The following is a 124,679-nucleotide window of genomic DNA, read 5'->3' as shown; positions in this document are numbered from 1 at the left end:
TTTTCATTTGTTCTCGCAAAAATAGGTCAAACTTGGATACATGTTCCAAAGCACCTGTATTTTTTGGCATCCTGGCATTTCCCATGATGAATTAGAAAAAAATGAATCCATTCAAAAAAGAGCCCTGAGAATAATTTTCAATGAAGGTAAGGTACCATACTCGCTGCTTCTAAAAAGACCAAGCTGGAAACTCTTAAACACAGGAGAGGAACGTTGTGCCCCCGTTTTTCAAAAAATGCAATAATACACCTTCGCACCGAAAACATTTTCTCCAAAAGACACTCCCATCCAGACACCGCCTGCCACGTATTGTTTCTGAGCCCCTTCATATCTTGTCCCCCATCTATTGCTTTGCCTCAAGGTATGAAAAAACCTTTGTCCCCTTCATTACTGATAAAACAAACCGCTAGTTTTCCTTTTTTTTCGGCACTGGTGATACCAAAGCTTTATGTTCGTTTGATTTTTTTGTTCCCTCCCAATTTTTATATGTTCTTTTCAAAACCCTTTTAATGCTAATTTTATTTCACTCATTTTTTATTTTTTACCTTTTTAACTTTCTGAAATTTTGCCTCTAAATATTTTTGGCTAATGAATTGTTTTGCCATTCTGATATTGTTGTTTTAGAATTGTTTTCCCAGTTTTGTAGTTTTTGTGCTTTTTTTTATGATTTTTCACTTTTTGGTTTTATGACTCCAAAATGAGAATTTGATCCTTCGGGGCTTATGATAGACATTTTTTGAAATAAATATCTTATCTTTATAATTACCATGATTTTCACTAAAAAATACTTTATTTTTACCACGAATCGTTAAAGAGTAGAATCGTTAAACAGTATGAAGAAATAAATTTCATAGTTGCTATCACACGTTTGAGTGCTTCCCGCCTTTTTTTTCATTTGCAATTTTGAGTCTAGTGTCAATGCGGCCGGTAACTTTAGATCTTATTATAAAAATTGAAATGGAGTGAATGTGATCGCTATAGTTTTCCTGCTCTGACAATTTTTATGTACTTTTTTTCCAATCACTTGTCCCTTTTGTCATTAGCATTGTTTGCTTGGAAAATAATTTACAGACGAAAGCGTACAATAGCTTGTTGGTTTCAGTTAATCCAATCAATTGCTTTTAGCTTCTTCCCCACTTTTAATCGTAGTGAAGAAGAGGTAATAGTTATTTTTTGTTTGTGATTCGTTTTCAATCCTTCGTTAAATCAATAGAAGATGATTCCCAATATCTATTGATTGAATTTGGTGGAGTTTTCTATGATACTCTCACAAGGCGCCTATTAAGTGTTCTGGCCATAATGTAGTATCGTACTTAGTTTCATCATTACTTTAAAATAATTTTAAATTTATATTTTTTCATTTTGTTTCATCTTCGCAAACAGAATTGCTTGTTTTTCTCTGTCTTAAACTGCCCAAAATTTCTTAAATTAATACTTTTAGGGGGATTCTATCCGTCCTCGATTGTTGTGATAGAAAAACCCATCTACGACTTGATGGGATATAACAAAATTCAAAATTTATAGCATTCAGAAAATAATAACGCACTTTTCTATTAGAAAAGCTTATTTAAGTTTTGACTCTCCCTCTTTTCAGCTTCTTAGTAGTATCTTGCTCAAATCAGCAATATTCATGGTATTTATAAAAACATTGGGGTTTTCATCAAATTAATTTACAACCAATGTCATTCAAAATTTCAAACACTAAGTTCCTAATTATGATGATCGTTAGGTCTGTTCTAACGTCTTATCCACCTTTTCTTGTAATTAGCTTCCATTTCTTATATTTTTCGATGATTTTTTCTATCGTTTTTACTTACTCCGCGTTCGTAAAGTAGTGGGTAACAAATAAGTTATTATAATTATCAATGATTTATTACAAATTCTAATAATTGCTCCATTTCAACCAAGAACAGCATCACCAACAACAACAACATTGCTACGGAGCTATTGGACTCTGTCCATAGCAATACAAATTGGTTTCAGAGGGTCATAACCGGTGACAAAACATGGGTTTCTGGGTACGACGCAGAAACCCAAGCTCAATAATCCAAATGGAAGCTGCCACACGAACCAAGATGAAAAATAGCGCACCAAGTTCCCTCGAATATGAAGATTTTGCTTGCAGTTTTTTTTTCGAAAGTAGGGCCATAGTGCATCATGAGCTCTAGTCACAGGGTAGAACGGTCAATATATCACCTGCAAGTTATACGCACGTTCCCCGAAGTAATCCGCCAGAAATACCCACATTTGTGGAGGAACAAAAACTGGCTTTTGCACCATTAAACGCCGCTGTTCATAAATAGTGCCGCAGCCACCGCATTCTCCAGATATAGCCTCCTGTAACCTTTTCTGGTTCTCCTGTAACTTTTTCTGGTTCAACTGAAGAGGCATACGAAAGGACGAAATAGGCAACGATTGTGGAGATAAAGACGGCATCGAAAATGGAGCTGAACAAGATCACAAAAAAAAAAAAAATATGAGGTGCTTCGAGTATAGGAAATCCACTAGCACAAGTGTAGCCTATAAGGTGTGGTGGGTATTACTTTCAAGAGTAACAAAAGGATATTTATGAATAAAAAAATACTTTTTGAAAAAACACAAAATTTGCAATACTTTTTGAACAGACATCGTTTGTATGTTTTTACTAAGATTACTGGAATGCAAAATCGTAATACAAAGTAAGAAAAATTACATCAATTTGTTTATCAAGTTTTTGACCTCAAATTCTATCACTTGAATTGTTGGCTGGATGAAACTACGCGCGTTTTCATATTTGTCAAGAACTAACGAGGTATTACATAGATGCAGTATAGAATAGCATCCTACCGTAGTAAGACTCAATTCACCTTTGACGAGCCTTTAAGGTGCCTGCCACACAGAGCGTGCAAACTCTACAGAGCGTATCCCACAAAACGTGCAAACTCTATCCCACAAAACGTGCAAACTCTATGATCCCACAAAACGTGCAAACTCTATGATTGATCGATTCTTTTTTAGCCTAACATAAAATCGGTCCTTGTATTGACATGAGTATAGCTTAGCGTTTAAAATGAAAAACATTATCGAAGTGCCACTTGAAGCATCAAAACCCAAAGAGGTAAAAGACGATGTACAAATTCATCTACCGTCTTACAATAATTTCAGTTAATCCCTATCTACTTTGTTCTACTTGGTCCTGTTCTGTTGAAAAAAATTTGTTGCGCTTATTTATTTTTACGATTCAACGTGGCAACACTGACGAAAATGTGGTATAGATCTAACAAATTCATGGTTTCGAAAAAACCAAAAGAAAGATCTTAGAAAATGACTGTTTTCCGGTGAAAATAGACCTAAGACGGGTATAAATGGTACAAAATATTTATGTATTAATATCCTTGGTAATTTAAGAAAAAAATGATTGAAGGTAATTTAAGGTAATGGTAATTTATCTGGCTTTCAATAAACTTTATCAATAATGTTTACATATAGAAATTCATCTACCGTCTTAAAATACCTTCATTTGTTCGCTATCTACTTTGCTCTACTCGGTCCTGGTCTTGTTCTGTTGAAAGAAAAGGCTTGAAGCAGATACAACTTTTATGACAAACACTACACGGTTTCTTATCTAACAAACTTATTCTGTGTGTAAGTAAAAATCCATCTTATAAGCGAATTGATGAGGAAATTGTATTTCTAGATAATTTGAATGCCATTATTATCTTACCACGCTGCATTTTCCCCCAATCATATTTATTCGAATTTTGTTATCTACAACTGGTGAGTTTTTTAGGTCACCCAACAACACTCATATTAATCAAAATAAAAATTCGACAGTTTAAACAAATCTTCAGGGTACAGAGTAGCTTATGAAGCACCTACTCTCCAAGAAATCTCTTTGAACGTTATTGCAAGTAGTTTCATAGATTATTTATACAATTTACCTGTTGTAATTTATTCTTTAATTTGCCTCCTCCCCCGACCCCTATGAACAAATTAACCCCCTATTCGATATTAATCCCGTACAGAATATGTCTGAAATTGAAATGAAACAAAATTTAGCATATAGGTAACCTAGAAAAACGAAAATAATCATCTAACTTTGCATTCTCTCAAATCTAACAATGCATTACGGTTTAAATGGACTTAGAATATTCTTATATTTTATTCACTTCTTATACTCAGCAGCTATATCTTTACATTTTTCGGACCAAATTCAGCCCTATTGGTTTTAGCGTAGGACAACCCTGGTCAAGACTCACTCTACTTGCTTCAAAGTTTCCAGCTGAAATAGTGCAACTTATCCAACAAACATATATAAGAATATGGTTATTCTGAAGGGCAACACAGATGTAATATTTTATTTTAATGTCTTAAAAGCGTACACGTGCTAACTATAAGATGGCTTTTGATGACTTGAAGGCCAAACCATAAAGTAGTATATTCAATGAGGTTACATGATCTGAGATATTTATAGTAGTGTAGTATAACCGTAGTAATTAATTACAGCAACTATGTATAGTATTGGTATAGTAATTAGTTTCTACAAATCTTATTTTGGAAAATCTCCCTATGTTTTGAGACAACCTTTCGACCTAAGATAAGTCAGCGTAAAAAAAGGAAAAAAGTCTTAATCTATGAGGAAATCCTAGGTCGATAAATACTAACGTATTCCTGGTCTGTTGTTTTACAGCCGTTTCCGGTTTGGAAAACGCTACGGTCTATCTGGCCTTTTAGCTGATATTACACCAGGTAAGATATCGTACGTAAGCTTTTCAAAGGTCCTAATGTATGCCTGTTGAACAATCTCTGCTTTAGACATGAATAGAAAGTATCAAAAATATATTCAGCGAGTATATTTGTGTTATACTGCCAAGTAGATGGCGATATTTACATCTTTTATTACGACAGAAAAAAAGGAAATAAAAATATTCACATAACTATGGAGGGGAATATTAAAGTCCCCAATATCTCGCTATATTTTTCTTTTCAAAAACCCTTCTACTGTCCGCTTGGGCTATGTGATATATAAGAATCCACTGGAAGAATTAAAATCGACTTTAGATTAACTTGCAACTTCTGTGGCGGTTTGTACTGGATCAACTCGACTCTTTCTCGCAGGACGATGGTAATTTACTAAGCGTCGTCCAACAAGATACCTAAATAAACAATGTTGTTTTATCACAAAAAAATTCAACAAGACGATATAAGGATCTGTAAAGCTAAGTTTAGAAAGAGGCGTCAATTCTGTCCAGCAAAAGCGACCAAACTTCTTCGTTACATATCCCTATCAAAAGAAGGTAGGTATCTTATTTTAGAAAGTATATTAAATATATTATTTTTAAAAAGTAGCAACAGTACATTTTTGGGTGTGGGTAAATAAAAACTATTATTTATTTTGGACACAATCTTTCCAGCTGGGGAAACAAATGGTGCGACTCTTAACCAAAAACTGGAACGAACCGAATATTTGCTCTTAAGAACTTGCCAAATTATTTGGTATCTCATTCTGGCATATGTTCTTTGCAAAGACTCAAAATTTGACATAGCAACAACAAGTAAATATAACAAAGGGTTAAAAATTCTAGTTCTATTTGACATATTTTTTCTGGAAAACATGTTGTGGCATATATTCTTCGTAAAGGCTCAAAAATTTAACACAGGAACAACAGGATACAACAACGGGTAAAAAAGGTTAGGTATATTGGCATCTCCCTTTTTTATTAGGTGGACTTGAAATTCGGCTGCGCACGCAAAATTTAACTCATGCCAGACCCAAGTTTTCAACTTGGGGGAATTTCTTGATGTTTTTCATAGAAACATTCTTCTGTTGAAAAATCTAGACGATAAAAAATCGTTTAAACATTAATGTTTGTAGCTAAATAATTGTACTTTCACTTATATACTATATAGACATAACTTATATATATATATATATATATATATATATATATATATATATATATATATATATATATATATATATATATATATATATATATTTAGGTGGACTTGAAATTCGGCTGCGCAAGCAAAATTTAACTCATGCCAGACCCAAGTTTTGAACTTGGGGGAATTTCTTGATGTTTTTCATAGAAACATTCTTCTGTTGAAAAATCTAGACAATAAAAAATCGTTTAAACATTAATGTTTGTAGCTAAATAATTGTACTTTCACTTAATATATATATAATTTTGAATAGTATCTATATAGATACTATTCGAAAACTATATCAACAGATAAGGCTTCTCTAACAAATGAGGCTGGTTTATATAGGCTCCTTTACAGATCAAGGAGCCTTCGTGCACATTAGTGCCATGCATTTATTGTATGTTTCATTCATTATGAATAATTCTCATGCAAGATGAGTTTTGGATGAAGATACTGAAATAGATTTCGTCCCAGTCATTGTCAGCCCTCCATATTCCCTCTAATTCACCCCCTACAAACGTGACAAGCAGATACATAACCATTGGAGGAATCTGTTTTTCTTTCATGAAAAGTGTGAGATTTGGCCTTTGTTTTCAAACACTACGATGTAAAGAATCGAATATCCGAGCAATTCTTAATTCATAACAGAAAAAAAAATATATTGTAAGCCTGATGATGTCTACTTTTTGGCAAGTGCCTATTTTATCTTGCAGAGATTATTAAAGTAATTCACTTAATCTAAAGGCAAGGAAGTAGTCATGGCAGGGGTTAGGGGGTTAGACCTTTCCTCTCAGAAATGTTCGTCCGACTCGTAAAAACGTAATAAAATACATTAAGACACATTTTTGATGCATTTTGATTTTTTTTGTAACCTCCCTCCCACTTGAACGTAAACCTGGATACGGCCCTGTCTAAAGGTCTTACTTAGGATTCCGGCAACCGTTGTAACATACTCAAGCCACGTATGAAACTTAAGTCTAATCGAACCCCCCGTGAGCATTTGGTTGAAAGTAAGATTGATAGATCTGAAAAGATAGCAAAGAATCAGGTTCTGTGGAGGAAAACGCGTCCCAGTACATCTTCAATGGCGAGTTCTACCGGTGGAATACATATTAATGAGCAGTACGCTTATTTTTTGGAGCATTTGAAATCTCCTAATCCTGAAAAGGCTACACAGTTTGATCAAAATATTGAGACTGTGCTTAGAGCGACACCTAAATGCAGTTCTATCGTGGTCTCACAATCGTCTATCAAATATGTTACATGGTAGCCACTGTACATAAATAATATACACTAGAGTCACGACTTAGTAATATTTGGCTACTACAGTCTTGGCGCGTATAAAAGCTCCGCCCATATTCTCGTACGTCCTCGTCCATCAACAATTCATCGCAGAAACTTTCACAAAATGCCCTTGAAACCAACTCGAGACTTTGCAACCTACTTGTAATTTCTAAAAACATCTAATAATAACATTAGACTACTAATTACCGATTTTTATCTATGTATCTAATTTAAAATTAGATTATTTAAAATTTAGTGTTACAAAGGTGATGCCAAGTTTCACGTTCAAGAGAAATCTGACTTGTCTACCCGTGAAAAAATCTGATATCGCTATGTTTTAACGTTCTCCAGAGTACTTGCATCTCGGTCCAACTTTGTATAATGGTTGAGACAGGGAATGATTCTAGTGTATATGGATGCTAAAGGAAAAGTCTTCGTCCGGAATAGATGGGGTATGGGCTCGGCATTTAAAGTACAGTAATGAATTTTTGCATTGTGCCAGGTATAGTGCTATAGTGTTGGTATAGTGTCCGGTAACTTTTGTACGGGAGTGATCACACCTATTTTAAAGGAGGATAAGCCTAGCGCAAGCTGTACTTCTTACCGTTCGATCACAGTTTCTAGCGTATTGTCGAAAGTATTTGAGTTACTGATTGTAGATACTATTGTTGATGTTTGTACAATGACCCCTTTCCAAATCAGATTTCACCGAGGATTGAGTTATTTCCTGCCACTTGAATCATTGTCTACGATTTCATTGTCTGACGATTGATGCTTTTAATATGAATAACACTTTAGGGATGTTAATTCATTCCCAGGCAATGTTGGAGCTGCATAATCGAGGGGTCCCTCCTGATATAGTTGTGCAATTGTTTTATATATATATATATATATATATATATATATATATATATATATATATATATATAAATCTTAAAGTCCGGTTAAAGATTGGCAATTCAGTGAGTCCTCGTGAGATATTGTTAGTCTAGGAATCAAGCAAAGAGCTATTACTTCTCCGACCATTTACAATAGTACGGCATTTAGCACTCAATCCGGAATCCGGACTTCGTGTATTGTAAAGGGTACTCCTGTTTCCATTTTGTATCATGCGGATGACCTGCTGAGTTTGAGTCGGTCGGTTGCTAGTCTTGAAGATCTTATCTTAAATCTTGAATATCTTATCCTGTTGTAGATGATAATTAGAAGCGTACTGTTTTTTCTTTGAACGCTACAAAGTCGCATGTTTTGCTTTTTAATTGTCCGACGGATCTTGCACCTGATGTGAGAAATCTTGGCGGTACAGCTATAAAACCTATAAGGGAACCGACGAACCTAGGACTTCCAATTGGTCCTTGTGTAGCTGCAATCCGCAAGCTGATTGTTGATCGCCCTGACAAGAAATTGCGCAGGTCATACGTGTCACTTGTACGGTCACAGGTAAATATTGCAAAAATACTCTAGACTAAGCTTTATAACACCGTGGCTTCGCCTCACGTACTGTTCCTAGACCCATTTTGGAATTTTATGACAGCCATGGATAAGAAACATATTAGAAAACTATTTTTTATATTTGCCAAGTTCCTCCTTCAGCTCCCCAATTGGTCTCAAAATCGTTTCCTTATGACAAAATGTTTGATTGCTGACACTATTGTTAGTCTTGACGAACAGGCCTCTAACCTGTGTAGTAAAGAGATGGACCATCCCTGGATCAGTATTCTTTCTTGAATTTTTTTTGCAGTCGGTATTATTTATTTTTGTGTAGAGTAATTTTTTTTTCTTTTTGCACTCCATCCTTTTCACTTTGTGTGTTGATGGGTAATAAAACATTTCATTCATTCAGTCATATCTGCACAATGAAGGGATAAATAAGGGAAATATAAATCCCGCCCTCAAACAAAACTATATGATGGATTGTAGAGCAATTTAAAACTTGGTCTCTAAAATAATTTTTTAGGCGCCAGAAGCACACCCACTACAAAAATTGTCTTTAATAAAAGCCAAAGTTTTGTTTATAATCAAGTGGTTTCCAAGACAATCCACTAAGAGCCGTCTTAATTCATATAATAATGGTACATCTGTTAGACGCATGTGGAAATGTATATAAAAATCGTATCCACATATTGCGCATAACAGCTAGGCGCATTCTCCCCCCCCCCCCCCCCAAAAAAATAATATCCCTGAAAAGGAACAGCAATTTTATGGGGAAATACGCCGGGCCCCCTTAATTCATATGTAAGGCAGTTAGAAGAAACCATGTTCTCTCCTTCTTTAGTACTCCCACTATTAGCAGACATGGGCGCCCATTCGCTGGATTCCAGGGGGGGGGGCAAACCATGTCTAATTGACACTTTTAATGATATATAAGAGAAATCTCAGAACAAAAATATAAAATAAGGCAACATCGTTCCGCCAGGGGGGAGGGCGGACACCTCCCCTGCCCCCCCCCCCTAAGGGCGCCCATGTTAGCAGACTATTGGAAAACACCACACATTTCTCTCTTTTAGTGCCATCAATTCATGAAAAATTAGGGGGAAGGGGCAAAAAATATTTTAAATATCTAAAGGAGGAGGGAGGGGGCAAATTAGTTTTCTTTTTTAATTATAATAGTAAAAAGACCAAAAAAAGGCATTTTCCAATGAAAATACTAAAAAAGGGTAATTGTTAGAGTCTAGGAGGAACACAGCCCCTGCCCCACTCAATTGACGCCACCGCTGTCCTTCTGAGCCAATATACATTCCGAACCTGTGCCCAGACATTGCTTTACCTGGTTTTATTGTTTTAATACTAAGAAAAACAATAAACTAGAACGGTGTTCTACCTTATTATTATTAGCACTGTTCGCCTCATTTGGGTTATTTCCCAACAATGAAGGATGCTTATCATAAAATAAGACAAGCCCGTACAGACAAATTCGCTTCGTTTTATTTATTTACAGTTACAATTTTCCAAAAACGGGAAACCCCAAGCAAAATATTACCAAAATTAAAAGCTAATAAGGTATGATTTATGCTACGAATGGTGTCTCGCATTATTCTTGTTATTAAATGCAATAACAATTCTGTTTAACCTGACCTTAGAAATTCCTTCAAATCACAGAATACCCAACACAGAAACTTTAATATTGTCTACCTTTCCGTAAAATACTTTACAGGATTAAGGTAGGGATTTAAGTGCTATCTGAAAATTTGTTTTTACCAACTTTATTCTCCCATTTTTATACATTTTAAAACGTTTTCTTCTTTCCCAGCCCCGCCCCTCGTGATTGGTTCCATACTTTGATAGCCAGCGATTTATACTGTACGTATCCAACTTTTAGATCTACTGTAAAAAGCAGGTACGTATAGTGAAGTTTTACGGATTTAGGATTAAGCAATTTGAAATTTCCTAAGATTGTCAATAACATAGTAACACAACCACAGAAAAAAAACAACTTTATTCCCACTCATTGTCACTAGATATCAACACCCGATCCTTTTTAAGTATCTATCAACTCTAGTTTTTCACTTGTGGGGGCATTTTAGTTGCTGATTTAACTAATTTTTGTTGCTTTGTTATCCAATTAATAGAGTTGAGAAATTCAACTTCTATTTGGCAACTAATTCAGCTTTTTTTGTAAACAACCGTAACATTAAAAAAAAGCCCAACCGTTGATAAAGAATCAGAACATACAATATTATTTTTACTCAAATGTACAACTATCAATGCTCAGACCATGAATTCACAGGGATTCCCGAAAAAACAAAAAAAAACAAAAAAAACGCATTCCTCATTGTTTGGCAACCAAAAAATGAAGAAGACTTATTTTGTTACCAAACTTTGGTAGCCTCGTCTCTAGACACAAAGATAAGTTTGAATTGAACAAAATTACGATAGAAATCTATCCATAACAATAGATAAACAAATCCGATTATTTTTCAGATGCCACGGTTGAACATTACATTCTCTCTAGGGAAATACCAGGCAAAATAAAGGCAGTCCAAAAAAGATACCAAAGATCTATCGTTAATGAAGTTAAAGCCCTTAGTATCTCCCTTCTTCGGAACACCTTGAAGCCAACTTGAATTTCCTCGAGAAAAGGAGAATTTTACCTCCCTAGATCTCACCTCTCTAGTTCTGCTTCGACAAAACCCCCATTTTTACCCCAATAAAGTTTTCCACAGAAAATATAGAAGAGCCTTTTCCCTCCACCTAATTGAAATGTTAAATATTTGAATCTCCTCCCCTTTTCCCCTTCCAACCTTATTCTATTTACACTTGTTATTAATACATTTTACCAGTAATTTTATAAAGCTTATGTTACTAAATTTGATCATTCTATCAGTATACTACTACTACATCTAATAACTCACCGCAGCACCAAGCCGCCTGAAACCAACTCAGCTGCGCCCCCTCTTGCTCAATCCTAATCTATTCAAAGCTTCTTTATTTAACCCCTCCCAAGAAGTTCCATTTTCCTTTTAATCCTTCCTTACCATCTCTTCCCACTCCATTCAAGGACGACCTGCTTTTCGTTTGGCCATAGTGTTTGCCGAAAATCACGATTTTTGGCGATCTGTCATTCTTTATCCACAGATCGTGTCCTAGTCATCTCGGCTTTTTTATTTCAACTTCTTTTTCATATCTTCAACTTTTTCTATTAGTATAGCATTTGCATATAAAAAAAAATCTCAAAACTTCTATCTCTTACATAACAAATGAATTGAACAAACAATCCCAATAGTTTCCCTCTTAATTCTAATTTATACTATTTACTTTGTGGATTGTTATTAACTACTTTCGACATATGGACTTATATAACTGCCTTTTTTCTCTCTAACTAATCTTATCATACTCGTTTTCCTTTTAATGTTTGACTCAGTTTGACACAGAAGTGCAAACTCACACTTATTTGAAAACAAGATTTGTCGATCAGAAAAACGAATTTCCCAACATTGATCCAAAGCAGATTGAAACCATATATTCGCCTGGATGAAATTCTTCCTTTTTTCATCGGACACCTTAAAATCTGGCTCCAAACACAAAATTCAAACACTAGCTTAACTTTAAAAAGCCTGCAAAATCTCAAGGAATGAAAATAGAAGTCAATTCCTTGGAATTTTTATAACTTCTCCCTCCATCCAAATTTGTTCAAAGCTATGCTCTTTACAACGGTTCATGAAGTTCCAATTTTATTTAGATCCTTTCTTACAACCTTCCCTAAGCCAATTTGGGGACAACCTACTTTCCGTTTGGCCCTAATGGTAGTACAATCTTTAGCTAGTTCCAATTTAATTTAGATCCTTTCTTGCAACCTTCCCTCAGCCAATTTGGCGACAACCTACTCTCCGTTTGGCCCTAATGGTCAGTACAATCTTTAGCTCGTTCCAATTTAATTTAGATCCTTTCTTACAACCTTCCCTCAGCCAATTTGGCGACAACCTACTCTCCGTTTGGCCCTAATGGTCAGTACAATCTTTAGCTAGTTCCAATTTAATTTAGATCCTTTCTTAAAACCTTCCCTCAGCCAATTTGGGGACAAGCTACTCTCCGTTTGGCTTTAAATGGTTGGCCCTAATGGTCAGTACAATCTTTAGTAACGTGTTAATCTTCTTCCCTAAAACGTGGCCAAGCCATCTTAACCTTTCCTCTATTAGTAGCCCTAGAAAGTGAGATCTAGCCGTATTTTTCGTGCATCTTATTCAAGGATACAGGGTCAGTCAAACAAGTACATATGACCAAGGCCACATCCATTTATTCGGGGAGGCGGGGGGGGGGGGATACAAAAATCTTTAAAAGCGTCATGAAAAACGAGTTTTTTTGCAATCTTATTAAGTTTTTACGAGTCGGACAAACATTTTTTTGAGGAAGGGGGGAGAAGTTAAACCCCCTAACCCCTCTCTTGAGTATGGCCTTGCCTATGATTATTCTTAAACAAAATTTCGGGAAAACATTCAACAAATCTGCTTCGGCCTTCAACATTTCGGTGGGGGGGGGGGGGTAGTTAAAATCCCCTTCAATACGGCATTGCCTGTGACTATTTTTAGACAATATTTCTGAAAAAAATCAACAAATCTGCTTTGGCCTTCTACATTTCGGGGGGGGGGGAGGGGGAGTTAGAACCCCAGAGCCCCTCCCTTGAAAACGGCCGTGCCTATGACCATTCTTACACAATATTCCTGAAAAACACTCAACAAATCTGCTTCGGCCTTCCGAAGCACCCACGCTTCAGAGCCATACTTGACCTCTGCCATTACCGTGGTTTCCAATATTCTAATCTTAGTTTGTAAACCTTCCTATTTAGTTCAAGCTTTCATCAACTGCGAAAATAAGCTTTATTCCATGGGCAAACTAATTTTTATATCTTCACTGCATATACCATGTTAGTACTACCGATGTAAGTGAATTTCTTTATCCGATTATCCGTTATCCACTAGTTATCTCGTTATCAGTTCTCTCGTTACTTTATATTGTCTCTTCACCCCCGTTTATTCCTTGTCGAAGCGACTTAGCCTTCTTAACCTCAATTTTCAGACCTACAACCGCACTCTAAACTCCTGAAACCTCAAAAAATTCTTTCATTTTTTCTAAAACTCGCATCAAGGAAATTTGAATCCTCTGCATAGTCGTGAGTTTTATCTTCCCCTCTTATACCATGTTTTCCCTTAGAAAAAACTTATTCTCATACATACAATGGTCTACGTAGCAAAGGTTGGGCGATTTTCCTTGCCTTCGGCCGTGAGTGCTACACATGGTTAGGGGGTAGGATTTATTTTCAATAGGATATTTTTGCTCTACTTACATTTTCAAAACAAGGTCATAAGCTACTGTGCAATAAAAATACACATAAGGAATGACCTATCAAATTTCTGGGCATCACGGATCTTTTAGTGATTTAGACTTTACTGAAAACTTTTGATGATTATATCTTCTGTGGTAACCTATACATCGGGGACAGGGGATTTTCTCTAGTTGGATTGGTTCGAAGAGCCTCCCTATAAAAATAGCAACATTATTTTAAAAATTCAGGCGTACTTAAGTACTCGCATTAAGCCATTGTGCCGTTAGTTACGCCAAAGATTACTCCCCTGCAACTCCGCGCAAGAAATGCTTTAGTTTCATTGGTCCACACCTGTGACGTATTTTACTAAACTAATCATTTCTTAAGGAAATACAATTTGTGGATACAAATAGCCCCACTTTTTTCTAAACATGATTGGTTATCTTGTGTGAAATTTTAAGCCATAGACCAATTAAAATAATGAAAAGTTCACTTCCACCTGAATGATTCTTCTGTTTGAAATTCCAGGTTAGGAAAAAGAATGATAAATTTTTTTGCTAGATTAAGAGTATCTACAGTTTAACATGAGTTTGAATCAAACTTCCAAAATCCAAAAAAAAAAAAGATTTTTACCTGTCGTTGCGGATGTGTTCATACAGCCTCTTAAACTGTGTTATCTGCCAATACATAATATTGGCAATAGCAATGACAGAAAAACAGAAAGGGTATATTCTTCGATGAATCAGGCCAAGGACATCCTCATTCAAAACTAAAAAAGATAATATTTTTTCACAGATATGGAAAAAAGGATAGAATAGAGGAAATAAAATAAATAAGGATAATAAGAAAAACCAAGAAACATTAAAAAACAAGCTAATAAAGCATTGAGTTTTCCTCTAGTCATTTAAGCCTTGGACAGAAATACATCAAAGATCTGAGAAATTACAATATCAGTTCACTTTGACGATCCAAAATACATCGTTAAACTTTCCATTACTTATGTTTAAAGCTAAAGCACACAGCAGGCTTTATCGATCTTATTTGATTCTCAAGATATTATGAGGTATTGGAGTTTTTCCCACTTTTAAAAACATGCTCTAGCCACATCTTGGAGACCTGAGAGAACTGTTCTCGTATACAAAAAAAATGGAGCTTTCTAACAAAAATTGCATCTTACTTTAATCCAATCACTTTTTTAAAAAAAAGGTACTAGAACTTCCAGTTTCCTGTTGAACGAACTCTTTCTTAGTTTCAACGGCCACCTCTTCTATACAAAGTGATCAGAAGAAAAATAGGAAAAATACGTAGAGGCCAAGTCTTTCTTTACTTAGACCCCTCTACGCTCCGGCACTTGAATTTACAAAGCCCCTATCACGATTTTTGGAGCCCAAAAACTTAAAACATTCTCTAGTTTTCGTCACTTCTGTAAAATTTATGCTGTGCAAGGCAACAGCTTACATCATTCTCCCTAAATGGTCTAATAGGTTCGTGGCTCGATGAGAGAAAGGAGAAAAAAAAAATCAGTAACCTATAAAATGCCTTGAACTTAATGTAATAGCAACGAACACGAACATTGAAAACTTTTACAATTGAAAAAGTTACATTGAAAGACCTGGTTTCAGAAAAATTCACACTGAAAGTTACAACGAAAGACGTTCTTCTAGAAAAGTTTAAATTGAAAGACTTTCACAAACATTGAAAAATCTTAAAATTTTTCACCATGGAAAAACTTTACAGAAAAATTTAATTTTTCTGTTTTATTTTTCTGTGTTGTTTTATTTTTCAGAATAATAAAACAACACATAGTTGGTTGAAAGCCGTAAGACTAAGTCTACTTCTCCTTTTTTCCCTTTCTTTGAAGGAGAATAATCATTTTTTTTTTCACTGAACAGGCTACAATAAAAATAAATAAAATTTTCAAAATTTAAAACTCGCTTGTGTCCGACTCCGACTGTTTGGTAAGTTTTAAAGGCTCAGTGACGAAATGTTGGGTCTCTGTATACTGGGAGTAACAACTGACACACAGATTCTCAATGGATCCAAATAAATTCTTGGAAGATTGCCTGTGGTGACTTGCGGCCAATTAACGCGTATTATGGTGTCGTAGAGTTTATCAGCACTAGAATTATTGGAGGGGGGAGGGAGGCAAAGTCATATTCAGAACTTGGACTGAAATTTATGCTTGTTTATTAAATTAATGTTAAATTCCTATCACTTGCATCTGTTATAGTTGAGAATCATGCTCAATTTTCGGTAATTTCAATTTATAGATCCTCTTTTCAGTATAAAAAGAAAAAAGAGGATACATCAGTAGTACCCATGAAAAAAAAGTTATTTTTCTTGGTGTTCCAGCCGGGGGCTGTAAGTTTCCTTAATAGGGTTTTTGGCCATGGCAATTCCGATGTGTATGCTTTTTGTTTCGATTTGACACCATTTATAAGGTATCAAATGCTAATTTCAGAAATTCCCACACATTTGTTTTCGAGATACTATTTTACAATGAAGACTAATCGAGATGATAGTAACCACTCCTGAATGAGCTACAGAAGATAGTTTTTCTCGCCAGCTAGTTTTTTTTAAATACATTTTTCCATTTTTTGTTACTATTGGCCGTGGTTCACTCTTTACGTGGTTCTTCCGCTGCAACCGTGATCATATTGCAATATTTTATGGCAGGTATAATTGTTAAAGCATGTTTTTTTTATTTTATTAAGGAATAATCCAAGTCATTTTCCGTGAATCGCAAAATGCACCAAAACTAAAACTAGAACACAAATGTGAACAACAAACACAAATAAAAAGACAAAAAATGAAAAAAATCAAGAGGGCGTGTGACTTGAAACACCTGCTTCCTATTTAAAAGTCGGAATGTCCTAGGTTATGGTGAATAGTTGCAACTGTGTTAGGAAAAAGCTTACTTATCACCACTAAAATAACCATGTTGTTTTGATTGTAACTGAATCAACTGAAGATCCTTTTTGGACAACCTGTCTTAAATCAAAAGAAACTTTATATAAAGTTTTATTAAAACTTTAAATAACTATTGTATATTTACATAACTATTTATGTAGTTAAAGTTATTAATTTATTGTTAATTATTTTAACCATATTAATACTTTAAATAGCTAAATATATTAATTTATAGTTAACTATTTATACTTAAACTTATATATTCATAGCCTAAACTTACGCCACTATTACGCCTAAAGGTTGTACCTGATATTTTCAAACTTGTGAAATATTTGCAAAAAAAACGTTGGCTAAGAAACGTTCAAAGGGAGGATCACAAGGGCAAAGTATCTTCAGTCGCACTTCGATTCCCTGATCTGCATTATCGAAGTGCGGGTCTGCATTATCTGCAGGACCTGCATTATCCTGCTAGTCCTGACAATAACCTCAGAACTTTAAAAATGTCAGATACGAATTATAGGGATAACTAAGCAGCTTCCGACCTTCATTGAGGAACAAAATATTTTCCTCTAAACTTTTCTTCTCAGAGAGGAGATTGGTTACCTCGTGTGAGTTGGTTACTTAATAACATTTTAGAGTGACCTGTACTATATCACTAGATTTTGGACAACCGTAGATTCACTTACTAAAATAAGGTAATCTAGAGTAGCTTATAGATAGTGGCTGATAGAATAAGGTAATATAGAGTGGCTGGATACGTCACGATAGAACGATTCCAGACCGATTATTATGAATATCTTAAATTTCTGCTTTGTCTTTCCCAATCTTTTCGTATTAGTAATTTAATTTCGCTATGTTCAGCAACAGATATTAGTCAAACATTTTAAATATTAAGTTGTAAATTATTAAATGATGCTTCATTGAGCCTTGGTTCGTTCCACAATCTTATCTGCCTTTTTTCGTAAATAGATTCATTTCCTCGTGCTGTGCCTTAAATGTTTTTTCTTATTCTGCTCTTGTAAAGTTTTTAAGTTTTCATGTTTTCGTGTATTCTTTCACTTTACTCAACAAGTGTCAGTTTTGTATATTATAATTATTATACTAATAGAAGTCCAAACAAAAACAGTTAAGTGTGACGTGTACTACGTCACTAGATTTTGGACAACCGTAGATTCACTTACTAAAATAAGGTAATATAGAGTGGCCAATGACATAAGGACATGCAAGAGTGAGACCTAACGAAAAAATGGCTGGTCCAGCAAGCTTGAAAACGACGAAATTTATATCCAGGTTTCTTAGGCCGTTCTGGTACATCTGAAAAAAAGAGTCTGGTCAACAGTTAATGTACTGCAATCCTTAAAAGGAGAAGAGGCGTAAGTAAGGGGGAAAGACCAAGAAAGAAGGAGGGAGCAAAAACGGAGAGACAAAGAGGAGGTGGAAATAGATTTGATATGTCTATATATCTTGAATATCATTTCTGATTTGAAATATCATAACTCTATTATCAGTTTAACCTTTTAGGGTTTTCTTGGGTAACAAATTTTACATCATTTCTTTTAAACATCATTTGCAACAGCGAATCAATGGGGGGAGACTTGGATACTAACTACTATTTTTTTATTTTAATTATATATATTAAACACCCTGGACCAGACACGTAAGGAGAGGGGACTGGAGTGGAGGGGGTACTGGGGTAACGATCACCTTAAAATCTCACATATTTTGCAGTTTCTTCCTTATTATCCTGCCATTTGGCTGATATTCAGGGGCACCCTCCCTCCTCAGAAAAAAATGTTCATATATATACTAGTGGGAACACAAACCTATTTCTTAATATTTTTATTACAAAAATGTCGATGACCTCTACATTTTGTAATCATTTTCTTTCTTTTAGAAAACTCGCGCAGCTTAAAATTGGCAACTAACCAGGAAAATAGCAAGTAAGAAATGTGTCCGCCTCGGCCAATAATTTTTTTTGAACCATAGAGAAGAGTTTTAATCGCTTTTAATAGCTTACATTAAATTTAATAGAAATATTTCAATTTGCTCGCCCCTGAACCTTTTTAAACCACCGAGCGATTATAATGAGGTACCAAATAAAGCTTTCCTGGCGAAAAAATTCCGTAAGAGCTTCTCTATTTTTATGGACAGCCTCACCATTCTTACCCAAAAAAAATAAACATGCATTACTTCGACTGCAAATAGCATCAGTAGCATAAACACATTAAGACTACTTATACAAAATTGAATTAGTGCTCATCTGAGTTAATTTTTCAACCAATCAGAAAATTTTATGAAAATCTGGCTGGCTCAAATTAGCCCTCGCTAAATCTCAGCATTAGTAAAATCTCAAAGTGAATGGTTATTAACATTTTTGGCCACTACTTTAGAAGTTTCAAATGTCAGAATCCGCCTTTAGGGTTAACACAGCATAACTCTTGAAAGGTTAACCCTGGAAAGGCTGAGTTTAAAAAGCAAATAAAGTGTTATAGCCTGCATGACTTTACTACTCCTCGTTGCTTAGCAGGGAACACGAGCATAACTAATTACATGATTTTAGTCATAGCAGGGTTATTGATAATTAACTAATCCAGGTTAATTAATTTTAATGGTACGGAGGATAAGCATATATTTGATATAAGGTATCTTGGTTTTCGGATTGCAAGTTAAATACGAGTAGTTAAAACCTGGCTATTTTTAGTTATATTTAGACATTTTTCAAAACAGTCCTAGCATCATTACTTCAAGGAAGTATAGCCAGGGAGTCCTGGTTGAACTTCCTTGAAGTAATGGTGCTAGGGCTGTTTTGAGAATTTTAAAAAACTTTTTTTAGTTTTAATGTATGTATTTTAATGTGAGTTTTTTTTATTTTTATTTCAGTTGTTTTGCTGAGGACGGGCCTTGGATATAGGGTCGAAATATTCATTTAAAGTTCCGTTCCACTGTCCTGTATAAAAAATTCCCCGTTGTTTCTACTTATTATTTATGATGGAAAGGCAGTGCGGTCTTCGTGGCTATTTAGGCTCTTATCTTATTATAGTTGGGGACACTTTGGGATTACCTCAAGTTTGGGGACATAAATGAGATAATGGCAACATAGGGTCTATTCAGGCAATACCAAAAAAGAGGCTGTTTTCCCCTTTTGTTCAAAGTTCAGACATTGGCTTGGGATCAATGATCTTGAAATATGTTAATTCTTAAGTTTTACTAATTCTTCATATTTTCACTATTTACCTGTTCTAAGGCATGTCGCAACCACCAATCTGGCGACATCATGGTGACAGCACAAATAATTTTTGTATAAAGCACACCCAGACACCAATCTTGAGTCAGAAAATAGATGGGGGTTTGATGAAGAGGAATACGATGTGGGACAATCAACACAAGATCCAGAGTCAAACCGAGTAGAAATGGAACGACTCCAACTAGGAGAAAGAAGGCAACTAATGATTTTGTACCCTGAAAAAGATCAACATTTATTAAAGCTTAAGAATAACTACGTTTTCAAAACAGTTGACTTCACGAACTAAACAATGAAGAAAGGCTAAAACGAAGATGGATATTCGTTTCTTTAATTAAATTAAATAAGCTTATTTAATAAAATTAAATTAAAGAAACTAATTTAATTAAATTAGCATTTAATTAATATTAAATCGTTTAATTTTAATTTACTCATCATCTGGCAGTAACACTTAAGCGACACTCTAATTATCTAAAAAATTCTACTTACTAAAATCTTAATAAATCTTACTAAAAATCTAACACTCTAAAAAAATCTAGTTAGCAATAACCTAAGTAACACTTAATTTTTTTTTCTTTTTTTGCTTATACGCTGTGCAGGGATGAGAAATCAGCATTCTAATCAAACCACAAAGCCTCTGCAATTAACGTACTTTTTGGTTTTACTAACAACATAAAATTATTTCTTAAAAATGTTTCTAATACATTAATTTATTAATTAATTTTTAATTAATTAATTAAAAATTAATTAATCATTAATACATTAATTTTCTAGTTAATTTAGCTACATTTTATCTTTTTATTATCTTTTTCCAAGAAAAGTGCTCCATTTTTACAAAAATAAGGCAAAATAATGTCATTAAATTTTTTAGTCTTTCAAGAGGATTAGGGAGAAGGTTTAAGTGCCCAGTCTTGCATTTCAAAATTTTTAAAATAACGTCAATTTTTTTTCAAAATTTTTAAAATAACGTCAACATTTTTAAAATAACATCATTAAAATTTTTAGTCTTTCAAGAAGATTAGGGAGAAGGTTTCAGTGCCCAGTCTGGCATTTCAAAATTTTTAAAATAGCGTCATTTTTTTTCAAAATTTTTATAATAACGTAAAAATTTAAAAGAAAATCGCATTTCAAAAAAACGTCATTAAAATTTTTAGTCTTTCAAGAAGATTAGGGAGAAGGTTTAAGTGCCCAGTCTGGCATTTCAAAACTTTTAAAATAACGTCAATTTTTTTTCAAAATTTTTAAAATAACCTCAAAATTAAAAAAAAAACGGCATTTCAAAATAACGTCATTAAAATTTTTAGTCTTTCAAGAGGATTAGGGAGAAGGTTTAAGTGCCCTTCTTGTTTTATATACACTTACTCAAGAACCCAAATATATCTCTGGTTACCACACTGATGAAACATGATTAAAAGATTATTGCTACTTACTAATGAAAATGTAACACAAATTTGGTTTCATGGTTTCTATGGGACGAGTAATCCTCCCAAGCAATTAAGTGGATTGAACCCTTACTACTTATGTCCTACCCCCCCCCCTCGAAAAAAATGCATGAGCAATGACAGTCAATCTTCTCGAAGAAAGATTCATAAAATTGCGTCTATCGATTTTACAGACGTCAACCATTGTTAAGGCAGGGCGGAGAACCATACACGATGCCTTTAGCACAAGATATATTTTTAGCAAGAATGTGTTTGATTTTAAACGGGCCACTTTGTTATAAAAATTTGTGAGTTTCTCGAATTCAGTACATTTGTTAGAAGAAAAAGCGTCATAGCTCAACAGTAACTCAAAATGGGCTATGTGACAATATAAATTGTATGGGAGAGTGGAAAAGCCAAGTAATGTGTTTCGGGTTTGTTGACTATCACTGACTACCACTGCCACTGCCAAGGTTAGGGGCCACTGCCACTGCCAAGGGGTTGACTACCACTGCCAAGGTTATGGGCAACTTAGAAGAGTGAAAACTGGCGCTAGTGTGGACTAAAAAAACAATCAACGCCATCAAGCACTTGGCGACACTTGGCATTTTGTCAAGCTTTTTAATTGTTTTTCTGTCAGGAACTGAAATTAGACACTTATTAATACATTGATTTTAACAACTACACAAATTAAATTAATTATTCTTATTATTTTACTGAAAAAAAAAAAATGCCAAGTGTCGGCAAACGCTAGATAGCGTTGAGGGCCACTAGCACCAGTTTCCACTCTTACAAGTTTCCCACACTCTTTGGACCAGTGGTTTATGCAACAAAAATTTTCCTACACGTCCAAAATTCAGCAAAAACAATTTTGCTCTATTCCCTGGCTACTTCTGTGAATAAAAAAAAGAGAATATAGCAGAATATTACTTCAGAAGTAAAAGGTGTGTAAGAAATTCCTCTGAAGTAAATGGAGTTTATTCATTAGATTTTGCCAAAGTCGGCAGAGAGTTGGCAAGCAGTTAAGTTGGCAACTTTACAATGGTGAAGTTTGCCTAAAAGCTGACAAAAGAACGGTCATCAAGGAGACCCTCATTCAAAAGCTCTGCTCAGATGCCAAGTCAGACAGAGACAGCTGGCCCAGCTGGAAATACAAGTACATACGTACGCAAATGGAAACATTGGAATGAAGCTGCATGACTCCATTTTAATAAAGCCATATGTCAGTATTATTAAAGTATTATTTGTTTCGCATGTCATTTCAAATTTTTTTCTAAATATTTATTGTAACACTTAGATGATTTCTAGTAATTTTCTAATAAAGAATATAATAGTTTTCAAAAATCTTAATAATTTCTAAATAACATAAACAAAGCAATTCAATTTAGAAGTCAATTGTATTTTACAGAGTAAGGTTAATGGACTCCTAAACCACAAAATTATATTTTAAAATAAACCTACCTTTTATTCAAAACAGGCATATTTATTAGAGTTTGTACACCTTCAATATATATTTAAATTAGTAAACATATACATATTTTTAGGGAGTTTTACAAGCCGACACTCGTCAGCCAGTAGTGCTAATTCAAGAAAATGTAGAGAGGAAGGGGGGATTATACGTTTTCAAATATCTAGGTGGCAATCTTTTTACATTTTTTCAATAAAATGTAAAAAAAAAAGCAATTATACAATGAAAATACAAAAAAAAGGTTGTATTTACAATGCTTTATACGAAATTGTACCCCTCCCCCCATGCTTTAAGAACAAGTCATCAAACACAAGGAACACAAGGGCAGTGTGATCAAAAAATTCACACACATATATATATATATATATATATATATATATATATATATATATATATATATATATATATATATATATATATATATATATATTGGCTCCAAAGTTATATATATATATATATATATATATATATATATATATATATATATATATATATATATATATATATATATATATATATATATATATATATATATATATATATATATAATTGGCTCCAAAGTTATATATATATATATATATATATATATATATATATAATTGGCTCCAAAGTTATATATATATATATATATATATATATATATATATATATATAATTGGCTCCAAAGTTGGAGCCAATTTTCGCAAATCAAGTGAAAATGGCAGTAAAACTAATGTTTGGTACCATAAAGGTACTATTTAGTATTTTAAAAGTACTATAAAGGTACTTTATAGGGCAAACCGAGGTCTGGGAGGAGCAGTTGCCCCCCCTCTCCCCCTGCCCCATAGCAAATTAAGCCCCTGCTAAAAAAAATGCCAGTTCGAATATTTGGAAAGGGATTCGGTAAATAAGAAAGAGCTGTAATCAGGAACTGGTTCTATCTGTTGTTCCCGAAAATGCAACAGTAAAGCATTGATCAAAATTTATCGCAGACAGCAGGTGATTGAGAGGGCTGCAGCCCCTTCATATTGTAGTGGAATGACAATAGATTTTCACATAAAATAATATACGTATTGAAATGGTAAGAGTCTTTTACTCAGTATCACAGTCAGCACAATTTACTAATTCTCTAAAATGTGCCAAAAATCATTAATTGAACCATGTCTTGGACCCCGACGGGGCCACGTACTATTGTTTTTTCATTAAAAATACTCACAATTTTCACCCATAGTTCAAAGCGTTTAAGCATTGCTTGTCGTCCCTCAGGTATCCACTGATATACAAGAGTTCCAAACCGAATTGACAACCAGCAGATATAGAGCCCAGTGAAAGCAGTATACAAGTCATGCACTTGACCTTTCCATGGAAACATTATAGCTCTTCCAATACCAACTGAAAAATGACAAATTATTACAGCAGCCCTTACTCAGACAAAATTTCGAACCCCAATTATCGACGAATATACTAAGAAAGAAAGGAAGAAGCACTGCCCAAGAGAGATATTATGACATCTTAAAATAACAAAATGAGAAATTGTGTACCTCCAAACTAAAAATTTTATATGTTAATTGTTAACTAATACGTCACTGGACTTTAGAGTCCCTACTGGCGGTGCTGATCTGCGCTTCATGGCCATTCAGCCAGGAAGTGCAATGGAGAGTTGGAGGTCAGCCATCCTGTGCTTTCGCAAACCCTTCCTGTTTGCCTTCATATTTCTCCAGGTACCCATTCAGAGCTGTGTTAACTCTGGCAGAGCTTACACAGTCATGCCACTGACCCCCGTACCAAACCAAAAAAACAGCGACATCAGAGCTCAAATCCTTGTCCTCACAGACAGAGGATTCCGAGTCTAGCGTTTTAACCACTCGGATAGGAAGGCTTTTATACTAAGAAAATTAATGTGTAACTGACCAAATCAATAGCTCAGGTTAAATTCTATCTTTTTTCATAGGGAAGAGGCTTTGCAAGAAGCACGCAGACAGCAATATCTCATCGCTTCCAATGCGCAGATAAGTCATATTTTTTTCTTTGATTAGAGAAACTAGGACCAAAATTAGAAAATTCTAATTTTCTAATTTTGCGAATTTGTTACATTTTTACGAATTTAGCCCCGATTTTTACGAATTTGCTACATCACAGACGATTAGAAGGGTTACTGTCCTTTAATACCATAGTTAAACAAGTGCTCTAGTTTCATTATTACGGTTTTTGAAACATAATCTTATAAGCCAATTATTTTATTGGTGGTACATGCATAAAAAAAACAAAAAAAACTAAACCTATTTGGTTTAATACGGAAACAGATTCAAATTGCCCCACTTTTTAAAAATTGTGTGGATTGTCCGTGTAAACTTTACATCAACCAAATCAACCGAAATCAAAAAGAATCGAAAACTTGTTGAACTTTAGGATGTTTTGCAATTGAATGTTATGTTCCTCTTTTATCTTCTGATTATTCTTTTTTATCTTTTATGTACCTCTTTTATTAGAATACTAGAATCAGAATATTAATTCAGCGCAGAATAGATTGTAATATTCTGTGCTGAATTTCCGGAGAATGAAATCTAGGAAACTAAATTCACATTTTAATTTTGCAGACTATATTTGAATTTAAAATCTAGCCCGGAATATCAAAACCTCGAATTGTGTTACGAATTTTCAACGCTACTACAGAACACATAAAAAATATCAATTCGAAAAATATGTCACTATTTACAGCAGAGCTAATTTTACATTTTGAAAAAATGTACATGTTATGTTCTATGGAAAAAAAAAATATCACGAAAACACCCCTTAGGCTACTTATTAAATCAAAATGAAAGGAAGTCTTGGGGGTTAGTAGGAAAAAACAATATACTGTATTAAGAAGAAATTGTTCAGTAATCATTAAAAAGACATATAAAAAACCAAATGTTGACACAATCTATCATGATAAATCAAACTCGTATACAGCTTCCCAAAGATCATTATTTTTGGGTACAAACGAAAAGCAGGTCGTTCCCAATAGGGATGGCAAGAGGTCGTAGGAAAGATTTAAAGGAGGTTTCAACCTCTTGGGGTGGAGGAATTAAGGGCTTGAGGAAGAGGAATTAAGAACTTTAGAAATTAAGGGCTTGAAGTTATTGTACATCAAAGACTTTTTCCTTCATCTTATTTCTGACTTTAGTTTAGAAAAAATAAAATAAAAAATCAAAAAAAAATCACGAAACTTTGAAAAGAACATGACAGTAGAAGATGAGATAAAGCGAAGCCTACACAAGTTCTTGAGCAATACTCGAAGCCTTTTTTCTTTTTTTTTAAGGCGTCAAAAAAGAACAAATTTTCAAAAATAAATAATGCACTATTTTTTCCTGTTTTTATATACCCAAATTCATGGCACCAGATACATCATAGTATCCGGATCTGGCATATTATGTCGGATATTCTGGCATATTATGGATCTGGCATATTATACCAGATCCAGTGGGGACATTATCCTGCCACTTCATCCTTTCACGAAGAGACTGGATCAAATCACCAATAACAGTACAGCTCGCCTTATTACCCTTATTTTAAACCTTTCAAAGTGGTACAAACAGTTTTTAGGGACACATAAAGCGGATATCTGTGTGCAGCGATGGGTTTTGAGGCCGAACTTAAAAAACAGGATAATAGAGCTAAGTGAGAACATGTTTTTACAGCAAAGAGTAATCCTAACCCCTCCTACACAGTAAGTTCTCATTTCGTCGAGGCGGCTTTTACTAGAAAAAAAAAATAACGCTACACCTTTAAATTATATATAATTTTCTGCACATACGATTAATATCTTTGACACCGCAATACTTATGCTGATAATTTATCCAGGGCATTTAAGAAGCGGTAGCCTCCTTACGTACGAAACTTATTTAATTTCCGTTTTTTTCGTATCATATTCAGAATCATTCTAAACATGAGGCCTCATCCCCCTAAAAAGCTACAAATAGATTTCAGGTCATAATATGTAAAAGCTTTTAGGGAGATGTTTAGAAAAATATGTTCTTAGAGGAAGCCTCCCTTACTCTCTGTGTAAGCCCATAAATGCAATCCTTTTACTTCACACCAAGAATAGTTCTGTATTGAGATACACATTTTTGACAGTTCTAAATTGAAGAACTAGTTTAAGACAGTCGCTTGATCCAGTATTGGCCTAATTTAGGCAATTTTTTTGTTTCACAGCAAAATGGCGGCAATCGGTACTTTACTGGGCGTAATATCTTTTTTATAGAATAGGAGAAACTTGAATTTGAAATTTCTGAAAGAATCAGCCCTCTCCTGAAACCTACAATCATAGGTTCTACACAATAATCCTTCATAAAAAAAAATCATATACGCATGATCCCCTGAAAAAAAAAGGAAATCGTATATTCTCTTACTGGTCATCAACACCAAATGCTTTTTTTCTTGGAGGGAGGGAGGGAGGGGAGGGGGTATACTTCTAATCAGTTTGAGAAAATTAAATCTTCTGAGCTGTATATTACCATCAAACTTCCGTTCTTTGGAGTTTCTACTAGAATTGACAAAGGTCACTCTTTATTTACAGTTTATTAACATAAGCAAGGGTATCTAATATAACCCAACTGATACTATTTAAGATCTTAAATCAGCCTTTACTAAACTCAGTCTTTGTGAACATGCAAATTCTTTTAAAATTACTATAGTATCAAAATCTTCACTGTACAGAGATGTTCTTACCCTGACAAAAGCGACTTTTTTTTATCCGAGGATCAGAAAAACAAAATCTCAGGTGATAACTCCCTCAGCATATGGATTTATTTTTATTAGAAGACCCAGTATTACCAAATTGGTTACCGATGATCCTAACCTGAACTGGCGTCAAAATTAAAGACAGATGAATAATGATAATCCAATTTATAAACAAAATTCTTACCGGGGATAAGTAGAACTGCGACACTCGATACACAAAACGTTGCACACATCAATACTATCATAAGGAAGACCTGAAAATCACGGCGTATCAGAATACTAGATAAAAATAATGGTCAATTAAATCAAATGAATTAATTAATGTAGTGAAATCAGAGATTTAATGAAAGATTTGTTTTGGCTTATAGTTTGGGAGAATAAGGAAATAAAAAAATTTCTCAGGGAAAGCTTTGGGAGGTATAAAGAGACTATTGATCAGAACAGTCCTAACAATGGGTACATCGTCGACTGACGATAAGAGAAAGGTTTTCAGAGTATTTGGTATGAAGTTCCTTGTTAATTAGGTTAGGTTATATAGTGGCGATTTATCTTTCTATCGATGAGTCTTTGTTTTTGAGACTACGGTCCTTGATTTTTTGTGTGAACAAACCCTATTCTATTCGTATCTGTTGACTTGCCAGCTGACCTCAGGAAACGACGCAAAGAACTTTTATCACTTGGTTATAAGCTACAAAATTCAAAAGTAGCGAGTGAGAAATTAGCAGAGACGCGTTTGATCTAAAAAGAAATCAAACTTTGGTTAGAAACAAAAAAATCAAAAACGGCTCAGTGGATGAAGTTTCCAGACAAATGCTACGATCCGCTCAAGCTCCTCCGCGCTGGCTCGGACGATGCGAATGATTCTAATTAGGACGCTTAGAATTTTTCTTTTTTTTGTTAATATTTTGTGAGGTTTGTGGGGCAGCTATAATACTGAAGTAATTAGGAGTGAATATTGGTAAAATTAAAGTAGTAAAATTGATGAATAATTTAAATTTAGAAAGTATTATAACTGCGCCATGAGAGAGTGTTTATGTGTAATTTGCCGCTTGCATATTCTTGATTTCTGTTTATACAATGAGATGTTTTTCCTTTTCGTGCGTTCTTGCTTTGTTTTTCTTTTCCAGAGTTATAAGAAAATTTCGGGTTTACAAGCTTGAGTGGTCTACTACTCTTCTCGAACGTTATGCCATTACCTCTTTTCAGTATGTTGATAAGTGATGATTTCCTGTTCTAATTCTCTTGGGGGGGCCTCCTCGTCGACAACCCATAGTAATGCTAGATTAATAGAGCTGGAAGAACTTTTTTTAGATTTATAGAATATTTTTGATTTAGAAATTAATAATGAATCGGATACCCCGTTATTTGATAAAAGTAAATTTCCTAGAAGCCGTTATGAAGAAGTGTGTAATTTAAGTACGGGACGCTCTGACCCTCAGCTTACTGTTCTTCAACTGAACTGTCAAGGGTTATGCTCATCGTTCGCGGATCTAACGACTCTTTGTCAACAGTTGCAGCCAGATGTAGTCGAACTTAGCGAAACCTTTTTAACAAGACAAACAGATACCCTTCAGGAAATACCCGGATATACTTCCCGTTTATTGCAGAGAACAGCATTGAAGAGAGGAGGTTTAGCTATTTACACACGGCAAGAGTACTCGGTATGCGTTAACAAAGAATTAACCCGGAATATAGAAGGAATTTACGAAGCACTTTTCCTGGAAATATGTTTACCTTCACAGAAGAAATTAACAGTTGGAGAAGAATAACGCCCACCGGCAGGATATGTTTCTTCATTCTTGTAAAACTTAAGCCAAATATTGGATCATCTAGAGAAACAAGGGAATGAAGCTATTTTAATCGGGTCCTCAACATCAATCTTACTCTTCCTCTATCTTCCGGTGCGACAGATCTGCTTAGTATAATGTCTGCTTCGAATATGTACCCCTCGACGACGATTCCATCCCGAGTAACTGCCACTTCCCACTCACTGATTGACAACATTTTTTCGACTCTGACTCCAACATCAGGCTCAGTTTTGCTATCCAACACTTCAGATCACTTCCCTCTGCTTACAAATTTCAACATACAGCATAAATATCCAAAGCCTAATGCTTCGATTAAGCAGGGGTTCACTACCTGGAAACTGAATGACGAGAACTTGAAAACTCTTAATCAAATTCTGGAAAGCACATCCTGGGAAAGTGTTATGAATACAGATGATGTTAATTCAGGATTTGAGGAATTTCATAGCATTTTCATGAGAATATATACGGATTGCTTTTCTGAAAAGCGTTCAAGGAAGACGGGATGGAAAAATCAACCCATAAGCCCTTGGATTAGTCATGAACTGCTCCAGTGCATTAACAGGAAAAATAAACTGTGGATGGATTACACAAATGACTCATGTATTGCAACGCTGGAGAAATATAAAAAATATAAGAAATGTGTTCGATCAGTTTTACGTAAAGCTAAACGAGATTATTTTAGTGGGAAAATTGCTGAAAGTGGCAAAAATTCTCGGAAAATATGGAAGGTTGTTAACTCTATACTGCGTCCCTGCAACCCCCCACCTGAGCTTCCATCTAAATTATCTGTCAATGGGTAGACAGTAACAGGACCAGATAACGTTGCAAATGCATTGGGAACATTTTTTGCAGAAGTGGGCAGAAAAACAGCAGATTCTGTTGGGAATTCCGCGAAGAGTTTTAAAGATTACCTTGGTCCGGCATGCACTAAGTCCATGGCAATAGCACCTGTCTCTCAATATGAAATTCTGCAAATCGTACTAAATCTAAGAGGCAATTCGGCTTCTGGGTTCGACCGAGTACATACCAAAGTGTTAAAAGCAGTTGCCCCTTCAATCATAGAGCCCCTTACTTACCTCATAAATTTGTCTCTGCACTGGCACTTACCCAGAACTGCTAAAGAAAGCTAGAATAATTCCACTGCACAAAGGGGGTTCTCGAGTTGACCTGGCTAATTACAGACCTATTTCTATCCTCTCAGTTTTTTCAAAAGTTTTTGAAAAACCTATGCAACAGCAGCTACTCCAGTTTCTGGAGAAGAAAGGGTTTCTTAATAATCGCCAGTTTGGGTTCAGACCAGGGCACTCCACACAGGATGCACTAACGGCGTTAAGTTTATGGATAAACAAAGCTCTGGATTCTGGTCTACTACCTGCAGCGGTTCTGCTTGATATCAGGAAAGCATTTGATAGCATGTACCATTCAATTCTCCTCGGGAAGCTGGAACATATAGGAATAAGAGGTGAAGCTCTGGATTGGTTCAGATCATACCTGAGGGACCGCAGGATTTATTTGGGAGAAGATCCTGGAAACGATGTGCTCGTTAACTACGGTGTCCCCCAGGGCTCAATATTAGGACCATTACTTTTCCTGATCCATGTTAACGATCTGAGTCGAGTGCTGAACCCGGCACGGACAAATCTTCGCTGCTGTAACTCGGCGTCCAGGAATGGACTGAGTATTTTGATTATGTGTGATTTATTATTTTCATTTGTTAATAAACCCATTGAACTTGAAATAAAACATTCTTAGACCACACTGGCTATACATGACAGATGAAACTCAGAGAGGAGAGAAAGTAACAAAATGAAAAATAAAATCAAAAAGGGTGAAAAAACGAGTATTTTGTCAGCCAGTGGTGAATCATGAAGATTACAAAATATAAGCAAATATTTCGACAAGGACCTCCGCAAAGTCGTTCTCAGTGCTAAAAAAAAAAGAAAAAAAAAAAAAAAAACACGAAAATCTAACCTTTCGAAGTTTACCTTACAAAGACAGAACTTTGTAGGGTAAACTTCGAAAGGTTAGATTTTCGTGTTTTTTTTTCTTTTTTGTTTAGCACTGAGGACGACTTGGCGGAGGTCCTTGTCGAAATATTTGCTTATATTTTGTCATCTTCATGATTCACCACTGGCAGACAAAATCCTCGTTTTTTCACCCTTTTTGATTTTATTTTTCATTTTGTTACTTTCTCTCCTCTCTGAGTTTCATTTGAACTTGATATAAACCCACTGAACTTGAAAATTCCATATAAATGTTGTACAAAAGAGTCTCGCACATAGATTAACAAATGATAACTGAATGTACTTTTGATCCTTTTTTCGAAAACACTATTTATTCCGTTTTTTGGTTATACGACCCAACCGTTAAACGGAAACGGACCGTGGATCCCCTAACGTTGATGTATGCGAAGCGACAACAACAGAAACAGCTTTTATATAATTGGTTAAATGCACGTCATTCCACATTAAATGCAAGTTGGGAAAAAATTATTTTGTGCTTTGCGATCTGGGCTTTAAAACTCTGGCATTTTTGTTTTAAACAAACTTGCTTCTTCTCATGCCTGACGATTAAGGCGTTTGACAGGACTACCAAAAAGCTCTGGCCAAGGACCTTTTCTAGCGTCATCTCATAACAAATTATAAAATAAAACTTGCCATCTTTGTAATCAGTTTTGAATTAATGTGTCAACTCTGTGAATGAATGTGAAAAACAAGGACGCTGTCAAATAAAGAGTTAGAAAACCGAAAATGAACCACAATGAAATTTGAGACATTAAAACAAATCACAAATAAAATGAATGACAATAAAATCTGAGGCTAGAAGACAAGTGACAGAGAGAATCACGACGAATTGCAAACGAAATTATGCACAGCGAAACTTGCAGTTAAAAGACACGTGGCAACATGCACCAATAATTGATGATCATTGAATATTTGATAACTGAACAATTGAGCATCATCAGTAATTTTAGTCACTGGAGACTGAAAAAACGATCTACATATGTCATGACTTATGGGAGATTCGTTTTTCTTCCCAGGGATGACAAACGGTACATAAAATCGAGAGAGGCCACATTCATGACATCATCCAAAATTCCAATTAAAAACAAATTTGCATATGTCAGGATAACTCAGGAGAAAGTGCAGAGTTTTTTTCAGTCGATAGTTCTGAATAATACTTATATAGCGTTGATAGACTAAAACAAAAAGAAGTAGGAAGAAAGACAGTGATCTTTGTAATCAGTTTTGATTTAATTTGTCGAAGGTATGAAGGAAAGAATTTGAGTCATGAGAGTCTGAGTCAATGAGACTGGAGTCATGAGAAAAACAAGGACGCCCTCAAATCAAGAGTTCAAAAACCGAAAATGAGGAACAATAAAATCTGCAGTTGACAACAGTTGACAACGTTGACAAGTTGACAACAGTTGACAACGAGCACCAATAACTGATAATCCTTGAATAATTAATAATTGAATTATTGAGCTAAAACATCATTTCAATCAAATGAAATTACTTGGTGATATATTTTCCAATGATAATTTAATTGAAGAAGTATTTGTAAATTGTCTTGCAAATAGAAATCACAATGGAATGAAGGAACGTGCTGTTTTAGCACCGCTTAACAAAGAGGCAACTAAAATTAATACTGAGATTGTCGATCGCCTCCCAGGAGAAAGCAAATCTCATGACGGTTAATTTTAAAGTCATTTTTTAATCATTTGGCTGCTATGGGCAGAGGTTCCTCCTTTACTAGATTACCGCTACCACTGTAGCCATGATTATATATCACACACAGGAAAAGCCTTCAGACTTTTCTTAGCTGGACATAATAAAGAACAAACCCCAGCTGCAGCTGACGTCATCATAGTTTTACTATAACGTCATTTATGGATGTAACGACAAACCCTGATTATATACCAAACACCGAAGGCTTTTTCCTTAGCTGGACATAGTAAAGAAAAACCCCAGTTGCAACTGACGTTATCATATAGTTTTACTACAACGCTATTTATGGTTGTAACCTACGATTCATTATCTTGTTTGTGAAGATGTAGTTTTTTGTAAAAAAAAGAGATTCAGTATTTAACATTATGTTTTGTTATTTACAAAAGCAAGTAGATATAGCAATTTCCTTTAAAAAGAGCCATTAAATAGCCCTCTATGGTGTTCTAGTGCCCCGTCAGCACTGGCCCTGTAGTGCCCTGATAGTTCTGCGAGGAATACATAGGAAGGAGGAGTGGAATTCATGCAAACAACGTAATTAAAGCAAGAATAATTACTAGGTAAAAGATGGAAAAGAAGTTTACCTTAATCTGCGGTTAGACGACAAGCAAGAATCGCATGTAGGCCTATACAAGCGTGGCGAGTACCAGGGACTGAGCAAAGCTCGGTATGCACATCCTGCTTAATTCTTATAAAAATCAGGCTTGCAAGAGTTATAATAATAAGATCTTAGTTAAGAGTATACTAAAGAGTAAAGCAATTAACCTATGCTTCAGAGAAATACTAAAAAGCATTTTTCGGGCTGTATAAATCATGAATCTACAACTGACATTGTATCCGTGCCTAAAACCATGGCATATTCCTTAGAAATGCTCCACAGCAAAGGACAAATTTGGGAAATGAAGGTCTAAACGAACACTTTCTTATCACTAGACTCAGTCCCCCGGAAAATAAACGCTAATCCCTTCGTATTGTTAGAACAATATGCGTCAATGAATACTGAGTTACCACGATTATGTCCCTTTTTTATACGTGTGAAGCACAATCTTTTCCATAGATTTATAAGAGGAATAAATATATCCATGTATACATATATACAATATTTAATGAATGCAATATTATTTTTGCAATACAATAAAATATGTGAATAAGCAAAACTCTGCTTACTTAAGACAAAGAAAAAAAAATAATGAAAAGAAGACATACAAAGTTTATCTGTTCATTAAATTTAGTAGTGGATTAGATGATGTCAAAAGTAGATGATGCCTACTAGTAGTAAGCGACCATTTAAAGGAAAAAAAACAATCGATATTTCTAGCTTCCATAAGGAAGTGGAAAAAATCACTAATAGAGACCTGCCAAGTATTAGAAACTCGAGCGTCAATCCCCAAGAGGTTCGGGATAAGAGAAGATGCGAAATCGACTCACCGAATAGTCACCAGGATCAAGACACTTCTAATAGTGACATGACAACTGGTACACCAGGAAGAGTTGTGCAAACCAGTTGCTTAAATCAGGACAATTCAAAAAGTAATGTAACAACTGGTTCTTGTCCCTCAGAGGACTCTAGAGCGGCACTGGGTAGGACAGATGAGAAAAACAGTCGACAAGATCAACACACATCGATAAGTGATCTGCCAATTGGTTGGCTGAGCCTGGAGGATCCCAGAGAGGCGCAAGATCAGGAAATATCAGAAAAAGAGGTGCAAAGTAGTCACCTTAATCAAGGCAGGTGCGTTGTACTTACGGCCGTTTGTTACTCTAAAGAGAACCAAAATAAAAAAACACCAGAAACAGATATGCAAAGTAGATACCCAGTTCAGAATGATCTGGTCGGGAACAAAAGAACTGGTTTGAGAATAGGAGAGAAAAAAACAGGATCTAGATGGGAGATACGGAGTGATGAACGATGCAAAGGATCATTTCAAAGCGAATGGAGGTCAAAGAATAACCGGAATGACCAAGGAAGATCCAAAAAAGATGCACCGAATAGCCACCAGGATCAGGACACTTCTAATAGTGACAGGGAAACAGGAACGCAAGAAAGACTTGTGCAAATTAGTTGCTATCAAGACAATTCAAAAAGTAATGTAACAACTGGTCCGTGTCCCTTGAAAGACTCTAGAGTGACACTTGGAATGGAAGACAAGAAAAACAGTCGACAAGATGAACACAAATCGCTAAGTGACCCGCCACCTGGTTGCCTAAGCCTAGAAGATCCCAGAGAGGCAGAAGATGAGGAAATACCAGAAAGAGAGGAGCAAAGCAATCACCTAAATCAAGGCAGTTCCCTCACAATGAAAACCCTTTGGTACTCCAAGGACAACCCAAATCTGAAAACACCAGATACAGATCATATGCAAAGCAGATATCCAGTTCAGAAAGATCTGATCGGGGACAAAAGAACTAGTCTGGTAAGAAGAGCAAAACGAACAGGATCTAGATGGGAGGAGGCACGGTTTAATGAACGATGCAAAGGGTCGTTTCAAAGCGGATGGAGGTCAGGGAATGGCCAATTAAGAACAGAATCTATCAGGAGTTCGCAAGGCTTGTACCATCAAGATGGTTGGCTGAGGACATCCCGACAATATTACGCAACAAAAATTTACTACCAAACCAAGAAAAAGTTATACACACAAGGCGAAGAAAGCAATCGCAAAAATATAGGAGATTCATCAGATGGAAATTATCGACAACTTTTGTCAGAAAAAAGGAACGGAAATCTGAAAAGTGATAAAGAAGGAATAAAAGATAAAGGGAAGCAGGAGGCTTCGCTTTTGAAAGAAATCACTAAAATAGACCCAAAAGATTTGATAAAAACTTCCATAGAAACTCGTATGAATAGGAGAAGAAGCAACGAAGATCCAACAGACCGAAACTATCAGCACACGAAAAATAAGGACAATAGAAAAGAATTTGACAATTTCTCTTATTGTCACCTCTGCCAACAAATAATTTTGCCAGTATGTAAAGACGTGGACTGGTCAAATGAAACAGCCAATAGCAAAAAGCCAACAGAGCAAGGGTTTGAGCATGAAAACAAAGATTCCAATCGGAAGAGTGTAAAAAATACTAGTGAAAATTATATTTTACCAGAAAATAGTGAAGTATTGCCAGAATGCATAGGCTCAGTCGTACCGAATGACAAAGCCAATAGCAAAAATGAAACAGAGAAAACCTTCACGCATGAAAATAAAGATTCCAATCGGAGGAGTGTAAAAAATGCTAGTAAAAACTCTATATCGCCAGAAAACACTACAGCATTGCCAGCATGTACAGGCTCAAATGTATCAAATGACAAAGCCACTAGCAAAAAGCCAACAGAGCAAGCCTTTGAGCATGAAAACAAAGATTCCAATTGGAGGAGTGTAAAAAATACTAGTGAAAACTATATTTCGCCAGCAAATAGTGCAGTATTGCCAGTATGTATCGGCTCAATCGCACCGAATGACAAAGCCAATAGCAAAAATGAAACAGAGAAAACCTTCAAGCATGAAAATAAAGATTCCAATCGGAGTAGCGTAAAAAATGCTAGTAAAAACTCTATATCGCCAGAAAACACTACAGCATTGCCAGCATGTACAGGCTCAAATGTATCAAATGACAAAGCCACTAGCAAAAAGCCAACAGAGCAAGCCTTTGAGCATGAAAACAAAGATTCCAATTGGAGGAGTGTAAAAAATACTATTGAAAACTATATTTCGCCAGCAAATAGTGCAGTATTGCCAGTATATATTGGGTCAATCACACCGAATGACAAAGCCAATAGCAAAGATGAAACAGAGAAAACCTTCAAGCATGAAAATAAAGATTCCAATCGGACGAGTGTAAAAAATGCTAGTAAAAACCCTATATCGCCAGAAAATACTACAGCATTGCCTGCATGTACAGGCTCAAATGTATCAAATGACAAAGCCAATAGGGAAAAGCCAATAGAGCAAGCCTTTGAGCATGAAAACAAAGATTCCAATTGGAGGAGTGTAAAAAATACTAGTGAAAACTATATTTCGCCAGCAAATAGTGCAGTATTGCCAGTATATATTGGCTCAATCGCGCCGAATGACGAAGCCAATAGCAAAGATGAAACAGAGAAAACCTTCAAGCATGAAAATAAACATTCCAATCGGACGAGTGTAAAAAATGCTAGTAAAAACCCTATATCGCCAGAAAATACTACAGCATTGCCAGCATGTACAGGCTTAAATATATCAAATGACAAAGCCAATAGCGAAAAGCCAATAGAGCAAGCCTTTGAGCATGAAAACAAAGATTCCAATTGGAGGAGTGTAAAATATACTAGTGAAAACTATATTTCACCAGCAAATAGTGCAGTTTTGCCTGTATGTATCGGCTCAATCGCACCGAATGACAAAGCCAATAGCAAAAATGAAACAGAGAAAACCTTCAAGCATGAAAATAAAGATTCCAATCGGAGGAGTGTAAAAAATGCTAGTGAAAACCCTATATCGCCAGAAAATACTACAGCATTGCCAGCATGTACAGGCTCAAACGTATCAAATGACAAAGCCAATAACAAAAAGCCAACAGAGCAAATCTTTGATCATGAAATCAAAAATTCTAATTGGCAGAGTGTAAAAAATGCTAATGGAAGCCAGATTTCACCAGAAAATAGTACAGCATTGGAGCAAGCAGTGTTGTCAGCATGTAAAGACTCAAATGATTTAAATGACAAAGCCAAAATGAGTAGAGTGAAAACTAAAAACAATGAAAAAAGTTCACCAAGCGAAAAGCATCAGCAAAATCTTAAGCAAGGAAGAAAAAAAGATAATCAGAAGATACACACACAAAATAAAAAGGTTCAGATTCATGGGATTGCAAAACCAACAGGAATAAGCACAAATCCCAAATATTATAACCGATTTTGTTTTCTTCAAAACATCTGGGAATAACTTGAATTAATTCAGTGACCGTTGTTAAATGAGTGACAATTCTTTCAAAACACTTTGCTACGGTTTATAAGTATTACGATTCAAGACATTTAAACTTAGATTACGGATATTTATTTATAATTAGTTAAAAAAAACTTTTTCCACAAAATAAGTTTTTCAAAGAAAAATGAAGAACTTTATTAAAGCAAAAATGAGCAAAAATAAAATCAAATAATCTACCAAGCGTGAAACTACCACAAATCATCATCAATAAATAAATGAAACCCAAAACGAAGAGAAATTACAATAAATAACCGAGTCAAACTTATTATATACCTTATTCGAACATCTTTATTTCGAACTTCCTTATCCGAGTCAAACATGAATATACCTTATTCATGCCTGAATATACCAGATTCAGCAGGCGAAGAAGCTCTGTGGGTCAGGGTGACCCTCCCAAATAAATCCGTGATTGTCGGTACCGTGTATGACCCTCCAACTTATCCCGAAATTCGTGATATACTCACCCAATCTCTGGTGATGGATGATATACTCACCCATCACCAATTCCAACAATTGGTGATGCGATCGTTACAACGTTAAACTATCGCATGAATGAACTTTCTCGTAAAATTGACACTGAGCTATAAAAGCAACATCTCGCAGTACAGATAACCCCTGCCTGGCCCTTTTCCGCTCAGCCGTCTTGCACCAAGGACCAATCCAAGCCTCCTACCTATGCTGTTGTGTTAAAAAAAATGCCTGTCCAGTCTTTCATCTCCACTATTAAGGAAATATTTTATTGATAAAATATGTCCTGAGGCTGCAAATGATATTTCAGAGGTGAAACGTTCTTCATCAAAATGGAAAATTGTCGTAAAAAGTAAACCCGCTGCCTCACCAGCTGAAAAAGCTCCAACCTGGCCTTTTAGCCTCAGTTAAATCTCCCACCTTCATCGGTGTAATAAAAGGCGTACCGACAGAAATGAATGAAAAAGATCTAGAGAAAATTATTCCAACGTGTGGCACAGCTTTGCAGTGTGACAAGTCAGGTCTCTACAAGATTTACTTTGAACAACGGAATGATCCCAATTCCTTTCTGAAAAATTCTGTGAAGGTGGGTTAGAGAAGTTAGCCTCCAGAATTACATATTCATACCTAGACGGTGTTTCCGATGCCATCAACAAGGACATTTTGCTGCTAAAAGAACCCAGAGCTGTGCTATCACTGTGGTTCCACGGAGCACTCTTCCACCAGGGATAATCCATGTGTTCGGAACGTGTTTTGCATTACCTGTAAAGAGTCTAATCACACCTGTTACAGTATCAAATGCCCTGGCGACACTCAAACCGATAAACGGGCAGCTAAGTAGATAAATGGATATTCGTTTTCTCTCTTGGAACATTAATGGTGGTCTTATAAACAAAAGACCTATTCTTGAGAATATACTACACAATCATGATATTCTGTATTTGTAGGAACATTTCCTGACCAACCACAGCCTTGGTTTACTTGACATTAGTGCCAATTTCAAAACTTTTTTGGTTCCAGCTAAACATAGTGCTTCTGAAGGCAGAGCTTCTGGTGGTATTGCTACTTATGTAGCATCGAATCTTAATTCTAGTGTTTTCTTTTCTAGTGATTGTTTTTTAGCTGTTCGAGTAGATGAGTGCGTAGTAATAAATGTGTATTTACCCACAAATTACATAGATGAAGATTCGGAGAGAGATTTCGCATTAGCAGTTAGTAAACTTAGCTCTTGTCTACATGATGTTCTTAAACTGAAAATCCCGTGCTTGATCGCAGGTGATTTTAATTGTGATTTAAATTGCAGGTTGTCTTCAGCTTCTATCCGTGCTTCCTTACTATTAGGAATATTTGGTGATGATTTTAAAGTTCAACAGAAATCTGCTCAGTTTACTTACATTCATTCTTCCTCTTGCACATCTGACCTTGACCATGTTGCAAAGCAAGGCGTAAACCCATCAGTTGTCCGTGTTCTCAGGGATTTATATAGGTATCTTAGAGTGTGTTTAAAACTCCCATCCCGTTCTCTCCTGCAATCGGCTCTTCATCAATCCCAATACAACTGCGTTAATTCTCATGTGAGGCTAAACTCTTCGAATCCCTCGAATAGGCTTGTGACTCCTCAGTACCCCATCTTGGTTAAGAAAGGGACTAGACAGGGATCCATCACTTCCCCAACCCTGTTCAATAATAGTGTCCTGGATGCTCAGGCAAAGTGTCTTCCTTCAAGCATTCTTGGGAGAATCGATATGTTTGGTTGTAATCGATATACTTTGGTTTGGGAAAAAACCAAAGTTGTCCTTTTCAAGTGGCAAAATCCCTCTACTTCTCTTCTAAATCTGGACGGTTCTCTTGTTAAACCGACTGACCATATTACATACCTGGGCCTTCCAATTGGCACATCTATCGGCCACATACGTCGTTTGCTGATTTCTTACGTTGAGCGTAAAATTAGTATTTCTTACGCTGGAATCGTAAAAAGCAAACTACGTTTTAAACGTTACCTTCTAGCATCCTTTTATAACGCCACAGCCCTTCCATATCTGCTTTGCATTGTTCCTTTCAGGAAATTCTTTTCAGTTACAGACAAAAAAAACCAATGAACAATACTTGTTCGGATTTGCTAAATATCTTTTACATGGACAAGAAACCGTAAAATTATTCATTTGTATAAGCTAGCTGACCCTAATATTAGAATTAATAAATATATATATATATATACATATATTGTAAGCTTCATCAGTAAAACTCAACTCTTTCCCGTTTTCAAAGTAAGTTTCATCATCCATGGTCATCAATTTGTTATCAATAGTTTGTTTGTATTAACGTAATGTATGTAATGATTTTTTTTTGTGATATATTTGGATTTTCGATGTGTGTTTGTGTTTTTTTCCCTATCTTTTTGTTATTTTAGTGATACTCTGTCTATGTACTTTTTGTTTGACGGGCAATAAATGAATAAATGAATATATATATATATATATATATATATATATATATATATATATATATATATATATATATATATATATATATATATATATATATATATATATATATATATATATATATATATATATATATAAAGTATATATACAAACTGAGTTTTGTCAATCGATTCTAATTATAATTATATTAAAATTATATTCTAAATTATTATAAAGCCATTGTAATTTATGTTGAAATTCATTCAATATGGAATTGTTACCGTGAATTTCTGAAATCTGGTGAATGTCAGCAAAAGCATAGTCACTTGGTGTATGTCCGAAATCTTTGTTAAATATCCTTATTTCTGACTTTCACCGAAGAATTTTGACATTCACCGGACATTAAAGGTGAATGTTGAGGATTTCTGAGATTTATATTTTCTTTTCCGTAATTCAGTCACGATTCAGGCTCTTTAAGGGAGGAATGACTACGAACATAAAACACACAGTACATGTTTAATGAGAAAAGAAAATAATAGCAATAACAAATTTCACATAGCTCAAAATTCGGATATGACTTGATTACTGAATTCTCTACCATTATCAGATTGCAATATTATAACGTCAAAACGTTTAACAAATCTAGTTGCAATATTTATAACGTTAAAACGTTTTGATCGTCTGTAATCCAAAGGTGTGGCGCACTTAATTTTAGCAAAAACCACTTGAGATAGTATTTTAGAGTATCATGGGCGCCCATAAGTCGAATTCCAGGGGAGGGGGGGGACCTCGTCTAATTGGCACTTTTAATGCTATATAGTAGAAATCTCAGAACAAAAATATAAAAATAAGGCAGTATCATTCACCCAGGGGGAGGAACACCCCCCTGACCCCCCTAATGGGCGCTCATGTAGAGTACTTTTCTTGAGAAAAATAAAAACAACTATCTTCTCATTTACCAGCCATAATGTTTAATAAATTTAATACATTTAACTTTTCAAAAATGAAGGATCACGATTCACTGCACTATTCATTCTGTATAAATTAGGCTATCGGAAATTTTATTAATAAAACGTTACTGTCACCATCAAACTGCATAAAACTGACACAAACTTTGCACAGGACCATCAAACCTGACTGAATTAAAGTTCAGCCAATAAAAATCAATCAATCAATCAACCTTTTATTTTTAAATAAATGAACAACCAAACAATTAACACGAACATTTCGACTCAAAGCAATGCTTGTACGAGTCACACCCAATATTGGTAAACAAATTTATATCATTCTACGAAATGATAAAAGAAGAGCTGATAACATAAGAGATATAAAGAATTAGAAAGGAAAGAGTTGAGACGAGGTGGAGTCAAAGAAGGAGAGTGAGAGGATAAGATACAAACGAAAAATTGAGACATTAACTCATGCAGTATCCAATACTGTGTAAGAGAGGTATCGTTTTTGGAGTGTGCCAAATGATTTGATGGATTTAATAGATTCATTGAGTTCCATAAAGAAATACTTCTATAAACTGGAGAGTGTTGAGACCTTGTAAGCCTTCTTCTCGGTAGCATAAAATTGTACTTGTTGCAGCGGAGAGCTCTTCCTCGATGAATTGTGCTACAAAGTTCGATGTACCTGGAAAGACATTGAGGAATCTCATTCGATATTGCCAAGTGTTCTAAATGCAAATTACTAATAATTATTATTTCTGCTATATCTATTGTTCCAGTGTCTCTGTATAGGTCTGTTGAGGGGTATAACCTGTGCAGGCAATATGTCGCCTTAACTGCACGGTTTTGTGATCTCTTTAATGATTTTAGATGAGATTTGAATGTATTGCCCTAGACAGAACAGCAGTAGTTCAAGTAGGGGAAGACAAAAGCATTATAAAGCATTTTCATCATGTCAGCACTTAGAAGCAGCCTAGCTCTATGAAACATTGATGTTTGCCGTGAGACTGTTGAAGATAGCTGGGATATGTGATGTTTGAACGAGAGGAATCTACAAATACGCCAAGGAACTTTTTGACTGTGGTCTGAGGAATGGGATTTCCATTGATTGACAGTGCGACAGTGTGAGACAATGAGGAGTTTGAAGGAGCAGAAGTGAAGACTATGATACAGCTTTTTGTAGCATTTACCAGTATTTTGTTACGAAAACACCAGTTAGATATTTCGTCAAGAGTTTTTTGGGCCTTTTTTGCAGCAGACTCGCAATGAAGAAATTTGAGTCATCAGCGAATAGTACTGGGTGTGCATTTGTAGTGAGACATGTTGTCAGGTCATTGATATACAAAATAAACAAGAGCGGTCCAAGTACCGAACCCCGAGGCACGCCAGATTTTACCGGTAATTCTGGCGACACACTACCCTCCACAGTTACACACTGATTACGATCCGTCAGGTACGACGAAAACCACTCGTGAGGAACACCATATATTCCAAATGAATGTAATTTTGTGAGGAGGATTGCATAGCATACCTTGTCGAAAGCTTTAGTGAAATCCAGAATAATCCCTACTACCTTTTGTCCAGCATCCTGGCTATTTAATATGTATTCAAGTGAATCAACTAAGGCATGCAAAGTTGAATGATAACGCCGAAACCCGTATTGACGGGGAGAGAGAAGCTTCTTGACATCGAGGAATCTATATACTCTGTTATGAACCACTCGCTCAAGGACTTTTGATATAAACGGTAGAATTGATATGGGTCAATAATCAGAGATAAGACTCTTGTCTCCTTTTTTGTAGAGGGGTAGGACTTGGACAGTTTTAAACACATTAGGATAAACTGCGGTTGCTAGTGAAAGGTTGACCAAGTGTGTAAGTGGAGCTACAAGACCTAAAACTGTCCTTGAAACTACAGGACCAAGTGGAACTACAAGACCAAGTATCTAAAACTGTCCTCAATCCCTATTCATTAAAAAAAATGAGAGAGTGAATAACAAAGGAGAATGCTTCAAGAATAATAGTCTATATTTTCTCTTTGAAAATTAAATTTGTCCTAGTAATATTATCGTTTCTTTCAAGAATAACATTTGAAAGTAAGATCGAAAAGGAAAAGAGAAAAAGCAGGAGCTAGCGATAGTGAGTGGTTAAAAAGAATAGGCTGAGACCACAAACTAAAAACTAATAAAGAAGAGATTTTAATTCATCTCCGAGATCCTTGGTGAAAATAGCATTTCTGGAAGTCCAAAGAAAATTTTTTTTTTTTTTGGCTTTTAATAGAATCTTTTTCAGCTTAATTAAACAGATGGTTCTTACTTACCTATACTTGATAATTTTTTATTACCTATACTATAATTTTTTCCTCTCTTTTGGGCATTCATAGGATTAAGTTTTAAGGATTGGGGTTTTTCCTCTCTTTTAGACATTCACCAGAGCATATCAGTGATTTTTGACATACACCGGTGAGGGTCTAGATGCACAAGAATGTAATGAAATATAAGATCATCCACTGAAGTATTTGGTATTAGTTGACATTCACCGGTGAAAGTCGAGATTCACCATTTTTGGGCATTCACGGTAACAGAATCATGCAATAGTAATGTGATACTCGGTGTTAATCTTACATTAATTAGAACTCAAAGGAACTTTATTATCACTAATTTAAAAGATAAGACGCAAAACTCACCCTTATAGGAAAAAATCTCGGTTTCTCATAAGGTTGGGAAGCAATAGCGTTTTCCCGTTGAAGGAAAGCTTGATGTGCTGCACCAAGTCTGAATATCCCGGGACCATCTTCAGCTCCTACTGGGGCAGGAGGAGCTGCTTGCGCCTGTAATCAGAAACAGTAACAAAAATGTCAATAAAAAAACACTGATTCATACTTCGTAGCGGCAATAGTATATACTCTATAGTCTAGAATTATATAGGCTGTCATTATATCTATAATGAAGACCAAGTAAGAAAGGTCTTTTGCGATTCACTTCCGAGATTCCTTAAAACGGTTCTTTTTTTCCATCCCCAGTTTTTGTGAATGCACAAAAACTGTGCATTCACAGCATGACGGTATCCAATGTTACATTTATGTGTGCGTAACAAAGTTTTGGAAACCCAAAAGTAACTGCGAAATAAAAATGCTATATAAGAAGCCAGGACGAACTTTAAACATCCTTAAATTGCCAGTAAATGATGGCCCGTGAAGCCTCTAGGTTGGTAGCGGTTCTACAAACTAAAGATCTGCTTTTCAGCTTTAGCCACGTCAAAATTACAGGGAAAGGTTCCAGCATCTCTTTTGGCTTAACACATCTCAACGAACAATGACGCGCTATCCCTACACAGTATGCAATCAGGAAGCTGCTACAAATTTAAAAACAAGCGAAGGTCCAGCTAGATGCACAACCTCCAAGTGCTTTTTGCGGTGTCATTTGAAATGTGTTAACGTTAAGTTTACAAAACAACTTGAAACGTCCTTCAAACGTCATTGCCGCAAACCTACCGATACAGCTGCAGTACCACAAAAAGCAGAAACCCCAAATACTCCTAAGTGACACAGCAACGGTTTATATTAATACCCTTATAGAGAACAAAACAAAACACAACCAGCAGCTTCACAGACTACCTTAAAATACAAGAGCAGCAGTCTTCATTTGAAAAATAGCAGCTGTCCGATTTGCTGTGACTCTCTTGAGGGAATAGGCGAGCTGGACTCCCTGAAATGTTTTTTTTTTGTTCAGAGTGGGAGCGTGCAACATGCCATGGCATGAACTCTGATCGTTTCTTAGCCCTTAAGCGTCATGGCGATATTTCCACCTTTTTCCAATACGAGAGTTCTGGCTGTTCGAAAAGAAGCGTGTCCCTTCTCTAGTTAAAAGTAAAAGAGCTCCTTCAAACCGACAATTTAACAACAGCTAAACTCTACCTACTACTCCAGCTATAAGAAACCGCAGATAAAATTGTATCAACAGTCGGCGCAATACTTACATAAGAAAAGGAGAAAAGGCTAAGGGAAAAAAGAAATCGAATTTAGTGATCTATAAACTACCACAGACCAGCAATGTGCATGATGCTGAAAATATGGTTAACCTGACTACTGGCAGCAACTTCAGAGTGAAGCTTGAAATCAAGGACATTGTCGACTACGTCCAGCTTGGCAAGCCTAGGGCTGACGGCAAACCACGTTTGCTTCTTCTAAAGCTGCAATTGTCCGGTGACGTGTCAAAGAAGCGGTCCGTCATTCTTAGAGAAGCACCTGCTCTACGAAGATTTAATGACAAAGCAACTAAGCAACATTTACATAAGCCCTGATCGGACTCCGATGCAGCCAAATCCAGGGAGATGAAACGAATAAATACTCAAAGGATTCTCTAGCCAGCCATCAGCAGATTCAAAGGGTCATGCGGAGAAATTGATTGAACACAAGCACAAGTCACCAAATATCTAGCGCAAGTCTGAAATATATGTACTCCAAAGCCAACACCTTTCTCGACAAACAAGGAGACTAAAAGAGGTCGTAGCACTAGGAAAACCCGACATAGTGACTATTGTAGAAGTGAAACCAAAAAATCCCAGACATCTACCAACTCTTTATGAATTTCACATAACTGGTTATTCTCTCCACAAGAAAAATGTGACAAGCAATAAAGGTAGAGGTATTTTTTGTTATGTAAAAAATGGAATCGAAGCTCACACACTCGGCCTTGATTATCCTACAGAACTGAGCAAGAAAAACCTTGCTACGCGTTTTATACCGTAGTCCCAACAGCACACCCCAAAAACGAATCAATCATTTGCCAAGAGCAACTACATATGGCCCAAAATTGCACTAGCCGAATCGTGGTAGTTGGAAAAAACTGGAAGATAAAGCAGAAGTAAGAAAACTCGGATTCTCTAGAGGCCATGTTCATACCAACATTCAATAGCTGTTAACTACATCAACTGATAAAAGAATCTACTAGAACCAGGGGCAACAACAAGCCACACATACTTCCCCTTCTGTTACTGAACGATACGGATCTACTTAATGACACTCAGCTTTGTTCTCCTAATGGCAAGTCCACAGCACCATCCACCCCAAAACTACAGTGAGGCTGAGTTCAGTTCAATGAAAACAAAACTTGGTGACATCAACTGGGCGGAAGACCTTCAGGAGACAAATGGAACCCACGATTTTTAATTAAAGTTCTTGTCCATAATGGTTTGATTGGAGAGCTCTATTTTACTGCAGAAGAAGCCTTGTTTTCGTCTGTTCTAAGCCTGATAAAAGTAAACAGAGGGACTGAGAAGAGCACAAATCCAGTCCCAATGGGCCGACAGTTTCCGTTGCCTTTTGAATTAAAATGAAGTTGCCATAGGGCCACGGCAAATTGTAGAAAAAAGGCCAACGCAGATCGTCTGAGGGAGAGGCAAAACTGGCAAAATTTTTCTCTGAAATTTTTGAGAGGCATCAAGATTTTGCCCTGCACGCAAGAGAGGTTTGAAAAGTCACTGGAGATTAGTCACCTTTAAAGAAATTGAGTAACTGAGAGTAATTTTGAGCAGTTTTTCTTTTAAAAAAATTAAAAATTATCGATTCAGGACTCGATTCAGAGGTTGCTTTTAAGAGACTTCGAAACAAAATGGAAAAGTTAAACCGGGAAAGAAGTTAGCAGATAGCCTCAAAGGTGAACTTCAAAGACTTTTGGGGTCATGTAAAGCCGCTTTTTCAGGCTTAGCAGGTTCGAACACGGGTTGTTCTCGTCCAGTTTCAAGTTTCTAGTTTTTCGTCTAGTTTCAGCGGGTTCAAAGTTTCAACCCCGTGTTTGATGCACTAGATGCACTGATACACAATGCTTGATGCACTAGACAAGAACAACCAGTGTTCGAACCCGCTGAGCCGTGAATAACCCGTCTTCAAACACGGAGTCTTCTCGTCTAGTGCATCAAGCGTTGTGCCTCAGTGCATCTAGTGCATCAAATACAGGGTTGAAACTTTGAACCCGCTGAAACTAGACGAAACTAGAAGAAAAACTAGAAACTTGAAACTAGACGAGAACAACCCGTGTTTGAACCCGCTAAGCCTGAAAACGCGGCTTAAACAGTGAAAGGAAAACCCGTGTATAAATCTCAACTCTCCAAGACCCCACTTCTCACGAGACCGTAGATGATCTTCCCCAAATATTCAACTTGGGTTTATTTTATTTTTTAAATGGCGACGTGATTGAAGCTTACAAGATCTTTTATGACAAAATTGTACCTACCGACATTCAAATGTTTTGTGGGTCAAGTCTACGGTTCCATCAGTTTAAACTACATCGAATTTTTCTTCGATCGGTCATCGTACATCAGAGATTCCATCGAACATCGTAGATCGAATTTCTTTTAATTATCAATTAATTTTAATATTCTTTCGTGATATTTTGAATTAAATTTTGTTAATAATTTTTTTTTATTTGTACTGAAATTTTTTGAGAGGCAGGGACACTAATCCAGATTTTACCCTGGGCACAAGAGAGGCTAGAACTGCCACTGGATATTAGTCACCTTTAAAGAAATTGAGTAAGTGAGAGTAATTTTGAGCATTTTTTCTTTAAAAAGAGTATCGATCCTGGACTTAGTTACATTATTATTGATATATATGTGTATATATATATATATATATATATATATATATATATATATATATATATATATATATATATATATATATATATATATATATATATATAGTTTTTAGACTGAGAGATGTTGTAGACAAAGTTTTAAGAGAACAACAGAGCGGTCTTAGAAAAGGTAGAGGCTGTGACGATCAAATTTTTTCTCTTAGGTTAATAATCGAGAAGTGCATGAGTTTTCAAACACCTTTGGTCCTCAGTTTTATAGATTATGAGCAAAGGTTCGACACTGTTGATAGAAGAGCTTTAGAAAAGGTCTTACCCTTGTATCGTATACCAGACAAATGTATTCAGTGATTAGTGCTCTGTACGAGAATTACACTGCTGCGGTTAAGGTAGGAAATGAGGATAGCAGCTGGTTTCGTATTAAATCAGGAGTTAAGCAAGGTTGTGTTCTATTCCCCTCTATATGGATCATTTTGATAGATTTTGTCTTAAGAAGCCCTGGAAAGGCAATGGGAGACCACGGGATCAAATGAGGAGGAAAACTCTCATGGGCTTAGATTATGCTGATGATTTAAGCATCCTAGATGAAAGTGTGAGCAAAATGAATGAATTTCTAGAGATTTTACAAGTTCAAGGTGCTAGAATAGGCTTGAAAATAAATGTTAAGAAGACTAAGTCACTAAGGCTAGGAATAAGTGAAGATAAAAAGATGACGTTGGGTAACGAAAAGATTGATCTGGTGGACAGCTTCACTTACCTTTGTAGTATCCAGTAATTATTAGTAAAGACGGTGGGAGCAGTGGGTTAAAAGTAGAAAAGCCAAGGCTCAGGGTGTTTTTTCACAGTTAAACAAAAGTTTGGAAGAATAGAAAGATAAGTCTGCAAACCAAGATTAGAATATTGGAAGCTTCAGTGATGACAGTGGTTAAATATGGCTCTGAAGCATGGGCTTCAGCATATGGCTCTGAAGCATGGGCGCTCCGAAAAGCGGATGAAGATTTGCCAGATATTTTCCAGAGAAATTGCCTACGGATTGTTCTTGGTGTCCTGCTGACTGACCGTATTTCAAACAGTGGGCTGTAGGAAAAGTGTGGTTTAATCCCGCTTTCTAGGGCTATAAAGAGAGAAAGGCTAGGAGCACGAGATGACTAGGCACACTGAGATGGCTAGGGCACGTTCGGCGGATGAAGGATGACAGATTGCCAAAGATTGTCCTTTTTTGGCCAACTGACAATGGCTAAACGGAAAGCAGATCGTCTGCGGATGGGATGGGAGGACGTCATAAAGACACATTTAAAGGAAATGGGACCTTCCTGTGGTTGTGTAAAGAGGGAGGCTTTGAATAGATTGGAATGGAGGAGGAGGAGGAGCGTGCATAGCTCTGTTAGCCCTAAGTGGCTTGGTGCTATGGTGAGTTGCTAGTAGTAGCAGTAGTATATGTTTATTAAAATGACAATTCAAGTAATTTTTTCAGTAAATTGCAAATTATGTTGTGCAAATTCAGTAATGTACTGGTCTTGAGAAGCCATTAATTAAAGTTTTATTAGATAGTTTAAGGCTTTAATTAATTTAGATAGTCTATCACTATCTAATACCAAATTCTCATCACTATCTAATCACTATAATACCAAATTCAATATCTAATCAAACAGTTCGTGGTAACGAACTGTAAGTAAGGAGCGACCCGGCTCAATGGTAACCGAAACTCTAGAAAACGGGTTTTTGATACCAATAGATATATCAAAAGAATTAGATTTCAATGCTGATTTCAAATATATAACTTTCATCAAGTTTAGTGCTACCCATCAAAAGTTACGCGCCTGAGAAAATTTGGCTGATTTTCAGAAAAAGGGGGAAAGACCCCCCCTAAAAGTTATAGAGCCTTAATGAAAATCACACCGTTATATTCAGCATATACGAGAACCCTACTGTAGAGGTTTCAAGCTCCTATCTACAAAAATGTGGAATTTTCCATTTTTTGCCAGAAGAAAGATCAGGGATGCATGTTTATTTGTTTTTTGTTTGTTTTTTTTTCCCAGGGGTGATCGTATCGACCCAGTGGTCCTAGAATATCGTGAGAAGGCTCATTGGAACGGAAATTAATATTTCTAGTGCCCTTTTTCAGTGACCAAAAAAAATGGAGGGCAACTAGGCCCCCTCCCACGCTCATTTTTTTCCCACAGTGACCCGATCAAAATTTTGAGATAGCCATTTTGTTCAGCATGGTCGAAAATATGATAAAAATGTCTTTTAGGATGACTTGATCCTCCATAGTCTCCAGGGCGAGGGCTGAAAGTTATGAACTTTACTCAATGTTAACATATAGTAGTGGTTATTGGGAAGTATACAGAATTTTTCAGAGGAGATTTTTTCTGGTAGGTGGGGGAAGGAGAGGGTCGGGGGCTATATGGAAGGATCTTTCCATGAAGGAATTTTTCATGGGGGAAGGGAAATTGCCATGAAGGGGGCGCCGGACTTGCCAGCATTATTTATTGGTTATTGGGAAGTATACAACCATTTTCAGGAAGGATTTTTTCTGGAGGGGGGGGGTGGGCTAGCGGCGGGGAGGACTCTGGAGAATATTTTATTGGAGGATGATTCTTTGGGGTAAGGGACATTTCTATGAAGGGGGCGCCGGATTTACAAGCATTATTTAAGAAACGATCAGAAGTTACATAAAAAAAAACAAGTTTTTTCAACTGAAATGTAAGAAGGAATATTAGAACTTAAAACGAACAGAAATTATAACGTATGTGAGGGGGTTCTCCCCCAAGTCAATATCTCGCTCTTTACGCTACAGTTTTTTTTAGTGCTTTCAAAAGAGCTATCTATTCTAATTAAACGGCCTTTGTGATTCAGGGGTTTGTGAATCAAATTTTTTTTTAACTTTTAACGTAAAAAGCGTGGTATTGACTAAAGGGAGAACCCCTTCATATAAGTAATAACATATACGTAATAAAAAAAAACAATAAAAAAACAAGCGATACGGCTCAATAGTAATAGAAACTTTTAAAAACGAAATTTTGATGTCAATAAATGTATCAAAAGAATGTGTTTATAATGCTGATCCTAAATATATAAATTTTATTAAGTTTAGTATTACTCATCAAAGGCTACGAGCCTGAGAAAATTTACTCGATTTTTTAAAGAGGGGGAAACATCCCCTACAAGTGAAAGAATTTTAATAAAAATCACACCGTCAGATTCAGCGTATCAGAAAACCCTATTACATAGGTTTCAAGCTCATATCTGCAAAAATCTGCAACTTTGTATTTTTTGCCAGAAGAAAAATATACGAATATAGAAGTTAGTTACGTAAGTTAATTTGTAAAGACATCCATTTAGCAAAAGAAAAGTAAAATTTTTATGCAAATAAAAGCTGCATTAACTAAAAAACGATCAGAAATTAAATAAAAAAAACAAGTTTTTTAAACTGAAAGTAAGGAGCGACATTAAAACTTAAAACGAACAGAAATTATTCCGTATATGAAAGGGGCTGTCCCCTCCTCAACGCCTCGCTCTTTACGCTAAAGTTTGACTCTGTCTCACAACTTTATTTTTTAAAACAATAAAAAACTTTAGCGTAAAGAGCGAGGCGTTGAGGAGGGGACAGCCCCTTTCATATACGGAATAATTTCTGTTCGTTTTAAGTTTTAATGTCGCTCCTTACTTTCAGTTTAAAAAACTTGTTTTTTTTATTTAATCACTACCTAAAGCCAATAAATGATACTTATTAATAGAAACCTTTTAATTTTATTTTTAATTTCAAAAATTTAATTTCATCATTCAATGATTTCAACATGTAAATTTTAAGCATGACAGTAATTAAATAAAATATTTAATTAATTAAAAACTATAATTTTTGTCCTATGTAAGAGTAGTCGTAGCTTTTGAAAGTTGTTTAAACATGAATATAGCCTACAAACTTAACTTTGCGAGCTGTTTCGAAACTTCTATCAATAGATGAATTATCAATACTGATCGAAACCTCTATCAATAGATGATTTATCAATACTGATCGAAGCCTCTATCAATAGATGATCTATCAATACTGATCGAAACCTCAATCAATACTGATCTATCAATGAAACCAACCTAGGAAATAATGAGGAAATTAATAAAATAATAGCATGAACCACTAGAAAAGATTCAAGTTGCAATACCTGTACTTGTTGATTTCTTATATTTTCATCTCCAATTAAATATGATTTTATTCCAAGAACATTCCCGACAACGATACACCACCAACGAAGCACTGATAAAAGCCACTGCCTTGTATGAACTTGCTCAAGCAAACAGGGAAGAATCACTTGAAGAACTAAAAGTTCAAGGGAGAATTCTGGCACAAGAACGTCCCTAAAAAGGCATTTGTAATCAAATTGTCTCAACAGGAGATTTCCTCACCATAGAAACCCTCCAAATTTCCTTAGAAAATGGCTAGATGAGTAAAGTCTAGTGACAGAGTCACTAGTAAGGCAGGGGTTGCCGAGACTAATGCCGATTTACATTTCTAAAATAACACTTTGAAAGAATACAATGGCATAGAATTAAATAATACATAGGAAAAATTATTATAACTAGCCTATCTCACAACTTTTGCAAGACATTGTGGCCTATCACACCACAGAAAACACACAATCGATTTAAGCACACACAAATAGCGATCCTCCCACACACACTTTGAATGTAACATTTTGGGCGACCTTTATTTGCATCTGCAGTTTTTCAAGCTTCACCAAATAGTACCCCCCCCCCCCCCAACAAAAAAACACAAAAATTTAGTGAAAATGATATCCCCAAAGGAATAAACTATATTTTCTTTCTACCTTTAAAATGTTGAAGCGAATATGATGCACAATAAAACAAACTAATTAAATACAAACCTGAAATAAAAGAAAGATTACGTAAAGAAAAATTGATAGAGGTGACCCCCAAACGAAGATATAATGGCTATATAAACATTATATATATATATATATATATATATATATATATATATATATATATATATATATATATATATATATATACCAGCAACTGCTTGATCAACTAAATGTTAAAGCATTAAAAACTGTCTGACGCAGGTCGGATGTTTCAGCTGGAAGAGAAAAGCTGTTGGCGTGTTCAAGTCAAAACAATTACGGTACTTTGCTAATTCAAGCCGTGCTAGATATGAACGACTTGCATAGGGTGTTTGATGTGCCATATCCACATTTCATTCTGACGTTTCAGCTGGATAAAACACGTTGTTTTACCACCATTACATTTGACGAAAAACTATGGTCAGTATTAAGAGTAAGAACAACGCATACTTCGTTATATGCAGGAGGGCCGAACCAACTATAACCCACATCATCTGGCACACTAAAAATGAACTGCACGTTTGAAGGTCGTTGTCCCAGTGAAGCAGCACGCTGATTTACATCATCCTCCACTTCTCACATTTTCCCACAACTTTTGGCATAATTGCTTTTCTCGCCATATTTCTTCCAACAGATCCATTAAGCAAGCAAATGGGATTAACTATGCTCTTGACTACTAAGGTCGCTGCGTCGGCCTTACAGTGTGTTGCTACAGTCGGGTTTAAAAATAATTCAACAGATGGGCCATAACAGATCCATTAAGCAAGCAAATGGGATTAACTATGCTCTTGACTACTAAGGTCCCTGCGTCAACCTTGCAGTGTGTTGCTACAGTCGGGTTTAAAAATAATTCAACAGATGGGCCATAACAGATCCATTAAGCAAGCAAATGGGATTAACTATGCTCTTGACTACTAAGGTCCCTGCGTCGACCTTGCAGTGTGTTGCTACAGTCGGGTTTAAAAATAATTCAACAGGTGAGCCATAATAGATCCATTAAGGTACGAAAAATCCTAACTTTAAAGAATGTGCAAGGCGTTCGTCAACAGCTTCCTCGGGTCTAAGAAGTATATTTGGACATACCAAGGTGGTTCCAAATCACCTTGAGATTTATATCAGAATTGTCGCCAAACTGATTCTGTGATGAACTTCTCAGCTACTTTGAAGCTAAAAATATTACGACTATTGATGGGCCGGTCAAAACTTACGGTGAATGAACCTAAAAAAAATCGTGAGTTCAAGTTTCCAATTTGTTTGTGTAACTCGTTAGAGAGCGAGTGACGTCGAAAGAGAAGGCAAGCAGATTCATTTGAAAACTGTAGAGATGGTAATACAATTCGGTAATGCAAGCAAGCAATCTCTAAATGAGTCGTTGTTGAATCTTTGTTGTCACTTGTACCTTTGCTGGCCACGCTTTCTTCGGAAAAATGAAGGGCTCCACAGTGAATCAGTGAATACATACAACGTGGTTTTTTGTCAGGTCAAAAAATCACAGCGATCCAATAAAAAAAAAAAAAAATAGAATCCAATAAAAAAAATAGGACCCAATTACGAGAAAATACACACATACATACACAATTGCTCGCTTAAAGAGAGCTTATATATATATATATATATATATATATATATATATATATATATATATATATATATATATATATATATATATATATATATATATATATATATACGCAAATCACGTGGATACGCGTGGATATTTTCGCAAAATCATACTGGCGAGATGAGAATGTACATAGGATATAAAAGTAAAAAATAACTAAAAGTAAGAACGACAGGAATGTGAGATCACAATAAGGAGCAAGAACTGAAGACCCAAGCAGCTGACCATAGCGAGGGAAGCGAGTGGAGTTAAACGAGCTCGGACTGTATTTAGGCATTTTTTGGACGCCGGCAACTGAATCTCCCACCATCAAGTAAGAAAAAATGTGTTCATGTCGGCGAATAAAGTTTTTTCTTACAAAAAAAAACTTTCTTGGAAGAAATTGGCAGCTTTCGATTTTCATCAAAAACCTGAACAGAAGGTCAAAAGGTAGATTTGTTCAGACTACTGGTTTGGTTCAGTCCCTATGAGACTTTTTTTCCACTCCCTATATATTTTTAATTTACATTTATTTTATTTATTTGTATTTGATCATTTTATATTTTCATATCTGCATTTATGTGACGTAAAGTACAAATGTACTATTTATTATAAACGTGTTGTATACGTATTTTGATTGCATTATGAAAATGCGTAAATGTATTGTTTTGATTCTTGTTTTTCAACGCAGGCAATTGCTGCAGGTAGATAACCCACTACCAATAGCAAGGTAAGTGACACACATATGAATTCAGTGAATATTGACTGAAGCGACACCCAAGCGTGCCAGTGATTACATAGGTACAGAAAAATCAAGTGATACGAACGCATATGACCTATTGGTCGAACGCGTCAAACGCCAAACAACAACAACGTGAAAAGAAATTTGTTATACATCAATTGGGTCTTTTAACTTGACAGCAGACTTACCACCTTCTGTCGAAGTTTAGTTTAAAATAAAATTTGTTAAAATAATTTATAAATCACAAATAAAGTTTGCTTAAATAGTATTTGATCTGCCATTTACCATTATCATTATTTACATCAAGGAAAGTCAAATAATCAAATTGTCATACCCTTCAATACAGTTTAAGTCATATTTAAAAAGAAAGAATAGGATGACGATGGTAGATAACAAGTACTTACATACTGTGACTGAAGTTGAATGGAAGATATTCGGGAACCAACGTTTTTATGATACTTATAGGAATCTTCACTATGACTAGAACCAATGATCCAAAAATCACTTTGGACATGACAAAACGCTTCATATGACGAAGTAACGGCAGATGTATCATCTGAAATAGTTAAACGCTGTTAAGCATCATAGGGTAACATTGTGGCAAACAAACTCCGTTTTAATCGCAAGAATTTAGCAAGGTTGTATAACGCAACCGCGCTGCTGCGTATTCTGTATATTGCACCTTTCTGGAGAATTCTTCAGAGATCAGACATTAAGCAAATTCGGTCCTACTACTTTCGTTATGCAAAGTATCTGTTGAGACTACCTGTGTGGACGCGTAACTCATATATTAGCCTTCATTATAAAGTTAAAGAACCATATCAGGCCGTTATAAAACAGATTGACAATTCTAATGCAAGGCTGTCGCACGAGTGGTCGTCCCTCCTGCGGCAGTAGTGTCGATGTAGTTCTTTTAAGTATTCGTTCTGTATTCTTTTTTTTTCTTTTCTCTTTTCTTTTTTTTGTGTATTATGTTGTACTCCGTCTTCTTGCTTCTTTTGTAGTGACGGGTTAGAAAATAAATACTTAAAGTTAGAAGTCAAACGAAGCTACAACTACAAAAATCGGGGATTTAGCCATAGAGGCATACCGCTCTACGTAAGCGTAAACCACGGGAGTGGTTTAAATCACATTAAAATGCGACTAAAATATATCTTAATATGATTAAGTGGTTAAAGTGTCGTAGAGTGGCTAAAATACATTCATAGACCAGTGTAGTTCATATGAATAAATACTTACGTGTGAGGAGTCAACTGTCATATATTTCAATGTCCAAAAATGGGAGAAGTATACAAAGCAGAGTAAAAAAAGAATACTGTTTTTATCAAAGGTGCCAAAACGCCGTTTATTTCTTCTTTTTGGACCAACGCATTGGGTAGGTCTAATCTCTTAACCCTCTTATGCCTAAAATTTTAGCTGAGGTACCAGAGGAGTGGAATGAGCTACCACCAGTTTTACTATAGCATCAAATTAAATAGAATAGAATATAAATAAACAAAGATACTAAATGAATAAGTAAAATAAATATTAAAGATAAATAAATATAGATAAGTAAACAAGAATAGGATAGAAATAAATAAAAAATATAATAAAAATATCAATTTCGTTTGCTCGAAAACACGGGCACAACTATGTCTTACCTAAGGAAATTGTAAAGAATCACGTTTTGGACTGGAAACTACTTATAAAAAAAGGAGCAAAAATAAACTAACAGCACATGGGGACTACAAACAGGGGCCTTTCAAACATTTAAACGGTTCTCCTGTGTTCATTAGTAAATCTCTTAACTACTATAGGTAATTTTAAAAGCAATGTCAGTGAGCACAATTGGATTTTAACTGGATTGGATTTCCACTAAATAATGCATCATGTCAACCACAACTGCAAGACAAGCTCGTTCCCTAATAGTGATTAGGGAAATTCCCTAGAAGTGAGTCTTTCCGATCCCTTGAAAAACCTTAAGGTAACAGAGAAGTTGTTAAGGGAAATGGGGTGATAAACTTTATACCAAGAGAATAAACCTAAACATTCTATAAAGATTAAGAGGAAAGTCGAGAAAATCAGGACTAATAACTGAATAACTGAATAAGTCTAACTAAAACTTTGCTGAATAACTAATAACTGATAACTGACACTGAAACTTTTCTGAATAACTAATAACTGATAACTGACTGGAACTTTGCAGAATACTTTGTAAGTCTAACTGAAATTTTGCTGAATAACTAATAACTGATAACTGGCTGGAACTGTGCTGAATACTTTGTAAGTCTTACTGAAACTTTGCTGAATAAATAATAACTGATAACTGACACTGAAACTTTGCTGAATAACTAATAACTGGTAACTGACTGGAGCTTTGCTGAATACTTTGTAAGTCTAACTGAAATTTTGATGAATAACTAATAACTGATAACTGACTGAAACTTTGCTGAATACTTTGTAAGTCTAACTGAAATTTTGCTGAATAACTAATAACTGATAACTGACTGGAACTTTGCTGAATACTTTGTAAGTCTAACTGAAATTTTGCTGAATAACTAATAACTGATAACTGACTGGAACTTTGCTGAATACTTTGTAAGTCTAACTGAAATTTTGCTGAATAACTAATAACCGATAACTGACTGGAACTTTGCTGAATACTTTGTAAGTCTAACTTAAATTTTGCTGAATAACTAATAACTGATAACTGACTGGAACTTTGCTGAATACTTTGTAAGTCTAACTGAAATTTTGCTGAATAACTAATAACTGATAACTGACTGGAACTTTGCTCAATACTTTGTAAGTCTAACTGAAATTTTGCTGAATAACTAATAACTGATAACTGACTGGAACTTTGCTGATTACTTTGTAAGTCTAACTGAAATTTTGCTGAATAACTAATAACTGATAACTAACTGGAACTTTGCTGAATACTTTGTAAGTCTAAATTAAACTTTGCTGAATAACTAATAACTGATAACTGAATAACTAAGTAACTGAATAAGTTCAACTGAAACTTTGGGACCAGCAAAGGTTTCAAAGGTATTTGAAGCACGCAAAAATGGTAAGTGTAGATTGCCTAAGCATAGATATTTTTATTTATAATAGAATGGAGTGGGCTATACACCCTTTAGCTGATAAGTTGGACTTGGGGAATTTAAGGCACATGTATGCTAAGAGTTGAACTTATTGTATTGCAAAGAAAGTAAACTTTAGGATGTATCCACAAAGCCTTAAAATCCACAGGAAGACAAGATCAGTAACTCCATACATTGCAACTGCTACAGATTTCAATTCCGAAAAGGGTTTAAAGCGGAATAATTAAAAGAAAAATGATAACTGTTCATCACTACTTTGTTAAATCTCCCCCAACCCCGAGGATAAATTGAGATCAGCAAATATTTGTTTTTATAGGTATTGTATGCAATTTATCAGAGTACATGGTTTCCCAGATATAAAAGAGAAAAATGCTTTCTATATCACCTTTGACAGTGTCCTCTTTTTTTTTGTTACACTTGAAGCGTAAATTTATATTGTGTGATTTATTATAGACTACAAACAGTGTGGGTTTTGGTGTACTCTTTGTTCTTTTTCTTCAATGCAACCAGTAAAAGTGGCAGTTCAAAAAAAAAGTGACAGCAAAAAAAAAAGATCCCTCAAGTTAATGGCCTGTTGACAGTGAAATGATTCTTACCTTACACAGACTTGACATGCAAACTCGGTTCATTGTATCTTGTGACATTCATTTTTAATTTGAAGTACAAAGGACATCAAATTCAACATATTTTTCTCCCCTAGACCCATCTTAAGCCTATTCATACCTAAAAACAACGATTTTCTAACACAAGAGTCTAAATTCTATTTCGTATTTCACTTGCAAGCAACGCTATCCGAGGCGATGTTCATCAGACGAGCGCTGAATGAAAACTGAGATTTCACTTGTTTGTTTCAAAATTATAAAGTTTTTAGTGAAGTCCCACAGTTTAGTCAGTGTTGCCACGTTGACCCATGAATATAAATCAGAGACAAAATAATGCTTTTCGCCATTCGAAATTTAAACATTAACAATCTAACACATTAATTCATTAACAAGCATAAAAAAAACATTAACAATTCAACCATTAACAGCAACAGCCTGAAAGGCAAGCTTCAACTTCTTAAGGTACGTAGTACCACAGGTATTTAGCTAATATTATTTTATATAATATTAGCTAAATATATATCGCACCAACAATCAACCTTTACTACTAGCTAGAGGAAGCCGATCCCGTGTGATCTTCTTCAAGAGACTAGAAATTCGTGAATGTTTATGGAAACGGTCCTGGTTAATTAACAGTAAAATACCTCCATAAGATATTATATTCTTTGCTGGTTTACGCGCCATATTTACTATCCAGTATCCTTCAAAATAAGGCACAGTATCGTCACTATGCCACAACTCCACAAGAGCAATAATATCAACACCACCTAGGTCCTTCAGTACTTGTTCAACCTTATTTCTCACACCCTGGACATTCCATATGATTACTCGCATAGGGTGAACATGACCACACTGTCCCTATTCACTTAGAACAAGCTGGTCAGGTGTCGGCAGGACAAAGGGCGTTTCTGGCTCATCAGGTAAGTATGAAAGTCTATAATAATCTTTTGATGACGCAGCTCTGGTTCTCCTCGACTGGCCTCTATAGTTAGCTCTTCCGCCGCCAGATCTAGAGTCCTTTCTTGCAACATTACGGGCATCAATACGATTTTGATCATCCGGGCTTATGACCTCCCAGGCTTTTCGCTTTTCAGTATTTTTCGCAGCTATTGGAGAATTCCGGACAGGACGCGGAGCCCCTTTCGAGAAATTCGGTTTCGGATCGCGTTTATTAAATTCGATCACCGTCTCGACATCACTCTCGGCTTGACTATCACTCTCAGAGCATTCAGACACCACTCTGCCAGCGACGGAAATGTCCGTTTTTTCGCTAGCCGGTTCTTCAGCTAGTTCGACTTCTCTTGTTTTGCTAACCCGTTTCGAGGAGGCCCCTGTTTGTTCAATTCACTGGAGCTGGTGGTTACTTCCTTAACACATTCCGAAGGAAAGTCATAAACAAACACTCTACCGTCGATGTATAACTTTTCACCACTAAGCCTAGCTTGGTGGTGTTTCGACAAAGCGTACTCTAAGACCGGTTTAAGGTTTTTACGAGCTTCCCTTTCCTGGCACTATACTCAAAGGCAGTTGACAGCTCGTTCCTCTTCAAGGAGATTAGACTTATGAGTCATATCGCGAAATTCTACAGGCTTCATCTTTAGTAAGACAGGTCCTGCACGCATTCTGAACACGTCTTTGAAGTCACAACGGTTTAAATTTAAGTCCGGTATACACTTGTTAAGAACCATAATTATTTCTTGCTTCAGCGTATATATATCAGGATTAATAGGTTTGAAGTTATATAGGACAACATTACATCTTCTCATTTCTTCATCAAATGCGTAAGCCCGCATAGTAGCTACTCGTAAATTCTTCCGAGACATCTCAGTTTCTCTTTTCATCTCTTCAAAAGCTTTGACATTTTCATATAGTTTTTGGTTCAAAGAAGAAAACTGGCTTTCAACTGATATAACCTTCACTAAAGCTTCCGGCAGAGTCTTTCCAGTAGCCTCAATGAATCGTCGTATCAGATCTAGCTTGAAGTTACTTTCCTGTAAAAATTGAGCACTGGCTGTACCCTCAGGCATAGCCTCAGTTAAAGCTATAGTCACTCCGTTTGAGCTGTTCATTTTTCAAAAATTTAAATCCTCCCACACACTGCTTAGGTATTCCTGCTTCAGTAATCCAAATCACGATCAATAATCATATATAAATAACAGTACAAAGATATTATCACAAGAGTCTAAATTCTATTTCGTATTTCACTTGCAAGAACGCTGAATGACAACAAATTTTCATTCAGCGAAGTGATTTATATTTATTTCCGAAATGTCACATTAAATACCAATTGCATAGTTAAGTATCTGGTTTCAAGGTTATCCGTATGAAAAATATATAAATAAAAACCCTCTATTACAGATTTAAATTTCAAGACATATACACACTGCTTACGTATTCCTGTTTCAGTAATCCAAATCACGATCAATAATCATATATAAATAACAGTCCAGAGATATTATCACAAGAGTCTAAATTCTATTTCGTATTTCACTTGCAAGCAACGCTCCCCGAGGCGATGTTCATCAGACGAGCGCTGAATGAAAACTGAGATTTTCACTTGTTTGTTTCAAAATTATAAAGTTTTTAGGGAAATCCCACAGTTTAGTCAGTGTTGCCACGTTGACCCATGAATATAAATCAGAGACAAAATAATGCTTTTTGCCATTCGAAATTTAAACACTAACAATCTAACACATTAATTCATTAACAAGCATAAAAAAAACATTAACAATTCAACCATTAACAGCAACAGCCTGAAAAGCAAGCTTCAACTTCTTAAGGTACGTAGTACCACAGGTATTTAGCTAATATTATTTTACTGATTTTCCACCCTCGATTATTATTATTTTTTTAATTATTTTTATTTGGCGGCCTTACTACCAAAAATTGCGTAACTACATATAGCTTAGAGGTGTTCTTAGTAAAAAACTAAATGACCGATTTTTCTTGTTTTTAAGATAGCCTATGCATGGTTGTGTAAGCTTCCAATTAATAAAAAAAATTCCAATTAATAGACCAATAAAATTCCATTTCCATTGCCCTCGGTACTTTTAGTATAATCTTACCTCTTGGATTGGGCTGAATTCAGGGTCGTTCAAATTTCTCAAAAACCATAACAGGCCTGGTCTTACAACTTCTCTTAACAGCATGACGAATGAAGCAAAGTAGAAAACAGCCATAATTCCACCGAGCCAATGCAAAAACATTGATGTACCTGGAGCTTTCCTAAATGTAGATATTCGATCCTACAATTTATGAATTTAAATAATATTGAGACACAATAAAAGGATAAATTAATTACGGAAACAAATTATCACTTGACGTATAAATATAGAGAAGAAAACGTTTAAAAAATAGAGAAGGAAAGAAAAAAAATTGAGAAAAAAATATTAGAAATTGAGAGAGCAAAGAAAGAAGAGGATTGAAAGAGCCATTTATAATATTGATCGATTTTCACAATTTTCGCACAGTTAGTACTAATAGTAACTTAGAAAGCTAGAAAGAACGGAATTTCAACAATACTTTTTGAACTCAATAAAGGTAGGTTTAAGACTTAAGTTTAAAAATGTAATCAAGTCTTCCTCTCTTCACATTTTCGTCCTGTCAGATTTTACAAGACTTCAAAGATATATTAAGAACACAGAAAGAGGAGGGCTTAAAGAACTATTTACAGTAAATGTCATTTTTCAAACAATAAGATTTAAAAGTTGGGAAGCTACAAAAGAGTTTTCCAAAAGCAACTTTTTACACTAAGTTCAAAATGTAGCAAAAATTTCTGTATGGGAACCAGTATGAACACCAGAAATTCCAGAAATAAAAACTTCATAAATGTTCACACAAAAACTGTGCAAAAAAAATCTGATTAGTTTTTTTTGCGAATTTCAAATTTTTCCTCTCATCAAAAATTACTTGAAATTTCCTTCTACCCTTCCATCTTCCGTTTTTTTTTCTAATTTGTTCTTTCGACCCAACCTCGAACTGAATTCTAGGATGTCACAAAAACCAGCATAAATTCAAATTAAAGCGGGCCAAGGTTGAAGAAGCAGCTAAAAGCAACTGACACTTCTCATAAGAATAATCATCGATCTTTGGTTTCAGGAAGACTATGAAGAAAATTTTTGAGGGCTTAATTTCTTCTATATTTAAAATATTCGAAAAAACACACAAAGTCTCGATTCCAGACTACTCTCCATATTTTAATTGTCTAATGCGGTACAAAAGCAGTGGTTTGACCGGACTCTTCAACTAGTGGCTAACTGTAGCCTACAGTGGCAACTGTAGGCTAACCACATAGCCTACAGGTGAATTAAGAGAAATCGAAAGATATACGATTCAATCCACTCAAGCGTGACATTACAATCCCAGGTGTGTTGTTTTCTCTGAAGCAATCACGGTTGTAATATCTAAAATAGAGTTTCTAAAAATGATAAACCTAGTTCTATCAGGTCTTTAGCTCTATTTTAAAACAGTGAGTTGTTTATGCAGAAAAAAAGAGGGATCGTCTCCTTCTTTTAGAATAAAAGAGAAAACGAAAAAGAGGAATAGTCTTTCTTTTTTAGAAAACAGAGAAAAAGAGAGATTGAGAGAGATTTTAGAAAAATGAGAATTTTTTTTTTAAAGAAATATGAAAAGAGATAATCTCTCTTTTTCTCTCTCGCAAAAATATAAAAAAATTTCTACCTTGAACGAAGCATCTACCAACGACAATGAGCAAACATCGAGCCACCAGCCACAAATCACAGGAAATAGTCCAATCTCCGCAACAATCAACAGTGAGACTTTTACAACCACGTAAGAAATGCCAACGTATCTTTTAATCCTAAATAGTAAAAACGTTTCTCAGTTAAAAATGTCCAACATTAAAAAAAAAAACAACAAGCAAACATTTCAACATAAAAAGGACTTCTGCAAGCAAAATTCTGTCTAGGACTTAAATAAGGTGGAAAATCAAATAAGATAGAAATATAACCACCGGAAACTAACCCTAAAGTGCAACTGTAAAAATGCACCTGTATGAGAATACTGTTACTGCTACACCTGACACCTCATCACAGAAAAAAAGCTATCGGAGGCTAAAACAGCTGCACTAGATCTTTCTCCATCCAACTGTGAATTTACATATATATATTTGGGGGATGGGCGTGCCCCCTTCCTCCATAGGTGACGCCCCTGCCAACAACTATAAGATATGATACGAGTTCGTCCCTTGTGATCGAGAACACGTTCAGTAGGCGTACATCAGAAGGTTTTCACCTCTGAAGTGGCTTTAATGGGCCTTTTTTCTAATTTAACTCAAATAACAAGGAGCCAAACTCTAAGCCAGAACCAAGCAAATTTAAAATTGACAGAGCTCCTGATTCCAAATAAGCTTAAAATAGCTTGAGTAAAGACATTTTCCAGAAAGTCCCCAAGCCCTGTTCACAAAGAGGTAATGGCTATCTTCCACCGGGCGTGCATAATAAGGTTTTCCAGCCTGAATTATTTTCAATTGTATGAACCATGTGATTTTTCGGAAGCGAATGCGCGCCCGAGCCACATTACTTTTTACACAATTGGGAAGCCCAATACCTAGTATTTTAATACTTTTAAATCGATTGCTTATCTAAGAATTTATAATTGATAGTAACTGTGTCCTTCTTGGGGCAAAATTGTGATCTGGTGCCAAAAAATGGCAGAGAACGCCACTTTCCCATGGCACATCCTCTTTATTACCTTTAAAAGGGCTATACAACTGTTAATTTCCGTTTGAATAAGCCCTCTCCTAATCTTCTATGACCAACGCTTTAATACAATCAGTACTGGAAAAAACAACAACAAACAAACATAAATCCGTGATTTTCCTTCAATAAAAAAAATACAGAATTCAACATTTTTCTTGATTGGAGCTTGAACCCTCCACAATAGTTCTTTAATGGTGTGATTTTTGTGAAGACTACTTCATTAGACTGGCTTTTTTGGGGTGGTTCATTTTCTGAAAATCAGGCACAATCTGTTGAAAATCAGGCACATTTTGTTTAAAATCAGGCACATTTTGTTTAAAATCAGGCACAATTTGTTGAAAATCAGGCACATTTTGTTGAAAATCAGGCACAATTTGTTGAAAATCAGGCACATTTTTTTGAAAATAAGGCACATTTTGTTGAAAATCAGGCACATTTCCTCAGGCTCGTCACGTTGATGTGTAACAATAAACTTAATAAACTGTAAATATCAGGAATCAGCATAAAAAGAAATTTATTTTAATGTATTAATTACTATTAAAGTTCCATTTTTTTTAGTTTTTGTTACTATTGGCCTGAGTCGTTCCTTGGTTCCATACCGTACATTCTACATGTGATTTCGAATACTGGTAGAATTTCCTTAATCAAATATTTCCTTCATTTTTTTGTGTTAATTTTCCTATGGCTGCTCAATTTTATATGTGGGGAAAATTTTCCAAGGGGGATTGTCAACGGGAAATTTCTGGGGAGACGTTTTCCGCAGGAGGGGATTTTCCGGACCTAGTTTTCCGGGAGCAATACGCCAGACCCCAAAAAATCTATATACACAAAATCGAATGTATGCGTGTATGCCCTATATGCATTATTACATTGTTCATTCGATCGTCAAGAAACTAAGAAGTTGTTGAGCCCACTCTCCAAAGCTGGATGAAGAGCACACTCTTCATCCCCTCCCCTCCAAAGCCCTCTTTATACTTTTTACACTAACCAAAATTGGGGACGCCTCAACACCAATAATTGAGGTTGCTTCAAGTCAAATTATTCACATTTTTGGATATACAATTATTAAGTTAGTTAATTATGAATTCTGTCATCTAACAGACTACGGAAATAATAAAATTTATTGTTCAATAAATTTTTTAGATTTAGTATCCAACAGTTACGTTAATTAGTGTTCGGTCTAATTTTTCAAATACTTTTTAAACTTAAAAATACTATCGTTATTGTACATGCGGAGAAGATTTTCCGAGTGGGGGGGGGGGTAATTTTCGGGAGAGAATTTTCCAATAGGGTGTATTTTTCCCGGAGTAATTTTCCGTGGGTAGGATACACACAGAGGAGAATTGTCCGCGGGAAGGGATTTTAAAACATTTTTAAATTTAAACATGCGACCGTTATTAAAACGCGGGGAGCAATTTTCCGTGGGTGAGGGGCATTTTTTTGGGGGGTTAATTTTTCACAGATGGAAAGTGTTCTGTAGGGGGAATCTTCCACGGAGTAATTTTCTAGGCTGAAAAGGGTTTTCCTTCAATTTTCTTTCTTTTGAGATCGCAGCAACGGTTTCACCGCTTTCAATGGTCTTCTTGATAATGATCAACTTGGTACTATCCAAAGTGATTCTCTATACAATATAAATCTTTAACCTTCTCCTAACTTTCTCCCCAGTGGACTGCCTGATTTGGTACCATTAATAGCGGAGTCAATAAAACTTTACAGTAGAATTTGAGATAGAAAGCAAAGAAGTCTAATGGACTTCATTAAATTTTAATGAAATTCATAATGAAGTTCATTCATTAAATTTTAATGAATGAACTTCATTCATTAAATTAAATTTGAAATGATATTTTTAGGGTACTTCATAAACACTCCAAATATCTGTGGCAAAGTACGAGTAAGAAACCGCTTTATTTGAACATTCTAAAGACCTCAGACTACTTGACCCATCTGGGTATGACATCTGGGTATTGACTATATCAGCATATAGTTTTATCGGCTTTATAAGGTGTATTTCTTCCACAAAGAAATATACATGGATATTGCTTAAAATAACACGTCGGCCAACCGTCTAGGGCTAAACGGAAAGCAGGTCGTCCTCGTCTGGGGTGGGAGGACGTCATAAAGAAAGATTTAAAGGAAATGGAAACTTCGTGGGCGGATGTAAAAAGGGAGGCTTTGAATAGATTGGGTGGAGGAGGAGCGTGCGAAGCTGTGTTGGCCTCAGGCGGCTTGGTGCTGCGGTGAGTTGTTAGTAGTAGTAGTAGTAGTATTTGGTACATGTCGGATTCTAAAGTCTCTAGGAAAGTTTACTCTTTCCCAGAAATCATTGTTTAATTTTTTTTTTTTAATATTGGTTTTTAAGCGTTACCTTTTTAGCCTTAAAAGAGAAGCAACAGCATGCAATATCACAAACGCCAGACCAATGATGACATATCCACAGAGTGTAGTAACAAACCCTTCAAAATGGGAAACTGCAATGTGGTCTTGAAGTTTAAATCCGACTATTGCAAAGTGGCCAATGTGATAAGGAGAGAAGGCTTAAAAAAGAGTAAAGATTATACTTAGTCTATATAAACAATGTATTTATTGCATAAAGGAGCATTTCTCCAACGAGAAAGTAAAAAAGAAAAAAGGAAAAGAAAATGACAATATACTTTGACCCCACATGCCCAACTCAAAAGTTCCGATTTATTTATCTGCCCATGCCTCAAAGCCCCGTTCATGCGAGGGATTAGATAGAAATAAATTTATTGTCATCATCCTTTTGGACTAATTAAAGCTTCTTATAAAAAGAGAACGTAAATTAAAATTGATAATTAGTGATTATTCCTTGATATTATGGTCTAGCTAAGCACGCGTGTGAATTGGGCTTAATTGAAAGGTAGCAAAGAATCGAGAGGATTTTCACTAAACGTTTATTAATTTTCTTCCCTTTCTCTTTTTTTTAATAAGAGTAATTCCAGCCATGTTTAGTGGCTAGTCAACAATTTTCGTTGACTTTGTTAAAAGTCTAAAAATCTAGAAAAATTTCGTTTTAAATTTGAAATTAAATTGAATGTTAAAATTTAAAACCGAAAAAACTTTGTTATCAATAATCAAATAAAGGCCATGGATATGATCGTGATCTCAATTCATCATTGTTCCGTTCTTAATTTTTGCAGCTATCCCAGACTCTTCCTTTCAGCAGTTCAGCATTAAAATTAATATATCTATTGAACATGACGGTGAGAACCTGAGCATCAAACCACCTTTAATTTTTTTTATAATTAGTCACAAAATTTATGACTGTTTCCCATAAGTTTAGGCCCCATCCAGACTGTATAGTAGCTCTTAGTACTGAAAATTGATCAATCATGAATTTTGTGACGTAAGTCGACATGAGTGACAAGTCAACTTCTGACGGGATTCATGTCTAATGAAAGGCCTCTGCATCTTATGAGCAAATTGACCCAGCCATAATAACTTGGAATGATACATTTTTCATGCCAGAATTCCAGAGAGGGATAACAATGACAAGGACAAATATCCTCCAGTCATTGATCTTAAAATTTTTAAGGAGTACATAAAGTAATCCTCCAGTCATTGATGGCGCATAGTGCGTCGATTTGTAAATATCATTAAGTTGTTGGGTCAGATAGCGAACAAGGACAGATAGCAAACCTGTTCTCCAGTTTTTCGGCAGCAGGAGTCGAACCCTGGACCCGGTATTGCCAAAAAGAGCTTCAATCCACTGCACTACCACCAGTTGAATTCCCGAAAACCAGTATTTATAACAGTAAATTCAACTTTAATTATGCAACTTTTAATTAATCTTTTAATTATTGAATTAATTTTTAATTAATTAACTTTGAATTAATTATTTTTAATTATAAATTCAACTTTGAATTAATCACTACATTTTCCAATTTTACTCATTTTTATTGCATGCCCCCCCCCTCTAAAAAAAGACAATATATTGGCTAACTGCTAATAGAAATCATCTCAATAACTACAAAAAAGGAAAAATCGAGTTAAAAAGCATGTCAGACGGAAGCAAGGGGAGGCGAAGGAAAAAATAGACAGACGGGGAGGGAAAAGAAAGAGAGCAAGATAAGTAGAATTCCTCCTGAAATATACTTGTGTCTCTAACATTGTACTGGCTAACATCAAACGCCTTTCAAAGCAGTTTTTCTTCGAGTTGATACCATTTATAACAGAAGCGTAAGGGATAAATTGCTGAACCACATAAATATGAAGTCACATAATGACCACAAAAAATACAAGAATAAATTTTCTTATAAAAAAAGAAATTACAGATAAAGATAGTATTGATCGATATTGAGATATGCCTTAAAAAATACACTTTTAATTAGCCGAACAAAGTAAAGTTCCTTGTATTTTGTAAAAGGAAGAAACATTGGCAACATACAAAAAGAAAAAAAAACTCACCAAACACAAGAATAAACAATGTATTCAAGGAGGCCACCCAGAATACATTTTCTAAAAATAGGAGAGAGCCGTCAAGGCCAAGTAAACGTTCCCAAGTTAACTCCTCTGCTGCTCTCTCCCAATCCATTGGATTCCATCCTGCTTCTTCATTGGCCCCTAAAAAACCAGAAATTATTACTTTGAGAAGAAATAAATGTTATTAGGTAAACAAATTAGTTCTTATATAATGAAAGAAATTCTAAAACTGTACCTTATTCTTAAGAATACTCCAAGCAATCCTCCAAGCAGGATACTCCAAGCAACAAAAGAAGGGCAAAATAAATAAATAGGTTAGAAAAAGGGGCAGAAAAGGAGTAAATAAATAAAAGGTAAAATATTGCAACTCTATTTCTCGTAATTAGCCTTCTTCCCTGGCTACTTCTCGAAAATTTTCCTTTATGATAAGAAATTAATCATAATCCTTTACCTATGAACAGACATATACAAGTTTTAGGCCCAAGAATCTTTGCTAAACCTAGAAAGTTTCAAAGAAATGTATGAACAAAATACTGAATAAACATAGCCCTTCATGTAATTACTGAAGACAGCTTCACACAAGATTTCTGACACAGAAAGTCAACGAAGTTAAAATTCATTTTCAATGTTTCATGTTGTTGTTTCTTCTAATTTTAAAATTTATACATAACCAAATAAATATGGTCACAAAAACACCGATTTCCATATACAAAAGCAAGAATATACTTCACAGATGTATGATTGGTGCTGGAGACGTAACCTCCAACGAAAAATGGCTTTGAATTAAAGGGAATCGGAGACGGGTAAGAAAAGAAACTCAAGGTCGGCTCTGAGGGGAGAATATAATGCAATTTCTGAAAAAAAAATCTGCTTTTTCATAAAACAAAATAATATAATACACGTATCTTTTGACGAGAGTATGATGTCATAATTGATTGATCTGTTACCTTGTTGACTGTGACTAAGACAACAAGGTAACAGATATATATGTATATATATATATACATATATATATATATATATATATATATATATATATATATATATATATATATATATATATATATATATATATATATATAACTTGTACTTATTACATAGCCCCAAAAAGGCACTCAAACAGACTCCAAAAGTGAACTAAATAATAACCTCGAATACACTATAGCCTGAAACGAAACTGTAAAACGCTTCAATACATCACATATGTTTGAAAAGAACTTTTGAACGAAGATCAAGGGAGAAGATCGACTCTATATGAAAAGCAGAGGGCAACATATCGAAATGTGACTGACCGTCCAAACAGTTCAGAATGTCTAACGTCCAGAAGCTGTAAATGTATACAAATACTCTTTTCCCTTACATTTTTGATTTATTTAATATTAGTAAAATTAGATGAGTCAATATTGAATGCACATACGAGCCATTAAAAAGAAAAATTAATCAGATCTTCTTTATGTAAGGGTTAAAACATTTGATTAACTGTTAACGTTAAATGATATTAAGGATATCCTCTCGAAATAAGGGTTGCGCGAAGTCCCCAAAATGACAAACCACATTGACCATCAAAGACATCTGTACGTTTTTTTTTATTGGGGGAGGAGGGGGGTTAAAGTTAGTCTAAAAAAAATCCTCACAAGAGAATAATAGCCATCCTCTCATAGGAAAACAAAATCCACCAAGTTTGTCAAGTCAGAATCAATCCAATAAGATAAGAAACCACTAAAGCGGTGAACATTTTGGCAAGATGACATTGCCAAAATCATAAGAAAATTAATAATGAAAAATTAATTAATAAATCAACAAATTAATAAAATTTGCTAGTAAAATTTGCAAATGAAATTTGCAAATCAATAAACTGCCTCGTGGTCACTGTCACTAAGAGCCACCAAAACTGAAATACAAATACTAAAATATCCCAGAAACCAGGACTAAAAATTTAAAGATAAACAAATAAAAATTTTTTCTTGTTGTTTAGACCAGGTCACTTCGTATCGAAGGAGTTGTCGTAGGAACTTCGAAAAGGGCTCCATTCGATTGAAAATAGAAAGGACTAATGCCCTTTTTAATAGTCGAAAGTGATTGGAGGGCAATTTGACAAATTTGGGGAAAAGAGAGAGTAGGTGAGAGGGGTTTGCCCTCCGATCACTTTTGACTTTTAAAAAGGATACTAGAACTTCTTATTTACAATCGAATGAGCCCACTCCGAAATTTGTACGACCACCTCTTCCATAAAAACCTTATATATGCCAACAATGAGCAACTTGCATAACTTACGGCCCTTGCCCTTGAGGCTGTGGACTAAAAATTTAAAGATAAACAAATGAATAAAGAGATGGGCCATAATAGCAAAAGCTGACAATTAACAGCGTTTTGAAGTATATTCATTTTTTTACTTAAAGAATTTCAGATTCTAAGCTTCAGTGATAAAGAACTAAATTTACAATCGCATTGGTTTTCGGTAAAGTCATTGCTATGACAGAGATCACAATAATCCCGTTTCTTATGGACACTATTGACTTCAGTTCATGGGCGCCCATAAGCTGAATTCCAGAGGGGGGGCAAACTTCGTCTAATTGCTACTTTTAATGCTATATAATAGAAATCTCAGAACAAAAATATAAAAATAAGGCAGCATCATTCCGCCACGGGGGGGCAAGAGCCCCCCCCCCCCATATGGGCACCCATGCTTCAGTTCGTTGGATACAGGTAAGAAATCTTTTTCATTGTGAAAGATCATTTTTAAATATTTACTAATTAAATAATTAAAAAACAATTAAAATAATTAAAAAGCTTTTCCGCTGTTAAAGACAATTCATTCCTTTGAACTACTTGTGTGCCGACAGAGATGAATGACAAGAAAAAATTTAGATTGCTTTTAACGAGCGGCTCTAAAAGGATCTTAGCAGAAATCTGCTTATCAGATTTGGTGAGTTTCGCACTTATGAATTAGCCTCACGCAGAGTGACTATCGCTTGGTACAAGACCCTCAACCAGTGTTCTTTGGCGAAGATTAACTCTCTTAAGGTACAAAAATGACAGGGTATTTTCTTGTGACAGTTATCGCTACATAATAAGCCACTCTAAGGCGCAAATACCTCGTCAGTCATATCAAGTATCTGATATGTCTTTACCTTCTTATTTGATTTCACTTTAACGCTCAATTGTGCTGTACCCATGTGTACTTAGTAGCTTTGAAGCAATTAGAGGTACGACTAGCGTTCGATTTTCAACCAAATCTGACGCAATTTCTAGTTCTTACTATTAGGAATGTAGTTATGTACAGGAAGGACGGCAAATTTTATGAAAAAAAAAAACATGAATTATTGTCACAATGCAAACCATTTCGTGCTTGCGGTTCTTCAGCAGCATTCTCTTCAGCAGCATTTCGTTCGGGGTTTTGTACCACCTGAGGATCTGGTGGTACTAGGGGCTGAGCTTCTGCGTTTGCACCTCCCGCTTGTTCTCTCACTACAGCAATTTCTTCCTGAAAGTATAAAAGAGAAAATTGATCATCCCTTAATTCAGAAAAAAATGACAGTTTTTTCAAAAGCCGAAGACTACGGGATAATTATCCGATTTAAAGCTCAAGTGCTACTTGTGGCAAAAAGTACCACCTTAGACAAAACCAGTACCACATTTGGAATATAGAAAAATAATAGAGAACAAAATTAGTAAAAATATAGAAACAAAAATATAGAACTTGGAAAAAAACAATTCTGAAAGTAAGATTAACTTGGATTATTTGATTATAGAGTAAATGTATTTTGATTATTTGAAAAATTGGGATTAGCTTATAACTTCGCAGAAAATAACACAATTAAGTGTGATGTCACCCCTCAATTTTTGGATCAGAGTCTGACCGTAAAGTTTGAACTCAGAGTTTGTAACCGCAAAATTAATGACCATAATGATCATGTTAATCAGATATAAATCTTGCTACACAATGATATATCGCACCAACGACCAAAATCAATAACCTTTATTTGCTGGAATGATTTTCTCAAAAATAAAAAACACCATCTCTAAATATTATGTTTATTTAAATATTCATTTAAATTTTGACTTTTATAGAAAATCCAAAGTATATTTGACTAGATTAAACATTACAATTTTAAATTTCATATTAAATTAAGTACCTCAGTTGGATCTGGCTCAAGCCAATCAGGTCCACCGCCATGGAGAATCTGTTCTCTTAACCACATGATACCAATAAAGCCACACAGGGCGCATAAAACGACGACACAGCCGTACAGTACATCGTTGAGCAGGTTATCGCTGAAATTTAAAGTATTATATTATCTTGCTGCAACTATATATATATATACATATATATATATATATATATATATATATATATATATATATATATATATATATATATATATATATATATATATATATATATATATATATAGAAACAATTGTGCAATAATATAATATGTACAACTATTACTATACAGTACATCGTAGACCAGGTTATCACTAGAATTTATGAGTCTATAAGTATTATATCATCTTGCTGCGACTTACATCTATATATAACTATAATATGTAATTAGATATAATATATTTCTACCATTCTAAAAGCTTATGATCATAAAAAAAAAAAAAAAAAAAAAAAAAAATAAAAAAAAAACTGCAATGGAAAGCAAGAGAGTGACTAGATTTCAATTTAAGGAATCAATAGGAAAAGGTTTGAGTATTTTGCCAGAAGGGCATCATATTTCTGTCTAAAAATAGGAATTTTTGTATTTTCTATTATGAGTGCAGATACAACTTGTAATTATAACAAATATGACGCACTACCTGCGTGTGGGCACATTTTGACATATGAAAGGGCAAAAAAGCACAGAAGTCCGAACGTGTAATTCTCAACTTTATCCTTTTTTTTAAAATAAAAGTACAGTATGAACCAAACTTGCAGAAAATATGTAAATTCATTTTTGATACCCCAGTGACTATATATGACGCATGATAAATACGAAGAATGAAAGAAATGAACCAAATGAGGACAATTCTGTATAAATAAGAATTTACCTTCGTTTTTTTCTTAATATATAAATTTTTGTTTTTTGTACAAAAAAAAATATGAATGAATTCAACTTAATTATTATTACTTGTCGGACACAGTTTACAAAAGTACATAAAATTAATGCAGAATCAACAATCATTCAATATTTTCAGATTTTAGAAAATTAGAAAATTTCAATTTGTAAGTTCCTAAATTGGTTAACCATTTTTATATACTCGTGAAAATGTCAGCTTCACAACAACTCAACTTTAAAGTAGAACATGACAAAAAAAAATACAGCATTGAAATAGATCGACTTTGAAATAAAAATCGATTTACGCTGCTTGCGTAACGTGAAGTGTTTCAACAATCTATGGTCGGTTTCACAAAAAAAAACGTCGTTAAAGCAACATTTCAACTTTGCTTTGTTTGCCATTGACTAAACGTAGCAGTTGCTACCCCTCAATCTTTATCAAACGATATGTCCTAACAACATTTTCTTCTTTAAAAAAATTAGGATACATTCCTAAAAGCCAAGTCTCAAAATACGTCCATTCTGCTTAAAACCAACTTTAATACATGTTTTATGAAATCTAACCCGTGTTGTTTCTTTTAAAATGCATCATATATTAATTTAATTAATATATTAATCATATATTAATTTATATATATGTAATTTAAAGTAATCATATATTAATCATATTTATTATCATATAAATTTATATATATTTATATTTATATAAATTTATATTTATTATCATATATATTTATACATCATATATTAATTTAAAGTAATGCTGCATCACTTCACCCCAAAAACATACAACCTAATCAAATCTTTGTTGTTGTTTGACAAAATTATTTGTTTATGTTTGTCAAACCACAACATCTACCTATTATAACGCCATTATAACATAACACAGTAGTTTTATGTTTGTTATATCCATTAAGAGCACAGTTCATATAATTATCCAGTAAGCTTATCGCAGATCATTTCTGGTCTTCGTTCTCGGTGCGAACAAAAAGCTCCTCCCACTTCTTTCTGCATTAGCGGGTTAGTCTGTTTCCGATTGTTTCCAACAAAGTGCATTATTCGTAATAGCGGGTTTCCACTTGTTTCCGATTAGATCACAGTCTGACTTGTCTACCCGTGAAAAGATCTGATGCCGCCTATATTTCTATCTGCAAAAACGTTCTCTGGAGCACTCGCACCTTGGTCCGGGTTTTTATAATGGGTGAGATAGGGAAAGATCATACTGGATAATTATATAAACTGTGATTAAGAGGGACGAAACATCAGGCCTACTCGGTTTTCGATGTGCAACCAGTGGATGAGGATCGAACTGCTCCATCTTGGCTTATAATCCAAGAGAAAAAGTAAGACCACTGTTCAATATTTTCCTCTTGGAATTATGCTTCAATTTCATCGGTTTATTTTTGGAAAGTATTGTCCTGAACCAGTAATATTATTCATTATTTCTGGAGAGACAAAAAGCCCCACCTTTTAAAAGCCTGATTGGCTTTAAAACAATATCAAACTGGAAATACAAGTAACAAAACGTAAAACAACAAGGTAAAAGAATGAAGGTAATAGTTGGCATCAGCAGCTCTATACCTATATTAGATAAAGAGCCGAAATGGACATTGAAATTTTTTTTTTACTATCTTAAAATTATCCCACGCTGTTTTTCCTTTTGTTTTGTATTATAAAAAGGCAGTATGGTCTTTAGGGGAGACTGGGGTACCTCCGCACACGGGGCACCTCCAGACATCGAACCTGTTGGCTTTGCTATCTAGCGGAAAAATTGGAAAAAAATCACAAAGATGTGCCATTTTACTGTTCATCTTGGAGGCAAGATGGCACTTCCATCAAATAGCATAGCAGTGAGTCAGTCGGTAATAAGACTTTAAAGATACAGCTGCCAATTGTTTCGCGTGATGATAAAAGTGAAATAGAGAGGTAAGTTTTATAGATACATTTAATGTAATGTTCTAGGAACAAGCAAAACGAACCCAAATATGCTTCCTCTACATAAGATTGACGTAACTCTAGGTGTTCTTTGGTTATGACTCTTTTCTTCTGAAAGGCTCCTTAGGGGCACCTCCGGACAATTTTTTTGGGGCAGTTTTGGACACTGTCCGGAGGTGCCCCGATGATTTGAGCAGCCATTGGTGTTTTTTTCTTTCATTTTTAAAAGGAAAGGAAGGATTGATGATATAATTAGATGTATGAAAGAAGCTGAAAAAATTGCGGTTCCCGAAGAGCGTATTCGTATTAAAACGCGAAAATCTATATGGGCTGCCGATCCTGAATTAAAGAATTATAAAAATAAGGCAAAACTTTGGTTGCGAATTTGGGTTGATTGTGGTAGACCTGCGTCGGGGTCTGTTGCTGATATAAAGCAGAAAACAAAGAATGAATATAAAAAGTACCTTAAATCCATTCGTTATAAGGGTATGGAATTTCCAACATCTAAGAATGATTGGTCTAAATTGATTAATTCTGAGAAGCTGGATAAAAGTGATCTTCATAAAAGTGATTCGATTTCTAGTTCAGCTTGGTATGATTATTATTCGTCAATTTTTTCCAAAATTAACTTTTTCGTGCAGTCACATTATTCTCGGTTACTTTCTAAAATTCTTCCGCCTTCGCTTCATCAGGGCCATATTATTCCAGTATCAGTAGCTGCTGTTGAAAGTGCAATTAAGCAACTGAAATCTTCATCCGTTGATATTGATGGTATTAGTGCAAATAATATAAATCCAAAGTGTGTTGTTCTTTTATTTCATTTGCAGTTGTTGTTCCAAATGTGTTTAACATCTTCGCTGGTTCCGGATAGCTTTCTTTGTGGAACTGTCACCTCAATATTAAAACGAGGAAAACTCCTTCTCATTGTTCATCTTATCGCCCTATAACCACTGCGTGTAACTTGAGTAAAATCCTCGAATATATTTTACTTCCTCATTTAAATGAAAATATAAATTTCGGATCGAATCAATTTGGGTTTCAATCTGGTATTGGCTGTCAACATGCACACCGTGTTCTTTCTTCCGCCCTTAAGAATAGCCTGGCTGAGGGGTCGCCACTTTATATGTGCACTTTGGACCTTTCTAAAGCTTTTGACAGTGTAGTCCATAGTCAAGCTTTTTTCTCCTTTTTTAATAATTGTGTAAATCTTTCAGTTATTTTTATTATTCGTTTTTGGTATGAGAATTCTTTCCTCCGAATTAATAAATCTGGACCTCCGTTTGTCCGTGTACGTCGGGGTGTGAAACAGGGAGGGGTTTTATCACCTAGTATATTCAAAATGTGTATTTCTGGTATATTAGATGAAATTAGATCAAAATATTTCATTGGACTTTCAGATGTTTCTTATCTTGCTTATGCGGATGATCTTCTACTTTTATGTAAAACTAAGCAAGGTCTCTCTTTTATGGTCTCAAAAGTTTCACGTTTATTTTCTAAAATTGGTCTTTCTCTTAATGTTGAGAAATGTGAATTTCTAGTTTTTAATGGTCCGACTTCCTCTAATGTTCCCTTAGTTTGTCGCGGTTTTTCTATACCCTCTGTTTCCGCCTTTCGGTGGTTGGGTATTACTGTTACTAATTCAATTTCTAGCTTACGGCAGTGCACTGTTCGTGATGTTCAAAAGAAAATTGAAATGGGATATTCTAAGATTGTTGCCAATCGAGGGAAGTATAATAGACGTGCATTGGGTAGGCTATATTCTACATTCTGTGATCATTCTGTCCTTTATCTTTCTGGTCTTTATCCCCTTCTTAAGAAAAAAGATGTTAAGCAGATCCGGTCTTTTTACTTCAGATATTGTAAATTTTTACTTTATCTCCCCCCCTGGCATAGTAATGGTAAGATAACTCGTAAGTTTGAAGTCCCTGATATAACAGCAAAGTTGGCCGTGCTGCATGGAAGGCTGTCGGATTCAGCTTTTTGTCGTTTTTCGCCTCATCATCCCTTGGTCCGTCTGTTCGGTTAATTTACTTGTATTGGACTTTATTTCATTTTCAAGTTGGTCTTGTTTTTTTTTTCCTTGTGTTACTACACAAGTGTCATAACTTGTTATGACGCGGGTTAAAAATAAATTATTATTATTATAGCACCTAGTAAGTGCTTAATAACTGAGTTTTACTGAAGGCAGCATTTTTCTTTCCAGAAATGGTGCGAAATTATATCCCTTCTAAGTCCGAGCCAAACGAAGAAGCTATCAAACAAGGGCTAAAAGCCATACAAGATGGAGATTCGGTCAGAAAAGCGGCCAAGACCCATGGACTAGCTGCTTCAACATTATTTGATCGCTTGAAGAAGTCAAAATCAGCCAACGAGACTAGTGTGGATGAAGGAATAGCCAGATCAGCCAATTTGAAACGAGGAAAGTATTCCACCCGTCAGGTTTTCACTGACGATCAAGAGGAAAAACTTAAGACTTACCTTCTTCGTTCCTGCGAACTTCACTATGGTTTGACTTTAGCACAAACTCAGAAGCTGGCATATCAATATGCAGTGAAGATGAGGGTCTCTTATCCCAAGAACTGGGATGAAAAGTGTGCCGCCACATATGACTGGTCATATGGATTTATGAAGCGTCATCCAGAGCTGAGTCTTCGGAAACCTGAGAACACCAGCCTGGCCAGGGCTTCAGGATTCAATCCCTTCAATGTAAACTCGTTCATGAATAATCTTGAAGCTTTATACAATCGGCACCGCTTCACACCTGAACGAGTGTACAACCTAGACGAAACCGGAGTAACAACTGTCATGGATAGCCCTAAAGTCATAGCGAAATGTGGTATAAAGCAAGTGGGCAAGGCCGTTGCTGCTGAGCGGGGGGAGTTAGTTACAGTGTGTTGCATCGTTAATGCCATCGGGAACACCGTCCCCCCAGCGTTTGTGTTCCCACGCGTGCACTTCAGAGAACACATGCTCCATGGAGCACCACCTGGTAGCCTTGGGTTAGCTTTCCAGTCTGGTTGGATGACTGGACCGAACTTCTTAGAAGTTATGAAGCACTTCGTCAAGCACACTCGATGCGACAAGGAGAATCCGGTGTTGCTCATCCTCGATAACCATGAAAGCCATATTTATTTGGAGGCAGTTCTATATGCAAAAGAGAATGGAGTAGTGCTTCTCACATTTCCGCCACACTGCAGCCACAAAATGCAGCCCTTAGATATATCTGTCTATGGCCCGTTCAAGGCGTATCTGAGGGCTAAGTTCGGCGAGTGGCAAACAAACCATCCACACGAAAGATTTCAAATAACTCACACCGCAAACCTAGTTGGTCAAGCTTATCCCCTAGCGTTTACTCCGAACAACATCACATCGGGCTTTTCAAAACCAGGAATATGGCCATTCTCAAGATCAGCGTTCACTGATGCAGACTTCATCGCCGCTAATGTCTCAGACAGACCAAACACCGCTGGAGAAGTAACTGATAGGGTAGAGTCTAGGAATACTTTGGAAGCAGTTGCTGACCCTGTCCTGAATTCCTCGGCCTTAGAGCAACCACCCGGGCCCAAACATGATGTCAATCCAGAAGACATTTTTCCATTCCCGAAGGCTAAACCAAGAAAGCTAACTGTGAATAGGGCTCGAGTTGGCAAAACGAGAATTTTAACGGATACGCCAGAGAAAGAAGATCTGGAGAAAAGAGCACAAGCAAAGTCAGCAAAGAAGACTGGTAGGAAAAGAGTAAAACTGGCAAAGAGCAAGGAGCAAGAGTTGTCAACGATAAGAGAACCTTCCTCCCCTTCGGAAATCTCTTTCCATGACTCTTCAGATGAAAGCCTCCATGCAGGGTCAGACTGTGAAATACCTGAAACTGAAAGTGAAGTTTCATTCATTCCAGAAGAGATCAAGGTTGACGAATTTGTGCTAGTGAGGTTTCAGCTTAAGAAAGATTTTGTTCTTTATGCAGCAAAGATCTTGGAGACTGATATTATGAACAGGGAGTTTCAGGTTTCTTTTCTACGGAGAAAGAAAGACTCTGATCGATTTCACTTTCCTGATATTGAAGACAAGGCATCGGTGTCGTTTGAAGATGTCGTGAAGAAGCTGGAGGTGACTCGACACGGTGGAACTGCTCGGGTCCAAGCTACTTATGTTTTTGCAGGTCTTTGGTTGGATCATATCCGCTGAGTGATTTAAGTTTGATAACTATGAACCTTTTTTCTTTTCTATTTACTTTTGTATCCTATATCTGAAGAATACAGTATCTGAAAGCATGTCCGGAGCTACCCCCACACCTGTGCAAAGCTGCCCCTATATAGGGGCAGTTTCGGACATTTTGTGGACCCAGGGAAAACGTCAACTACTTAGCAGCGCTTGCATATTTTCGCTTTAACTCTGTCCAGGCTCTGTCCAAGTGGCTAAGCTATGCTGGTGCCAAATAAGAAGTCCCGATAGCGCGCACAAGCCGAAGCAGGTAACTTTGATTAAAAAGTGCACGGAGGTGCCCCAGTCTCCCCTACCTTTTTTAAGCTGGAAAATACATCCGATGAAATTATTTTTTGGTAAGGAAACAACTTTTGAAAGAATGTCGTATCACTTTTTAGGCACAAAAGTGATTAATCTTATTAGACTAGTCATATTTCAAATTAATATACTAATCGCCTTTGATTAGTTTATCTTTAGACACATAACTGATTAATATAAAAAAATGTGGCGCCGTCCAAAATTGTAAAGCTCGGTCACTCTGAAAGACGGAAGAGGATTTGTTAGATATTTTCCAGAGAAACTGTCTACGGATTGTTTTACGTACCGATCTGATTGACCATATTTCAAACAGTAAGCTGTACGAATAATTTGGTTCAATTGCACTTTCTAAGGCTATAATGAGAGAGAGGTTGAGATGTCTAGGACACCTTCTGCGGATGAAGGATAACATCTTGCCAAAGATTGACCTTGTCAACAAAAAGCAGGTCGAACAAAAAGCAGGTGGACTCCGTTTGGAGCAAGTGTATATCGCAGGGAAATACTCAGGGGGAATGAGAACTTCTTGGGAGAGTGTAAAGAGGAAGACTTTGAATTGATTGGGACAAACGAAGAGTGTGCGTAGCCGTGTCAGCCTCTGGTAACTTGGTACTGCAGTAAGTTGTTAGTAATAACAGTAGCAGCAGTAGTCCAAAATCAAAAGACAATAACTCAACAGTCTTGTATGTTGTGTACCGGTTTTTATATCATTTGAAGCTCACAAAACGGTTCAAGTTAAATAAGGTAGAGGAACATAAAAAAATATATGGTATAAAAAATTACAGTCGACTCTCGATAATTTGAAACTAGAGGGACCAGAGGAAAAGTTCGAATTACCAATAACAAGAGTTATGGGTAAACAAGAGTTATTGGTGATTTAGTAATTACCAAATTACCAAAATAACAAGAGTTCAAATAATTAAGAAGGAACAAGAAAGAATTTCAAATAAACAATTGCTTTACTGAAAATACATAACACATATATGTACATCTATACATATGAAGCTAAATAAACTATACATATGAATATCATATATACATATACATATACTATACATATGAAGTTAAATAAAGAAGTTAAATAAACTCTTTTATTTAACTTCTTACTCACTTATGTATACAAAGCATGTTAAAAACCACACGAGCAAAAAAAATAATTTTGCAGTAATCTAGAATTATTAACTTTTTTTATGAAGCAACTCCCATTTTAAATTGACCAATTCATTTTCAATTGTGATGGATTGGAGTAACTGTTTCTTTTTTATCCTCCTCCTCCAAGGGCGGATCCAGAATTTTTAGGGGGGGGCGAAACAGGTTGATCCGATGAACTTGCATTAGGAGCAAGTTTAATGAGCACAAACTTGCATTAATTAAGTAAAATACACAACTTTAGACAACGTTAGGGGGGCACCCCCCTCGCCCCTGCCCTGGATCCGCCACAGTCCTCCTCCTCATCTTAAAAAGCAACAAATCGGCATCGGTTAAAGCACCATTGACAGCAATTTCAATCTTCATGCGAATAAAATCCTCAAAGGTAAACTCAACACTTTGGTAGAAGTAACCACTCTGTGTCTAAAGGAATGAATCCTATTAAATCTCGTGACTGATAACCTTGTGGGGTTTTCTGTGTCCTTAGCAAATCCAATTTTTTTAGAAGCAGTTATGTAGGGTGGTAGAACTGACATTTTCCAGGCCTTATCTATTATAATTATAGAAGTAAAACTATTATTTTCACACTCCCACTTTTGTCAAGGCTATCCAACAGAATTTATATATTTTATAGAGCATTGCCAACCAAGATGCCGTCGCTAAAAATTCAATTTATCGAGGTGTTTATTTTTTAGTTTATCAAGTGTTTTTTCAAGAGACTGCAACAAAAGTTGCAATTATCGAGAGTCAACTGTATTTATAATACAGTGCTCCTAAGCTTTAAGTCATAAACAAACAAAAAGTACGTGCAAAATGCTATAGGAGACGCAAAACGTAGCCTCTACGTTAATTCTACTAATCACAACACCTTTAATGACGAATTAGCAGCTCCATTTGGATACAGATGTACTAATATACTAGGATATACAGATATACTAAGTAAAAAAAAATATTTTCACCATCACAGTTTATTATAATTGGTAACTACTTGTATGTTTGAAGCACAGTTCATATAATTATCCAGTAAGCTTATCGCAGATCATTTCTGGTCTTCGTTCTCGGTGCGAACAAAAAGCTCCTCCCACTTCTTTCTGCATTAGCGGGTTAGTCTGTTTCCGATTGTTTCCAACAAAGTGCATTGTTCGTAATAGCGGGTTTCAACTTGTTTCCAATTAGATCACAGTCCGACTTGTCTACCCGTGAAAAGATCTGATGCCGCCTATGTTTCTATCTGCAAAAACGTTCTCTGGAGCACTCGCACCTTGGTCCAGGTTTTTATAATGGGTGAGATAGGGAAAGATCATACTGGATAATTATATAAACTGTGGTTTGAAAATTCCGTCAGTAGCTGGACAATGAACGCTTTTCAAACAGTTCGTGGTAACGAACTGTAAGTAAGGAGCGACGCGGTTCAATAGTAACCGAAACTCTAAAACACAGAATTTTGATACCAATTGTTTTATTAAAAGATTCTCCTTATTATGTTGATTCCAAATATACAAGTTTCATTAAATTTAATGTTACCCATCAAAGGCTACGAGCCTTAGCAAACTTGCCTGATTTTCGAAAAAGGGGGAACACATCCCCTAAAAGTCAAAGAATCTTAACGAAAATCACACCATCATCAGATTGAGCGTATCAAAGAACCCTACTGTAGAGGTTTTACTCTCCTATCTGCAAAAATTTGAAATTTCGTATTTTTTGCCAGAAAATCACGGGTGCGTGTTTATTTGTTGTTGTTTTGTTTTTTTCAGAGGTGATCGTATAGAGCCATTTATCCTAAAACATCGGGAGAGGGTTCATTCGAACGACAATTAAAATTTCTAGTGCCCTTTTTAAGTGACCAAAAAGATTGGAGGACAGCTAGGCCCCCTCCCACGTCTCTTTGTTCCCAAAATCTTCCGATCAAAATTTTGAGATAGCAATTTTGTTCAACATAGTTGAATGACCCAATAGCTATACCTTCCGAGATAATATGACCCCCCCCCCAACCTCTATAGAAAGGTCTTTAAGTTAAAAAGTTTGTCCATTGTTTTTACGTGTAGTATTTGTTATTGGAAATTATACATACATTTTTCGGGTGGGGGGGACACATTTTCTGATGGGGGGGATTTTTCACGGGAAGAATTTTCTAAAGGGAGAAAAATTTCCAGAAGGTGAACCGACAGGTGAAATTTTCACTAGAGAAATTTGGAGAACTCCTATACGAAATTCTTTTTTTATGTCTTGCTATCTCTTTGCCGACTCATTTTTACGCGTTGAGATGTTGAGGGTAATTGTTCGTGGTATGTTTTCACCGGGATTGAATTGTCCAAGGGATATTTCCATGAGGGGTGATTCCCCCTCGCTCTATATGTTGGAAAACATCCATTTTTGGTGTTTTCATTGATTTTTTTTTGTATTTTTATTGCAAAATAAAGCTGTCCCCCTTAAATTTAAAAAAGATATCCCCCCTCTAATTTCCATGAATTCACGCAACTGGATTAGGAAGTAGGGGGGGGGGTAAATTTTTTAAGAGACATAAGATCATTTTTATTAGGATTAAATAAAAAAAAATTTGTTTCACCTGAAGGTAAGGAGCAACATTAAAACTTAAAACGAACAGAAATTATTACGTATATGAGGGTTGTTGATTCTCAAAACCTCGCTCTTCACCCTAAAGTCTTTTTGTACTTTTAAAAAAGTTTTTTATTGTTCTAATTAAACGACCCTTGTGTTTCAAGAGTGGTTTTTTAAGAGTTGGGGCAAAATTCAAACTAAAGCGTAAAGCGTGAGATATTGAGGAGGGGGCATCCCCTTCATATACGTAATAATTTCTGTTCATTTTAAGTTTTAATGATGATCCTTACTTTCAGTTGAAAAAACTTGCTTTTTTTATTTAATTTCTGATCGTCCTTTAAATAATGCCAGGAAATCTGGCTCCACCTCCACGGAAAAATCCCCCCTCCTACTGTTGTAAAATTACCGTAAAATAAAAACTCAGTAAGTAAAATTAGTAAAAAACGAAAAATTGGTAAAATAAGGTACTCCCTAGAAAATGCAGGGTTAACTTGGTGTTTTAGAGTTGCCCTGCAGCTACAAGACCAGTTGAGCATTTCTTTTAAGAATCACTATTCTTAAAAATGATTCTGATTTTCCTGGGCTTAAAAAAGGTAATTCTCCTTCATTTAGAGTTTCATCAATTTAATTAACTTTTTAGTTTATCATCCCTTTAGTAATCTTGTGCCTAGGGGTAATACCTCAGCAATTGGACAGTGCCTGATTTCAGAAATCCATTTTGTACACAAAAATAAAATAAGGCAATCACATTTACCATTATTTCGGAGTAAAATCATATTAGTCACTCTTTTTCTACATTTAGACCTAATAAATGTTACCCTAACAGCTTTGCATATTTAAATAGCTGCTTTCAGCCACATTCCTCATCATATACATGCTATTTTTCATATATGTATAAAAATACCGAAAATAATTAAAAAAGAGGTTTGTAACACTCTGATGACTTGGATTGACTAAGCACTGGATCATAAGGGCGGAACATTCAGTCACTTTCAAGACTGTCTTCAACAGGATCTGCTTGCAAATCTAGCCCCTCTCCTAAGGTATCCGTGCCTGTCCCACCCCCCAAAAAAAAGGTCCGGATACGGCCCTGAGGATTATATATCAATTTCTATCTCCACACTTCCGTCGTCTCTCCTTTAGAGCTAATTCTGTATTTATATGAAGATTCTTTCAAAACAACTACTGAAACACAAGGGCCGTTAAACTAGAATAATAATTTCTTTTAGACATTGTAACAACTCATTTGGTAGCAATTCGTTGAAAAGCAGGCTAAACCTTAGAAAAGGGAGCTGGAGCTTTCAATTTCCAATTAACTTATTCAAGCCCCCTCCAAAACTTATTCGACCACCCCTTTCACATGAAGCGCCTCTGGGAAAAATAAACGAACAAATATTAATACATTGAACCCTTATGGGTCTTTACTATAGGTTCTGTAATATGATGGTCCATGACTTAAACAGGAGAGTAGAGATTTCAATTTCCCTTCTAATGAAAATCTGGAATTATCAAAGGGGAAAATAAAGGGGTATTTTTCGGGGGGAGGGGGGATAAACGCCAGATCCCAGGGGAAAGATGGCATGAATAAAAGATTTCTCTGAGATGTGAAATTTAAAATAGAAATGAGAATATTTATTCTGTTTTGGCCCTCCACATTGTTGAAAATCCAGATCATGCAGTTCTTTTTGATGAGGCAACTTTAATATTTGAAGTAAATGACTTCTCATATACTTTTTGGAAGGCAATTGAAATTAAAAAATCCATGGAGACCTTGATTTAAATAGAGGTACTGGAGATATTCCTATAAACCCAATTTATAATAACTTAAAATTAAAGGATTCAAATCTTCTTCAATTTCAATTAAGATCATCTGACCAAACTTTTAATGAAAATTAGGTCAGTAGACGAGCTAAATCAATCACTAAACAGAGAATTTTTGCCCAATCTAATTGGTGAATAGTCTTTCATTTATTATGGCTTGTTTTTTTTTTTTGTTTGATTCAGTCTTCTTCTGCTCAGTTACAGTTAATTCAAAAGGTTAGTTTTCATTCTTTTTTTTTAGCGCTGAAGACGGCTGGGCGGAAGTCACTGATGAAATTTCTGCCTTTATCATTTTTGCTTACTTTTTGTCCGCAGGCTGACATAACCCTCATTTTTCTCGGCTATTTAATGTTATTATTATTTTTTTTGTCATATATATATCCTGCTTCTATGCCCATTCTGACTTTAACAGTTCACAGAACTAATGTAGTTTTATCTCAGCTAATATTTCACCATTTTAAAATAATAATTACCTGTACTATAATACATTTTATCTTTCTGATAACAAGAGACCTAAGTCAGACAAACTACTACTACTGCTACTAACAACTCGCCACAGCACCTAGCCGCCTGAGGCCAACACAGCAGACAAACCTGCTTTTAAACCAGGAAACACAGCTAAACACAAAACAAAATCATATTTAATCGTTGTTCTGCAAACCTCTTCGCGCTTTTTTGCTCTGAAAATTGCAAGGCGTCGTAAAATATGTAAGCTATTGGTAAAATACCGGTAAAATAGGTAAAATACGACACGTAAAATACCCAATTTCACCGTGACCAATTTTACCAGTAACAACACTACCCCCTCCCCATGGAAATATCCTCTAGACAATTCAATTCCGGTGAAAATATACCCCGGAAAATTACTCTTAACATGTCAAAGTGTAAAATTGAGCCGGCAAAGAGAAAGCAAGACATAAAAAGAGAGTTTCGTATAAGAGTTCTGGCAAATTCCTCCGATGGAAAAATTTCCCCAGTGACATATATATTGCCTAAGTACACCATTTTTTTAAACATAGAATTTAGACAACAAAGTAATTAGTGATTCTTACCCAGAGACCATGTCAAGTGGTAGTGTTAGCACAGAACTAACAGAGCCAGTGAAGAGACATCGGTAAATACGACATGCTGAGAGTGGTACAACCCCAAGCCAGGCAAGTGCGACAAGGGTATAGTGCATCCAAAAGCGAACAGCTCTCGCTAAGTTTGACACTAGGCCAGCAACAATTACTTTGATTGGTAAACGTTTTGGCATATCCGGCGAGTAAACTAAAAGAAGAAAACTTTACAAGCATCCTAGTTAGCTTTATCTAAACCAGCAACAATTATACATATATATATATATATATATATATATATATATATATATATATATATATATATATATATATATATATATATATATATATATATATATATATATATATATATATATATATATATATATATATATATATATATATATATATATATATATATATATATATAGTTCTATATATATATATATATAGTATATATATATATATATATATATATATATATATATATATATATATATATATATATATATATATATATATATATATATATAGTTAACAATAAGAGTTCTATATTTAACAGTAAATTTCATAAACAAAAACTACTTCAGCACAATCCTCCCCATAAAGCTCCTGGGCCAGGAAAGAACAGGGGAGAAAAAAATACCAACACAAAAATATAAAAAAAAAAAAAATACAAAAGAATCCAGTCGCCCACCTTAATAATCCCCAAAATGCCAAGCTATGCAGAAGGTAGCGCATGATTTCACCAGCTCAATTAAATATGCAACTCAATCCAGAGACATCAATTCCAAGGGAAACCGAAAACAGACTTATTTAGTAGCTAGAAATTCTCTAACATAATTTTTGAACATACCAAACGAGTGGAAGCTTCGTGCAGACTCTGGGCGTGTTTCAGATCCTGTTGCAATTTGTCAGAAGGTTGAAGTCAGACCTCACTGATGGAGTATGAAGAATCTGTAAATTGTTGTATGTGCGGAGATGAAAACTCGATTGATCAGAAACAAAAGATAGATTATTACATAGGGCAGCGAAAGATAGCAGTGCAACTGTAAAAAAAAAAATGAAAGAAGAACAAGAAAGAAAACAGAGAGATTTAAAAAGAAGCAAGGGTTTAAGTGAAGATCGGTTAGCTTCCTAAATAAGAGTCCTTGCTTTATCATAAAGTTTTGAAAATGGCTTCAGAGACGAGGGAAAAGTTGACATCCAAATAACAGAACAATATAAAACATAAGACTGAACTAGGCTGCAGAATAAGATTTTAAGAATCGACCCTGGAAATATGCGTTTGAGTTTTCAAAGGATTCTGAGACTCCTGGAGACTTTCATTTTAGTCAGGTCAATATGAGGCTTGAAGGAAAGATTTTCGTCAAGCAAGATGCCTAGGAGTCGGACTTGACGATCCTTAGGTCTACTTAGATAGCCTCTTGATACGTGTATTTCATTTAAGTCAGGGCAAGCCTTTGAGACTCTGGAAAAAATGAGAAAACACGACTTTCCGACATTTAAGGCAAAATAATTTACATCACTCTTTCACTGGATAACTCTTTCAAAAAGGGCTTTCATCGTTGAACGAAGATCAGACTCAGTCCTCATCCGTCACTAATTGTGACTGGAGTTCGTCCTTACCGGATGCACTTATTGCTTTTGCTGATGACAGTACTCTTGGCACAGACTCCTGGGACTTTCATTTTAGTCAGGTCAATATGATGCTTGAAGGAAAGATTTTCGTCAAGCAAGATGCCTAGGAGTGGGACGTAACGATCCTTAGGTCTACTTAGATAACCTCTTGATACGTGTATTTCATTTAAGTCAGGGCAAGCCTTTGAGACTCTGGAAAGAATGAGAAAACACGACTTTCCGACATTTAAGGCAAGATGATTTACATAATCATCTTTCAAAAATTTCATGATAACTCTTTCAAAAAGGGCTTTCATCTTTGAACGAAGATCAGACTCAGTTCTACCAGCTGTGCCAAGAGTACTGTCATCAGCAAAAGCAATAAGTGCATCCGTTAAGGACGAACTCCTGTCACAATTAGTGACAGATACTGGTTAAAAAAAAGACGACAGCAAATGGTAGGTTTTAAATTTTTAACCGCATTAAGAAGGTCATTGACGTAGATTAAAAAAAGTATCGGCAAAATAACAGAACCTTGTGGAACGCCAATATATATATATATATATATATATATATATATATATATATATATATATATATATATATATATATATATATATATATATATATATATATATATATATATATATATATATATATATACTTATTGGTAATTTTTTTCTCAAAAACGGCGCTATAATATTTTCTGACAGTTAGTATACTACCATCTTCCGGTATCTTCAATCCATCTCCCCTTCAATTGTGTATTGACTGAAATTAGATTACCCTGAAGGTCTAAAACCTTGAGCATAAGTAGGAAGAGTTTCAAAATGTAATTTATTTTGTTGATAAATCAGTTTGTTCCAAGCTTTTATAGATAGACATTTCCATTTGGTAGTAGTGAAACGAGTCGCAAATTCTTAATTACTTCGCATTAAATGCTAAAAATTAGGGCAGAAAATTTACAATAAAAAACCGTATACCAGGGGACAATAATGATAATATATAAGCATATAATTCTTGTTCGTTTAATAAGATCGTTCGTAATAAGATAATTATTCATCTTCCGGTTTGACAAAACAGTCTGGGATATTTCACGACATTGGAATGAATCGTTTAGGGCTCTAATTAAAAAAAAAATAACGTTCTCTTGCTAAAGCGAATAAAATAAATTAAAGTTGTTGTGCGAGAGAAATTTACAAAAAAAACGTCTTTCTTCTCCCTGAACGAGGCAGTCTCCTGGTACTCTAACCTAAAACTATGTCATATAAAAAACTGGATAAATCTATTTATTTAAGATCATATATAACAAAAAACAACCCACCCAGAAAGTAAAATACAGCAATAAAATAAAAACAATCAGCTGATCCTTTTTTTTACCTCAGGTTTATGTTCGCTTTGCGATTTTCGGCATGTTTCTTTTCTGCTCTGCTAAAGTTTTAATGCATCAACTTGCTATCACTCAATAGCTGAGATTAAGCTCTCTACCGAATCAAATTTTTAAATCTGGTGCTAATGCTTTTTTTAAATGAAAATACTTTGAGTGTTATATGAAAATTGCTGAAAAAGAGACAATTTTCCTAAATTTTAGCCAATTTTAAATCTTTCTACAAGAAAAAGTCTAAGTAAATTGAAATTATGGCCCGGTGAATGGACAGAACTGGGACCAGTGAATTCAAAGACGTAAGCATATTTTCATTTCGGAGCAATTTTCAGCAGCATATTTGTCAGAAAATCACTTGTTTCAAAAGAACATAAACCTTAAAGTGAAAAGAACCTGTATACTGAGAAATTTGGATAGATGACATTTTAAGGTTAGGATTCTTCTAAAAGTAGGTGGTTTTATAAAAAGTTTATGAAGATACGTTATGAAGATGTTATGACAAAAAAGACGATACCAAGCTGCCAGAGGCTGACACAATCTTCAACGTTTTGAAGAAAAAAAGTCGGTTGTTTTATGCAACGTTTATGAAGAAACGTTATGAAGTTGTTATGCCCAAAAAGACGATACCAAGCTGCCAGAGGCTGACACAATCTTCAACGTTATGAAGAAAAAAAGAAGGTGGTTTTATACATCGTTTATGAAGAGACGTTATGAAGACGTTATGACCAAAAAGACGATACCAAGCTGCCAGAGGCTGACACAATCTTCAACGTTATGAAGAAAAAAAGTAGGTGGTTTTATACAACGTTTATGAAGAGACGTTATGAAGACGTTATGACCAAAAAGACGATACCAAGCTGCCAGAGGCTGACACAATCTTCAACGTTATGAAGAAAAAAAGTAGTTTTTTTTTATACAACATTTATGAAGAGAAGAAGTTAACATGATCTACTCAGCAGCCAAATTTACCAAGTCCATAGAAAAAATAGAGAAAATGCAAAAGAATATTAACACCTAGTTTGATTTGAATGAACAATTATAACAGAAAAAAAATACCCAAGAATTTTGCTTTTTTGCTTAACTGCATGGGTCTAGCAGAACAGCATTATGAATACTTTGGTATGGACAGAAACTAGTTGACTTCTAAAAAATTCTAGTTTGCAGTTACCTGTACAAGTTATCCCCCTACCCCCAGTTTTTTTTGTTTTTTTTAGGATGATATAAGTAAATTATTGCTTCGGATCGTTTGTTTCCGATCAATCCTTCCTACATACCGGGGTTTAAAATATTGTTTGTGATTCTATATGTGGTAATTATAAATGAAGATTTATCCCACTTTCTAGGGCTATAATGAAAGAAAGATTGAGAATGCTAGGCCACTTATTTCGGATAATGGACGATAGATTGCCGAAGATTGTCCTTTTCGGGCAACCGTCTAGGGCTAAATAGAAAGCAGGTCGTCCACGTTTTGGGTGGGAGGATGTTATAAAGAAAAAATCAAGGGAAACAGGAACTTCCAGGGAGGGTGTAATGAGGGAAGCTTTGAATACATTAGGGTGGAGAAGGAGCGTGCGTAGCTATGTCAGCCTCTGGCAGCTTGGTATCGTCTTTTTGGTCATCCATCTGGGACCAAACGAAAAGCAGTTCCTCCTCAAAAGGAGTAGGAAGAGGTCATAAGGAGGGATTTAAATGAAACTGGGACTTCTTGGGAGAGGATAGAGAATGAAGCCTGGAACAGATTAGAGGGGAGAAGGAGCGTGCGTAGCTGTGTTGACCTCGGGTGGCTCCGTGCTGCAGCGACTTTTTAGTAATAGCGATAGTATTCATACAAAAAAAAGAATATATTACTTACTAGGTATAAAAGAGAACTGGTGATTGCATAATTCGCAGAATTCCTTTTTGGAATATCTTAGCCACTGGACCAAACATTCTTGATGGATAAATTTTATACTGCCAGTGCACAGGCATGGATGAAATAAAGGTCTTTCGGGTGTACCCTCTGACCTACACACCCGACATATATCTGAAAAAAAAACTATTACTCAAAGAGCAAGACCACACTGCCTTTCCATCATAAACAACAAATAAACAAGTAGAACGATAGGGAATTTTTGCGTAAGACAGTGGAATTACAAACTTTAAATAAATATTTAGACCCTATGTCCAAGAACCGTCCTGTGCATAGCACAAATGAGAATTTAAAAAAAGTCATTAAAATACGACCATTAAAACTAAAAAAAAAAAAAAAACATCCCTAGCATCCTTACTTCAAGGAACTTCAAACGGGACTGAGTCCTTGAAGTAAGGATGATAAGGGCTGTTTTTTGTGTGTATGTGTTTTTTTTAGTTTTAATGGTATTATTTTAATGTAAGTTTCTCTTTTATATTTTCCTTTGTGCTCTGCTTAGGACGGCCCTTGGTCTAAATATTCATTTAAGTTTGGAATACCACTGTCTTACGGAAAAAAATCCCGATTGTTCTTCTTATTCATTTGTTGTTTATACTCAGAGAGCATTCGAGCACCCCCTTATCCAGCAATGCTTAACTTCCCTGGATGTAATTTGCAAACTTTAATGACAAATACTTATCCAACCAAGTGTTAATTAAAACACTTATGGGCAACTAGGTGAATAAAAACAATTATCACGTGTATTCCATTGCAAATACAGTTTATTACATAACTTATTAACTACTCACCCAACATAAATCTAAAAAAAACTATAACTTATAGAGATAAAATACATGATTTCTTCCTGACTCCGCTCTGTCATAAAAAAAAAAAAAAAAAAAAAAAAAAAAAAAAAAAAAAAAAAAACTAATTTTGTATATTTCAATAAGTATTTGAAAGTATAACTTTAATATCCTTGGAAACAGTCAAAATTTAAAATATTGAAAATATACCTATATATATAAATTTATTTTTTATAATTAGCCTGTTTACTTCAATATGTTAAACAGTAACAAACCTTTAGAGCTAACTTCAAATTAACAAGGCGTTCTTAGCACAACCGCCGAGAAGTAGAAAATATAAAAACAAAGCAAAACTAAACAAGAATGAAGAATTAAAAAAAAAAAAAAAAAAAAAAAAGAAATACAGAGTTAATATTACCTAACAGGTATTTCTGACAGTTTCTTTTTTGATACATTTTGTATTTGAAATTTTAAATACAAATTTTAAACACAAGGGCAACTTAAACACAGCATTGATTTGTGGTACAGTATTGGTTTGGATTAAATAAAAAAAAATTGTTTCAACTGAAAGTAAGGAGATAAATTAAAACTTAAAACGAACAGAAACTATTACGTATATAGGGGGGGGGTCGTCCCCTCAACAATAACTCGCTCTTTACGCTAAAGTTCGAATTTTTTTTCCAATTCTTTAAGAATGACTCCTGAATCTCGAGGGCGTTTAATTAGAACAAAAAGCTCTTTTAAAAGTACTAAAAACACTGTATTGTAAAGAGCGAGATGTTGATGAGGGGGAATGCCCCTCATATAAGCAATAATTCCTGTTCCTTTTTAAGTTTTTATGTCGCTCCATACTTTCAGTTGAAAAAACTTGTTTTTTTATTTAATTTGTGACGTTTTTTAAATAATACTGGGAAATACGACTCCCCTCCCCATGGAAAGATCCTCCCACGTAACCCCCTCCACCAGAAAAATTCTTCCTGAAAACTTCTGTATACTTCCCAATAACCAATACTATATGTAAACAATGGGCAAAGCTTATAACTTGCAGCCCTCCTCTCGGGGACTGCGGCTGGATTTTTCGACTATGCTGAAAAAATGGCTATCTCAAAATTTTGATCGGGTGACTTTGGGGGAAAAATGAGCGTGGGAGGGAGGGCTAGCTGCCCTTTAATATTTTTTGTCACTTGAAAAGAGCGTACAACTTTTAGTATGTTCAAAGAAGCTTTCCCCTGATTTTCAGGATCTTTTGTTTGATACAATCCCCCTTGAGGAAGAAAATAACAAATAAACATTCTTCTGGGAAAAAATTCCAAATTCCACATTTTTGTAGATAGACTTGAAACCTCTGTGGTAGGGTTCTCTGATATGATGAATATAATAATGCGATTTTTATTAGGATTGCATGCTTCTGTTGTTGTTTTTTTTTTGGGGGGGGGGGGGTGTTTCCCCTTTTTGAAAATCTGGCAAATTTCTCAGACTTGTAGCTCTTGGTGGTTAACAATATACTTAATGATTTTGTATATTTGTATTATTTATTGCTTCATGTTCCTTACTACAAACTGTTCTATAAGGTTTCCTTGTGATAAATAATTTTATTTTGAAACTGTTAATTTTGTTCAGTTGAATTTGAGAATTGAAAGAAAGAGGGTCAATTTGACAGTTGTATTTTAAGGGTAAACTTAGTTTTTCTTTTTCTATTCTGTGATTTTTTAAATGTCTCAAGATATATGGGATTTTATTTCATGTTGGAGAATTGTCATGCTATGAAAAAGGTATACTTTACATGAACATTATAAAATCAAAACATGGTATCTATGCAAGGTGGGTGAGTTTAGAACGTGGGCCTTTTGAAAAGTGAAGGACCTTGGAAAAACCCTGCTTCGGGAGCTTTTGAAATGTTGGAAAGCTGTTGATCTGGGACAGGTGAATGAAGCTTCTAGGGCCAAAGTGTCTCCTTGTAAGCTGTTTTTAAGTTCCTATCTCTATCCCATCCCTAGCTTATTTCAAGGCTTAGGAAACTGCTTAAAGACAAGTATACACTTGATTTAATCTTGGGACACAATAGATATGTCCATAATTTTCTATTTTCTAATCTATTAGTCTAATTATACAATTTTCTAATCTATTTAGTCAAATTGTCTTTTACTTAAGATTTTGGTCATAGTGGATTAAGATTAAATACATTATAATTCATGAAGATTAAATTCATGATTAAATGGATTGACCCCTTTGCCAGGAATCCTTGCTGTTTTAAAATTTTGCTGAGCTTTGTTTCATTTTTCATGTAAAATTAGTTACTCTTTTCATTTGAGATTTTTTTCTATTATATTTAAAAAAGAAACTTATTCCAAAGAAAATTTATCCTAAAATATATTCCCTTGCCCTCCACAGTTTGCTGGTGCCCTCCACCAATCACAGTTTGCTGGTTCCTGACCCCCCTTGAAAAAATTTCTGTGGGCCCCCATGGGCTCTATATTTACTTTTTGATTTTTCATGGATTTTAGCGTAGAGACATGTTTTCCTAGCTGTTAAGGCTCACATTTCTTTTACATTACAACGGTCTTGTGGCTGTTTTTATCTTAAAAGTGTTTATTTTCTCCAGAGCTATGGAGCGTAGGTCTCATTCCATCTACGATTTTTGTATCAGATCGTCTAATTCGAATTTTGTGGCTTAACTTTGGAAACTCATGGTGACGTTTGTTTCACTGGCGTTCTGTGCTAAAACAAATGCACACAGGACCATCAGTATTCTAAAATAAACTTTTTTTTTCAGAAAAATGGCTGAGCCACCTCGAGCCGTACGTCCCCGCATAATCAGTGTTGGCGCATCTGCAACTATGGTCACTTGCGAATCCAGTTCAGACGAAAGCCACGACTTACCTGATTTCAGCAGTATCAAGGAGGATATGGATGCAAGTTATCTCCCATCCGACCCAGAAGGTGAAAAGAAGATGGTATTTCATATGAAAAAGAAGAAAAAAGACTTATCAGCTCCAAGCACAAGGAACGAAGTCTCTAAAGAAGTTGAATGCCACACTTCAGCATCCAATCACTCAGATCATTTACAAGCTGAATTTACAACCGAACGATCCACAGCGAACACCGACGTCAAAGTATTTCTGAGACAATCACAGCCGCTACGAATGGATCTGATCAACCTTCGCGTAAGCGGAAAGTAGTCGGTTGGGAGAACCGGGTTAAGAACAAGAACAACAGACTGAAGACCCACGGCAAAGCCCACAAATCTTATCAAAAACGGGGTGATAAGTGGGAGTTGGTAGACAGACATGCTGTTCAGCAGAAACTGATTTGTGCGTCCGAAAAGTGCTCTTTTCTTTTGTTTTACTCTGTCTAACGAAGAAAGGACGCGCATATTTCAGTACTTCTGGGAGATGGACGACGGACAGAAGGCCGTGTGCCCTAACTCTCTCGTACAGCCTACCCCAACTGCGAGAAATCGGAGCAGTGTTGAAGTTTGACTCGCGGCGATCTTCGTCGTATTTTTATCACTTGAAAAGCTCAGACGGGAAGCTCTTGAGGGTGTGCAAAGTCGCGTTTCTTAACACTCTGGGAAGGTAGAGTTTTAAGATGGCTTTCTCAGTTCAAAGACTGCCATGGTACTTCCTAGCATGAAGGCATCTCCTCGAAACGTCGAGGCAGCAGTGGTGGCCAAGCAAGGATATCTGAAGACGACAAAGAGTGTCTGGATAATTTTATTAAGGAACTACCGAAAAATCCTAGTCACTACTACCACTCATCCAGTAGCAAGCAGTACCTCGAGCCTGTTTTCAGGAACAAAGCGGATGTATATTCCCGGTAGAAGAAACATTATGAAGAAAAAGAAAAGCCCGTTTTGTCAATGCGGTACTTCTTCAATGTTCTTGAAGAACAGAACATTGGTATTTACCACCCTAATAAAGATCATTGTGACACGTGTGTTGGATATGAACAAAATAACTTTACCGAAGAGATGTGGTTTGTACACAAACAGCCTAAAGACAAAGCCCGTCTTATGAAGTCTCTTGACAAAGAGCTCTCTAGCGACACCTTCGATGTTTATACCATGGACCAGCAGGCTTTAATTCAGTTACCAAAGACCCAAGCAAGCATGCTGTATTATAAATCGCAATTAAATGTGCACAACTACACATCCTTTGACCTGGGATCTAAAACAGGCTATTGCTACCTGTGGAATGAGACGGAGGGAGATATGACCTCCAACGAGTATTCTAGCATCATAACTGACTTTCTTAGAAAAGAAATAGCAAAAGGTAAGAAAACTCTAATCGTCTGGTCTGACGGCTGTGGCTATCAGAACCGTAATTCTGTTTTCTCTAATGCCCTTCTTCAACTGAGTGTAGAAAAAGATGTTACAATCTATCAAAAGTATCTAGTTGTCAGGCATACGCAGATAGAGTGCAATTCAATGCACTCTATCATAGAAAGGAAAATAAAAACCAATCTCTGTTCGTCCCGTTCAAGCTTCTCAATCAAATTCAGTCAAGCACGACCATCACAGCCGTACGTCTGCTACGCGCTTGGCCATAAGTTCTTCAAAGACTTCAAGCAGCTTAGCTATGTTGACTTGATCCGGCCAGGAAAAAAAGGCAGGTAATTCGGAAGTAAGGGACATCCGAGGTTTGAAGTACGCTGACGGAACCATTTCCTATACCCTTTCATTTGATGATGAATGGTCACTTCTACCCCAAAGAGTGAAGAATGTTGAGGTGAAGGAGCCAGATAAAGTTTACCACAAGAAACTTCAGCTCCAGCCACTGAAGCAGAAGCATCTCAAAGAACTCCTTCAGATTATGCCAGACAAGGTTTGGCCATTTTATCAGGCACTGATGGATACAAATTAACCAATGCGGTGTCGACTTCCCTATTATTCCTTATTTCTTGAAGTTCCCAAGTCATGCTTTGCCCCGTTCTCAACACACGGCTTAGTTTTTTAATTATTTCTCAATAAATGACTCAGAAGAATCAAATTCTATGAACCGTTATAATTGACGTACCTCCGTTTAACCATTATTCGAAACTATGTTTCTCCATTCTTCGGCTTCTGTGATCACAGAAGCGAAATCTGACGACGGGAACGGATTCCCTACCTCAATTTAGCTTTCAATTATTTTTCCAGATTTTTTTTTTTTAGATTTTACCAGAGATGGCGAAATATTTTCTTCTCCTCAAAAGTAGGAAAAATGGAGATTATGAATCAAATTTTATTTAAAACAATATCAAACAGCATTTAACCAATTAACAAGTAGAACCAATATCTATAAACTCAACTGAATAATCTATCTATAGTTTGATTTTACTAGCAAATACAGTGTTTTTATAATGAAATTCCTGTTTGTTTTGGTTAGAATGCAGCACAGAATGTATCGACTCTTTTATTTTCCTAGGGTTTTTGCAACAATTGTTGAGATATACAGATATGAATTTACTGGGATAATAAAGATTTCAGATTTTCTACCTTTTATCATGAATAAAACAGACCATAAAAATGTTGTAAGAACAATTACGAGATCCTTCTATAATTAACCATCATCAATTTTCAGGATATCAATATTAGAATTATTCAAACAAATACTTCAATCTAAATCCCCTATTTCTCCTTTAAATAGATTTTCTCCTTGAAATGATATATAAGAAGGAATAAAAAATCTTAAAAGTGTACGCCCTTTTTCCCGGTGATATTGAATCGGAATGGGTGGAAATTACATGTGGCGCCCCACAAGGTACCAAATTAGCAGCTCTTCTTTTCCTGGCTGTTATCAACTATGTACTTTCTGACTTTGACGATCGTTTTAAATTCGTCGATGATTTGTCTGCGCTTCTTAAATACCACGTAAAGGATTCGCAAGCTGTAGCCCAGTTCGACCCAAATTTTTCGATCAGTTTAAATCACAGTGTACTGCGAACAGTCTTCAAATTAATGAGAATAAATCAAAGGTTTTGAGGTTCAACCCACTTAAACGCGATTTTACCTACCCCGCGACTTCGTTCCCTTCTGCTTCGTGTGCGACTATCTTGGGTGTCACCTTTAGTGTGGACTGTTCGTTCTCTATTCATGTACAAGAGATGGTTAAGAAGGGACATTATGCTATGCAGACACTGGTGGCGATGCGCCGCCTAGGTTTTCCAGTGTATAAGCTGAAAACCGCGTACCTCACTTTTATTCGACCCATCCTTGAATATGCGTGTCCCGTCTGGGGCCCACAAGTTCATCACATAGATTACTTCAGTGATGATTTGGAGGGGATCCAGAAACGAGCTGTAAAGATCATTCTTTGCGACAAATATGTAGATTACAGCTCCGCTCTGAAGTCACTTGAAATACCAAGCCTTCGCGATTGCCGTTTTCAGCTGATGATTCGTTTTGGCCAGTTTTTATTGTCTAGTCCTGTACATAGTACAATATTACCACCTAAAATGCCTGTCCGCGGAAATACCAGAAGGAAAAGCAAACTTATGCCCGTCTCGTGCCGCACAAACAGACTTAGTAACTCCTTTGTTCCTTTTTTTACAAGTGCTTTTAATAAAATGTAGAGAAGTGTTTTCATGTAAAAAACAGCGCCTTTTAGTGCATTTTTTTTAATGTGTCTATGACACCTGTTTTCATTAAAATGATTCTGATTCTGATTCCTTTGAGAAAATGAACATTATTTATATTTAGCACAAAATTCGAGAATGACAGAAACTTCAAGAGATCACAAAATTGAGGGTTTAATTAGGTTTGAAGGCTTCCTCAAGGCATTTTGAGTTTTATCAAAGGAGCAGTGGCGGTTCTAGGCATGTGCAGGGGGAGGGGGTCAGATGCCCCACCCCTCAGTTTTTTTTCTGAAATTTGACATTAAATTAATTTTATTTTATATTTTCACACCTACTGTGGTATACCTTGCCTCTCCAGATTATGAAGCCTAAAACCGCTACTTCGCAGAAGGGTGCTATTTGATGCCAAATCTATGTCTATTATACTTTTGGTAGATGAAAAACAGTTCTTAAGCTTTGAAAAAAAAAATCTCCCACAAAGCAGCACCATTTAAAAATTACAAATTAACCAAAGCCATCACAGGTGAACGGTTGGCATTCAGGAATTGCAATGCTATGTCCGCCAGGGCAGGCGTTTGAGTCCTGGTGTTGCGGGTTATTTGGTTTTGGACAGGGATCAGTGGTATGACAGCAAGCTCAACCAGTGTCAGCTTGGTTCCAGACCTGGAGAGATATGGGGGAAAAACAGGAGGCGTCGGATGACTTTCCCCAGCCACTCTTGGTTGGGGAACTCCTGATCCAATACAGAAAAACACAAGATTGGTACTTGTGTTGTGCAACCATATGAAAAAGAAAACTGTGTCTGCATATGAAAAAGTAAAGGAATTTTCCCTGTGCAATATGTTGATATCAGAGCAGAAAAAATGGGTTGATTTCAAACTGTGAACATTTTCAATAGGCTAATATTAAAAGTTAATAAACCAACTTTGATTATTGTTCTAAGTTATACATATATTTTAATCCCCAATTATTCCATTATATACAAATAGATACATTTACTACATTTTAATGAACTGTACGAGCTGGCCCCCCACCCCCTCCTAAAAAACTGGTCTGAAGGTGCTATGTCAGGAAAAACTGTAGACTAAAAATCATCTAGGTATGAAACCGAGGTGCAAGTATAACAAATAAATACGACTTTCCTATCATTAAATTTTTGCAGAAAGTGATTCGCCATTTTTCTAAAAGAAACTAAATGGACCCCCCCCCCCGGAAAAAAAGGCCAAATAGAGTTTATAACATCCAAAGCAATTTTTTCTCATTCTAATTTTACCCAAATAATGTTCTTTTATCTTTAATAGAATTAGTTTTAGAGAATTTCCTAAATTTGGCAAAAGACAGAGAAATTTGCAAAATTAGACAAATTGGGTTCTTCTAGGTGTCACAAAAAGGAATATTTTTTTGCAAGTACTCAAGACAAATGGTTAGACTAAAATAGTTAAACCTTCTCTTTAACAATTTAAATGTCAGCAGGTGTTTTTAACATAGCTTACATTTTATAAAAGGATATCTTGATATATAGAACAATATATAAAATATCACGAAGTCTTCAAATGGGAAGAGAAGACATAGACTGTATGTAGGAAAAGATAAAAATTTGGGGGAGCCCTAAGCCAATAGAATTATGTGACATCCTTCAGAATTTTTTGTTTACCAAATTTTAAAGGACACCATCCTGTATTTATTTATAAACATACCTGCTTGTTGCTCATCTTCATTCATTTTTGAACAATGCTCTTTTTTCGTCTTCTTCCTCCTTAGAATTCTTAGACAGAAAGACAATCATGAAGTAGCAACATCTGAAACAGGAAAATATAACAAAACTAACATAAATTATACCCAGACACAAGAGGTAGAGGAGAGTCTTCCATAGATTAATCCAAATGATACCCCATGAAAAACTAGGCTTAAGACATTTTTAAACAGAAGGGGATTTCAGTTTGCTGCATTTCCAAATGAAACTGTCCTGTATTTACACAAAACAGTACCTGCTTGTTTTTCTTTTTCATCCATTTTTGAGAAGATGTTACAACCAAGCTGCATGGTGCAACTGTGTTCAGCAAAATGGATGCTCGATCAGGGTGTTGGTCACTAGTGCTCTCAAAACAGTATCAGATATGACGACCTTCAGCACTATATATGGTCACTATCGGTTCCTGAAAATGCCCTTTGGCCTGCTTTCAGCACAAGATGAATTCCAGCATCGCATGGAAGAAACCTTTGAAGGGCTGGAAGGGGTAGCAATTATTTTTGACAATGTTCTTGTATATGGAACAAGTCAAGAAGAAGATAATGAAAGATTTTGAGCTGCTATGGAAAGAGCACTAAATAAAGGTGTGAAGTTCAACAAAGATAAATGCAGTTTTAGTACAAGCAGTGTATGCTATTTTGGGCACATAATTGGAGCAGATGGATTGAAATCAGACCCAGAAAAACTGAGAGCCATCAAAGAGATGCCAAGACCTCAATGCTACAAAGAACTACTTACTCTCTTTGGAATGTTGAATTATCTTTCAAAATACATACCAGATCTGTCTACTAGAAACAAAAGCCTGCAAGACATACTCAAATTGGAGCAGTTTTTTGAGCCCAGAAAATGAACAAACGCCGTCGGAACTCAAGCAGTCTATTGTGTCCAAGCATTTCCTTCTTCAACTACAGCAGCTTAAATGTGGAATTGAAAGTCAACACGTCCAGCCATGGCTTGGGAACACACCTCTGCTCTGATGGAGAGGTAGTAGCCTATGCATCCTGTGCACTTAGCAAAACTGGACAAAAATACTCTCAACTTGAAAAGGAGTTATACACTATAGTATACGGGTGCAAGCATTTCCACCACTACGTCTATGGAAGACACGTCAACGTAATAACCGATCACCGCCGCGTCGAGACAATAGTCAGAAACCCTAAGACCCTCCCAAGGGTGCAGAGGTTAATGCTACAACTCCAGCCTTACGATCTTCATCTGCACTTCCAACCAGGCTCGGAAATACCAGTCGCCGATGCTCTTTCTCGCCTACACCTTCCTGATATCGATAAGAAGCTAGAGACGGAAATAAACGTGTATGTACATCTGATATCTAGACACCAACCTACAAGCGTTGATAAGATTCTACGAATCCAGGAAGAAACTGTCAAAGACAGTCAACAGAGGATTTTGTCAAAAACAATCAACAAAGGCTGGCCGAAGTGCAGCAAAATGTGCCAGGCAGAGGCATGTCTGTTCTGGAATATCCAGCACAAACTGTCAACAATCAGAGGCATTATTTTCAAAGGTGAGAGATTGGTCATACCCAAAGCATTACAACCAGACATCTTGAAACAACTCCATGCTGCACATCATGGTATAGAAAAGACCAAGCAAAGGGCTCGAATGGTGGTTTACTGGCCAGGCCTGAATACAGACAAAGAGCATTATGTCCAGAGTTGCAAATATTGTGCCAGAAAATGTCATCAAACCAGAAAGAGCCTATGATCAATCATGAGATGCCAATTTTGCCATGGCAAAGAGTTGCATCCAACCTATTCATGTTGAACAATATTGATTATCTCTTGACAGTGGACTATCATGGCCATTTTTTTGAAGTGGACAAACTCCGCTCCACTACATCAAAGGCCATCATCTCTAAACTCGAATCCCTTTTTTGCCAGATATGGCATTCCATCTATACTAATATCTGATAATGGCCCTCAGTACTCCTCCATTGAATTTTAAGAGTTTGCCAAAACTTGGGGATTCACTCACAGAACATCAAGTCCAACATACCCCCAGTCTAATGGCCTTGTGGAAAAAACTATCCAGACAGCAAAGAATCTCCTGACAAAGGCCTCGGGAAATAATGAAGACCCATACTTAGGACTGCTTGAATAGAGGAACACACTTGTGGATGGACTAGCCTCGCCATCCCAACTTCTAATGAGTTGTCAACTAAGATCTCTTCTCCCATGTACCACTGGCCACTTAAAAAAGAAAGTGGTCAGCAGTCGTAAGTTCCTGGAGAAACGTACAGTTCTTCAAAGACAACAGAAGCGTCATTACAACACGGCACCTAGGCCGTTACCATCAGTCGAGGTGGGGAAATTAGTTTATGTGCAGAAGGCTCCAGGTGGGAAATGGAGCGCAGCAAGAGTAATTGCCCAATCTGAGTCCCCGCGATCTTACATAATCGAGAAAGAGGATGCATCTGTCATCAGACGGAACATAATACATCTCTCAAACCGCCTCAGAAACGACTCTGAGACAAAAGACATGGGTGATCAAATTGGGAGGGTTTCACCCCCAATTGTTACCCCAAACAAGGCTGTTCGGCTTCAGAAATCACCTCCACCGTCGGTAAATCAGCTCTACAGATCGCCGCTCTGCTCTTTGCCACTAGAACAGTTGAGGACAGAGATCACCCCATCAGAATCCCCATTTCAGCCATGTGAAGCAGCACCTGGTTCCCAATCTGGTGCCAGAACACGGTCTGGAAGAGGGATCATCCCACCAAAGAGATTGAACCTGTAAACAGTTATATGTAGCAGAAGTAGGCACTGTGTAGTCCCAGAATAAAACACCAGGGAAGTGAGCCTAGTGCCTTCTTGAATTTTGTTAAGAAGAGTACGAGTGTAAGTGTCAGAGTAGAATTAATTAGTGCATAACTGTTATGTGTACATATAGTACACACTAGAGAAGCGAGCCTAGCGCCTTCTCGTGAGCTATAATAATTCTTAGTGATATTTCGCTCCTGCACGGTATAGCAAAAAAAAAGTGTACCCATGAATCATGTTGTTCAAGGTTAAAAGAAGGGAGATGTAGTGTTTGATATTATATTATGATTGCTTGCTTGTGCTTTAGTAGCATTAGTGCTTGTGCTGTGCTTCCACTTATATTGCTTTTTGTTGTAGGAGCCTGGGTTTAATAAAGTCATTACTCAAGATTGTTGCAACAGAGTCTTGACAACAACAGATAAATTAAAAGAATCAAATTTTGATGCTAATTTAAAATAATCAAAATTCATCAAGTTTAATGCTACCCATCAAAGGTTACAAGCCTGAGAAAACTTGCCCATTATTGAAAAAGGGGTGAAACACCCCCAAAACATCAAGTGCTCTTAATGAGCATTACATTATCAGATTCAGCATATCAAAGAATCCTCCTGTAGAGGTTTCAAGCTCCTATATACAAAAACGTGGAATTTTGAATTTTTTTATTTTTTTAGAAGAAAGATCATGGATGCGTGTTTTTTTGTTGTGTTTTTTTCAGGGGTATTTGTCTAGAACCAGTGATTCTAGAAGATCGGGCGGGCTATTTTGATCAGAAATCAAAAGTTTCAGTGCCCTTTTTGAGTGACCAAATATATTGGAGGGCAGCTAAATTGGGCAGTTGCCGGAGGCCCCCCGCCCACCCCCTTTTACCCCAAGGTCGTCTGATCAAAATGGTGAGAGAGCCATTTTACTTAGAATAGCCAAAAGATCCAATAATTATGTCTTTGAGGATAACTTGACCCCCCACAGGTCTGGGGGGAAGGGCTACAAGCTAGGAACTTTGCCTTATTGTTTACATATAGTATTAGTTGTTGGGGAGTATACAGATATGTTTTGGAGAGGGAATTTTTTTTATGGGGAAAAGGGTTTTTACATGTGAGGATATTTTGTGAGAAATTTTTCGTGGGGGAAGGGAATATTTCATGGAGGGAAGCAGATTTCCAAGTATCATTTAAAAGCAATCAGAAATTAAATCGAAACACAAGTTGTTCACCTAAAAGTAAGAAACAACCTCAAAACTTAAAACAAACAGAAATTACTATGTATATGAGGGGGGTAACCCATTCCTATATTCTTTGTTATTTGCACTAAAGCTTTTTTTAGAACTTTTAAAAAAGCTTATTACTCTAAGTAAACAACCCTTGTGTTTCATGAGTTATTCTGTGCTTCAAGTAACTGGAACAAAAAGTTAAACTTAAGCCAAAACGGTGAGGTAATGAGGAGGGGGCAACCCGCTCAAATACATAATAATTTATGTTAGTTTTAAGTTTTAATGTTGGTCCTTACTTTCAGTTGAAAAACACTTGTGTTTTTTATTTAATAAATACTAGGATTCACTGTTTAAAATATAAAAGTAATATACCAAGTGGACTATTTATTTATCTGTTAGGTGGGTAGGGGTAAAGTGTAGAGAAACAAAATACAATGGCAATGACTGGTGGGCTGTATATTTATCCATCACCCAGGTAGGGGTATTAAATATAATAAAAATATACCAAATGGGCAGCATATTTTTCTAGTCGCTGTCACTACTGTTGCAAACCCTACTTTGAGTCCTTAGTGGCACACTGTTCATTTTTTTCTTTCTTTATTTGGTTTGGAGAAATAACCTAATACATATAATTATATTCTAAATAAGTTGAAATTTCACAATCATATATTCCAAAGGCATATTGTACCAATACATTAAAATCTAGGGAGGAGGGGGGTTAAGTATCTTTTCAAAATCTAGAAGGGGGGGAGAGGCTTTTTTTCAATAAAACACCAGCAAAGATATTTTTCAGTGAAAATACAAAATAAAAATTAAAATCAAGAGAGGGGAACATCTGGGGTGTATACTATTGCAATACTATTGCAATTCTGCTGCAAAGTTTAGCACTCTGGCTACATAGGAGAGGTTTGATAAATTAGCTGAAGTTTAAGGTTTTTAAAAATTTTAAATATTTTAGATTTGAATGTAACAAATCCATGCTTGTGGAATATAAGACTGTGAAATATCAACTTACCAATGAATTTAAAACTGAATTTAGGTTTTTAACCTGTTTCTACTAGCCAAATCTGTTCTACTGTTCTAATGTTCTACTGTACTGTTCTACTACTACTAATCAAAATCTGTTCTACTGTATTGTTCTACTCCTAATCTGTAACTGAATGTAAGTTCTTAACCTGTTTCTACTAACAAAATCTGTTCTACTGTTTCTACTTGCCTCTCCCTTTAAGGGCTCAAAACAGGACTAACAATGGTAGCAAATAGAATATTTGAAAGAAGCATAGACAGGTACATCAAGACGTGTGTCCATTTTCTATCTTGCAAAGTAATAAAACAAAACAAAATATTAAAATTTACCCTTTTTGTACTCAGTTCCCATCAAAATTTGGTACACAATCCAAAAAAAAAAAAAATATAAAATAGATAAAAATTTCAAACCAAACCAAAATAAATAACAAAAAATTGATTTGAAAGGAAAATTGATTATGACATTTAAGCATAATACATTTTCAGACAGCTTTTTTCACGTTATTATTTCTTATAAAATATCACCAAGCTGGTTTTTAGTCCAGTTTTGCAGGCAATGATGTAGAAGAGCATAGCCTCTTCTGCCCCCTATAGTTGATGGCATAATTTTAGGGGTTATTTTAGGATAGTACACGTTTTACTTCAGTGTTGCAGCATATGGAACACCAAACACCCTCCTCCAAGGAGATGTAACTTGTGCTTCTTACTTTTAATTTATTTTGATTCCAGTATACAAGAAGCAAATAATTATGGCATCTACAGAGCCATTTCAAGCTGTTTTAAGGAAGCTCACCCTCCCTTCTATAGTACCTATGGGTAGTAATGTCTTATAAAAAAAAATAATAAAGGAACTGATTATGATTCTTTGATTGGAACTATGAACTGAATCTTCAAAGTCAATAAAAATACACCACTGGGGAAAATAAGGAAAGGGCAAACCATAAATTATCCCTGTTATTAACCTATGGTAGGGAGGGGGTCACATATTTAGAAGAGGGTCAAGGTTGGATAGAGATTTAAACCAATTTAGGTATGCAGTTATTTTTAACTATGAATTGAATCTTCAATGTAAATAAAAATATACTACTGGGAAAAATAAGTAAAGGGCAAACCATAAATTGCCCCTGTTATTAACTTGTGGTAGGGGGGATCATATATGTAGAAGAGGGTCAAGGTTGGATAGAGATATAAACCAATTTAGGTATGCAGTTATTTTGAACTATGAATTGAATGTCAATAAAAATATGCTGTTGGGGAAAATAAGGAAAAAGCAAACCATAAATTGTCCCTGTTATTAGCCTGTGAATATAGCAAAACAAAAAAGAAAAGACAATACTTCTATATGCATTGAGTAAGCTGTATATGTAATTTGGTTTAGTCTCATATCTATATTATTTCAAAATTGTTTTTTTTAATAGTGAGTTAGTTGTAACTATTCTTTACTAAACTTCTGTTGGGATTGCAGATCATGAATATCATACCATGCAAAATTAAACTGTAAAGTGGTCTGCTGTAGCAAGAAAATGTAAATGGGAGCAAATGAAAATGATAAATCTGACAAATCCAACATTTTTGACAGCAGTGAAAGTGAAAGAGAAATAGAAGCCAAGAGATCAAATTACAAATTAAATAGTGAAAGAGCCATAGATAAAACTCATAGATCCATCACTGGTACAGCTTAGGTATCACACAATAAAGCAATCTCCATGGATGAACAAGTTCTAAAGGATACACAATAATAACAAAATAAAAGTACCATGGGATTCCATAATTGATGTTCTCTCTGAACATAATAATTCTTGCTGTGACAAAAGCATGCCCCTTTCCCTCATGTTCCAATATTTAGCTCTAGGCTATATAAGCTCTAGGCAATATTTAGCTCTAGGCTATTTTTAGCTCTAGGCTATAAAAGAAAACACTAGTAATGAAATTCTGGGTAAGGTTTACATTAACAGACTATTCAGATAGCTAAGAAATAAATTTACCTCTATAGTCAGAATTGCACCCTGAACCCAAATGTAACATTCATTTGTGTCCGATTTGAACTTTACCCCACCCCTATATATACCTATTCAGGTTATATATTTGCATATTAGGGAGGTGGGGGCAAAGTTCATTTATGATGCAAATGAATAGTAAATTTAAATTCAGGATACAATTCTGATTATAGAGGTAAATTTGAACTTAACCAACACTCCTCAATTAGACCCCAGCACCACGCCGGCAGACCAACCAAACGCCGCCAATGACAGGCCCGGTTGACTGCCGGCAGAGGGGGCGGCGTTCAGCTGAATTTGAACTAATTTTAATGCAACTCTTTATTGCATCAACTGCAAAGTTGGAGCTTTTCTTTTCTTGTGTGGTTAATTATTTCGATATTCCTGATTAGAAATCAAGGAAGGCTTGCACTACCACCACATTTTCGGGGATTTCCCCAAAAATCAGTGTTGTCCCAAAAAAAGATTTGGTTCCCCAAATCTCCAAAAATCACCTAATCATGATGCCACCCCTATTGATTTATCACTAGTGACTATCCCTGCCAAATATTACTTTGAATACCTTAATTCTTCACTACTCTCTTGTTTGTTAATTTTTGTCTCTTGTGTTACTTTGCATAAAAACCACAACAGATACAATACAATTGCAATATACATGGTTCTTCATATGTTGACAAAAGTACTGTCTTTATAAAATGAGATTAAACCATTTTGAATGCAGTTTCCCAACATCATTGGTAGTCAAGAATTTTATTTTTAAGTTGAAATTTATCAATAAAGAAATTTATCACCGAAATCGTGGCTTGTGCCTTTAATATCCGACGCAGAGTATGAACTTCTCGTGAAAATGCAGGAGAAAAATGGTTTCAATTGGGACTGTGCTTGGTGCAAATCAAATGTGACCACCCCTAGATCCATTATCCCTCCCCAACCCGCAGCTACTATCCAAGATATTACTACTGTGATCACGCAAGCAATAGGAAACCTTCAGAGTAGTCTCTCCAATACCATTGCGCAAACTGAGAGTGCACTTAGAGCTGAGCTAGGTTCTATAAAAGACAAAGTAAATAGTGTGGAAGTGGCCCTATCCTCAAAATGTAGCGTGGATGAGACGAAGCAAATTGTGCAAGCAGAAGTCAGAGCACATAGTGCTAACTTTCAGCAGTCGTTACAATCCGAAGTACTACAGATCATCCATGCTGAAAAAGACCGAGAGTCACGGAAAAACAACATTGTTGCATACGGTATCGACGCTTCCATTGATGACACTAACGCTCTCAAGCAGTTTTTAGCAACCGAGTACGGAATCAATTGCGGTCCCATAACTAATGTTCGTCGCCTAAAGCAGAATATACAGGCTAGCGATCCAACCCGGAATACGGCACCGCCCCTTTTGTTTACTGTGTCATCCTTTCAAATTAAAAAACAGATCTTGAAAGAGTCTTTCTCAAGGAAAGGAGCAGTACAGTTCCGCCATGATCGATTGAAACAAGATCAAGAGAGATATAAAGCACTTGTTGCAGAGCTTAAGGACAGAACAGCTGGTGGTGAACAAAACCTCACAATCCGTGACCTCTGTATTGTGTCAAAAAACCCAAAAAGCGGAGGAGAAGTCCCTCCTCCGAACCCAATGCAGATGTAGAATTCCAAGTTGTGAACTGTGTAAATAATGTAAATATGGGTGTTACCGAACATGTTAGTGCTTTTTCTACGGAAAGACTCTCATCCATGACTAGAGACAGCTCATTGGAGAGCGAAACAAGCTCTGGAAGCTACTACACTGCTAACTTGAAAGCGCCAGCGACCACTTTAGGCAAAACAGATGAGGACTCAGGTCAGCCAGGCAACGGGACCAACGACCGGAGTAAGCAACACCAAAAACGAGTAAGTACAGATTTTTATGCTCTAATTACTAACGTCGACCAACTTCCTAACAAATTGAACGAGCTGAAATCCGTGATTTATTCCAAAAATTATGATTTGGTCCTATTGACTGAGGTTTGTCCCAAGTCCAGTAGAAACAGGCTCGAAAATTCCCATGTTAAGATTCCAGGGTATGGTGTCATGTCAAACCTACAGTCTTCAGAAGGCAGGTGTGGCACGTTGGCGTTTTTCAAGACATGTTATACTGTACAATCATTATATCTTCCAGGTAACTCACAATTTGTCGAATCTGTATGGTTCGACCTATGTGATGACGGCGGTGGAGTAATAACCAGAGTAGGCTGTATTTACAGAAGCCCATCTGCCTCTGATTGCCAAGAAACTGAGCGGACAATAGCAACAATGCTGCATAAAGCAACTATGAATTACACGGGGAACCTTTTTTATAGCTGGTGATTTCAACTTCGCTGACCTCATATGGAAGGAGGGATATCCGTATATACCTGTACTTACGAACAGAAGCAGAAGCACGAATCTATTCACAGACTGCCTTCACGACCTTAATCTCTACCAGATTGTCGAAAAAGCTACTAGAGGCTGACTTTTCCAGAGACCGACTCTACTGGACCTAGTGTTCTTACGGGATAAAGACCAGCTTCAGAACATAAATTACTTACCTCCTCTAGGAAAGAGCGATCATCTAATCCTAGAAGTGAATGTGTCATTTTGTAAGATAAAAAATGATTACACAAAGAAAACTTATGTAGACTACGGGGCGATCAGAAAAGAGCTGGAAGGCGTAGTTTGGTCACCTTTACTTCAAGGGGACGTCGACCGACAATTGGCTAACCTAAAGGACGAGCTACTTACACTTAAAAAAAAACACACGTCAGTAAAACTCACGCCAAAGCCCAAAACACTGTCTTTCATGACCCCCGAGATACGCAAGGAAAGAAACAGGAGGGGACGGTACTGGAGAAAGTACAATAAAGGAGGGAAGGAAGAACACTACCAAAAGTTTGCAAAAGCTTGAAACAAACTAAGAAGCCTAACTAAACAACTTTACGCACGGTACGAGTCCAAGCTAGCTGATGATAGTAAGAATAACCCGAAGAAGTTCTGGAAGTACGTATCAAGTAAGGACCACAGCAGACGGTCAGTAAAAGCACTCAGTACAGATGATAGCAAGGAAGTGACCAACTTGAAGGACATCACCGAACTCCTCAACAGGCAGTTTGCGTTGGTTTTCACTAATGAACCAGATGGTCCTCTTCCTCATAGCCCACCATACAACATCCCTAACCCGATGCCACCTATTCTACTCTCCCCCCCTGTCGTCCAAAAGCGACTTGAAGCGCTAGACGTCAATAAGTCCGCCAGTCCTGATAACTTGCACCCAAGACTATTGCCATAAACTACAAGCCATAAACTACAGACCCATCAGTCTGACCTCAGTAGTGGCAAAAACCCTTGAGCGGATTGTAAATGCTGATATTTTGACACATCTCCATAATAATAATATACTTTCCCCCGACCAGCATGGATTTCTGCCAGGAAAATCGGTTGAGACCAATCTCCTTGAGACATACAGCACCATAACAGATCACCTGGAGAAAGGAATCCCTGTGGACCTGATTTTACTGGACCTAGCCAAGGCTTTCGACAAGGTACCACACAACCATCTCAGATTGAAACTTTCAGCAGCAGGTCATGGACTTTCTGACTGGTCGGAGTCAGCAGGTTCGACTCTTCACAACTAATGGCGACAAGGTTTTCTCCGAACCATGTGATGTTGTAAGCGGAGTCCCCCAAGGTACTGTTTTGGGCCCTACCCTTTTCCTCATTTACATCAACGATATGGTGAATGGAACAGAAAACAACATCACTCTCTATGCCAACGACTCCACGCTGTTTGAGCCAGCAAACCAACAAAGTCTGCAGCGTAACCTTCATAAAATCCAAACGTGGGCACAAGACTAGCTACTTGAATTCAACACATCAAAGTGCAGTGTCCTTCACTTTGGAAGCAACAACCCCCGTCACCAGTACAACATGTCCAATCCCAATTCACTGGCTAGCTTAGTACTAAAGACAAGTCCCAAAGAAAGAGATCTAGGAGTGCTGATAGATGAACAACTGAAGTTCCACAGCCACTGGCAACAAGCAGTTTCAAAAGCAAATTCAAGCCTTGGTCTCCTCAAACGCACTATAACCAGCCGCTCCCGTACAGTCTTTCTAAGGCTCTATAAGGCTATAGTTAGACCCGTTTTGGATTTTGGTACGTGTCTCACCTCCCCTTCTTATAAGAATGATACCAGTCTAATCAAAGGAGTTCAGAGACGTGCCAAGAAGTGCATAGCTGGCCTACGAGATCTCCCGTACAAGACTGGAACGCATGCAGCTGCCAACACTCGTCTTCAGATACCACCATGGTGATATGAAGCTGATCTACAAGTATAATACACAACCAAATAACCCCCCTCTTTACGAAACATTCCAGTCAGCACCATACGAGAAGACACTCACATAAGCTGTCAAAAAGTTCTGACAAAACACAAACGCGGCAACACTTCTTCTCTAAGCCTGTTGTCAACGACTGGAATAGCCTTCAAGTTGAAACGGCGACTGCACCTACAGCTTGCGTCCTTCAAGTCCAGACTTGACAAGGAATGGAATAATAAGCCATGGAAATATGAGTGGGACTGTCCGTCCCACTCAACTACTGACTGATGCCAACTTTATCATATTGAATGTCTTGCTAGGAGGCTGATGCCTCTTGTCATACCCAACCATCTCACATACTCGATCCGAAGTTGCTGTTGTGCGGCGGTGTCAGCTCTATACCACTGAGAATGGTCTTTACGGGCCATACCTACCTCGTGGCCACCGCTACCGAGTGGGCTTAAATTGCATCTCTCCAGCAGACCTCTCCGATGGCGTGTCACTGGGCCCTAACACAGTGACGAATTTTTGCCATCATTGACCCGGAGCACAACAGATCCAGTATGGACCTTAATTTGCTCCGAAGTGCGAATTAAGGTAAGGTAATTAAGGTAACAGGACGCATACACTATACAAGTTCATTTGGATTTTGAAATTGATATTCAACAGATAGTTGCAACAGCTAAATTATAAGTTTGCAGAATTTTTTTTGCTATTTTTAATTAAATTATTTTAATGTTTAATACACAATTATTGAACACCTGATAGATTAAATAAAATACAATCTTCTTTCTGAAAAAACTTTACACCCCCCCCCCTCCCAAAAAAAACTTCTATTGAGACAAAATTTTGCTATAGAGTATGTACAAGGTTGGGGAATTGAAGATTAAAACGGAAGTTACCCTAAAAATATGATTCATAAAAAATGTAAATGATTGCCTGTAGGGGGGGGGGGGGAGGGATAGGAGGCTATCATTATTAAGTGATACTACTTATTAAAAGTAGGGATGCCAAAAAGATAATTATTTTTTCTCAATTAAAGCAGAGATGGAAGAAACTGATATCAAATTTCCTGGAAAACCATAGAAATATTTTGATAGACCCACAACCCCCATTAGGACTTGTTTATTGTCATGGGTATTTTTGGATTTCTCATAGGCTACTGGCCTAATTCAAATTTTGTGTGTGCTCCCTTTTAATTAGATTCCTTGGATCTTATTGAATGCCACGGCAAATCTATGACTTAGTTTTCCAATAATTTGAGGTATATCTGAATAATTTTGAGCATTTTTGTTGTTTGATCTTTATAATTTTTAAATGATAATACCTCCAATTTCTTTTTATTGAAAGCAGAGAAACCAAAAAGTTAGTTATTTTAGTAATTTAAGGCAGAGATGGTATCCTATCAAAGTGGTATCCAGAGGGAGGGGGGTTAGGGACTTGTCATATTTAAATGAGAATACCTCAATTTTTTATTGTAGGCAGGGATGCCAAAAAGTTATTTTTTGTTTAATTTAAAGCAGAGACGGTATCCTATCAAGACAGCATCCAAAGGGGGGATGGATAGGGGGGCTATTTTAAATGAAAAATACCTTGATTTTTTTTTTAATGAAGGCAGGGATGCCAAAAAAGGTATTTATTTTCTTAATTTAAAGCAGAGAGGGTATCCTATCAAGGCAGTATCCAGAGTTGGGGGTAGGGGGCTATCTTTCTTAAATGATAATATCTTGATTCTTTTTTTTTTTTTTTTAATTGAAAGCAGGGATGCCAAAAATTTTTTTTTTTAATTTAAAGTGGAATTAGAAGAAAATGATATCAAATTCCTTGGGAAACCATAGAAATATTTTGATAGACCCAGGGCCCCCATTGGGATTTGTTCATTGTCTTGGGTATTTTTGGATTTATCAAAGGCTACTGGCCTAATTTGGTTTTTGTGTGTCCTCCCTGTTAACTAGATTATTTTGATCTTATTGAATGCCATGGTGAATCTATGACTCAGTTTTCCAATAATTTGAGGCGTATCTGAATAATTTCAACATTTTTGTTGTTTTTATTGTACCCCTTTACTTATTCCCTCAATTTATTTTTCCAAGGAGCACTAAGCTGTTTAATGTCATTTTGCGTGTTTGTTTGAACCATATAGTGACCTTGTTAATTATTAAGTAAATTATTTTTTTAATGTAAAGCTGAAATGGTATCCTATCAAGGTGATATCCAGAGGGAGGGGGGGGGTTAGGGAGGTATTACAATTAAATGAGAGTATCTAAAAAAAAATATTGAAAGCAGGGATGCCAAAAAGTTAATTACATTTTTTTTTAAATTTAAAGCAGAGATGGTATCCTATCAAGACAGTATCCAATGGAGGGACGGGTAGGGGGGCTTTCATTTTTAAATGAAAATACATTGATTTTTTTAAATGAAGGCAGGGATGCCAAAAAAGTTATTTATTTTCTTAATTTAAAGCAGAGAGGGTATCCAGAGTGAGGGGTAGGGGGCTATCTTTTTTAAATGATAATACCTTGATTTTTTTTATTGAAAGCGGGGATGCCAAAAAGTTAATTTTTTTTTTTTTAATTTAAAGCAGAATCAGAAGAAAATGATATCAAATACCCTGGGAAGCCATAGAAATATTTTGATAGACCCAGGGCCCCCAATTAGGATATGTTCATTGTCTTGGGTATTATTGGATTTCTCATAGGCTACTGGCCTAATTTGGCTTTTGTGTGTGACCCCCTTTAACTAGCTTCCTTAGATCTTATTGACTTGACTTACTGACTTATGTCCCATCCATCCTTGAAGGTCGTTTTGGGGCCTCTTCTTTAACCAGTTCATTGATATGCCTCCTTTAGGTGCTTCTGTTGTTGGCCAGGCAGCAGAGTTGTGGCAGGTTGTAGGGTGACAAGTTTTCTTTCCATCTCTTCAGAGGGCAACCTCTGGGGCGAGAACCATGCACTCGTCCATCAAAGGTTATCTTTGGGAGACAAGTGCTAGCCATGCGTTGGGTATGTCCAAGCCATTTGAGTTGTTGTAATTTTATTTTGTCCAGTATTGTAAATTTGACTTCCAGATTATGGAGAAGCTTGGAGTTGGAGATTCTGTCATGGTAGGTGATACCAGCAATGCATCGTAGGGATTTGGTTTCAAAGGCAGCTAGGCGGCATTGATTGTCTGTTTTAAGCGTCCAGGATTCACAGGCATAGATGGCGATCAGAATAATGAGTAGAAGAGTCTCGTTTTGAGAGTTGTTGCTAAGTTCTTATTCCTCCAGATGGGCATCAGAGCTTTAAAACTGGAGTTTGCAAGTGTCAGGTGTCTCTTGATGTCTTTGAGTTGGTTGTTATCAGAAGTAAGTAAGCTCCCGAGGTAGGTGAAGCCTTCCACCCACTCAATGGTATCTCCACCAAGCTGAAGGCTGAGATTTACCTGTGAATCGAACTTGCATGAGCAAAGCATGGCTTTCGTTTTTGAGGTGTTGATGGCCATCCCAAAGAGGTTGGTGGACGAGTGAACAGTGTTAGCGTGAGATTGTAGATCTTGAAGGGACTCAGCTATTAGGTCTATGTCATCAGCATGTGCTAGTTTGTCCATCACCACTCCCCCAACAAGGGCGCCGGGTGGGTTGTCTTTGAGGGAAAGGGCTGCAGTTAGGAAGAGACTGAACAGCTCCAGTGATATTAGGCAACCTTGAAGTACTTTGGTAGAGGTTTTGAACCTCTTGGTAAGTCCTTTTCCTGTCATGACGCAGCTACTTAACTTCTTATACATGTCTTTGATCAGCAAGATCAGGTTGGATGGCATGCCAAAGTGAAGAAGGAAGTGCCATAGACCTTCTCTCCATATCCAATTGAAAGCTTGTTTAAAGTCTATGAAAAGGTGGTAGATGCTGCAGCCAAGTTTGCTATACTTTTCCATGATCTGCCAAACAGTGAATATCTGATCAATTGTTGTTCAATTAGGTCAGAAGCAGGCTTGGTATTCTGGAATGACCATTGAGGAAATGGCTTGTATGTGCCCAAGCATGACTCTTGTGAGGATTTTTGCAGCATGGCTGGTAAGACTTATTGGGCAGTAGTTGTTACAGACAGCTTTAAAGCCTTTCTTATGCAGGGGTATTATTGTGGCTTCACACCAGGGTGAGGGGAAGTGACATTTTTCCCAAGCAGCTGTGGCAATTTTGTGGTAAAGGTCAAGGAGTGGTTTACAGTTTACTTTCAGTAGTTTGGGCTGGATTCCATCAGGGCCGGCAGCTTTGTTTGTTCTCAAGTAATCTTATTGAATGCCACGGCAAATCTATGACTCAGTTTTCCAATAATTTGCGGCATATCTGAATAATTTTAACATTTTTGTTGTTGTTTTTTTTCTCAATTTTTTTTTTCCAAGGAACACTAAGCTGCTTAACATTATTTCCTGTGTTTGTTTGAACCATATAGAGACCTAGTTGATTATTAAGTAAATTACTTTTTTGATGTAAAGCTGAGATGGTATCCTATCAAGGTGGTATCCAGAAGAGGGGTGGGGGGGGGTTAGGGAGGTATTATATTTAAATGATAGGATCTCGAATTTTTTTTTTCCATTGAAAGCAGGGATGCCAAAAAGTTAATTATATACTTTTTTAAATCTAAAGCAGAGACAGTATCCTATCAAGGTGGTATCTGGAGGGAGGGGGGGGGTAGGAAACTAACATATTTAAATGATAATACCTCGATTTTTTTTTATTGAGAGCAGGGATGCCAAAAAGTTATATTATTTTTTTTAATTTAAAGCAGAGATGGTATCCTATCAAGGTATCCAGAGGAGGGAGGGACCATAGGGAGTTTTCATATATAAATGATAATCCTTTGAACTTTTTTTTTATTGAAAGCAGGGATGATAAAAAGTTTATTCTTTTTTTTATTTAAAGCAGAGATGGTATTCTATCGAGGTGGTATCCAGAGGGGGGGGGGGAGTTAGGGAGGTATTATATTTAAATGACAATATCTTGAATTTTTCTTACCAAAAGCAGGGATGCCAAAAAGTTTTTTTTTTATTTAAAGCAGAGGTGGTAGCCTAGCCTATCAAGGTGATATCTAGAGGGGGGGGTAGGGATTTATCATATTTAAATGATAATACCTTGAATTTTTATTGGAAGCAGGGATGCCAAAAAGATTTTTTTTTTTAAATTTAAAGCAGTCATATTTAAATGATAAAACCTTGAATTTTGTTTTATTGAAAGCAGGGATGCCAAAAAATTCTTTTTCTTTTAATTTAATGTAGAGACTGTATCCTATCAAAACGGTATCCAGAGGGGGGGGGGGGGTTAGGGAGATATTATATTTAAATAATAACAATAAATATATTTAATGATAAACAGCATTGATCATGCTGGTGGCATGCCACCAACATCTCACTGGTGGCAGTGTGAAAAAATCATTGGCAGCATGCCAGCAGCATGCTGCTGCTGCTATTTTTGGTCCTACTGCCCCCAGACTTCCCTTATCAATGCGGCACCCAGTCTATCCCCCCTAATGTGCAAATATATACCCTGAATTGGTACATATAGGGGTGGGGGTAAAGTTCATTTCCAATGCAAATGTATGTTAAATTTGGATTGAGGATATAATTCTGACTGTAGAGGTAAGCTTGAAGTTTACCCCCCTCCCCCAATGTGCAACTATAAAGGATTCAGGATAGGATTCTGACTACAGAGGTTAGTTTATATCTTAGCTACCTGAATAGTCTGTTAATACAAACCTTACCCAAAGTTGCTGTTTAATAATATGTAAAAAGTTCCTTTCAAGCAGGCTTTCATATTTTTCTATTTTAACACATGTTGTTAAATCATTTTTAGGCATTTTATTCTTATTGATTCTTTTTTATAAAATAGGGTGCAGTATGCCATATGCTAAATTCTATTTTAGCTACTTTTGGCTAACTTGGAAAGGGGTTAGGTTAGGAAAATAAAACTTTCAGGGATGGGTCTATAGGCTAAAATATGTCATGGGAAGGTAGGTATTTTGAAGTACCTACCTCCACTCCTTCTCTCTCTAGAGGATCCTGACCTTTGATGACCTTTAAAAACCCTGTGTGTTATAAAAGCGAAATCTTGCAATTCAGCTTCACAACTTTACTCAGATCCACTTTATAAGGTTTTAAAGATATGCAAATACATTTCTTAAATTTTGAAAAAAAAACAACATCTGCTTAAATGAAGTACAGCAAAATTGTTTTCAGCTTCTCAACTTTACTCAATTCCACTTTATAAGGTTTTGCAAAATACAGCAACCATGAAGTCCTTCAGGGCTTGCTATAATCTCCAATTCTGGTCCCCTCCTCCTGCCTGTCTCCAGCAAAGTGAACACTTCCAGCTTATCAAGTGTGGGGATTTCATTGTAGCCAATGTTTACTTGCCTACTAATTACAATAATATTGTTTTGGAGCAAAACTTTGCTATTGCTTGCAAGAGACTTGGAGTCTCAATAAAGAAAGTACTAAGGGACGGCTGACCATTAGTGATTTTGGGAGACTTCAACTGTAATATTGAAGACAGCAGCAAATCTCGTGCCCATGCGCTTTTAAGTTCACTTCCTAATGGATTCAAGCTAGCCATGAAAAACAAGCAATATTCTTTTATAAGTGTCTCTCAGTCTGTGTCTAACATCGATCACTCTATTAGTTATAATGTTGAGCTACCTACAATACAGGTAGGACTTGATGGAATGTACTCAGACCATCTGCCCCTGTCTGTCACTATCCCATGTATGGTGAATGCTTACCCACCAAAACCTAAACCAAAGCTCATGAGTGACTGGAAAAGGTCTCCTGCTCTTTATTACAACAAAAGTGTGACAAAGTCCTTGGAAAAATTAAAGTTCCATTTCATCTGCTCCAGTGGAATGCTGACTTACCGGATAGTGAAATAAGACTGCAACTGAACCTATACTTTGCTGAAATATGCCACATTTTAAAAGTAGCTGAAAGCCCAGCTGTTCTGAGTGTTGAATTGTGCTGTACATCTCAAGTAAAAGGATGGGCCATAAACTCTGATTGGTTAATGCAAAGGCTGCAGCCAAAACTTGGCTGCAGCCTTTATTTGGCATGAATGTGACAGGCCTAAAAGTGGTGCAGTCACTCAAATTTGTATTTTTACTGTGCAGAAATTTGTAAAAGAACTGCATAGACAGCATAGTGCTTTAAAACTTGAAACTGTGTCAAAAATCATGGATAATCCTAATCTGATTTGGAATCTGCATGCAAGGCCTGCTGAGTACAATAATCCAACTTCCAGTATGATTGGTGAGAAAGAATGGGTTGATTATTTTAGTGCGGAATTTGCAGCCCCAGACGAGTCAAAAAACCCAATGTTTTACAAGCAACTAAGTCCCCTCCTTACCACAGAGTTAAATTATTTTGTTGTAAAACAGTAGTCAAATCCAGGACGTGTGCAAAAAATTAAAGAAAAAATCGCCAAGTGGGGCCGATAAAATATGTTCCCATCATCTATTGAATGGTAGTCACCATTTATTTGAACATATTGCAATTGCTTACCAGATTATTATGATGCATGGTGTTGTACCAGATTCATTTTGCTTAGGATCTATAATGCCTATACTGATAAAAGGAAAACCTGCAACAGAACCTTCTTCTTACAGACCGATAGCTATTTCCTCTATTTTTTGCAGGCTTTTTGAATTGATAATATTAAGTGGCATTAGGAAGTATTGCAAGGTCCCTCCCCACCAGTTTGGTTTCCAGTCAGGAATGGGATGCACTCACGCATTACATGTTGTAGCAAATGTTCCGTTAGATGCACACATTTCTAATGAATTGCTGGCTATTGGTGAATATGATGTATGCTGCACATTTGACATACATGCACAGATAATGCTAGAGTTATGGAAAAATGGTGTTGACTCAGCTATTGTTCAGCCTCTTTATGATCTGTATCACCAACTAAATGTGTGTTTATGCATTCCTAATGTAGAACCCACTAGGAAAATCCCTGTAAAAAAAGGTATTTCTTTGCCAGAGTTGTTTATTAATAGTATTTCCGAGGCGCAGTCCTAAAGTCACTACAAGCTGTATTCTAAAAGGAATAGATGTGACCATAATTGGATTTGTGGATGATATCTTGAATTTTTCTTGGCAAATAACATCCCTAGAAAGTAATTTTAATATCCTGTGATCTCAGTATGGTGATATTGGCCTTAGTTTTAATGTGTCAAAATCTGAAGTAATGTTGTTTGATTGGAATAAGTCTCCAGTACCTCACATTCAACTAGGACCCCAGTCTGTTGAGCCTGTAGAGTCACTAGTATACTTGGGACTGCCCATTGGTGACACACTGTCATCTACCCATTTGCTAATCATCACACATATAGAGTGTAAAATTAGAACTGCATATGGGGGCACAATTTCTTCAAAGAGAAATCTTAATAGGTTTTCACTAGCTAGAACTTATAATGATGTTGTGGTGCCACATATACTATATATACCACCATTTTGGAGACTTCTGCATAAAGAAGATAAATTTAAAATCTATAGAATTTTCTTCAGATATTTGAAGTTTCTGCTGCAAGTTCTACTGAAAACAAGTAATTTGTACCTGATCCTACAATATGCAGTAACTGATCCATTTTCTGCAGTGAATCAGTTGCTTGACAAGTATTGTGCTAAGTTGGAGGGTAGCAGCCATCCTTGGATACCTCTACTCTTGTCACTTTGACTGATGTGTATTTTCTGTGTTTATGATGGGTGTACAAATAAATTAAATATAGGGGTGGGGGTAAAATTCATTTCCAATAAAAATGATTATTATATTTAAAATGCATCAAGTGGTATGTTTACTTTATTTGTAAGTCAATAATATGATTTGCAAAAAAAATTTACCTAGCCTATAGTTTTGCCTGTAGACCCATACCTGAAAGTTTCATTTTCCTAGGCTAACCTAACCCCTTTCTAAGATAGCCAAAAATAGCTAGAGTAGAATTTTACCCTATATTTTTCTAGAATCTCTTTTTTCAGCAGAAGAGGGAAGAAAATATGAATTCTCAAACTTTTCAAACATATTAAGCCTAGGGTAACACACCAAGCATTTGGATGGCAAAATCCCCCCTTCAACTATCAAATTGCTCAAAAATTTCTATTGTACCACCTAAAATAGACTTTTTCATAATCGGATTTGTCAATTTTTAAACAAGTATATAATTAGTTTTGTTGTTTATCCCTAAAATAACAATATTTATTTTACCATCTACAAAAAGATTACAGTAGAGCATAAAAAAAAGGTCAACATCTATATTAAATTCCCTTTGAATCTAGAGTGAGCCCCTTAATAGGCCTAAATTATCGTTCTCTTAGAAAAATCTGTGCCATTCCAGACTCACAAAAATATTTTTTGAATGTTTGTCTTCAGTTTCATCTACAGTATATTCGTCAAAGTCAGAATTTCTTATTGCCATCTAATATAAAAACTTTGGGTAGAGTGAAAAATGGCGGTAATCCGGAAAAAAATTATAGTCAACACCAATTACCCTCTGGCGTTTCTTGTAGACCCTGGCGGCCAAATCAGACCTTTTTGGGATCTGATGTAACTGTGACCAAAATGCCGAAATTACACTGAATCCAAGAGAAAAAAAGAGCAGCTACGATGGAATCTCGGGGATTCCAAGATTTCAAACTGATTTCAATACCAGTTCCGTGTCCTGTTAGTGAAGGTCCAAAATTCAGTGGTACAATTTGTAAATTCTGCAAAGGGGATCTCTTGTTGTTAACTATAGTTATAGCCGAATCAGAATATAAAATTGTACCAAAAAAAAGAAAAGTAGAGGATTTGGTTGAACTCACACTAGATTTTAATTTTATTCCACTTTTCGTTATAGAAGTCGTTTTTAAGGAAAGTAGATTCCCGATATCTCCAAAGTCTCCTCCTTTGAGACCATTTACTACAATAGTGGGTATTAAGCCTACTTTCGTCGTTTTTCTCTTGACTGTGCCGACTTTCTTTGTAATTTCAATTGCAACCCAACCTGACGGGCATGGGTGTTTATCTCAATGCCCGTTTACCCCGTGCTATGTTTATCCGCAATAACATAATTTTTGTAATGGTGTCTTTATGGTCTTCCTTCGTTCTATTAATTAGGTCAGTTTGCACATAAGTTTGCTCACTGCAAGAACCGATTTTTATTTCAATTAACCATTACCATTTCAATTTTCCATTAAATTTTCAGTATATCTTATGCAACCCTGCAAACATAAAATTTTCTTTCAATACTATGGGGCATGGCCCAAGGTGTCGTTTTGTGTTTTTTTTATCATCTTTATTGGGGCAGTTTCTAGAAAAGTGCCCTGTAGTACCACAGTTATAACAAGTCAATTATTCTAGTTTGTGCTTAAAATGCTCATTTTAAAAATGATCATTTACATTCAAACATTTTTCCAAAATCACGAGATTCCACATGACTTCCTATTTCTCAAAACCATCCGTTTTTTAATCCTGACACTCTCACTACTGATTATAGACTAACAAAGCCAAAAAATTAAGATTCTTTCTACCTTGAGTACTCTCTCTTAACCCATTGGTTCCTTGGAGAAAGGAGCGCTAGCCTTGTAAAATATACAAAAAGTAATATTTTTCGATTTCGGAACATTTTTAGTTTCAAAAATGGAATATTAACAATATCAATCGTTTTTTTAAATACTGAATCATATCATTGTCTTCAATATATTTCACAATTGAATTTAAAGCATCTTATATTTGATGTATATGTATTATAATTCACTTTTGCTCCCAAACATAACTGTTCCTCCAATTTGAATTTGTTCAATGATATCACATATCTTGGAAACATCTCATCCCATTCAATGATTAGCCTGCAACCCCTTGTAGTTTGTATTGCAATATTGGTTACGCTTGGTTTCATTTCTCAACTGCAAGAACCGTCAACTTCCGACAGAGTAAAAGCACTCGTATCCAATACTAAGAATATACAAAGAACAAAAGTCAGTATTCACTATGTGGACGGTCTGAACTCTTTTCCAATACTGAGGTAAGTGGACCAAAAAGGTCTTGCGTAAGATCTAGCAAATTACGTGTCGTTGACCCTAAAAATTACGTCATCCTCATTAAAATCGCTTAATTAAACAATAATATCTCTTAAACTATAACATAAAAACCACATGTGAGCAATATATCTATAATCAATAACACCTACTGGTTGCTACGGCACGCGACACTGGATCTGGTTACTGGGGCGTGGTGGATGGACCAGCAACCCCTCCACTACTAATATCCCGCCAGTCCCAAAAATGACCGAGCTTTTTCTTTGTGTTTGGGAACGCTGCGTTTCTTTTTTTTTCGTCTTCTCTCTCAATGAGGTTATAATGCCATTCCCTATTTTTTGTCCAAGGTACTCTGTTTGTGACTTTACCAATCTACATTTTTCCACATTAAAGTCAATTCTGCTCTGCTGAGTCTCTCCTGAGCTCTCATGAGTCTGCTCTCCTGGTCAAAATAATAGTGATGCAATAATGACTGTAAGTGGGCCTATAGAGAATATACATGAAATTGTTAGCCCCTCAATGCGCAGGTGTTATTAATTTTTGATCTACACCTGGTTGTTAC

At 35.9% G+C, this 124,679-nt stretch overlaps 1 protein-coding gene across 1 annotated transcript; it reads right to left on the bottom strand.

Moving 5' to 3' along the window:
- Positions 1-4,830: 4,830 nt before the first annotated feature.
- Positions 4,831-122,476, bottom strand: LOC148946676 (E3 ubiquitin-protein ligase MARCHF6). The gene is made up of 19 exons (XM_089096326.1): positions 122,443-122,476; positions 101,692-101,793; positions 92,601-92,771; positions 87,739-87,955; positions 73,796-73,934; positions 72,999-73,143; positions 69,645-69,800; positions 67,585-67,753; positions 64,180-64,318; positions 62,565-62,744; positions 56,219-56,370; positions 52,774-52,966; positions 44,704-44,847; positions 27,877-27,946; positions 24,187-24,362; positions 20,096-20,320; positions 18,043-18,175; positions 14,585-14,720; positions 4,831-5,135 (listed from the first exon to the last, which is right to left on the bottom strand). Exons 2-19 carry the CDS (start codon positions 101,714-101,716, stop codon positions 5,042-5,044), a joined length of 2,664 nt encoding a protein of 887 aa, XP_088952452.1. The 5' UTR covers positions 101,717-101,793; positions 122,443-122,476; the 3' UTR covers positions 4,831-5,041.
- Positions 122,477-124,679: the final 2,203 nt, after the last annotated feature.

The sequence above is a fragment of the Artemia sp. Qi Xiang Cuo genome, chromosome 11 (genome assembly GCF_049724085.1).
Source record: "Artemia sp. Qi Xiang Cuo chromosome 11, ASM4972408v1, whole genome shotgun sequence".
Classification (NCBI taxonomy): Eukaryota; Metazoa; Arthropoda; class Branchiopoda; order Anostraca; family Artemiidae; genus Artemia; species Artemia sp. Qi Xiang Cuo.
The sequence above is the reverse complement of the archived record's forward strand: the minus strand, read 5'-3'. Positions and strand labels throughout refer to the sequence as shown.

Bases quoted from the DNA above. Each gene is read 5' to 3' on its own strand.
- LOC148946676 (XM_089096326.1), bottom strand. From the start codon at position 101,716: ATGAATGAAGATGAGCAACAAGCAG. The intron at 64,319-67,584 runs GTAACGCTTAAA...TTTACTATTTAG, and splicing joins TCTCTTTTAAGGCTAAAAAG to GATTAAAAGATACGTTGGCA. The intron at 20,321-24,186 runs GTGAGTATTTTT...GATCTTTTTCAG, and splicing joins TTGAACTATGGGTGAAAATT to GGTACAAAATCATTAGTTGC.